Raw genomic sequence first — 144179 nt, 5'->3', positions numbered from 1 at the left:
ACCCGCTGTCTTCCAAAACCTAATGAATGAAGTACTACGAGAAATGCTCTATTCTTTTGTCATCGTTTATCTCGACGACGTCTTGATCTACTCTCCAGATCTTGTCTCTCATCGCCGTCATGTCAAACGCGTCTTGCATGCATTACGTGACAATCACTTGTATGCCAAATTGGAGAAGTGCCAGTTTGAATGCGAGACACTTCCGTTCCTGGGTTACATTATTTCTTCTTCTGGTTTTCAAATGGACCCGGAGAAGGTTGCAGCTATCACTAATTGGCCTCAACCAGTAGGGTTAAAGGCTCTCCAACAGTTTCTTGGTTTTGCCAACTTTTACAGACACTTTATACCACACTATTCCCAAAGAGTGGCTCCTCTCACCGCACTCACTCGCAAAGGTGCCAACACTCATGCTTGGTCTACTTCAGCTTGTCTCGCCTTCGAAGACTTAAAGAAGGCTTTTTTACGGGATTCTTGCTTGCGCCATCCAGATCCACAACGCCCTTTCGTTGTGGAAGTTGATGCTTCTACGTTGGCAGTTGGGGCCGTTCTTAGTCAGCACGATGCTTCAGGCAAGCTGATGCCTTGTTCCTACTTTTCAAAGAAATTCACTCCCACCGAGTGCAACTATAGCATTGGAGACAAGGAGCTTCTTGCTATTAAACTCGCATTTGAAGAATGGAGACAATGGCTCGAGGGGGCTAATCACCCGGTGACCGTCTATACGGATCATAAGAATTTACAGTATTTGGCTCAGGCCCAACGGTTGAACCCTCGTCAAGCTAGGTGGTCATTGTTCTTCAGTCGCTTCAACTTCATACTAAAGTACCGCCCCGCTGAAAAGAATGTTCGAGCCGACGCTCTCTCTCGTACTTCTCAACCTGAGGAGGAGGAGTCCCTGCAGCACATTCTGGATCCCGCAAGTATTCAATTAAATCTCACGCCGCTAGACACTTCTTCTAAGACTCCAGTGCCTATAAGACTTCGTAAAAGGGTCCTATGTTGGGGTCATGATTCTTTAACCAACGCAGGAGTACAAAGGACACTAGACCTCATAGCCCACTTCTATTGGTGGCCTGGACTACGTAGGGATGTCTCTCTGTATGTAAATTCCTGTCCTACCTGCGCACTACAGAAACCATTAATTGGTCCCCAAAGGGGGTTGTTACAACCATTACCTGTTCCTACAGAACCGTGGACGCATATTGCTACAGACTTTGTGGTAGAACTTCCACCTTCTCAAGGCAAGACTGTGGTCTGGGTTACTGTGGACCGCTTTTCTAAAATGGCCCATTTTGTGCCTTTACCCAAACTTCCCTCTGCTACAGAACTGGCGTTGCTGTTTGTTCAGCATATATTCCGCATACATGGTTTACCTCTGGATATAGTCTCCGACCGGGGACCCCAGTTCACCGCCAGATATTGGAGAGCGTTATGTAAAAAATTCAAAGTACAATTAAGCTTCTCGACTGCATTCCACCCACAAAGTAATGGCCAAACAGAACGCATGAACCGTTCATTGAAGTCCTTTCTGAGAGCATTTATCAACCATAAACAGGACAATTGGGTGGATCTCCTTCCTTGGGCGGAGTTCGCCTACAACAATCAGGTACACGCCGCAACCGGAAGATCTCCATTCCAGGTCGTATACGGCAAACAGCTGAAACCACCTTTGCCGCTACCAGAACCCATCTCCTCACCTGCGGCCCAGTCAACCGCTGACCAACTGGGTAGGCTTTGGACTTTCACACAGCACCGGCTCCAAAAAGAGGCACTCTCTTCTAAACGATTTGCCGACCGGCATCGAAGAACTGCGCCACAGTTTCTCCCAGGAGACAAAGTCTGGCTCAGCACTAGACACATTCACCTCCGACAACCGTCAAAGAAGTTGGCACCCAAGTTCTGCGGACCCTTCCGAGTTGCGGAAAGAGTGGGCATGGTGTCTTATCGGCTACGCCTACCCAATTCCCTGCGCATTCACAATGTTTTTCACGTTTCCCTTCTGAAGCCAGTTATACTTTCTAAATTTCATCCTAGGCTACCTGATTCCTCTCCGGCGCCCTCAGCAGAAGATCCCACCTTTCAAGTACGAGAGGTACTAGACACTCGCTTTGTTAACAGGCGTTGGGAGTACTTGCTAGCATGGGAGGGGTGTGGCGACGAAGACAACACTTGGGAACCTGCTCGTAACATCTTAGATAAAACCCTTCTGCATCAGTTCCACCTGGACCATCCTGACAAGCCTGGCCCTTTAAAGAGGGGGCGTAAGAGGGGAGGTACTGTTGCTATCCCGGTCGCCAGACTAGCGACCGGGCTCTTACCGTCCTCCCAAGGCTCCCAGGTCCGCCGCGCTCCGCCGGAGGTTTGGGCCTTCTCGGCCGCATGGCAGCGGCGTCTCCCTCGTGGAGACGCCGTCGATGCCGATTCTGACTCCTCCCCCCGGCCGGGTACGCGCGCGCGCGAAGGGACGGCTCTTGTAGGTCCAGCACCCGGAAGTGCTGAACCGCCCCTTTCCTGACGACAGAGCCTGGCTGAGTATATAAGGCAGCTTCAGTCTCTCTTGCCTTGCCTTGCAACGAGGTCGCTCCTGTGAGTACTTAGTTGCTTCCCTGGATTCAGCTTGCTCCGATCCTGCCTGTTCCAGTCCTTGTTCCTGTGTTTCCAGCTGTGCTCCGTTCCTGCTTGTTCCTGTCTGTGATTCCTGCCTTGCTCCGTTCCTGCTGGTTCCAGTTCCCGCTCCAGTGAATCCACTCCTGCTTTTCAACTTTCGTCTTCCGCCAGCCTTGACCGTTGGACCTCTGCTTGACTCTTCTCATCTTCCGCCAGCCTCGACCATTGGACTTCCACTTGACTCCTCTCGTCTTCTGCCAGCCCTGATCACCAGACCTCCTAAGTCCCAGCGACCCGGACCCCTACGGGCTCCTCCTGGGGGGGTCTCGGGTTTCCAGGGCGAACGCTCCTACGTCCACGCCAGATCCGTGCCGCCTCCCGGCTCCTTTTCCACCGTCTGGACTCCGCTGTTCAGACAGCCGGGCCAAGGGTCCACTAAACAGACTTTCTCACAACACCAGACAGCAAAAATCATAGCCTGTGTTGGTTGCCATCTGGATCCATATATATATATATATATATATATATATATAATATATATATATATATATAGAAACATAGAAATGACAGCAGAAGAAGACAAAACAGTCCATCCAGTCTGCCCAGCAAGCTTTTTTTTTCTTTTTTTTTCCCCATACTTATCTGTTATTCTTGTCCCTTGTAAGTGACTTTTTGTTCTATTTTCCTTCTGCCCCCGCCATCCATCTAATTCCCTACCAGACTGATCCGGGTCAAGCAAACAAGGCAGTACATCCTTTAGCTAAAGCTGAATAATTTTGGTGAGAATATCAATATCTGAGTTGATCAGTGAGATTGGATGGTATGAACTACAATAACGATTTTCCTTCCTCTTTTTATAAATGTGAGAGTTAGGGGTATCTGCAAGATCACTCGAGGACCCCAGGGTGCCTCGGGCATTAAACAGTGGCAGCAGAAAAGGATCAATTTACAGCTGAAACTTTTTGAAAAAGTCAATTTGGAACCTATCTAGCCCAGGGCACATGCTGGTCAGCAAGGCCTTTACTGCCCTCTGAATTTCAATCAAACTGATGAGAATGGCTAGTGTTTCAGCTTGCTCAGGGGACAATGATGGAAGTTGCAGTGCATCTAGATAAGATTTGTTAAAACAAACAAAAAACACACTTTGAAATGTCTGTATGCCAATGCCAGAAGTCTAAGAAGTAAGATGGGAAAGTTAGAGTGTATAGCAGCAAATGATGAGATAGATATAATTGGCATCACAGAAACTTGGTGGAAGGAGGATAACCAATGGGACAGTGCTATATCAGGGTACAAATTATATCGCAATGATAGGTAGGATCAACTTGGCAGGGGTGTGGCACTTTATGTCCAGGAGGGTATAGAGTCCAACAGGACAAAGATCATACAAGAGACTAAATGCTCAGTAGAATCTATATGGGTAGAAATCCCAAGTGTGTTGGGTAAGAGTATAGTGATAGGAGTATACTACCATCCACCTGGACAAAATGGTCAGACAGATGATGAAATACTAACAGAAATCAGGGAAGCAAACCAATTTGGCAGTGCAATAATAATGGGAGATTTCAATTACCCCAATATTGACTGGGTAAATGTAACATCAGGACATGCTAGAGATATAAAGTTCCTGGATGTAATAAATGATTATTTCATGGAGCAATTGGTTCAGGAACCAACAAGAGAGGGAGCTATTTTAGATTTAATTCTTAGTGGAACACAGGATTCAGTGAGAGAGGTAAAGGTAGTGGGGCCACATGGCAACAGTGATCATAACATAATCAAATTTAAACTAATAACTGGAAGGGGGACAATAAGTGAATCTGCAGCTCTAACACTAAACTTTCAAAAGGGAAACTTTGATAAAATGAGAAAAATAGTTAGAAAAAACTGAAAGGTGCAGCTGCAAAGGTTAAAAGTGTTCAACAGGCTTGGACATTGTTTAAAATACAATCCTAGAGGCACAGTCCATATGTATTCCACACATTAAGAAAGGTGGAAGGAAGGCAAAATGATTACAGTCATGGTTAAAAGGTGAGATGAAAGAGGCTATTTTAGCCAAAAAAACATCCTTCAAAAATTGGAAGAAGGATCCATCTGAAGAAAATAGGAAAAAACATAAGTATTGTCAAGTTAAGTATAAAACATTGATAAGACAGGCGAAGAGAGAATTTGAAATGAAGTTGGCAATAGAGGCAAAAACTCATAATAAAAACATTTTTAAATATATCCAAAGCAAGAAACCTGTGAGGGAGTCGGTTGGACCATTAGATGACCGAGGGGTTAAAGGGGCTCTTAGGGAAGATAAGGCCATTGCAGAAAAACTAAATGAATTCTTTGCTTCCGTGTTTACTAATGAGGATGTTGGGGAGATACCAGTTCTGGAGATGGTTTTCAGGGGTGATGAGTCAGACGAACTGAACAAAATCATTGTGAACCTGGAAGATGTAGTAGGCCAGATTGACAAACTAAAGAATAGCAAATCACCTAGACCGGATGGTATGCATCCTAGGGTACTGAAGGAACTCAAAAATGAAATTTCTGATCTATTAGTTAAAATGTATAACCTATCATTAAAATCATCCATTGTACCTGAAGACTGGAGGGTGGCCAATGTAACCCCAATATTTAAAAAAGGCTCCAGGGGCAATACGGGTAACTATAGACCAGTGAGCCTAACTTCAGTGCTGGGAAAAATAATAGAAACTATTCTCAAGATCAAAATCATAGAGCATATAGAAAGACATGATTTAATGGAACACAGTCAACACAGATTTACCCAAGGGAAGTCTTGCCAAACAAATCTGCTTCATTTTTTTGAAGGGGTTAATAAACATGTGGATAAAGGTGAGCCGGTAGATATAGTGTATTTGGATTTTCAGAAGGCATTTGATAAAGTCCCTCATGAGAGGCTTCTATGAAAACTAAAAAGTCATTGGATAGGAGGCGATGTCCTTTCGTGGATTGCAAACTGGTTAAAAGACAGGAAACAGAGAGTAGGATTAACTGATCAATTTTCTGTTGGAAAGGGTAAACAATGGAGTGCCTTAGGGATCTGTACTTGGACTGGTGCTTTTCAATATATATATATTAATGATCTGGAAAGGAATACGACGAGTGAGGTTATCAAATTTGCGGATGATACAAAATTATTCAGAGTAGTTAAATCACAAGCAGACTATGATACATTACAGGAGGACCTTGCAAGACTGGAAGATTGGGCATCCAAATGGCAGATGAAATTTAATGTGGACAAGTGCAAGGTGTTGCATATAGGGAAAAATAACCCTTGCTGTAGTTACACAATATTAGGTTGTATATTAGGAGCTACCACCCAGGAAAAAGATCTAGGCATCATAGTGGATTGTACTTTAAAATTGTCGATGCAGTGTGCTGCAGCAGTCAAAAAAGCAAACAGTATGTTAGGAATTATTAGGAAGGGAATGGTTAATAAAACGGAAAATGTCATAATGCCTCTTTATCGCTCCATGGTGAGACCACACCTTGAATACTGTGTACAGTTCTGGTCGCCACATCTCAAAAAAGATATAGTTGCGATGGAGAAGGTACAGAGAAAGGCAACCAAAATGATAAAGGGGATGGCACAGCTCCTCTATGAGGAAAGGCTGAAGAGGTTAGGGCTGTTCAGCTTTGAGAAGAGACAGCTGAGGGGGTTATGATATAGGTCTTTAAGATCATGAGAGGTCTTGAACGAGTAGATGTGACTTGGTTATTTACACTTTCGAATAATAGAAGGACTAGGGGGCATTCCATGAAGTTAGCAAGTAGCACATTTAAGACTAATCGGAGAAAATTCTTTTTCACTCAATGCACAATAAAGCTCTGGAATTTGTTGCCAGAGGATGTGGTTAGTGCAGTTAGTGTAGCTGGGTTCAAAAAAGGTTTGGATAAGTTCTTGGAGGAGAAGTCCATTAACGGCTATTAATCAATTATACTTAGGGAATAGCCACTGCTATTAATTGCATCAGTAGCATGGGATCTTCTTAGTGTTTGGGTAATTGCCAGGTCTTTGTGGCCTGGTTTTGGCCTCTGTTGGAAACAGGATGCTGGGCTTGATGGACCCTTGGTCTGACCCAGCATGGCAATTTCTTATGTTCTTATGACTGTCTCATGTGTTCACTGTTTAATATGAGAAGTGTTCAATAAATGCTTTCCCTTTCATTAAAATGATAAACAACCTTCCTAGTTTATTTTTAACACCTGCAATCTGGGATGTTTATCCTTTTTTTAATGGTTTGAACAAGAAATGCCCCAACTTTGCTGCCATGCTCGTAAGACTTAAAACAGGAATACCTAAGCACAGTCTTAACCCTCCCAACCTCTAAAGCTTTTAAATCTTTCTGAATTGCATTGAGTTGTCGATGTGATCTATTCAAATAATCACAACATGTGCAAACCGAAGAGTCCCCTCTTACAAAATTCCACCCTCCATGATGACCTTTCTTGATGTAAATAGAGCCCACACTGTCATTAAATAAGCAACTTCTTTATTTGGAATGATATGGCCGCAGCCCAGCAAACTTAAATAACCATTTCAGCAAACATGTGGCTAACTAACAATTGGAACTAACTAACATCCACAATATGTCTTCAAAACAAGTCAATGCCTGAACCCTCAGAACCCAATTGTGTAATGAGTGACCAGTGCTCTTTGAATTGCTGTGCTTCATCCTGCTGTCTGCCCCTTGTAACCCCCTTTTTTGTTTGCCCGTAAAAGTCAGTTCATTGGGTTGGTTACCAATCCTGCCATTAAGTGTCCTGGTCCATCAAAGACACAGCACTCGAGTGGTAACATGATATCTGCTGCCCCATCCACCTCTGAAGTGGTGAGTGAGTGTCGGTAGTCTCACTTGCTCCACTGCTAGCAGTCTAACAAGTGATGGGCATTTGCCATGCCCTACAGTGTATATTTTATTTATTTATTTATTTAACATTTTTATATACCGGGATTCATGCAAAATTTGCATATCGTCTCGGTTTACATTGTAACTGAAAAACAAGCATGAAGAATGCAAATTACATAGAACAGGGCATTAAAACTTGGGACAGAATAAGTGGGGAAAACTTGGAACATAATAGAGGAAGGAAAAATGAAAATTTTTTCCTTGTATAATTACCTATATAATTACCTATATAATCCTAGTATAATTCCTAGTATAATTACCTTTACTTCCTATGGGAGTTTTTTCCTTACAATCGGGTCACCCTGGCAGTGCTGCAACAATCTCTGACTCCCCCTCCCCCGTCTGTAGAAAATCTTGTGAGGGAGAGTGGGTGGGTAAACGCAGGAAAAGGAAGGATGTCTGATCCCTTCCTTTCTTTGTTCCTCTGTTGCCCCAGCCCTAGTCCCCAGACCCTCCCTCCCCCCACCTTCCTCTTCTCACAGTTCTCCCTTACCTGCATGACTAATCCTCCTCATACATCCAGCCCACTCCCATTCCTTTCTTCATCTCATCTACCTTCCTTCCCTTCCCCAAGCCTTCCATATAATTCAGTGAGGACGCTCCAGTTGCTACCCATGTTGGGCTCTTCTCATTCATGACCTTTCTTAGTCTCAGGGTTCTGATTTGTGTTTTAAATTAATTGATGCATTTATGCCAAGCATCCTAATGCACAGTTGGCTAGAATATGCTGTGATTTTACCTTGTAATGCAAACTTGAATGCCTTCCATCTTAGAGTAGGACTGCACTCTTCATCTAGATGGTTTGTGTTATATTCTGCAACTGCATCCTTTAGCAATGCGTAAAAGTTTGTTTTTTTTCTCCAATAAAGAAACGTTCAGCCACAATGAGCGCACTGGTAAAGTAATTCCCTGAGGAGCGAATACCACCGAGACCAGATAGTGGTCCAAGACAGAATATCAGTTTGTGTTGCACTTGCTACCATATTGGAAGTACAAAGAAAATTAATTTGGCTGTACATATTGTTGCACCCGTCGGTCGCAGATGGCTGCGACCTCTCATGCTCACCTCTTTTTCTGCTTCTTCATCTAGTTTCAGAAGAGTGGCGGACTCCGCCAGTGAATGCTGACCTCCCTGGCGTCCCGACCACCATTTTGTTCCTAGAATCTCCTAGCGCACGCGTGCATGGGCCTTCCTTAATACACGTCATGGCGGGAACCTCGGGGGCATCTCCTCCGCATGACGTCACCACCTAACTGTATTTAACCTGACTGGCCCTATGCTAAGATGAGTTAGCAAGGACTTCCTTCCTGCTTAATTCCATACCTTGGAGCTCTTCTCATTGCTGCACAGCTTCTCCTTCGACTTCTGGTTCTTTTCACTGCCTCAGTAGGGAACACTCCTTGGGGGCTCTTTTGCATTCCTAGGTCATCTGTTCCTCGGAGGGCCTTCCTGCCTCATTCTCTGGAACCAAGCTTTGTGAGTACCATCAAGATTCTTCACTGCCTAATCCTTGCTGGACTTCCTGCTGTGTATCCTATGCCACGGGCCATTACCGCTTCTCACCATCAGGATTCACTGCTTCTCTCCTGCCCTTCAGGAGATTGCTTCATCAACCTTACAGTACTGCTGAACATCAGGATCTCAGACTGCCTCAACATCACCAGCATCACATTACCATCTCGGTGTACCCCACGCTGCGGGCCATTACCGGATCTGCACACCTGAGGTATTTACCATTCTGTTTGGAGGACTGTCTGGCATACCCCACGCTGTGGGCCACTACCGGATTGTCTCCCCTGAGGTATCATCTTGAGGACTTTCCACAGCAAGTACTCTACTTAACTGCGATACCTGCTCCACGGGTTTCGCCCAAGAACTACTTCTTACTGCATTCCCTGTTCCATGGGTTATGCTCTCTCTTTTTTCCCATAATAAAGTCTATACTACAGATGTGTCCTAGCACCTGAGACCATGCCTACCGATGGTGAGACCCACTGGGCTCCTCCCTGTGGGTGGTGACACCTCTCACCTCGGCCCAGGGTTCACATCCATACCAAAACATAACATATATGATGTGCCAACAGTTAACCTAGTTGAAGATGACTTATTCCAAATGGAGTCTTGGCAGATATTCCAGTCCATTCCAATATAGATTTGAGAAGTATCAAATGCCAACAGAGCCTCAGCCAGTATTGCATAGAAAATATTTTGGTTCTCATTAGGGTCAAAAACTTTGACCAAGGTAATCCGCCTAGAACCGTCCCTGAGCCATTTCAAAAAAGGAATCAAGACATGGCTCTTTAAACAGGCATACCCCAACTCCTCCCAATCCTAGGCATTGTCATGTCTCGAACTTACTCAGCTCCCGCTCAGCCTACACACCCCCTCCTCAACCTCCCTTTCGCCATCCCAACTCCCCTTGCTCCCTTACCTTCCCAGCTCCCCCCTTCTCCCTCACCATTCTAGCTCTCTCACCCTCCCCAGCTCCCTCCCTGCTCCCTCCCCCCCTGCTCCCTCCCCCCACCCTTCCCCAGCACCCTGCTGCCTCTCCCCTACCCCTCCCCTCTTTTCCTACAAACAGCCTTTCCTTGAAAGTGCCACTGCCTTAACGTTCTCCTATACCCCTACCCCCTCCTCTCCTTTCCCCTCCTCGCTCCCCCTCTCCCCTTCTCCCTGCCCCTGCATTTAATATTAATATTGTAAATAAGTTCATATGTTAATTTCTTAAGTGTACATGCATCCTTAACATCCTGATGCATACCTATTCTTAACATGGATAATCATCATCCAGTTCGTTTTACAAAGTTGTATCCCTGCTCGTTGACTCTCTCTATCCTTGTTCCTAGTTCATTGTAATATCGTTGACTCTCTCTATCCTCGTTCATTGTAATTTCCTTTCTCAGTTAATTGTGAACTGACATGATGTGTCCTACGAATGCCGGTATATAAAAATTGTTAAATAAATAAAAAATAAAAATGTTGAGTATAATGTACGTCAGAATTACATATCTGCCTTCAGAGTCTGATTGCAAGTGACATATAGTTAGTGGCAAATTTTTATCAATTAAAATGCATATCCTCAGACTTCTGGAGGAGTAATGCATATAGTGAATTTGAACCACTCTTTCACACAATAATTTTTCATGTTCTTTTTTTGAAAGATGAATCTACTGCAGAAATAGAATTTTGGTGTGATTCTGATGACTGAACTAAAAGATATGCTTCCCTTTGATGCTGAAATGCCAAGCACATTTAAAGATATCAATCTAACGGTAACACTAATCATGGCACATCAGAATGAAATAATTTTAGAGGAAGTAACCAAATGTACCTGGTACAAGCTAAGAATAACTTTGTAACATTACAGCATTCAACCACAATGGCGTACCTGGAGTACTATGTTCAGTTCTGGAGACCAAAGGGATAGAGACAGGATGGAGGCGGTCCAGAGAAGGACAACCAAAAAGGTGGATGGTCTTCATAAAATGACTTATGAGGAGAGATTAAAGAACCTAAATATGTACACCCTGGAGGAGAGTAGGATATGATAAATATGTACACCCTGGAGGAGAGGAGGATATGATACAGACTTTCAGATACTTGAAAGAGGAGAGGACGATATGATACAGACTTTCTTTACTTGAAAGGTTTTAATTGTTGCGATCCCGGGGCGCCCCCGGGACCGACACTCACCCCGCGGCGGTAGCGTCGCTGGCTCCGGCCTCCCAGGCCTGCAGGGACCGCGGGTGCTGCGCCCCCGGCCTGTCCCGACCTCACTCGGGCCTGCAGGGCCCTCTGGCATCGCGTCCCGGCCTCTCCTGATCCGTCGGCGTTCCTCGGCGGCTGGCCCCGCCCCCTAGACGCACGCGCGCGTCTCTCAGCTGGCTTTAAAGGGCCAGCGCAGGAAATTGGCAGGGGAAGCTCCCGGGTGACGTCAGACGCTGCAGGGTATAAAAACCCTGCAGTACAGCCAAGCCATTGCCTTGCAACGAGGTTCCCAGGTTCGTCCTGCTCCCAGTTGCTGTGTTCCTGCTCGTCACTTTGATCTCCTGGTTTTCGACTTCGGATTGGCTTGTGGTTCTTCTTGGCTTCTGACCCTGGTTCGGCTTCGGTGTCTTCTGGCTCTCGACTCGGCTTGGCTTACGATACTTCTCTGGATCTCGACTTGGACTGGCTGACAACGACTTCTCTGGCTCTAGACGCGGACCGGCTGACAGCGATTCTCCGACACCTGACCCGGGCTTGGTGAGCTACTACTCCATCGATAGGGATCTCCTAAGTCCCAGCGGCCGGGTTCCTACGGGCTCCTCCCGGGGGGACACCGGCTTCCAGGGTGAACCGCCTAAGTCCCAGCGGCCGGACTCCTACGAGCTCCTCTCGGGGGAGTACCGGCTTCCAGGGCGAAGCACCTCTCCCACCGGGTCAGCTTCATCTCCTGGTCCTTGGTCGCATAGGGCCCTTCGTGTCTTTCTCCCGGTAGTCCGCGAGCCTGCCTTCGCCGCCTCCCGCTTGGAACCGGTGCCTCTACCTCTCTAAGGTATTCCATCTCCTGGTTCCGATCGGCCCAAGGGTCCACGAAGCTAACATTAATGATTCATGGTCAACAACAAACCTTTTACAATGGAAAAAAAATCAGTAGAACTAGGGGTCACAATTTGAAGCTCCAGGGAGGAAGACTCAGAACCAGTGTCAGGAAGTATTTGTTCACGGAGCGGGTGGTGGATACCTGAAATGCCCTTCCAGAGGAAGTGATGAAGACTAAAACTGTGAAAGATTTCAAAGTGGCATGGGTTAAACACTGTGGATCCATATAGGCTAGAGGATGGGAATGAAGAGTAGAGCCATGAGGGTGGCTTGCTGGAATGTTAACTACTACCTGGTGATTACTACCCTTACTCAAAAAATTCTCTTGCATGGTTAATGCAACCCCAACATTGCTCTCTGCTTCAACGGCAAAAGGAAATGTGGAAAAGAGAATTTGCATTCAGATAACAAACAAAAAGAACTGAACTTCACAATCTGAGTAAACAAATAAACATGGGGGTAGCTTACTTATTATGACGGTTACTACCCTAAACCAATTAAGCCTGATACATCACTTTGAATGCATACACAGCGTTGCTCTCTGCTTCAATGGCAGGGGGTAATGTGGAAAAGAGGATTAGCACTCAGACATCAACAACCAACAAGGACTGAACTTCACAATCTGGGTAAACAATCGTGGGGGTAGCTGCTTATTACAGTGGTTAATACCCTAAACCAATTAAGCCTGATACATTACTTTGAAAGCATATACAGCATTGCTATCTGCTTCAACAGTAGGGGGAAGTGAGGAAAACAGGATTTACATTCAGACATCATCCAACAAGGCATCGATCTGTGCAATCTAGATAAACAAGCATTGGGTTAACTTGCTTGATGCGGCGGTTAAAACCCTTAACCATAAGCCTTATGCTCACCTTTGATGCAACTCCAACATTACTCTCTGCATCAATGACAGGGGTTGGCAGGAAATTTGAATCAAACAGTTACCAACAAGAGCCCTGAAGCTGGTGGTTGGTGAAACTGATAAGTATGGGAAAATAAGGGTGGAAGCTTGCTGGGCAGACTAGATGGGCCGATTGATCTTTTTCTGCCATCATTTCTATGTTTCTATGTTTCTATGAGATCTAATATCTCCATGTCATTTTTTAAGTTTAAATCAAATCTACTCAAACCATCCAGAACAAATCCCTCCTCTCCAAGCCCCACCAACATAATCCAAATCCCCAGCCTGCCAAACTCCAACTGACTACAAAAAACTAGCAACCAACTCCACAAATCTCTATAACATCTGCAGTGTGAATAACTTCAGGACCACAGAGCAGGGATGCCACCCACTCCACCAGTCCCCTTATCCCTTTTAACTAAGATTCAATAAACCAGCATAAATAAAACATAAAAGAAGTAAAGACAAAGTGCACCTGCCCCAAGACTCTGAAGCAAGTAAAACATGTAAAGCCTGTATTGTAAGGCAATCCAGAGAGTGTATCTGCAGCCAAATTGTGATCAACCCAGCACTCCAAGTGCGATGCAGATTGAGCAGTTGCAACAGTGCCTTGGTCCAAAGTGACGTGAGAAAAGTTAATAATAAGGAAGACAATAGGGATGTGAATCGTGTGCCCGATCGTCTTAACGATCAAAATCGTCTGGCAGGAGAAGAAATTTGTGTTTGGCACGATTTTTTAGTTAAAAAATCGTTTTTTCCGATTAGTGCACACTAACAGGAGTTAGTGCGCACTAACAGAAAATGATACAAATTGACACTTTTCAGTTCAGTTAAGGTCAGTTTAGGAATGAATATGTATTCCTGTTGGCTGCCCTCTTATTTATTCATGTTACCAAGGTTCCCACTGACAATATATGGGGGATGGGAAATGGAAACAGTTGGTAGCTTGACAAAAAAAGTAATGTTATCAGTCAATGTGACTAGAACTTGTGCCCTATCCCTGATACCAGGGGTGTTGTGATCTTCCTGCATGCAGTGCCCTATCCCTAATACCAGGAGTGTTGTGATCTTCCTGCACACAGTGCCCTATCCCTGATACCAGGGGTGTTGTGATCTTCTTGCATGCAGTGCCCTATCCCTAATACCAGGAGTGTTGTGATCTTCCTGCACACAGTGCCCTATCCCTGATACCAGGGGTGTTGTGATCTTCCTGCACACAGTGCCCTATCCCTGATACCAGGAGTGTTGTGATCTTCCTGCATGCAGTGCCCTAACCCTGATACCGGGAGTGTTGTGATCTTCCTGCATGCAGTGCCCTAACCCTGATACCGGGAATGTTGTGATCTTCCTACATGCAGTGCCCTATCCCTGATACCGGGGGTGTTGTGATCTTCCTGCACTCAGTGCCCTATCCCTGATACCATGAGTGTTGTGATCTTCCTGCACACAGTGCCCAACCCTTATACCGGGGGTGTTGTGATCTTCCTGCACGCAGTGCCCTAACCCTGATACCGGGAGTGTTGTGATCTTCCTGCACGCAGTGCCGTATCCCTGATACCGGGAGTATTGTGATCTTCCTGCACACAGTGCCCTAACCCTGATTCCGGGAGTGTTGTGATCTTCCTCCATGCAGTGCTGTATCCCTGCTCAGTGCAGGAAGATCACAACACCCCCGGTATCAGGGATAGGGCACTGTGTGAAGGAAGATCACAACACCCCCGGTATCAGGGATAGGGCACTGTGTGCAGGAAGATCACAACACTCCCAGTATCAGGGATATGGCACTGAGTGCAGGAAGATCACAACACCCCTGGTATCAGGGATAGTGCACTGCGTGCAGGAAGATCACAACACTCCCGGTATCAGGGATAGGGCACTGAGTGCAGGAAGATCACCCCTGGTATCAGGGATAGGGCACTGCGTGCAGGAAGATCACAACACTCCCGGTATCAGGGATAGGGCACAAGTTCTAGTCACAGTGACTGATCACATTACTTTTTTTGTCAAGCTACCAACCGTTTCCATTTCCCATCCCCCCAACCATCACCTCAGTGGGAACCTTGGTAACATCAATAAATAAGAGGGCAGCCAGCGAATAGGAATACATATTCATTCCTAACTGACCTGAAAAGTATCAATTTGTATCATTTTCTGTTAGTGCGCACTAACCCGATTAACGATTTTTTAACGATAAATCATTAGAATTCCTATTGTATCGTGTTCTTTAACGATTTATGATGATTTTAAAATTATCGGACGATAATTTTAATCGTTGAAAAATGATTCACATCCCTAGAAGACAACAAACAAATGAATATAAGAAATAAAATGCCCTGACTATCCGTGTAGTCTAGTACAAAGAGGCTACTGTTTAAGCTCTCAACACCGTTAACACAATGGCCAAGCATAACATAATGAAGCTTTTGTCTCTCACCCTCACTAACAGATAGAAGCAGAAGCTGCCATTTTCTCCATTACCATCCTACGTCTTACGAAGTTCATTTTGCTGGGAAGAATAAAAATCAAACAAACAAACAAAAAAAAAAAAATATCAAAGGAGGACATAAGCAAAAACAATTATAAAAGGGATGCCATAGCAAACAGTCTGTTGTGATGGCTGGCCGCGGCACCATACGGCCAGCCACACTTACCCCCAGAACCGGCCCTGCCTGGGCTCCTATGCCCCAGAGCCACTACTGCCACTCCCTTTCCACCTGGTAGGGAGCTGGCACTGCTGCCACTGTGCCCCCAACCTCAGCCCTCCCTAGGCACATGCGCACGATCCTTCCCAACTCTTAAAGGGGCCGCGATGGGAAAATTTCCTGCGGTCCCTCTGTCCACGTCAGCAGGGTGGGCCTATTTAAGACAGCCTCAGCAACAGGTCACACTCTCCTGAGTCTACAAGTTGCTTGTCCATGTTCCTGCTTCAGTTCCTGCTTTTCGTGTTCCTGCTCCTGTTCCTGCTTCTCTGTATCCCTGCTCCAGCCCTGCTCTTCCTCTCCTTATGGATAGGTGCTCCCATCCTGGGCCTGCTCTCCTTGGATGTTTTTTCTTGCTTTGACACTGGTACATTCTTTGGACTTCATCTGTCTTCTGCCGGTCCTAACCTTTGGCCTGTTCCCTGGTTTCGCCTGTCTGCTGCCTACTTCTGACCTCAGCGTGTCTGGTTCTGTCTTTGTCATCTTCCTGGATTCATCATTCAGAAATGTGTGCTTAAGTCCAGCCGGCCCCGGTACCCAAGGCCTCAACCTGCGGGGAATGAAGATTGGTAGTGGTGAAGGTCCAGTGGGGTCTCTGCACCGTTCTGCTCCGCCTGCTGACAACGGGGACCCATGGAGGGGACATCCTCCTTCTAATAGCATCAACCCAGCCTTAGTCCAAGGGTCCATACCACAACACAGTCAAAGAAAAATACTGTCAAAGTAAAAACTCCATATGAAAGCTCCATTGATAATCAAAACTGACTTTTGCCAGTTAGAGCAAATTATAGCAAGATGCAAGTAAATCAGATATTGTCAGAGTATGGTCAATCATTAGAAAGATTTGCAATGAATTTTTCGGCTGCTTCTACCATATCAAATATGGAGGCCTTCCAATGCACAACTATATATAGTCACTGGACAGAGCATGGCCAACCAAATCTGTAATCGCTGCAGATCTTTCTTTACCCCAAGAAACTCCTGCCATCTTCTCTGCAGCTTGGTTGAGAAATCTTGGAACATCATTATCCAACTGCTTTGATATTGAATCTCACTAGTATCGCACACCACATCTATCATTTTCTGCTTATCAGCAAAGTTGTGCAGGCATAGAATTACCACACATGGCCTGGCCCCTTTACGGGGAGTTGGAGCCTTGGCTGTATGTGCACTGTCAAGCTTAACTAGGCCTCCCTTTCAATGAAACTGTAACTCTTCCAGCAGTCATTTTGATAAGTAGGCAAACAGAACAATCCCCTCCAGCTTTTAAGGGACTGTTGCGTCCATCGGTCGCAGACGGCTGCGACCGCTCTGCCTTACCTCTTTTCTTCCCTTTTCCCCCCTCTTTGGGCAAGATGGCTGTCTCCAGTGCCGAGGGCCTCAGCATCTCTAACTTAGCATGGGCATTCCAGTCCGCCATGCTCACTCCCATGGTTTCCTAGGGATCATCTCCTACGCTCAAAATACATGTCATGGCAGGAACCTCGGGGTATCCCCACTGCATGACATCAATATCTCCGGGTATTTCAAGCCTCCACTTTGCTACCACCTTTGAGTTAGCAAAGACTTTGGTTTAGCTACTCTAACCACTCTAAGCTGCATGCTTAGATGCTGCTTTATACTCCAAGAGCCTTGCTCCTTTGAAGAAGTTCTAGGCGCCCGTTCCTCAGGGATCTCTCGCTTCCACCCTTCAGGGCCTCTACTAATTAGACAATCACTCCTCTGGGGTCTTTCTCTCTCTCTTATTCATTTTCAGGATCTCCGGACTATCAGGTACTCGCTCCTCGAGGGCCTACCAGTCTATGTATCCTGCACCACGGACCTTCGATCCCACCATCTCATTACCAGGAAGACGCCTACACTCCAGTGAGTACCTCTATGATCTGGTGCTCCAACTCCATGCACCAGGCTCGGCATTGCCCGTACCATGGGTTTCCACCTATCTTGAACATCTGGGTGAGATTCTACATCCGAGATTGTTGAATGTATTGGCACCTTGCGGATCTCAGTGCCTTACCTTCCTGCTTCACACCATCTATCTACAGCAGTACAATAAAGCCTTCCATCCATTCTGAGTCTGCTATCCGAGTTTAGCCTATCACTGTGGTTCCCCACAGGGCCCCTCCCCATGGACGGAGTCATCTCCACAGCAACCAAGGGTCCACAATGCCACAAACACAACAGGGATGGTCCAAGAAAACAAAGAGGTAGGCGATCTATGATACCGTCAGGTGAACACAAAAAGAATAGATGCCTGGATCTCATGTAAGCGGAGACTGCGGTCTGTTATACTGGCTTGCGTTTTGAACCTTCGTGTATAAGTTGTTCTTGTACTGCTGGCATACTAGTACAATTGATTGGATGAAACAACATCATTGATTGGAATAGTGGAGCCCCTGAGGCAGCGGCTGCAAAGCTGCGAAACTCGGCCTGAGTCGGGCGATTTTACTTGACACATCTCTGCACCAATAAAGTGTTGAAAAAGATCCAGGCATCTATTCTTTTTGTGTTCAACAAACACAACAGGGACATCCAGGACATGGAGGTTATTGCAGCATGATCGGTTCTTGAGATCGTCGACATTTTCATCTACTGAGGAGAATTTTGGATCAAGTAAATCCACTTTACCTCAAACAGTGGCAAGTGCCATCAGTTCATCTTCCAGCCATATATTCACGCATCAATATGGGCATCAATTTCCTAGATTGATTCCACCATCTAGGCCACATTTTCCACAACAATCCTCATCTTCACATCAAGCTTGTTGGAAATTTTGGTGGCAATTTCCTCCATCAGCTTGCGCATATGGGCAAAGTTATTGGAGCCTGCATCCAGTATATCAGCTCTACCATCCTCACTGATGCCATGCTTGTGCTATCCCCTTTCATATTGCTTTTTCTTAGTTTGCATTGATTCTCAGACCAGAATTTGAGTATTGAACTTTTACAATGGTCAGAAGCCATGTTTCCAGTGTGATTTAACCTTTTATTCATACAAAATATAAATTACAGGATTAGGCCCAATGGGAGCTCAGCCATGTACTTGCCAATCCTCTCAGGTGATAACCAGAAGTCCCTAATGGGTTGCCTTTGATCTCTCTGCTGAATTGGTCTCACTGAGCCAGTCAGAGAAAGAAAGCCATTGCCACTTGTTACATTCTTTACTGGGAGAAAGTCAAGCAAGAAGGAGATATTGTGGAGAATTGTAGCAGAAGTGCTAGAAATATTTTTGCCTTTGTGTGGGCACTAGCAAGTTGAGCATGAATGTATAGAGATTGAAGCATACCAACCTACCACCAGTCATTTTGTGCATGAATGTGGAAGATTGTCAGCAGTCACTGTTAGGGAATGCCATGGCACTGCACTTCAGCGTGTGTGTGTGTGTGTGTGTGTGTGTGTATATAAGTTCTCTTCATATAAACACATATTACAGTGGTACTATCAGTGGGGGTATATTTACAATACTAATAAAAAATCCTTTAAATATCCTATCCCAGACACTAAAAGTGACACATTCTATCATGTCAGAGAAAGGAAGAGGCAGGAAAGGGATTGATGGCGGTGTTGGCAGAGTTGGAAGCAGTAAGAAAAAAAGTAGTCCTGCATTTAAATTGATATGGGACTTTTTCAAAGCAAGAATGGCAGAAGGCAGCTGTACCCAGAAAAATATGAAATTTAGAGAGAATGCATCACTATAGACTGCTGAGCCTGTTTCTCTCCCTTCTGATTTTTGAGAGGCATCAAAGGCAGGGCAGTAGAAGAGCAATGCCTAAAACCATCAGCACTTCCTTACTACCACTGAGGCAATGACAGAACTATTTTCATCAACTGATTCAGAGGAACCATTTTACCTTAGATTGCCTGGATAATAAGATATCAAAGGGATACTAGTGGAAGAAAATTATGTTGCCTAATGTATTAAATTAAATCTGATAAAATAGAATTTACTTATGTTCTTCTTGACTTTCTCCAGAATGGTCCTAGACCACCCTTTTTTTGCACTGTTAAATGTGCACGTGAAAACAAAATACATGATGTGCATAGTTTGGATACTTACAAAATACCATAAATGCACATGCAAGTTCCTTACACATGTATACGTTAATTTTCTGTGTGTAACTGCTTTGAAAATATTCATTAGTTAGACATAAAGGGGTTGGTCAGAACTTTTTCTGGGATGGGTTTTCAAATCTAACTGGATATCTGTAATCAAATGATAACCATCTAAATTGGATTGTTTAAAATTATGTGCTGCAAGAGAATGCTACAATCTGTCTGGCAATCCCTCCCTAAACCCCTTTACAAAAAAAGTCTCTCAATGTCTCTGTCTCCCTCTGGATACCTGATAACATAAAATATGTGAATTTACCTGCAACCTGATCTTCCTACCTCTCGCTATCTCAAAGGCACGTGATAATAACAATTCAAATGTACCCCCTCCAGCTCCCAGATCCTCTATCCTCCCTCTTGGGTATTTATTATCCTAAAGATATTCACCACCTCATCACCCAGAATTCTTCAAAGTCACTTCAACCAGAGCCAGCAGATGGATTCTCTCCATCCATGTCAACTTGGCATCCCACATTGATCTGTCAATATCAGCTGACACTGACTGATGAGATTTTTGGGAGTTCTGGAGGGTTGAAGTTGGGTAGGCTTTTGCAGAGGGGGAACATTTTTTAAATAGGGGAATAAAGAAGATTTGACAAGAAGATTGGCTGTATCTTACTTTATTTCTTTAGTTTGTGCTGGCAGGGAGTGAGAAAGAACTGAATGCCAAAAGATGACATTTTTGGCATTTTTGTATTGGCGACTCTTTGGGAGGAAAGGTGGAAGATCGGATTGTGAGGGGGAACATTTACATTTATTTTTTTATTAGTTGGCCTTTGAGAAAGAGGGGTGATCAGGAATCATTGCATTTTTTTTAAGGAAGACTATAAGGTAGATATAAAAATCCTGGTGCATGCATCAGTTAAGGGATGTGCACTAGGGATGTGAATCGTTTTTTGATATATTTTAAATCGTCAAAAATCGTTAGGGCCACGATACAATACCAATTCCCCCGATTTATCGTCAAAAAATCGTAAATCAGGGGGAGGGCAGGAAAACCGGCACACTAAAACCCCCTAAAACCCACCCCCGACCCTTTAAATTAAATCCCCCACCCTCCCGAACCCCCCCCAAATGCCTTAAATTACCTGGGGGTCCAGCGGCGGTCCGGAACGGCAGCGGTCCGGAACGGCCTCCTGCAATTGAATCGTGTTGCCTTCAGCCGGCGCCATTTTTCAAAATGGCGGCGCAAAATGGCGGCGGCCATAGACCAACACGATTCGACTGCAGGAGGTCGTTCCAGACCCCCGCTGGACTTTTGGCAAGTCTTGTGGGGGTCAGGAGGCCCCCCCAAGCTGGCCAAAAGTCCCTGGGGGTCCAGCGGGGGTCCGGAAAACGATCTCTTGCCGCGAATCGTTTTCCGTACGGAAAATGGCGCCGGCAGGAGATCGACTGCAGGAGGTCATTCAGCGGGGATCCGGAACCCCGCTGAACCCCCACTGAACGACCTCCTGCAGTCGATCTCCTGCCGGCGCCATTTTCCGTACGGAAAAGGATTCGCGGCAGGAGATCGTTTCCGGACCCCCGCTGGACCCCCAGGGACTTTTGGCCAGCTTGTAGGGGCCTCCTGACCCCCACAAGACTTGCCAAAAGTCCAGCGGGGGTCTGGAATGACCTCCTGCAGTCGAATCGTGTTGGTCTATGGCCGCCGCCATTTTGCGCCGCCATTTTGAAAAATGGTGCCGGCTAAAGACAACACGATTCAATTGCAGGAGGCCGTTCCGGACCGCTTTAAGGCATTTAAGGCATTTGGGGGGGGGGGGTTCGGGAGGGTGGGGGATTTAATTTAAAGGGTCGGGGGTGGGTTTTAGGGGGTTTTAGTGTGCCGGCTCACGATTTTCACGATACTTTAAACACCCAAACGGCAACCATACGATTCCCTCCCCCTCCCAGCCGAAATCGATCGTTAAGACGATCGAGGACACGATTCACATCTCTATTACACACACTGAGCAAATTTTAAAAGCTGCCCAGATGCACACATCTCCTGCCAAAGGCATATCTCACTTGATTTAAAAAAGGGGTGTGGTTTGGGCATGGTCTAGGCTGGGCATGGGCATTCTGGAGTGGGGGCCAAGAGATGTACACATAGATACTTACACATGTGCCCAGATCCAGTGCTACGTATGTTTAATTTTGCTATGGAGGAGGTGTAACGTTAAAAAAATAATCACCCAATTAGTCTGGGGTAACTGGGGGGAGTGTAGGCTATTAATCCCGGGTGGTATTGTGCACTTAACTCTGAACTGGGTAATGAGTTTCTGGAAGTAACAACCCTTATACTAGGCCTCTGACCCTTATATTAACACACAGATACCAAGCACTGTGATGGGTGTGGATGTGCGCTCAGGGCTCAGGAACGTTATAGATACCAGAGAAAATACGAGAAGTAATCAAATAAGGGCAAAGGGAAAATGGCATGACAGAGATAAGAACGCGTAAAGTTTTGGATAGGAGAAAGGACCATTGACTGGAATCTTTTTGTTTCTGCTACTTTACAGGCTGCTGGCGTAGATCTGATCCCAGCACCTCTGATATGTTTGTGCAGTGTTTTTAAATGTACCTTTCTGAGTTTATTCTTTATTAAACTTCCTTACTCCTCTGCATCTATAAATTATTTTAATTATAAGAAGACTGCCTTAAGTTGTTGTTTAAGTAAACCAGATTAACAGCAAACTGATGGATGAACTGGTGAAACTGGCAATGTTGTGGATGTGCATTGGTTATAAAATGCCCTGACTTATGTGACAGAAACCCAATTTATGTGACTAGGTATTAGGGATGTGAATCGTTTTTGAACGATTAAAATTATCGTCAGATAATTTTAAAATCTTCCAAAATCGTTAGAGTGCACGATACAATACAAATGCCCCCGATTTATTGTCAGGGGCATTTGTATTGTATCGTTAAATAGGGCGCGGGAAAACCGGCACACCAAAAAAACCCTAAAACCCACCCAGAACCTTTAAAACAAATCCCCCACCCTCCCGAACCCCCCCAAAACGTTTTAAATTCCCTGGGGTCCAGTGGGGGGTCCCGACACGATCTCCAGCTCTCTGGCCACGGCTGCGTTGAGAGAAATGGCGCCGGTGGCCCTTTGCCCTTATCATGTGACAGGGCACAGGTAGCACCGGCGCCATTTTGGTTCCTGTTTCCCGACGTCACGCGTGCAGGAGATCGCCCCCGGACCCCCGCTGGACCCCCAGGGACTTTTGGCCAGCTTGGGGGGGCCTCCTGACCCCCACAAGACGTGGCAAAAGTCCAGCGGGGGTCCGGGAGCGACCTCCTGCACGCGGGCCGTATTGCCAATCTTCAAAATGGCGCCGGCGCTACCTTTGCCCTCACTATGTCATACGGGCGACGGTCACCCGTATGACATAGAGAGAGTGGAGAGAAACCATAATAACTTACTAAATATCATATCATGGGAAAGGAGTACATACTGTAATTGGATACATGCATATGCTAAGTGAATAAATTTACTGTATGTTAGGCTTTTGGCCTCATGTCCTCACAAACAGTACAATGTATTTGGTGAAAGTAGTAATAGTATGAGAAATTTCACATTGGTCATGTTTGGGGTAACCCTCACACCTTGACGATACCCTTTACAGAAACAACTGAGTGCAGGTACAGAAAATCTAATGGCAATGCCTGATTGCATATAGTGCTGAATGGAGAGATTCTGTTAATGAAGTGAAAGCGCTGACCTCTAACAGGTATTCTCCTACATGCAAATCATGGTCGTTGTCACAGATGGGTGACATAATCAGATGGAGTCTGTCATGGAAAGCTTTACTGAACGGTTAACCATACTTAAATAGGCACAGTGAGCATGTCAAGCAAGACAATAGGCTCCTAAGAACATAATAAAATGCCATACTGGGTCAGACCAAGGGTCCAACAAGCCCAGCATCCTGTTTCCAACAGTGGCCAATCCAGGTCATAAGAATCTGGCAAGTACCCAAAAACTAAGTCTATTCCATGTAACCATTGCTAATGGCAGTGGCTATTCTCTAAGTGAACTTAATAGCAGGTAATGGACTTCTCCTCCAAGAACTTATCCAATCCTTTTTTAAACACAGCTATACTAACTAGGGATGTGAATCATTTTTTGACGATTTAAAATATCGTCCGATATATTTTAAATCGTCAAAAATCGTTAGAAGCGCGATACAATAGGAATTCCCCCGATTTATCGTCAAAAATCATAAATTGGGGGAAGGGGGAGGGGAAGGGGGAGGGCGGAAAAACCGGCACACTAAAACAACCCTAAAACCCACCCCGACCCTTTAAAATAAATCCCCCACCCTCCCGAACCCCCCCAAAATGCCTTAAATTACCTGGGGTCCAGAGCGGGGGTCCCGGTGTGATCTTTTACTCTCGGGCCTGCGGTGCGTTGTAGAAATGGCGCCGGCGCTACCTTTGCCCTGATGACAGGACAAAGGTAACGACGGCGCCATTTTGTTTTTTGTCCCCCGACGTCAGGAGCGTAGGAGATCGATCCCGGACCCAAGCTGGACCCCCAGGGACTTTTGGCCAGCTTGGGGGGGCCTCCTGACCCCCACAAGACTTGCCAAAAGTCCAGCGGGGGTCCGGGAGTGACCTCCTGCACTCGAATCGTTTTGCCGTACAAAATGGCGCCGACCATACGGCGTATGGCCGGCGCCATTTTGTACGGCAAAACGATGTCAGGAGCGTAGGAGATCGCTCCCGGACCCCCGCTGGACCCCCAGGGACTTTTGGCCAGATTGGGGGGGCCTCCTGACCCCCACAAGACTTGCCAAAAGTCCAGCGGGGGTCCGGGAATGACCTCCTGCAGTCGAATCGTTTTGCCGTACGGCCGGCGCCATTTTGTGCAAAATGGCGGCGGTCGTACAGCAACACGCTACCTTTGACCTGTCATATGACAGGGCAAAGGTAGCGCAGGCGCCATTTCTATAATGCACCGCAGGCCCGAGAGTAAAAGATCACACTGGGACCCCCGCTCTGGACCCCAGGTAATTTAAGGCATTTTGGGGGGGGTGAGGGATTTATTTTAAAGGGTCGGGGTGGGTTTTAGGGATGTTAATGTGCCGGTTTTCCCGCCCTCCCCCGATTTATGACTTACACGATATTTACAAAAAGAAAACCGCGACGATCCGATTCCCTCCCCCCCCCCCAGCCGAAATCGATCGTTAAGACGATCGATCACATGATTCACATCTCTAATACTAACTGCACTAACCACATTCTCTGGCAACAAATTCCAGAGTTTAATTGTGCATTGAGTAAAAAAGAACATTCTCCGATTAGTTTTAAATGTGCCCCATGCTAACTTCATGGTGTGCCCCCTAATCTTTCTACTATCCGAAAGAGTAAATAACCGATTCACATCTACCCGTTCTAGACATCTCATGATTTTAAACACCTCTATCATATCCCCCCTCACTCGTCTCTTCTCCAAGCTGAAAAGTCCTAACCTCTTTAGTCTTTCCTCATAGGGGAGTTGTTCCATTCCCCTTATCATTTTGGTAGCCCTTCTCTGTACCTTCTCCATCGCAATTATATCTTTTTTGAGATGCGGCGACCAGAATTGTACACAGTATTCAAGGTGCGGTCTCACCATGGAGCTATACAAAGGCATTATGACATTTTTTGTTTTATTCACCATTCCTTTTCTAATAATTCCCAACATTCTGTTTGCTTTTTTGACTGCCGCAGCACACTGTACCGACGATTTCAATGTGTTATCCACTATGACACCTAGATCTCTTCTTGGTTGTAGCACCTAATATGGAACCCAACATTGTGTAATTATAGCATGGGTTATTTTTCCCTATATGCATCACCTTCCACTTATCCACATTAAATTTCATCTGCCATTTGGATGCCCAATTTTCCAGTCTTACAAGGTCTTCCTGCAATTTATCACAATCTGCTTGTGATTTAACTACTCTAAACAATTTTGTGTCATATGCAAATTTGATTATCTCACTCGTATTTCTTTCCAGATCATTTATAAATATATTGAACAGTAAGGGTCCCAATACAGATCCCTGTGGCACTCCACTGTCCACTCCCTTCCACTGAGAAAATTGCCCATTTAATCCTACTCTCTGTTTCCTGTCTTTTAGCCAGTTTGCAATCCAGAAAGGACATCGCCACCTATCCCATGAATTTTTACTTTTCCTAGAAGCCTCTCATGAGGAACTTTGACAAACGCCTTCTGAAAATCCAAGTATACTATATCTACCGGTTTACCTTTATCCACATGTTTATTAACTCCTTCAAAAAAGTGAAGCAGATTTGTGAGGCAAGACTTGCCCTTGGATAAAGCCATGCTGACTTTGTTCCATTAAACCATGTCTTTCCATATGTTCTGTGATTTTGATGTTTAGAACACTTTCCACTATTTTTCCTGGCAATGAAGCCAGGCTAACCAGTCTGTAGTTTCCCGGATCGCCCCTGGAGCCCTTTTTAAATATTGGGGTTACATTTGCTATCCTCCAGTCTTCAGGTACAATGGATGATTTTAATGATAAGTTACACATTTTTACTAATAGGTCTGGCCAGGTCTGGCCATGTATGGTCCCTCTTCATTCTGCAAACATAAACCAGCAGAATATAAATGATTCATACTACACCTGTATGGAGACCAATATCCAACGGGGGCGGTTGTCCTTTTTTCTGGAGCACTAACTTGCAACTGTTATACTATTTGATGTGATATAAGTAAGGAACTGTACTGTTTCCAATGACCAGCCACATGGGATTCCAGACACATATCAGTTTCCCAAAGGACAAGGAGCCCCCTTGACTAATGTATGCAACAAGCAACTCATTGTTTGATAAGCAGCTCAAATGCTCTGCTTGGGGCCTAAAGGGGAGCTGGATGAAGCTATACACTGGTCTATAGGCGTAAAGACTTGCCTTCTGAAGCTGAGAAGAGCAAACACTGGACAGACAGGAGGAAGATACAGTGATAGTGTGTAAACAAATATGCCCTGAAGTGCACAGCAAATGTGTGTAAAGAAATACATGTTGTGGCCTGGGATCTATCATAAAAGTGGCATGCATGGAAGTTGGACCAGAAGCTGCCATGTCTCTAACATAGTGCCTATTGAGCTATCCTCTGAGCGGATGCCCTGCCTACTGTCAGCCAAAGGAGTCACAGTGTGACAACCTGCTGAACAGGGTGTGCTTGGCCCCAGCAAACCATAATCTATTCTTATCATAGGACAGAAAGAGGTTGTGTGGACTGGCTGTGCCCCGCTGGCAATGATGGTTAAAGGTTACAGCACGCTTCCAGTGAGCCTGTAGAGAGTCCTGTTCCCTTGTTGCGAATGTGGTCCTTTCGAAGACTTGGGCCATGAGAAAGGACCAATGCAGATGTGAAAAACTGCACCATATGATGTGTAAATTTTTTCCATGCAGAAAAGGTCTATAATGCCTGAAGCTCACTGAGCCTGCCAGCACAGGTCTGACCTGGAAAGTCAGGTTTGCTTACACCAACCTGACTTTCCAGGTCATATGTTAATGGTTGCAGGAGTGCATAGGCTTCACATGAGCTAGCATTAGGCATGTGAGTTCCATGTAGATGTCCCAGCACACAACACGAGGATGCAGAGGCTGAATGATTTGTGGCAAGTCCTCTTAAAAGATGCCCACCCTGACCAACACAGAAATGGGTGCACCACTCACTCCCTTTTGGTAAACATTGATTGTACTCCAGTGCACCTGCATGCAACTGGTCATCTAGCCGGAATTGGCAAATATCGAGAGACAGTCTATTAGCTTCGCTGTGTGTCTGGGTAAAGGGTCCATGGATTTTCACCACCCCAGGAGAAGAACATCCTTCTTTTCAAGTGTTCAGACCTACAGGTGGAAAGCTTTCAGAGCAGGCCCACACTACCTAAGACTCATTGAGGCCAGCAACTGGAGGTTACGATGTTTGCAAGTTGGAGTAATGCCAAGTGAAGAGCTTTGGACAGGTGCCCATGGAATAACCTCTACTATCAAAATATTGTACACATTTTGGAAAGGAACCAGGCGTAGCCAGTACTGGACATTGAGCGTCAGGGTGCCCCTGTGCTTTTCCAGCTTGTGCCAAGCCTTCCCCCACCAGAGAAGCAGTCTTCATCCCTATGATTGTGCTAAGGCATCAAAAGCAGGTTCACTGGGAGTAGAAGGAGAAAACAACTACCTGGATTTGCTGTTTGGTTCGGGGTAGGGCTCCCTGCCCGACGAGAGATCTGAGGACTTCCGGGTTTGACGGCTTCAGGGCGGAGCCGGGTTAGAAGGGCTATAAAATCTGATCCCCCTACGGCTCGAACCCTGAGGAGAAGGAGAAAACAACTACTTGGATTTGCTGTTTGGTTCGGGGTAGGGCTTCCTGCCCGACGAGAGATTTATTTATTTTATTTATTTATTTATTTAACATCTCTTTTATACCGATATCCGTTTCGACACATCGCATCGGTTCACAAAAAACAAAAACTTTTGGGCGGTGCCCTTACATGTAACAGATACTTAGTGAACTAGGAAAATACAATTAACTTTTGGGAGGAGCCCTTACATTTAACAAACATCAAATGGGTAGATGCCAAAGCAATAGAACTGTAACTATAACTATATACATGAGAGTGCACAGTACAAAATCAGCGGACATAAGGCATTCATAACAAATGACATTGTAAAATTCACAGGGGGCTTTTATGTACTAGGGGGTGACATGTGGTAAGCTTGTTGAAAGAGCCAGGTTTTAAGTTTCTTTTTGAAAGTGGGGGTATATGTCTCCATGCGAATATCATGGGGCAGGGAGTTCCATATGGTGGGGCCGGCAAGAGAAAAGGCTCTGTTATAAGTAGAGGAGAGTTTAAAAGATTTGATAGATTGGGCATGAAGTGTTCCTTGGAGGGCTGGGCAGGTAGGTCTCTTGGAGGTGCGAGGTAGGAGGGGGGGATTAAGCCAGTTGAGGTTGGAATTTAATAGATTCTTGTGTATGATAGATAGAGTTTTATATAGAATTCGTGACTGTATAGGGAGCCAGTGTAGTTCGATAAGTGTGGGAGTGATGTGATCTCTTTTCTTTGTGTTTGACAGTATCCGAGTGGCGGCATTTTGTAGGAGTTGTAATGGCTTAGTGTGTATTGCGGGAATGCCAAGGAGGAGTGCATTGCAATAGTCAATTTTCGATAAAATAATAGACTGGAGTACTGTGCGGAAATCAGTTAAGTGTAGTAGGGGTCTGAGTTTCTTTATCGTTTGTAGCTTAAAATAGCAATCCTTTATGATGGATTTAATGAATGGTTTAAAAGAAAGGTGATTATCAATAATGACTCCTAAATTACGAGTGTGTGATTGGAAGTTGGTAGACGAGTAAGCAAGTGGGATGTCTGGGAGCGGTTGCCTATTAGATATGATTAATAGCTCAGTCTTGTTGGAGTTTAGAGCTAGGTGCATGTCCTTTAGGAGTTGGTTGATGGAGGAAAGACAGGATTCCAAGTTTTGTAAAGCAGTTTGGATAGAGTCCAGAGAAAGGGGAAGATGAGTTGCACATCGTCAGCATAAATAAAATGCTTGATGTGCAGGTTAGTGAGAGCGTGGTAAGGGGAATCATGTATATATTAAATAGCGTCGAGGAGAGTGAAGAACCTTGGGGCACACCTTGGGGAAGACTGATGGGATCAGATTCATAGTTGTCAACTAGGACAGTAAAAAAGCGATTTTGGAGATACGATTGAATCCAGGTGAAGGCATTGCCAGTGATCCCAATACTTCTGAGGCTGTTGAGGTAGGACATCGTGATTGACTGTGTCGAACGCAGCCGAGATGTCAAGCATGGCGATCAGCTAGGAGGATCCTGAGTCGGTTCCTCTGATAAGAGTATCGTGTAGGGAGAAGAGCAATGTTTCAGTACTTAAATGCTTCCTGAAACCATATTGGGTGGAAGGGAGGATGTTGTTTGTTCAAGGTGATCGGAGAGGCCGTGAATTAACTAGCTTTTCAAGAACTTTAGCTAGGAGGGGTAGGTTGGACACCGGTCTGTAATTAGAAAGTGTGGCGGGGTCAAGATTCGGTTTTTTGAGTAGCGGTTTTCACTATTGCTTGTTTAAGAAAATTAGGGACAATGCCATGCTCTAGAGAACAGTTGAGAATATTTGAAAGAGGTTTGGCGATCACATTGTGTATAGATAGTAGGAGTTTTGAGGGGATGGTTTCAGAAGGATGTGTTGAGGGTTTTCATTTTCTTTAGTATGTTCTCTACTTCTAGGGAGGATGAGGATTCAAAAGAGGAGAGGGAGACTGGAGAGTTGATATTGGGAAGACAGATGTTGAGGTTGTTGTGCAAGAATTGTGCAGTGATGGAAGATACCTTGTTTTTAAAAAATTGTGCTAACTCGTTTGCAACGATTTTTAGAGGAGTTAGCCGGTTGTTGCGTGTGTGTGGGAGAAGTCAGGTCAGCAACCATAGCGAAAAGAGGTCTTGGGGTTATATTGCAGACCATTTATTTTTTTGGCCGTATTCCGTTTAGATTGCAGGATGGAATTTCTATATTCGTGCATACGTTGATAGTAGAGAGTTTTGGTTGCGGGGGATTGGTGTTTGCGCCATGACCTTTCCGCAGCTCTGAGTTGGATTTTAAGATTTCTGAGGACAGGCGTGTACCAGGGTTTCCTATTTTTACGGTTGGGGTTGACAGTTTTTGTTATTAGGCGGCAATATTCATTGGCAATGCTGAGGGTGAGGTTAACCCAGGAGGAGAATGCATTATCTGGGGATGATAGGTCAATTTGCTTGTCTATGTCTGAGCATGCTAGTGTGATGGTCTCTACATCGCAGGATTTACAAAATTTGAAAGATATGGGCTGACGGGGCGCGGAAATGGGGCTTTGAGGAAGTGTAAGTTTAGTCTTGATTAAGGAGTGATCAGACCATGGTACTGCCATACATAATGGAGGATTGGTTATGCTGATGGGGGAGTTGATAAAATCAGATCAAGGGTGTGGCCAGCTTTGTGTGTGGGAGAGTTCACTATCTGTTGGAAGCCCATAGCTTCGAGTGAAGAAAGGAAAGCTTCACAGGCAGGGGATTGTGGTGAGGTATCCACGTGTAAAATTAAAATCTCCTAGGAGGATCGTGGGTACGTCAGGTGATAGTGTGTTTGCAAGGAATTCAATAAGGGGGATGATGAATCTTTCTCTAGGAGACCAGGGGGGGATAAATGAGACACAGTTGGAGTGATTTTGATTTGAAGAAGCCAATTTCGTATTGATATGGGATGTCACATTTATGGGACAAAAGTTGGAGGTCCTTTTTTACAGCCAGGAGTAAGCCGCCTCCTCTCTTCTTCTTCCTTGGGATTGAGAAAACATCATAGATATCTAAGGGTAATTGGTTGATGAGGGGAGTGTCATGTGTGTTTGAACCAGGTTCAGTGACAGCGCATATTTCTGGATTAGAATCAGTGAGAATGTCTTGTAGAAGATGGGTTTTCTTTTGCAGAGATTGTGCGTTGAAAAGGATAATGGAAATTAGAGAGAGGCTGATAGCTTGAGTGCGAGTGATGGTGTGTATAGGGATGAGTCTTCTGTTTTGTGAGGGGATTTGTGGTGTGTGGTTTGAAGAGTGGATGAGAGGGAAACATATGGGTGGACTCCTGTTTCATATGTTAAGGCGCAATCTCCGAGAAAAGGAGGCATTGTTGCACTACAGAGTAAAGCTAGTAGCAGGGTTAGGCGAGTACAGGAATGAAAGCAAACCAACCAGATGCAAAACACAGGTAAGAATACAGGTAAGAGTACCGGTATGAAGGCAAAACATAAGGCACCAACAATATGCAATTTACAAAACAGCTAATGTTGTAATGAATAGCAATACTAGCATGATAGGTCTTAGGAAGGCGCGGTTAAGTTGTTAATCTAACTTTCGTAAGGGAAGGGGGGATAGGAATGGTACAGAGGATTAGGTAGTATACATATTTAGCAGTAAAGGATGGGATACAATTAAAGGATATCTCATTCATAAATTCAGAATGCCATTTGAGAATGGTTGGTCTTAGATACTTCACCGGTATTACTGTTTAGCCTAGATTTGCTTGGGCTGGTCATCCGGGAGCTTAGCTGCGATTTCAGGAAATGGTGCGTGGCAAAAGCAATGGCAATGCATGCAAAGGGTTAAATATTGCCTGGACACAGTCACAAAATCCCTTCTGGGCTGTCTGACGGGGCTGCTCAAAGGGGCAGGCCCCTTTGTCGCGCTCCTCGGCGCGTGACGCTAGCCTGGTATGACTTTTATAGTTGACCCATTTCTCTGTCGCGCATCAGTGATGTGTCAACAATATGAGTCTTAACATCCAGCACAGAGATTTAAAGGTGGATTCATTAGTTGCAGGGCCGTCTTCCAGCTGGGGGGATGGGGTTGTAACAGCCACGAGGTGGAGGAGGAGGAGAGGGTCCAATGGAGGGCTTGGGTGCAGGAGAAAGCTAAATCCAAGCCCTGGATCCTGGCTTGCAGAGCAGTAACACAAAGAGAAGCAAGTGGAAATTGAAGTTACCTGCACAGAGATTTAAAAGTACATTCGTTAGTTGCAGGGCAGTCTTCCAACTGGGGGAGGGGTTAACAGCCACGAGGTGGAGGAGGAGGAGGAGGGTCCAATGGAGGGCTGGGTGCAGGAGAAAGCTCAATCCAAGCCCTGGATCCTGGCTTGCAGAGCAGTAACACAAAGAGAGTAACACAAAGAGGAAACAAAGAGAGATCTGAGGACTTCCGGGTTTGACGGCTTCAGGGCAGAGCCAGCGAGAAGGGCTATAAAATCTGACCCCCCTGCGGCTCGAACCCTGAGGAGAAGGAGAAAACAACTACCTGGATTTGCTGTTGGTTCGGGTTAGGGGCTCCCTGCCCGACGAGAGATCTGAGGACTTACGGTTTTGACAGCTTTCAGGGCGGAGCCGGAGAGAAGGGCTATAAAATCTGATTCCCCTGCGGCTCGATCCCTGAGGAGAAGGAGAAAACAACTACCTGGATTTGCTGTTTGGTTTGGGGTAGGGCTCCCTGCCCGACGAGAGATCTGAGGACTTCCGGGTTTGATGCCTTCAGGGCGGAGTCGGCGAGAAGGGCTATAAAATCTGACCCCCCTGCGGCACGCAGCCGACGCCGGCGTGCTGCCTAAGCCACGTGTGCCAAAGGGTGCGCAGCTTTCCCTGAGGCCTAGGACCTTTGAGAAGTCTTGGAGCTTTTTCTTCTCATAGTAAGTGTAGAATTTTATTGACTATTTGATTCTCCGAATCCTCCATTAGTGTGAATTAATTTTAGAATATCTGTAAGGAGTTGAATACTTTATTTCTTTGTGATTTCTTTATTGGTACAGAGAGATGCCACAAAATTTCTAACACCCTGGCTAGATTACCAACCAACCTAAACTCACAGCCTCAGAATACTCTCCACCCACGGAACACAGACATAAGTTTGGATTCCTTTGACCTTACCCACACGTTAGAAGTGGAAAACCTGATAAAAAGATTGAAGCCTTCGACTCACCCTCTAGACCAAATACCTTCCAAATCTCTGATTCTCATACCAGAATACATCTCCAAACATCTAGCCGATATTATCAATTGTTCCCTCTCACAAGGTATATACCCGGATGCTCTCAAAATGGCCACACTCAAACCTATACTCAAAAAACCTAACCTGGATCCGGATGACCTTAACAACTATCTCCCTATATCAAATCTCCCGTTCGTAGCCCAAGATCATGGAGAAAATTGTAAATAAACAACTTTCATATTATTTAGAAGATCATAACATTCTTCACCCATCGCAATATGGCTTTAGAAAAGAACACAATACCGAAACACTCCTCATTTCACTCCTCGATCAAGTTTACAGTGGCTTTGATAAAGGACAATCATTCCCTCTTAGCTCTCCTTGACATTTCTGCAGCTTTCGATACGGTAAATCAAGACACCCTTCTAAACCGTCTATCAGACATAGTATTACAGGATCAGTCCTTAGTTGGTTCAAATCCTTCCTTAGCAATAGAGGCTATAAGTTGAAAATCAAGAACAAGGAATCCTCTCACAATAATGCACCATTCGGAGTCCCCCAGGGCTCTTCTTTTTCGCCTACACTGTTCAATATTTATATGCTGCCCCCTCTGCCATTTACTCTCTAACCTGAAACTCAAGTTCTATATTTACGCAGATGATGTTCAAATTTTAATTCCAATATCCAACTCTCTAGAATCTACAATTAAGCTACGGGACTCTCATCTGCAAACGATCAATCATCACCTCTCAAACCTTAATTTAGTGCTCAACACTACCAAAACCGAACTATTATTAATCACCCCAGAAAGCAGTCCCCTTCAACACCAGATGCATTCAAGCATACGTACTTCACACGCTAGAGATCTAGGAGTCATCATTGACAGTCACCTGAACCTAAAGCAATTCATAAAACACACCACAAAGGAGTGCTTCTACAAGTTACAAGTACTCAAAAAACTCAAACCGCTCCTATTCCACTATGATTTTAGATCGGTCCTCCAAGCCATTCTTTTCACCAAAATTGACTACTGTAATTCCATTTTGCAAGGACTCCCAGCCTCCACTGTAAAACCTCTCCAGCTACTCCAAAACGCAACGGCAAGAATCTTGACAAACACCAATCGAAGAGCGCATATCTCTCCCATTCTAAAGGATCTATATTGGCTCCCTGTACAATTCAGGATTCTTCATAAATCTCTTACATTAATCCACAAATATATTCACCATCAGACCCCCCTCGATCTACGATACCCCCCTCAAACTACACTCAACAGCTAGACCTTTAAGGGACGCCTACAAGGGATCCTTACATGTGCCTTCTATCAAAGCTATACAACACTCAAATATCAGAGACCGGTCATTCTCCATCACAGCTCCCTCTATCTGGAACACCATGCCTCCGGACCTCAGGCAGGAATCATGTCTACTAACTTTTAAAAAGAAATTAAAGACATGGCTGTTCTGCCGAGCCTTCTCCGACACCAGCCCAACAGCCTGACTTATAACAGTTCTAGCAACTATGCACTTTACAAACGCTAAACCGTGTTTATAAATTTTTAAGAGAATGTTTACAAATTTATCATGAGGTATTCTACCTGTCACCTTCGCATACTCCAATGTATATCTTAATCTCTCGTCCCCCTCTTATTTTTCCTCCTCCAAGTTACACATCCTTGTTATAATGTAACTTTACTCTCCTTCAAATTGTCTTTACTGTTTGGTTGGTTATAGTTCCTAATTGTTTGATGTAAACCGAGCTGATTTGATTTGTATCAAGAAATTCGGTATAGAAAAGCCTTTAATAAATAAATACATAAATAATAAATAAATAAACATACAAAAAGGAAGGGGAAACTGAGGGAGGTGACAACTACTTCCTCCCCAGTAACTCCTTCTCAATCTCAGCTTAAGATTGAAAAGTTTTTTTAACTCTGCCCCAGAAGTGACTCCCGATGTAGGAGGCGGCAGTGATGCCCATGATTGAGCACAAAGAGGTATCACCTGCCTCACTTCTATCTTTAAGTCCAGGAGCGCCGACTACACCTTCACCTCCCCTTGATGGATCATTACTATCAGGACTTTATGAATTAAAGTCCTCCAATATAGGGGAAAAAGTAAAACAAGAAAGAGGAAGTGTGGTGTCTTGTATTCTAGATGAAGGTAAAAGCTCTGACACACACAATGGTGTGGTTAGTGTTGGAGCATTAGAATCAGAATCCGGTACCCCCCAAGGAATTAAAAAGTCTCTTAAAATAACATTGGAAAATGTCTGGACCGCAATAATGACACTAGAAAAATCTATCACTACTCTCACTAATGTAGTCACAGACGTGAATAAATGGATGTTAAATATGGAACAACAGAATGAGACGCAGAAGATACAAATGCAGAATATTGATCAGAAGATTCAAAAAATAGAAAAAGTTCAAACAGGTTTAATTCAAGGGGAATTTCAACAGCAGAAAAAAATGGAGAAAATTGAGAATGAACTGAGATATCTAAACTTGAGAGTGATCAATTTTCCACAGGTTGTGGGAATCTCAGTTCAGGAGCAATTTAAACAGTATCTGGGAACAGTTTTGAAAATTCCGAAAGAATCTTTACCGCCATTAGCAAAAATGTATTACCTACCTGAAAGGAGAGGGAAAGAACAAGAGGACCAACAAGATCAACAAGATCAACAACAAGGACTATTGAATGTCACAGAATTATTAGACAAAAAACACCAAACAGCACTTAAAGGGTCTTGTCGATCAAAATAAAACAGCAAAAGGCACCACTCTTGTCAAATATTTATAGAGGCCTCCAAAACAATAATATATAGTACTTTCACAAAACTTAAATAGTAACAAGATAGTATGTATATATATATCTTGTTAAATATTTATAGAGTTTCAAAACAAGAATATATACTTATTTCACAAAATGTCAACAGTGACAATATAGTATATTTATCTATATATCCTGTCAGAAAAATTCATATATCTTAAACAATAATATATATTTTTTCACAAAACTTCAATAGTAACAATATAGTATATATATGTCCCATCAGAAAAGTTCATATATTGTCCATAAAGACTGAGTACACACAGTTTGTGGATTAATCTTGATGGTACCCGACAGCGGCCGGTGTTTCGCTGCAACTGTGCAGCTTCTTCAGGGGTTAGTGAACCTTTAGAACAAGACACTGAAAAAAAATATATTATAATAATAAATGATACTATAGGTGGGTAATCATAACAATTTTCAATATAATTAATCAAAAGTCTAGAGGAGCTAACCTCCTTATTTTAGATAATAATAATTCTACTAAATAAACTAAATAAGCAAGCGGGTAAACATAAGAATTCTCAATGTAATTAATCAAAAGTCTAGAGGAGCCCACCTACTTATTTTGGACTCAAAGTCTCACAACGAACTTTCATATAAACTGGGACAGAAACCGCTAACTGTAGATAGATAGAACTTAATAATGCCGCTGAAAAACCAGCGTGATGACATCAAAAACTTGGTTGCCATAACACCAGTTGTCACAACAACGTAAACAACCAGAGAAAAAAACTTTTAAATCCAAAGCGGAGTTTATTCATGGAGGATAAAAGCAAGTTTGCTTACCATAAACGATGTTTCCGTAGGTAGCAGGATGAATTAGCCATGCTGTCATAGGATCTGTCAATCAGGCCCGGGAGGCGGAGCTTGTCAAAGCAGAGAACAGAGCTTTGCTCTCTGCGGCTGCACGTGTGTTCCCGCGCAGGAAAGTAACGGAATCTCCTCAGTCTGTGATTAAGCATCAATGTAGTTGAAGACTTGGTGACTGCCAGGGAGGAGGATGGGTCAGCATGGCTAATTCATCCTGCTATCTACGGAAACATCTTTTACGGTAAGCAAACTTGCTTTTTCCCTTCAATAGCAGGGCTGAATTAGCCATGCTGTCATGGGAGTCCCAAGCTCCCAATTACGTTATTTATGATATATGTGTTTGTACGTGATCTTTGGCAGTGTGGCAGTCACCGTGTATTGGAGGACAGAGAATGCAGTACTGCTTGTCCTATTGTCGCATCAGTGGCTGCTTGTTGGTCAAGGCAGTAGTGAGATGTGAAGGTATGCAGTGATGACCATGTAGCTGCCTTGCAAATGTCTATAGGTTGCACATTCTTCAGGTGTGCCAAGGAGGTTGCTACTGCTCTAACTTGGTGAGCTTTAGGAGTAGAATGTAATTGTAAATTCTGTTTATCATAGCAGAATTTGATGCACTGCGCTATCCAGCTGGAGATGATGCGTTTAGCCACTGGTAGTCCAGGTGCCTTCGGGTCGAAGGAAACAAAGAGTTGAGAAACACGGGAGTCCGAGCTTGTTCTTTCTTTGTAGTGTGTTAAAGCCCTTTTACAATCTAGTGTGTGCGGTAGCTTTTCCCTATCGTTTGCGTGCGGTTTAGGGAAAAAAGTTGGTAATTCCATTGTTTGATTGAGATGGAATAGGGTAACTATCTTTGGTAGGAAAGATGGGTGAGTTCGGAGAACTACCTTCTGGTGATGTAATTGCAAGAATGGAGGATAATGGACCAAAGCCTGTAACACTAACTCTTCATGCTGATGTTACTGCAACCAGGAATACCACCTTCCATATGAGGTATTTAATGTGTGCTGAGTCCATGGGTTCAAATGGGGAAAGCATGAGCTGTTCCAGAACTATGTTGAGGTTCCATGGAACTGGAGGTTTGGATACCGGAGGACGAATGTGTGTTAATCCCTTCATGAAATGAGTCAGTAATGGGTGATTGGATATAGGCATCTCATTGATTGGTCTATGATAGGCACCTATGGTGCTGAGGTGAACTCTGAAGGATGATGTTGCTAGACCAGCTACATATAGTGTATGAAGATAATCAATAAGTAACTGCGGTGAGCAGTCCAATGGTGGTACACCTTTGGAAGTGCACCAGGCAGAGTAACGTTTTCATTTGTAGCTATAATTTTTCCTGGTTGAGAGTTTCCTCGATTCTAACAAAATGAATTGTGTTGAAGTGGAAACTCCTTGTTCTGTTAGAAGGAGCCTCTCAATCTCCAAGCTGTCAAGTGTAGAGATGAGTGTAGTGGGTGTAGAAGTGTCCCTTGATCTTGGCAGAGAAGATCTTGTCGATCCGGTAATGGAATTGGATCCTGGATGGATAGCCGAAGCAGGAAACTGTACCATGGCTGCCTCGGCCAGGCGGGGGTATGAGTATCAGTTGAGCTTTGTCCGCTATACACTTCTGAATTGTTCTTGTTATGAGAGGTATGGGAGGAAAGGCATACAAGAGGCCTGTCGTCCACGGAATGAGGAAGGCATCTTGAGCGATCCTGAATTGGCTTGGTCTTATCGAGCACAATCTGGGAACCTGAGCATTGATCTCTGGGATAAATGCCTTCAAAAAATTAAACTCCTCCTCACCAGCCTAAACCTGGTATTAAATTCCGGCAAAACTGAACTCCTGCTCATCGCCTCAGAAAACAGCACCATCACCTCTGCACAACAAGCCACGCCAACAATCACACAAGTGAGAGACCTAGGAGTCTAATTGATAATCGCCTGAATTTCAAAGCCACTATTAACAAAACCACCAAAGACTGTTTCTACCAACTACAAGTGCTGAAAAGAATTAGACCACTTTTCCATGCCCAAGATTTCAGAACCATTCTACAAGCAATCATTTTTTCAAAATTAGACTATTGTAACACCATCCTACTTGGCCTTCCCGCTTCATACACCAAACCGCTTCAGATGGTGCAAAATGCAGCTGCACGAATTCTGACAAATACCAGGAGAAGGGACCACATAACCCCCCATTCTAAAGAGCCTCCATTGGCTACCTATACACTTTAGAATAATATACAAGGCCATTCTTACCACTTACAAAAACATCAACCAACTGGCTCCCATTGACCTACAGATCCCTCTCCGACTACACAATTCGTCAAGACCGACAAGAGATGCATACAGGGGATCGCTACAGGTACCACCATCCAAATCCACCAGACACTGCACACTAAGAGACCGGGCTTTCTCTACAGCCATTCCACCGTTATGGAACTCCATCCCCTCAAATCTAAGAACAGAACCATGCATCTCTACTTTCAAAAAAAGACTAAAGACCTGGATATTCACACAAGCTTTCCCGGACGCCATTTGATAGAACACCGCCAAGCCACCCCTAATCTCCAACTATACCATGGTTAACTAATCTCCAACATGGTTAACTAATCTCCAACTCTGTTAACTAATCTCCAAATACACCATGGTCATCCTTATCTTCTATCGTTTACCTGTGTGAATTTCAATAACCTTTCCTTTCTCTTCCTTCTCAGCCAAGTTCTTATCACCCTGTTATATGTAACTGCCTTTTCAACACCATTGTTATAGTTATGTTTACTATGCACCCCTGTTTTATGTGAACCAGCACGATGTGACTGCTGTCTCGAATGCCGGTATATAAAAATCTGAAATAAATAAATAAATAAATAAATAAAATCTCTGTTGCAAAGAGATCTATCGAAGGTGTCCCCCACTGCAGAAATATGTCTTGGGCTATTTCTGTGTTGAGTGTCCATTCGTGAGGATGAAAGATGTGGCTTAGTCTGTCCGCTCTTGTGTTTGCAACTCCCGGTAGGTAAGTTGCTTGAAGATGTATGGAATTTCGGTGAGCATGTTCGAAAATCATCAGGGTCTCTTTGCAAAGGGACCATGAACTGGACCCTCCTTGTTTGTTGATGTAAAACAGTGCTACTTGGTTGTCCATGTAGATCATGACCCTGCGTCATTTCAGGTGGTCTTGGAATACTCGTAATGCATTGCGAATCGCTCTGAGTTCCAATAAATTTATTTGCAGATTCTGCTCTGAGATTGTCCATAACCCTTGTGTTTCGTAAATCTCGAGGTGTGCACCCCAGCCCTTGTGAGACGCATTCGTGGTTAGGACTGCATTGTGAGGAGGGGGGCTGAACAACGCTCCTTTGGACAGGGTGGAGTCTAGGAGCCACCATGTTATATCTTTTTTCATTCGGCCGTCAGCGATACCTTCTGCATCAATGGTTGTGAATGCTGTTTCCATTGACGTTTTAGTCCCCATTGTAGGCGCCTCATGTGTAGCCTGGTATTGGGAACAGTGAAATTCACTGCTGCCAAGTGGCCCAGACTACCAAGACTTGTCTCGCCGACGCTCTCTGAGTATGATTCAAGGTATAGAGAAGGTGACAGAAATGTGATATTCTGTTGTTTGGGAGGTACGCTCTGTTGCACGTAATGTCCAGGTATGCGCCTATGAACTGTAACTGTTGTGTTGGTTGTAGGTGAGATTTCTGGAAATTGATCACCAATCCTAGTTCTTGTATACAGTGTATCACCCGATGGAGGTGATGCAGTAAAAAGCTTGGAGTCGGGCCAAGTATGAGCCAATCGTCCAGATATGGAAAGATGGTTATACCCTGTTTCCTGAGATGAGCCACCACCACTATCATGCATTTGGTGAAAACCCTGGGTGCAGCCGAAAGGCCAAAGGGAAAAACTTTGTACTGGTAGTGTTGATGTCTGTAGCGAAAGCATAGGTAACGCCATGAGGATGGATGGATTGGAATGTGTGTGTAAGCATCTTTGAGGTCGATTGAGCACATCCAATCGTTGGTTTGAATGAGAGGAAGAATTGACTTCACCGACACCATTTTGAATTTCTCCTTGGTGAGAAATTTGTTCAATTCCCTTAGGTCTAGCATGGGGCGAAGTCCACCCGACTTCTTGGGTATGAGGAAGTATGGGGAATAAAATGCTACTGAATTGGAGTTTGGGTGAATTTGTCAAATTGCTTGTTGTTTGCGAAGTAAAGCAATTTCCTCCCCCAGTTGTGGATGGGAATTGTGAATCTTGAGTGTGGAAAGATGAGGCAATATGGGTTTTGTGAGAAATTGGAGTTGGTAACCGTGACGTACTATCTCCAAAACCCATTGATCTGATGTTATTCTTTCCCAGGCTTCCAGGCAAGAACAAATTCTGTCTGGAGGAGCTTGATGCTGTGGTGGCGGCTGAGTAACTAAAAAGATGAAGTCGCTTTTGCTGCAGTAGCCGGCGGTTGTGCCTGCTGCCTCTGGTTACGTGGTTTGCCTCTACATTGGTTTGATGTATTGTGTTGTGGGGCAGGACGTTGGTAAGAAGGGTATGGTTGGGTACGAAAAGACTGATAAGATCTATAGGGTCTTCTGGCATATGATTGCCTATGAGTAGATCCCATATAGCGATGTGTAGTTGAATAAATAGGATGTGATGTTAATGATTGTACTGCTTGAGCTTCTTCTTTTAATTTACTTTCTGCTTCCTGGAATCTTTCTCCGAACAGGTTATCTCCTGTACATGGGAGGTTTGTTAGTTTCTCGTGCAAGTCTTCACGTATTGAACTTGAACGTAACCATACTAGTCTGCGGGCTGCAATGGCTGTTGCTGATGCCCTGGATGATGTTTCATGTGCTTCATAGATTGATCTCAAAAGGTGTCGAGAACACTCTTCCATGTCATAAAGAGGCTGAGGTATCTGATCCGCCATTGAGGAATGTATACCCTTCATAGCTTGCATGCACTCATATAAGTATTGTATCATTTATTTATGTATTTATTTTTAATTTTTATATATCGATTTTCCTGTATAATATACATATCACATCGGTTTACAAGGAACTAAAACTGTCACCTCTGGGGCGGCATACATTGGAACAAATAACAATAAGGAACTTATAGAGAACAGAAAGGCCTAATTAAACTGTAATATAGAACTATTCGGAAACATAATGTAGAATTGATGTTACATAATTTGTGCAGTCAACATTGAGTTATGATATATTTTCCTGCCAAACTCATCTAAATATTTGTTGTTGTAAAGGGAATACAACTTTGTTTTCTTGAATCTTTGCATCGCCGACTCAACTACAATCGAAGCATGGGTAATTGCGGTAGAGTGTATAGTGATGCTTTCCTCATACGAAATTTGATATCTGTTTTCCTGGAAACTTTTTATTAATTTTATTAATTTGCAAGCAAAGCTACAATGTATATAGTTTTATTGTTTTTACTATTTAGTTCTTATTGGTCTTATAGTTTTTATTCACATTTTATATTTTAACAGCTATGAGTTTGTAATTTCTTTTAGAATTTAGCTGTTTTACCTTTTATGATTGCATTGTAATTTCCTTACTGTTTATTTATTTGTATTGTAAACCACTGTGAAGGCTTGCTGAGACAACGGTATATAAATGATAATAAACCTTAAACCTTAAACGGCTGCAATTGCATAAGGAGTTTCCCAGGACTTTTGTAAGACTGAATGCAGGATCTCATGTTGTGGAACAGATGTTGGTTCCCCTGGAGTATCAAAAATCTTTAGAAGACCAAAGGTTTCTACCCTAGGGTCTGCCTCTTTTTGGACCTCTAGATGCAGTATTGTACCCAATTTTTCTAAGAATTTTGGGTATGTAAGGTCTTACGGAGGGGAGTACGGTTCCTGCGGTTGTTCCTGTAGATCCGGCGGGAATCTCGTAGATGATGATGGGGATGTTTGTATTGACAAAGAATCAAAGGATTGTTTTTAATTGTCTGCTTGACCTTTGGTTATTTACAAGAACCACTCAGAAAACTAATTTACTCTACTACTCTTTATTGGTTATCTTTCACAATATTATTTTATATCATTCTATTATATCATTCTCAGCATACACAACATATGAACAAAAATGAAACTGGATATATAGTGCAGTAGCAAAAAGTAATATATATATATATACTTACATAATGGTATTTATTTGCCGAAACCCGGGATCGAACCAGGGACCTTTAGATGCGAGCAGAAAAAACCAGCTGGTATGCTGAATTTGCCTTTTAACCTATATAAGGCAGAACAGAAATGAAGTGAGTTAGTTTAGAGACATTTTTTTTTGCTCCTGCGCGAGAACCTTGCTAGCTATAACCATTATGTAAGTATATATATATATATTACTTTTTGCTACTGCACTATATATCCAGTTTCATTTTTGTTCATATGTTGTGTATGCTGAGAATGATATAATAGAATGATATAAAATAATATTGTGAAAGATAACCAATAAAGAGTAGTAGAGTAAATTAGTTTTCTGAGTGGTTCTTGTAAATAACCAAAGGTCAAGCAGACAATTAAAAACAGGATGTATGCTGTGTATGAGTTGGCGAGGGTGGTCGATTTATTATGGGAGATGTCGGCGGTTCTACCGACGGCTCCCTATTAAGCTGTGCTTTGTGTTCCGGAGAACTGTCATCAGCAATATTAGTCATTTTGAATGATGACTGAAGCGTTTCATAAAAACCTACTAAAGACTGAGACAATTGATAAAATGCCTCTCTTGTATGAGGGGGCATTATCATACGATCATCTTGTTGTTGTGAGATACCTTCTTTAAGATGCATTAAGTTATTTTGAGGTGAAGTATTAGGTATTTTCCTTTCACTTTGTGTTTTATTGACTAATATGTTCCTCAAATTTTCTGAATCTGTAGAAGTGTTAGAGGAAACAACATGTATTACCTCTCTTTTTGAGAAGGTATTAGAAGGTAGTCTATTAGATGATTTAGAAGTCGAAGGACTTATTTCCCATGTAGCACTTCTCTTTGTCAATTTTTTATGGTGAGAGTGCCGTGAGTGTTTATGGTAATCGTTAGACGATGAGTCTATCTGACTTCTAAATGATGAATGTTCTGTGGTATCAATTCCAGAAGAAGAGCTTTGCGAAGGGTAACGTCGTCGTTTCAACTCAGTCTTTAATAATTGAGGTGAGTAATTGTGCCTTTTAAGCGCAGATTTAGATCTATGCTCATATTTTGATTTATGCACACTAAAAGGGGACAGCCTCAGAGCCATGGCAGCACCATTCAAGTGAAGGCCCCAGACAGTCCATGTTGAAAGAGTACACTGAAAAGGGACAGCCTTAGAGCCATGACAGCAAAGTTCAAGTGAAGGCCCCAGATAGTCCATGTTGAAAGAGTGCACTGAAAGGGGACAGCCTCAAATCCATGGCAGCAACGTTCAAGTGAAGGCAGCAGGATAACCAGAAGACAGTTCAGCATGTAGGCAGCTGGAGAACAACCACAAGGTCTAGCTACAGCACTGAAAAAGCAGCACAAGGCACAGCAGCATGGAAGCAAGGAGGCCCAAGATGAGACACAGCAGCATGGAGGAAGGAGGCCCAGGATGAGACACAGCATGAAGGAAGGAGGCTCAGGATGAGACATAGCATCATGGAGGAAGGAGGCCTAGGATGAGATACTGCAGCATGGGGGAAGGAGGCCCAGGATAAGACACAGCAGCAGTCAGCCAGCACTTGCAGCCAATGAGAAGAGATGGCACCCCACAGCAGGCAGCAAGCACTTGCAGCAGATGGGGACCAAGAGCAGAGAGTAAAGTGGATTTGAAGACAGTGCATCTGTGAAGAATTAGTGCACAAACTCCAAAGGGAAGCTTTTTGTTGAGCACTGCAACTCTGTGGAGAGCTCATGCTGATCCATATTCTTCCATCTAGATGGCACAACAACTCTGTGGAGAGCACAGGCTGATTCGTATTCTTCCATCTAGACGGCACAGCAACTCTGCGAGGAGGCCATCTCTGTGCTAGATGATTAGCTTCTGGCCTTTCCCTGACTAGTCATGGCTATTTTGGGCTCATGGGTCTTTGCCATGCTGTGACTTTCCTGTGGGCAGTTGTTGCAGTCCCAGTCATGGCAGCCGCGACTGGGCCCTTACCTCCTTGGCCCCGGTCCGTCTCCGAGGGTCTGCGGCCTGTTTCGCGGCATCCCCGCGGGGGGGATGCTGCCGAGAAGCCCTGCCTGGACGCCTTCTCCCTAGGCGTGCACGCACGCGCATTCTGCGCTTATAAAGGCCTTTTCCTGCCACTGGAAGTTCCGCCCCACCGATCATGTCAGACGCCGTGGCCTATGTAAGGCTGCTGCGGAGCCCAGGACTTTGCCTTGCAATGGGGTTCCTTGCGGTTCTCAGTTGCTCCGTGCCCTGGAGTGCAATTGCGTTAGTGACTCTGTTCCTGCCTGAGACTTGTGTTCTCTCCATGCTCAAGTCTTGCTTTTTTCTGGCTTGCTTGCAGTAACTTGTTCTGCTTCAGTTCCAGCTTGGTTCCAGGTTCCAGTAGCCAGTTCTGCTTCAGTTCCTGCCTGGATCCAGTAGCCAGCCCTGCTTCAGCTCCTGTCTGGTTCCAGTAGCCAGTTATGCTCCAGTTCCTGCTTGCTTCAGTCCAAGCCTGCTTCAGTTCCTGCCTGTCACCAGAGCCCTGCCTGCCTGCTCCAGCTCCAGCTTCAGTGATCGCCTAAGTTCCAGCGTCCAGGCTCCTACGGGCTCCTCCCAGGGGAGTACCGGCTTCCAGGGTGAACCTCACCTTCTTCTCCTGCCTGGTATCCACCTCCCGACCTGTCACACTCCAGAGACTATAGTACACCTCTCCCCAGTCTCTCACAGGTCGGCCAAAGGGTCCACTAAACACTTCACTCACAACAGATTGCAAGGCCTTGGACTCGGCCGAGGTACCAGGATCCCAGGATCTTCCTGGATTGGCTCTGCAGCTACAACAACAACAACAATCCCTGGATGTCCTGGCCGGATCCGTTGGGCAATTGACTGCCCGAATGGATGCCCATGATACCCGTTCTTTGCCTGCTGTGGGTTCGAGACCCGAGGATGCAGCCTCACCCGTGACTCAGCTGCTGCTGCTTGCTCGCTACGCTGGAGATGCTAGGATCTGCCATGGGTTCTTGAACCAGTGTTTCGTGCCCTTCTCACTTTTGCCCCGGCAGTTTCCCACGGACTCCATCAAGGTAGCGTACGTTCTGTCCCTGCTCGATGGATAGGCCCTGGTGTGGACCTCCCCCCTGTGGGAGCGTAACAACTCCTCCTTGGATGACTTACAGCAGTTCGTCACCAACTTCTACCAAGCCTTTGACGAACCCGCCGCCAGGCCTCAGCCATGTCAGAATTGCTACAGCTTCGCCAAGGATCCCGTTCCCTGGCAGACTATGCAATGGATTTCAGAACTCTCGCTCAGGAAGTAGGTTGGCAGGATGATAGCCTTAAAGCCATCTTCTTGGAAGGATTGTCAGGGCGCATCAAGGACGAGATTGCTGCTCTGGATCTCCCGGAAGACCTTAATGCCCTCATTGACATGGCTGCCCGCATCGATCGCCGCCTGCAACAGCGAGCATGAGAGTTACGCACGACAAAGCACAGCCCCTGCCCGCAATTCTCCACGCCCGCTGCCTTACATAAGAACATAAGAACATAAGAAAATGCCATACTGGGTCAGACCAAGGGTCCATCAAGCCCAGCATCCTGTTTCCAACAGTGGCCAATCCAGGCCATAAGAACCTGGCAAGTACCCAAAAACTTCACCCAGGCCTGTCCGTCCTGATGTTTCTGCCTCTGAACCCATGCAGTTGGGACGTGCCCCACTCTCCCTTGAGGAGAGACAATTCCGCCGCTCATTGGGCTTGTGCCTTTACTGTGGTCAGAAAGGCCATTTCTTGGCACGCTGTCAGCAGCGTGCGGAAAACTCCAGAACGTAGGTGGTCGGGAGGAGCTCCTCCTAGGTTGTGCCACAGCTCCTCAGAGTATGATACCCATTACCTTGGAATATCCTGGAGGGTCCTTGGAAACCCTTACCTTCCTGGATTCTGGAGCCAGAGGTAATTTTATCCAGCAAGAATTGGTCTCTCAACTACAGATTCCTACGCAGAGATGAGAAGTTCCACTCCGGATTACCTCTATTCAGGGAATGTTCCTTCCAGGTCGCTTATTGACCGCCACGGCTCCCATCACAGTCCACACTGGGGCGATCCACTCAGAGGAGATAGCCTTCTTGATTCTCGAAAAGGCTGTCCACCCTGTGGTGCTAGGGCTGCCGTGGCTCCAAAAGCACTCGCCTGTGATCCAGTGGGATACTCTGCAAATCACTAAGTGGAGTCCCTATTGTCTCTCTCATTGTATGAAGGTTCCCAAGCCTCCAGCACTTCTGCTTTTGCACTCTGCCCTTGGACCTCCAGCACCATACGAGGACTTTGCGGATGTCTTCTTGAAGACTAAAGCAGAGATTGTTCCGCAGCATTGTCCATATGACTGCGCTATTGACTTACTGCCCGGATCTATGCCACCTCGGGGTAGGGTGTACGCCTTGTCCCTGCCCGAGATACGGGCCATGTCTGAGTACATCACTGAGAATTTGGCGAAAGGATTCATTCGCCCGTCAAAGTCGCCCGCTGGGGCGGGATTCTTTTTCGTCAGCAAAAAAAGATGGCTCCTTGAGGCCCTGTATTGACTACCGAGGGCTCAATGCAATTACCAAACGAGACCGCTACCCTCTTCCGTTGATTCCAAAACTACTTGATCAGCTCCAAGGCGCAAGAGTTTTTACTAAGTTGGATCTACGCGGGGCCTATAATTTAGTAAGAATCCGTCCCGGGGACGAATGGAAGACCGCATTCAATACCCGGGATGGGCATTACGAATACCTCGTAATGCCCTTTGGCCTTTGTAATGCCCCAGCGGTCTTCCAACACCTGATGAAACATAGAAACATAGAAACATACATAGAAATGACGGCAGAAGAAGACCGAATGGCCCATCCAGTCTGCCCAGCAAGCCTCACACATTTTTTCTCTCATACTTATCTGTTTCTCTTAGCTCTTTGTTCTATTCCCCTTCCACCCCCACCATTAATGTAGAGAGCAGTGATGGAGCCGCATCCAAGTGAAATATCTAGCTTGATTAGTTAGGGGTAGTAGGGGCAGTAACCGCTGCGATAAGCAAGCTACACCCATGCTTATTTGTTTTACCTAGACTATGTTGTACAACCCTTGTTGGTTTTTTTTCTTCTCCCCTGCCGTTGAAGCAGGAAGCTATGCTGGATATGCGTGAAGTATCAGTTTTTTTCTCCCCTGCCGTTGAAACAGAGAGCCATGCTGGATATGCATTGAAAGTGAAGAATCAGGCACATTTGGTTTGGGGTAGTAACCGCCGTAACAAGCCAGCTACTCCTCGCTTTGTGATTGCGAATCCTTTTTTTCTTCACCCCTGTCGTTGAAGCTATGCAGGATATGCGTGAAGCATCAGTTTTTTGTTTTTGTTTTTTTTCCCCCTGCTGTTGAAGCAGAGAGCTATGCTGGAAATGCGTGATGTATCAGTCTTTCTCCCATGCCGTTGAAGCAGAGAACCATGCTGGATATGCATGGAAAGTGAAGTATCAGGCACATTTTTTTGGGGTAGTAACCGCCGTAACAAGCCAGCTACTCCCCGCTTTTTGAGTGTGAATCCTTTTTCTTCTCCCTTGCCATTGTAGCAGAGAGTGCTACGGGAATTGCTGAATGCCTGTGTGATCGTCTATCTCGACGACATCCTGATTTACTCCCGTGACCTGCCTACGCACCGCCAGCATGTTCGCCAGGTGCTCCAAATTCTCAGAGAACACAGCCTATAAGCTAAGCTTGAGAAATGCAGCTTTGAAAAGACTTCCTTGCCGTTCCTAGAGTATATTGTTTCAGCTTACGGCTTCCAGATGGATCTGGAGAAAGTCACTGCAATTAGGAACTGGCCGCAGCTGAGGGGTCTCAAGGCATTGCAATGTTTTCTCGGCTTTGCTAACTTTTATCGGCATTTTATTCCTGGTTATTCTCGCATAGTGGCTCCTCTGACTGCGCTCACCCGGAAGGGAGCCAATGTGGTGGACTGGCCTGCCCAAGCCTGCCAAGCTTTCAAGGATTTGAAAAAAGCCTTCTTACAAGACACATGCCTCCGCCATCCTGATCCCAGTCGGCCGTTCGTGGTTGAGGTCGATGCCTCGAATGTTGCTGTCGGAGCGGTGCTGAGTCAGGACTCTGACAATGGACAGCTTCTACCATGTTCCTTTTACTCTAGGAAGTTCTCCCCGGCTGAGAGTAATTACGCAGTCGGCAACAAAGAACTGCTCACCGTGAAACTCACCTTGGAAGAATGGAGGCAGTGGTTGGAGGGAGCCAACCACCCCTTCACCATTTACATGGATCATAAAAATCTCTTTTCTCCTCCAAGCCGAGTGCCTGAACCCGAGACAGGCCCGGTGGTCTTTGTTTTTTGACTGATTTGACTTCACGCTACAATATCGCCCTGGCTCTAAGAATGTGCGGGCAGATGCCCTGTCACGCTCCACCGAGATTGAGGAAACCCCTGAGATGCCTCAGTACATTTTGGATCCTAAGAAAGTGTGTCTCACCGCCACCTCCGTGTCTTCCGAAGAAAATACCGTAGTCCCACGCCGCTCTCATAGGGCCGTGTTGGCATAGGCCCACGAGTCCCTCACTGGAGGACATGCGGGTCGTACCCGTATGCTAGACCTCCTCAACCGCTTCTATTGGTGGCCAACGGTAAGACAAGATGTTCATCTCTTCGCCGACTCCTGTCCCACTTGTGCATTGCAAAAACCGCTTGGCAGGAAGCCTAGAGGGTTGTTACACCCCTTGCCTATCCCAGTCGAACCCTGGATGCACATCTCCACAGAGTTTGTGGTGGATCTCCCAGCATCAGACGGGAACACGGTCATCTGGGTTGTTGTGGACTGGTTCTCCAAAATGGCACATTTTGTTCCACTGTCAAAATTGCCTTCAGCGCCTGACTTGGCTAACTTATTTGTTCAATATCAATCACAAATAATACCCCAAACAACACCACAAGTGTATTCCAGTCACCTAAACTGTATACAACAACTCTAAAATTGTGGTACAACTGGTCTATATTGACTTAACACAGTAGCATAGCCATCAAATTTTGTAGGCCCTTTACTCAAAGGGTCTGTAATCCACAACAGACTCTAGTATGGTATAGGGTCACCTTAATTTAATTTAAACAACTTTTATGCTTTTTTTGATTTTTTTTAAACTTGATAAAATTAATGTCCCAAAAATGCTGATGAACTCCAGATTTCTAGCGCCAACTTTGGCTCTTAATCTGCTATATTTCAACATGTAAGACACAAAGGTAACGTCACGAATGATTTCAACGAGAATACTCATCCATTGAATGTCCTAATCCCGACACGATCATGTTTCAGACAAAGTCCTGCCTCAGGGGATTCACTTCTTCAAAGCTGTACCAACATGACAACCGACAAAGTCCATCCTTGTTCAATCAGCAAATAACATCCATGGCTTTTTTTTCTTTTTGTATTTTCCGCGGTCTGTCTCTAGACTCGCTCACTAGTAACATGGCGGCACGCCGAGGCTACCTTTAAAGTTCCTTTACCAGAAGTGACAACATCACCATCAGTCTCCAAACACGTCATCTTCAACCATATCTGCTCACTGAAGCAGTCTTCAAACAAGTCCGGCTAGGTAAAATCCAACCCACAAACTTGAGCACATTTCAATGGTCTTCCATCAGGTCCTCTCTACACTGATTAAGGGTGAAAAAACCAGTTCTCTATAACATCCAAACTCATCTCTTGGAGACATATATATTAAACACTCCATTTCAATAACAAACCAGATTTTTCCAAGCATTCACTTCAAATCCACCAACTGGCTTTCAAACACCACAAGTAAGAGACCTAGGAGCTATCATTGATAATCGGCTAAATCTAAAATCTTTTATTAATCAAACCACCAAGGACTGCTTTCATAAACTTCACGTCTTAAAAAGAATTAAACCACTTTTCCACTCCCACGACTACAGAACAGTCTTGCAATCAATAATCTTCTCTAAGTTAGATTATTGCAACTCCATTCTATTAGGTCTCCCATCTTCTCACACTAAACCCCTCCAGATGGTCCAGAACACAGCGGCCAGAATACTTACATACACAAGAAAAAGAGACCACATATCTCCTATTCTCAAAGACTTGCACTGGCTGCCAGTTCACTATAGAATCTTATATAAGTCCATTACCACCATCTACAAAGCTATCCATCAACTCTCTCCGCTTAACCTTCAAATCCCATTTAAAAAACATACCTCCACCAGACCGATCAGAGAGTTCTACAGAGATTCACTACTGGTTCCTCCTTCCAAAACCTTTCAGCACATAACTCTCAGAGACAGGGCATTCTCCTCAGCAGGACCTACTCTGTGGAACTCCATCCCACCAGAACTGAGACAGGAACCCTGTCTTCCAACATTCAGGAAAAGACTTAAAACCTGGTTATTTATGAAAGCCTTTCCAGACTCCAACTGAACCTTAATTCACCTTAATCAACTCTGACCACCCAACAGGGTAATCAAAAACTTTGCCAGGTTTGGAATTTTTGGCATTTTTTCTTTTTCTCTGTTAAATTACTATCACCTCTTCACCGTTCCAAGTTGTATTCATCCCTGTTTTATTGTAACTGCTACTTTTTCTTTTAGCACCTGTTAATGTTATTATTATTTCTCCTTTTGGCACACCTTGTTATTTGTAAACCGGCATGATGCGATTCCATTGCGAATGCCGGCATAGAAAAAACTAAAATAAATAAATAAATAAATAAATAAATAAAATTTGAACTGGCAGAAAACCAAGGCCCCCCGCTCCCCCTACAATTCCATCAGCAGCCTGTATTGGCGCAAACCACCATCCAGATATCCTCTTGAAAAATGTCTCACAATACTGATCTAATTTTTTAAATTAGAGAATACCAATTGATCTTCTCGTTTAACCCAGACGGATCTATTGTATTCAGAGTGAAAATCCAATGATGTTCCCGCTTGTTCAAACGCGACTGTATATCTCCCCCTCTAGGGCAAGCTTGTACTTGTTCTAAAATTGACCAACGTAAATCCGTAAAAGTATGCTGTTGTTGAATACAGTGTTGTACTAATGGAAATGTAAGCATTAAGATCTTTATGCAACTTCTGTGTTCTATCAATCTTGTATGGATCCTCCTCTTGGTCCGTCCCACGTAAACTAAATTACATGGGCGCTGTATAACGTAAATGACACACGCAGAGTCACAAGTGGTTAGCGTACTCAGTTTAACAACATCAGAATTCGGCAACTGCCAATGTTCCCCTGTAAGGGCAAGGGCACACATGTCACAACTACCACATCTCTGGGACGTCCAATTGTATCGGGCAAAGGCTCTGTTTTGGAGCCATTATCGGATTTTTTGGATTTTTTCCTCAAACCTTTTGGTGCAGAAGCTCCATCATTTCTACAAGATACAGGCTTCTTACTCGCACTGTTGGAGTTGGTGTTGTTCAAAAAAAATTTTAAGTTTGACGACACATTCTATTTGGAGGTAAAAGGAGTGGCGATGGGGGCCACGGTTGCCCCAGATATTGCTAATCTGTACGTCACCCATTTTGAGGATCAATTTTTGTAAGCATCAAATTGGTTTCAGAATACACTGCTATATAAACGATATATAGATGACATATTCTTTATTTGGATAGCATCTCTGGAAAGTTTGAAGCAATTTTTACAATGGTTGAACACCTTGAATATTCATTTACAGTTTACAGCACAATATGATCAGCGGTCTATAGCTTTTCTGGACATTTTGATTTTGCGAGATGGTGGGGAGATCAAAACTACTTTGTATAGGAAAGATACAGATCGAAATCACTACCTACAATATTCGAGTCACCATCCTACTAGATTGAAAAATGGACTACCAATTTCCCAATTTTTGAGACTACGGAGGATCTGTTCCACTACAGAGGAATTCCGTGTACAAGCGTCTGCCCTATCTGTGAGATATGCCCAGAGGGGTTATTCTAGATCCATCATTAAGAAAGCGTTCAAGAGAGCTTTATATGCGAACAGATATTTATTGCTGCAATACCAACAATGTCCGTTTTCCCAGCATTTGACATGCACGTTAAAATACTGTAGACAAATAAATGCGGTAGTGAATATTATCCGGTCACATTGGCAGGTTTTGGCCCTTTATTCTGTATTTCAATCAGGTCCTAGATTTGCATTTTTCAGGGGACAAAATATCTGGGATCTAGTGGTGAAATCTACTTTTGTTTCTACATGGAAGACCCCCGAGGTGGGTGACCACCAGAGATGTGGTAGTTGTGACATGTGTGCCCTAGCCCTTACGGGGGAACATTGGCAGTTGCCGAATTCCAATGTTGTTGTTAAACTGAGTACGCTAACCACTTGTGACTCTGCGTGTGTCATTTACGTTGTACATCGCCCATGTAATTTAGTTTACGTGGGACGGACCAAGAGGAGGATCCATACAAGATTGATAGAACACAGAAGTTGCATAAAGACTTTAAAGTCTTAAAGTCTTTTTGTCTGTCTACCCCTATGCTGCCTCTAGACACTGATCCAATAAAGTCTGTCTGTCTACCCCTATGCTGCCTCTAGACACTGATCCAATATTGCATATTATGTAAATATGCTCTGTAAATGCGTTTTACTATGTAAATTTTCCTGCCCCTGTTCTCTTTTTTCCTCCTCTCCCAGTTGTAAACTTCCTTGTTCATTGTAACTATTACTTTCTGCACCAGTTCAATACCTCTAGTTCTATGTTCAATGCACGTCTTGTTAAATGTAAACCGACTTGATGCAACCTTTGGTCGTGAAAGCTGGTATAGAAAACAATAACATAAATAAATAAATAAATAAATAAAGTTTACAGCACCGTTAGTACAACACTGTATTCAACAACAGCATACTTTTACGGATTTACTTTGTAGCACATGTTTTAGCTAAAACTGCTTGTTTACAAGACAGTCACAGGACACTATCTGTCAAGCTCTATGTTTGGAGGCCCAACTTACCAGCAGCGAGATGTGACGGGTCTAGCTGCTGCTCCATGCCTTCAAATACATCCAGTCCTAGCTGTTCCATCAATTGGGTCTCCATCTCCGTGAAAGTTATCTGGCAAGGGGCCCCTCCTCCTGTTTCCCACTGATACTTGTTAAATGAAGTTTTGATTTGATTTGATTTGTACCAGTTAGCTGTTTAAAAATGTTGATTTTATTGTATTTTATTATATTATTATAGATAGCACTGTCATTTTAGATGCAATTTTTGTACACCATTGTGATGTAATCATGAACGACGGTTTATAAAATCTTTTAAATAAATAAATAAATAAAATAAATGCCGCAATCTTGCCTTTCTGGTGGGCCTTGACATCCCGGTATCGATGTGAAACCTGCTCCCAGCTGCGCTGTATGCCACTGTGCTGGCTGATGGTCTGGGCAATGGTGGTCCACAGCTGGACCTTCGCTGCTTTCGAGGTCTTGGCTACGCTATTCCTGAATAGGTGTGCACAGTGCCGCAGCACACCAGCGATCAGAAGATCATTCTCCTCTGCACTGAAGCAAATTGCACGCTGTCTCTGCCATCCTGCTGCCTGGCTGCCTGAAGGGGGAGCTACTTCCTGTTCTGGAGGGGTGTCCTCCCTGCCCTCACTCTCTATCCCACCAGACTCTCCACTCGCATCCTCCCCCCCTCCTGACCCTGCACTTCCAACTCCCTTCCCCTCTGGCCTGTCTCTCTACCCCTATGCTGCCGAACTCCTTCCCCCATTCTTACCTGACTAACCCCTTCCCCCACCCCCACCCCCACCCTCCTATCCCTTCCCTCCTGACTGTCTCTCACACTGCCCCTGTCCCTACTTCTACTCCTACTCCTCCTTCCCCTGCCACTCTGCCCCTCTTCCTCCCTCTCCCTCTCCTCCCCCTCTTCTCACCTCTCTTACCACTACTCTCACGCTCTATCCTACACACCACTCCTCCACTCCTCTCCTGCTCCTCCACACTTCTCCTCCACTCCACACCACTCCTCCACTCCTTGCCTCCTCCTCCACTCCGCACAGATAAAGACAAACGTGATAAATAAACTTTCACTCCAACAGATATGACAAAAGACCTAGGTAATCAGTAATCAATAGAAATCTCCTTCAAACCACATACAAGACCTACCTCATCAAACCAAACTCTTTACACACCCTCAAAGGAGGAGGGACAGGATATGAGCTTTTATCCATTGATACAATATCGTGGGATGCGTTAAAGTTTCTAAATTTTTTCGCAAAACGTGATGACGTTTTCGCAGAGCGCAATGATGTTTCGCGAAATGTGAAAAGGTTTCATGAAATGCGATACCATCGCTGTCTGCGAAACTTACCTTTGCCAAGCAGTAACTGCTTCATTTAAATGGGAACACCCCTTTTCCTAACGCTAGTGTTATCCCTGCGATAAATGATGAATCTAGGCCTAAGTTAGAAATTAGCTGGAAAAACCCTGATGTTTGAATTTCCTTCCCAAAATAAGTAACTTTCAGCCATGTAAAATATTACCTGGATAAAACTTACCAGATAACAGAGAGGTAGTGGGGGCCATTCTTGGGTGGGGTTTTAGCTTAGCTATGTGACTGGTTGTGATGGAGTGCAGGTCTAAATAAATCCGGGTAAGCTTGCTCATAAAATTAAAGTTATCTGTGTATATTCAGTGGGAAATCCTTCCTGTGAAAGTTACCAGGTAACCTGCTGCCCTAGAATTATCCTCAATGCGTCCTATCTGCCCTCACCCACCCTTCACCTGAGACAAACTCTTTTCTATGTGGCCAGAAGGACTGTCTGACTAACATGTTATGAAAATACATTTGCAGGCAGGAAAACACCCAGCTACTCAGATATGGGTGAGTTAGGAATGTTAGAATTCAATTTACATCTGAAAAATGTACCTAAGCCTAGGTCAATGTAACCCAGAAACTGAGGCATGCAAATGTGAATGTATAAGGTGTGACTGAACGAGCATGCGTGAAGGAATGGAGGTAGAGAAGGCATTTCAAAGAAGAAACTGATGTATTTTGTCCCTTAAGCCTACCCTCTAAAGTAACTGCATGATACAGTTCTGTAAAATCTGCCATTCTGAGGCCACAGCTCACAGTCCTCTCCTGCAGTGTCAAGGTCACAAACAGAATCCAGAAGATTGCAGGATTCAAAACAGGCTTTAGAGCAAAACATGTTTTGAAGTTCAGTTTTGGAGAAATGATAATAATTATATTATTTTATCTAACTAACAATTTTATCTCCAATACACAAGAGATGTGAACAAATGTGTCATCACAGCTGAGTACCTTATTTGCACCTGCCCTGCAATTATAGTGCAGCATGGACCAAGGCTACATATAGCAACTGCCTGAATACTCATCCATTCAGATGAAGAACAAATCCCCAGTTTCACAGGAGCTGGAAAGTAGCAAATCTTTCTCTTAACGTCTTCAAATATCTTCTGCTCACTCTACAATCAACTTGTGCTTAATTCAAGACAAAGATAAGATGACACCATAGGTTGAACTGGAGTCAGAACAGAAAACTTGTTAAAGAGGAAATGGATCTGGTACCCACATTTGTGGGAGAGACTGGGGGCTTTGAGTTTTTCGCTCCAGCTGTTAATGAAAATAAAAGCCCAGGACCTATCTGTATCCCAACTGGTAATACAGCCAAGACTTACTACAGTGGTGGAGACCTGATCTTGGGCGGGATAATTCAGATGTCTGATTTTGCCACAATACCTCAGCAATCTTTTAGAACAGCCCCTATTGGTCATTTATGCACTGTGTAAGTAGTATTCTGTCTATTTGAGTCTCCCTGGGTAGCTTTTTATTTTTAATTAGAAAAAAAATTATGTTGTTTCTCATCTTAATGTGACCTGAAAGGGTGAGTGACTGCAATATATAAGGTGCACAATGTTTGCTTTATTAGAAGGCATTTCATAGGATTCATGTGACCAAATCACTCTCTCTCTCACATGTGGCATTTACCCCCTAGCACACCCAGAAGTGAAAGTCTGCAGGACCAGCATTTAAGATTTTCTCCATTCACTGCTTTGGTTCTGCCTTTGTCTTAGTGATTACCAAAGATAGCGAGTGATGCAGGAGAATTCTCAGGAACCTGCTTAGATGCAAATATCTTAGGCACTTTTGTTCCCATGGACCTAATTTTCAAAAGTTAGCTGTGTTATGGGTTTTTTTGGTAAGAAATCATTCATGGCCTTTCACCTGTAAAATCTTTGTGTAGATTAAATAAAATCTGTGTGCATTGTTTCCCTGCCCTGCTCTCTTCTCGCCCCTCTGAATGTCTCCTCTTAATTAAGGTTAAATTGTGCTTCATGTGACAGAAGGCACATTCCTCTATGTGCATTAAGAAGGATGGTTTTAGACAAGGGCTATTTACCTGGCTAGGTACTTTCAAAAATCCCTCCAAAGTGTGTGCTGCCCTGTTTCCTGGTGAATTTACCTTGCTTCTGTTACAGCGCTCAGGTGAACTATAGAGGGGTAGAAATCTAAATGTATTCAATGTGAGTCAAGATAGATCAGCAGTCAGTCCTGAGCTTCAATAACTAACAGAGATCGGAATCCATATGTGCACACAACGTAATACAAAATATGGATTCCCGCACATCTCACTGCACTGTGAACAGGACCACAGAACAGATTTTTAAACTCAAGGGATTTTGTCCCATAGAGTCCTGTATGCTTATTTAAACATTGGTCCACATAACTTCCATACTCCCTGTTATATTTGTTTTTAATTTAATTTAAATTTAAATTGTATTCTATTTGTCTCCTAATTATGTTATACCTAAAATAAAAAATGAAAATGAAGCATATCCAAAATGATATCTAACCTCCAATCTTTAAAAATAGTACTGTTAGCTTCTTTCAATTCAATCCAATAGTCCATAATTTATTATATCGTTCATGTTAAACCTCTTTTCTTTATCCCGTAGTCTGTTGTTCAAAAAACAGCCACACCAGTTATACTTAGCTTTTAATGTAGTTCCTTTCCTGTGAAATCAAATCACTTGGCTGTAATATTCTATTTCACACCCTACTTTGAATTCAAGAGAGTGGTTTCAGCCTAATAAGTTAATTCTAAAAATTAAAAAGACCAAACCGGATAACCTCTACTGATTCGCATTATATACAATTGGATGAACATGTTTATTCTATTTCAAATAACATTTGTAATCTGGATTTTATGTTGGATTCTGACTTTGCATTACATCCCCAGTTAAATGCATTGCAGAAATCCTCATTTTCTTAACTTTTAAAATGCCAAATATGTCATTATGACACTATAGTTCATGCAATGGTTTGAACCAATTGAACTACTCCAATTCACTTCATGTTGGCCTAACAAAAAGATAGTTGCATGCTTTAAACAAAATGCAAAATGATGTAGCCATATTAATTATTGGTTGTGAATGCGGAGAGCATAACTCTCCTTCATTGTTAGAGCAACATTTGCTCCCAGAAAGTTTTCAAATACATTTTAAAATATAAAGACTGGTTCAAAATCATTATACAAGAAAATGTTGTACCTGGAGGAGTTGTTGAAGGAAATAAAATCCCCCTCTGTCCTTTATGTCCTGCACATATGACATAGCTAGTGGTCCTCTCCACAAGAAAATGCCGATTGCAAACAACTTACACCCGAGCGTTCTTATTGGCAGGACTCACAGTCTGGAACAAGCCCCAGTTAGGAATGAAGGCAGAGCCATTCCAATTTGGTTTTAGACCTCATTATAGTTCTGAGCTACTTTTGAAATCAAGCATAGATGTCATCGCGGATGTTTTGACAATGGTATTAACTACATGCTTGTATTATCATATATATCAGTGGTGTTTGAAACCTTGGACATTATGTAGCTATAAAATGGGCTATCTTTCCCTAAGTGCAAGGTGATACACATCATGTATTTATGTATTTATTTATTTATTTATTTACTTGCTTATTGTATTAATAACATTTAGATCCCATCTATAGGAAGCATTGAATGTCATTTGCCATTTGCATGTCCACTCTCCCACTTTTGCAAGGTCAGGTTGCAATTTCTCCCAATCCTCTTATGTAAGTTTACATTCAAGCGTATGCTTCCAATGCTGCCTCTGTCAGAGCAGCACTGGAGATCCATGGAGTGGGGCAGAGGTTCTCTCACTCCTGGCTGCAAAATTAAGTTATCCTGGGGGGAAGGGAAGGGTCAGGGGAAAGCAGGAAGGGGGACCTGTGCATTTTGTCATCTTTATGGGAGGTTAGGTGAATGGAACTGAGGGGAGAGGGATCAGCCGGTCCTACAGTTTATCAAAAAGAGGAACACAGGGTCTGGGTAAAATACTGGGGATTGTTAAAGGAATAAAATGGGTTTGGAGGTGATGATAGCATGGCCCGACGGGGCCTTTGTATAATTTTTTGGGCAGAGGGAGGGGATTAGCCTGCTTGCCCTATTATTTCTTTTTATTGGATTGGTTACTAACAGTGCTACTTAGCTGGATATATTTTAAAACTATCTGGATAAGAAGTATATTATCCTGCACACAAGGCTGGATAACTAAGAAACCTACCTTGCTATATATTCACATGTACCCGGTTACATGTAGCCAGATAAGTATGAACTAGTATATAGAATGAGGCGTTCAGCTCGCAGAATATAAAGGACAAGTAATATGGATAACTTTAGTTGGATAACTTGTTCACTAAATGACCTACTGAATATGATACTCCACCGAATGCAGAGAAAAAAGCTTCTGCATATGGGCCCAGCATGGACAAATCAACTGCACATTGATATTCATAAAGAAGGCAGCATTAAGACTTTAGAAAACATCTATAATCCCTCTTATTTTGAGAGACCTCTAATGTATAACCACATTTCACAGGTTTATAATATTTTACAAGAAAATTGACTTTCTTGTTCCATGCATGACAGTTATTGATTTTAATTTTATTAATTTTATTAACTTTGTTTTTTTAGTAGTTTGTGCTATTGCACTTACTTATTCAATTATATACATGTTTAACTGTAAGCTGCTTTGACTCAAAGATAAAGTGGCATAAAAATCTTAGAAATAAATAAATAAGATGTTGACAGCAAATATATTAAGAAAAAAATTGCAGATCTGTTTAAACAGGTTTTTAATGGTTCTCAAGTGATTCTTTAATCAGTTTTCTGATTTTATTTTCAATGATCATTTTGTGTCTGTCTGAATAATGTGTACTGATGTAACATTTTTGTGTGTAAATTAGTATGTAGATATTATTCTGTGATCTACTTAGAACAGTGATGCTGCGTTAGGTGGAATTTAAAAGTTTTAAATTAATAATTAAATAATACAGTTCTGACCTCAATCTTCAATAACAGTTTGGTGTCAAACATCCTGCATGATGCTTATTTGATTTGCTATGCTTAACATTTTGGGAACTTTGGATTAGCAGTCTAAAAAGACAAACAGGGTTGGATAGGATTGGATTGGATTGGGATGCCAATAAAAGAACACTGATTGATTTCAAGTCCTTCATTAAGACTAGCAGGCAGGGGTGATCTGTAGGTCAGGATTGAATCCATGTTTGTTTGAGGGTTTCAGTAATGGAATAAAAAGGGGAGATGCAGGTTGGGATTGAAATGTATGAGCAAATATGGGACTGGAGAAAGGCATTTCAATACATAGGAAGCACAATGTGTTGCAGGACAGAACTGAGGAACACTTATAGACTTCGGTGGTGGGTTTCTATAGTGGCATAGGAGAAGGTGCTGTAGCTCAGGATTATCGTGCATTTTCATAGATATCTATAGCTTATGCTTTTTCTCAATTTGAATATATGTGAATCATTAAATTATTGAATATCTATTTAAGATATGTTTACTTGCTCTCAGATGGAGTCTACGTTATTTTCGGCATCTCTTCGCCTTTTATTTTGCCATTCAGGAGATTAACCAAAATTTGGAGATATTACCCAACATCACCCTGAGCTTCCATATTGCTGACTCTTGCGCTGCTGCAGGTTTTTCACTATGTGGTACTCTGATGATCTTGTCAGGGATAATGAAGCCTGTTCCTGGCTTTAGCTGTCACCAGCAAGGCCAGTTGGCTGGTTTAATTGGAAGCTTCTCTTCAGTAACATCACATGCAATTGCCAGAGTTACAGGCATCTATAGGTATCCACAGGTAAATCAAGAACTTGTCTCTATATAATTGCTTGGGTCTGCTGCATCCTTAACTGTTTTGTCTTTTCCTTGTTTTATAGCCTGGTTTAATGCAGGTAATTTCTGGGTATGATAGCTTGCTAAAGGTGTACAACTGATGCAGTAATTTGCCACCTAGACGTAGAACTATTATGAATCATGGTAGAGCCATCACAGGGAATTTATTTTGGTGAACACCAAAGAAAAGCATGCTTAAGATTACACAAAACATGTCAGCATTTTCACATGAACACAGCAAGATTAGACTTTGCCAGTCAAAATAGAGATGTAAGGATTTATCAAATATATTTTTCCCTCAGAGATAAATAATGGGTGAAAAGTATTACAAAATCAGGCCCTAACCCCTAGATGCTTCAAAATGATATAATATTTCATGCATAACACTCATGGTAAGAGAAAGGGGCATGTTTAGAATTATCACACAAGTAGTATTGCATACTGTTGTATAGTTTTTGCACCCCACAATATTTCTATTACATGAGAGAGAGAGAGGGAGTGAGAGAGAGAGAGAGAGAGATTGATTATTTATAACATCCTCATAGTAGTCAACCATTTATATCTCTATAGGAGGGTCAGTTAATAACTCGAGATCAGGTTTCAGTGTTGGTTTAGGGTTTAGGGGCCAATTTTACATGCAGAGTGAGATGTACGAACCACACAGTACACCTTGATGAAGTGAGGAATGTCTCACAAAGAAGAGATTTCTACTATGATATCTCGGTCTAGCTTGATGGTTCCCTGTTACAGAGTCCATCAAGTTAGCGTGAGAGAATATTTTAGAAATCTCATCTTTGTGAGAATTTCTTCATCCAAATGACATCAAATCTTCACTGAGGTATACTTTGCTGTTTGCATGTAAAACTGGCCCCTAAAACCTAAACCACCACCGACACTTCATCTTGAGCTATTAGCTGGCCCTCCTATAGTCATATAAATAGATGAATACTGTGAAGGCTTCCCCAGAGGCTCTCTCTCTCTCACTCTTTCTCCACCCCTCCCCCCTCCTCCTCCCCAAGCCCAGAAAAGGCCAAAATGTAATTTGCAAAATTTATCGCAAATAGCATTACGGCCTTTTTGGGCATATGATACAGCTTAACAATAGGAAAAAAGGTGTAGTTATTTCCAGCAAAACCATGTGATATTGCCCTCTCTATAATCCCAACCCTTCGCACTCTCGCCATTCGATAAGACTATTTTCACATGTGTTATGGCATTAACGCCATAACGCATTTTGATGAATAACCTTATTATTTTGTTACAATGTGTGTCATTTTAAAAAATGCAATGGATCGTTATCATGTGTGTAAGAGTGTTATCGCATTCGATAACGCCCTTATGCATGCAATAACTACTGCATTGCAACTTTATAATTTAAATGAAGAAAGGTGAGGGGTTTGGGCAGGGTTTAAAAAATGTAGGGCCTGGTAGCACTGTGGCCAATAATGTTTTACACACTATTACCGGCAGTACCGCTAGAAATAACTATACCTTTCCCATTGGCGGTACGGGGGTGAACGTGTCAGTGCGACTGCATCCGTGGCATGACATACCAGGAATGTGCACTGATTTTTTTTTCTGGTTACTTTTGTTTCAGGTCATTATCTGTCAAATTTCATTTTTATAATGGTTTAGGAGTTATGTATTTTGTGTTCCTCTCATTTCAGAGTTACTGCACACTAATGGGGCTTAGTACGCAATTACCATGTTAGGGTGCCCTAAGTCCCATTAGTGCATATTAAACAGTTTTCCTAATTTCGGGCTTAATGCGCACTATCTGGACTTTGGTGCATACTAACTAGATGTTAGTGCTCATTAAGTCCCATTAGTGTGCACTACCTAGTTTTCTAATTTTGGAGTTAGTCTGCTCTAATAGGACTTAGGAAGCACTAACTGGTTGTTAGCATGCACTACCTTTAGTTAGTGCACACTAACACAAAAATGTTACCAATATGTTAAAAAGTATCAATTGTGGAGCAGTTCATTAGCTAGAGTTATGATTCTGCATTGCCTTTGGCTGTCTCCTTCTAAATAGACAGTAAGGAGACAGCCACTGGGAATGCAGAACCATACCTCTGGCTAATGAACTGCTCCACAATTTAAACTTTTTAACTTATTGGTAACATTTTATGTTAGTGCACACTAACTTTAGTCAGTGCATGCTCACATCCAGTTAGTGTACCCTAAGTCCTATTAGGCCTCTCTATCTCCAAAATTAGAAAACTAGGTAGTGCGCACTAATGTACGTAATGTGCACTAACATCTATTTGGTGTGCACCAATGTCCTGTTAGTGCGCACTAAGCCTGTAAATAAAAAAAACTATAGTTAGTGTGCACTAACGGGACAGTGCATACTAACTATATTTTAGTACGCACTAAGTCCTGTTAGTGAGCACTAACACGAAATCCAAAATTCTGTGAAATGTTGTCAATTTTTTTCATTTTGGAGCACTCCCGAAACCTGGCGAATAGACAATTTCATTGCCATTGTCTATTTTGTTTAAAATAAATGCACATCCCGACATACCGCTGTGATGCAGCCAGCTGCACAGTTTTGCCACCCATCCCTTTTTCCCGATGGACAATCATTCTGCTATATTTATAGAGGAATGAAAAATCTAGGGCAATGATAAGAATTAATAAATTACTTGTACCACCAGCAGAAAAATGTACAATGTGACTATATTCAGAGGCATTTAGCCAGAAAACACACAAGGTTATCCAGCTAAATGCTGACATTTTACTTTTTGGGGCATTTATTCATCTATTAGCTGGATATCTCATTATCTAGCAAAAATTTAGCTGGATAAAAATGGGGACACCGAGAGGGCATTACCGGGAGGAGTTAAGTTAGCTAGACAAGTTATCTAACTCTGATATTCAGAATTAGTCAGGTAACATACAGCTAACTCTGGTCATGCCAAAGAGCTATCCTAAAGTTAAGATCATATGATTTGCCATACTGGGTCAGACCTAAGGTTGATCAAGCCCTATGTCTTGTTTCTAGCAGTGGCCAATCCAGGTCACAAGTACCTGACAGCATAGTTTCCTCTAAGCTGAGTGCATGAACAAATTGCTCATACATTTTAAAACATCGCTCACAGATTTTACATGGTTATTCACATACATTTTTCTTTGGGCTATATACAGAAATGCAGCACTAATACTGGCAGTCAAAAATTGTTGGTTTTAAAAAACTTCTTCACAGGAAAATAAATTGCACAGAGCTAGTTATTCCTTGGAGTGTTGTCTGGGAGGAGGTCAATGGATTCCATGTTGCCCATCACAGGAGTTAGCAGTGGATTTTAATAAGTCCACCTTAATATCTTTAAGATAGTGGCCTTATTCAATTGTGCCGCTGCACTCCTGAATATCCCTCCAAAGTTTAAATTTATTAGATTAACTTTGCAATCCAGCCAGTGACTGAATATTATCCCCTGATTCTTTTGGTTTTTGCTCAGAAAATGTCTCAGCAATGTCCTGGAACAACTGAATATTGTTACCAACGTGAATGTACAATTACACAGAACTTATGAAAACATTAAACATTTTTGTGACACATCAAACGGAGATTTGTCAATTGATTTTTCTGGTGAAATTCTCCACCCAATGTCATCATATGCCAGTCTTTCATAAGATTGTCATTAAGTGATAATCCATTCTATATTCAAAGATGTGACTCAACAACTCAAAACTCAGTATCATGGAAGAACCGAAGACAAGGTTACCAGCTGTTTCCTTTTAATTTAGGGCAGCCTGAGGCAGTCCTTGTTTTATCCTGTTTCATGCATGGATACCTTTCCATTGGACTATCTTAATATAGCTTTGAGTAGCTTTGGGTTATTGGCCTCCTTATGGTCAAGCATTGTCATTTCTTGGTTTTATCACTTTGGGCTTCCAAGTTTTCTTCTAATAGTAAAATGAAGCAAAGCAAAAGTCCCAGTGGATTCCTTGTACTTATGTGTGTGATTGGTTTAATTATTGTGTCTGTGTGTTTCAAGCACAAAATTCTGTGCAGCATAGAAACTGATTGAGGTAAGAGTTAAATAAAGTAAGAAACAAAGACTCGCTCTTCTGTTTGACCCTGGTTTATATATTTTTTGTTTTAATCACAGATCAGTTATGGATCTATGGATGCTCTCTTCAATGACCGGGTTGACTTCCCATTCTTTTATCGTACGGTCCCACAGGATCAATCTCAGTTCCAGGGCCTGATTCAGCTCCTGACCCTCTTCCAATGGACCTGGGTGGGGATTCTCACTTCAGATGATGACAGTGATCAGAAGGGCAGTGAGGAACTGAAGAGCGAGATTATCAGGAGTGGCGGCTGTGTGGCTTTTCTGGAAAAGTTACAATTTTCCATTAATTATAGAGTTGAGCAGTTTGCAAAATTTAAAAAGATTACTGACATGATTGACAAGTCATTAGCTAAGGTTATTATCCTCTACAGTACTAACAGTTACATGGTGGTGCAGTTCTGCATGCCATCGTGGAGAATGACTGCTGACAAAGTGTGGATCATCTCTGCTGCCTCCTCTTCCCTTGCTCAGATAAACTTCACATCCAGTGACACAACTTTATCTTGTAGCACATTCAACGGCTCTCTAGCATTTGCCATTCCTAAAGGAAAGATTCCAGGATTCAAGGATTTCCTCTATAATCTCCATCCAGCCTCATTTCCAGATCTCTCTTTTCTGCAAACTCTGTGGAGGTCTGCTTTCTGGTGTGAATTTGGACTTCCGAATGGGAGTGAATTTTCATTTTTCCAAAAGTGCACAGGAAAGGAGACTCTGTCTAACCTTGCATCTTGGCAATTTGATGTGAATAATTTTCAGTTCACTTACAGTCTTTACACTGCAGTCTATGCATTGGCTCATGCTTTGCACAACATGTACACAGCCAAGTCTCAACAAGGGGGTAATCTAAAACTGGAATTTCAGCCGTGGCAGGTAAACCCTCCTGATTGATTCTTTTAAGAAGAATGCATTTTTTCTTTACTATAATATTCATTTTATGCAATGTAGTTAAATGAGGGATGTATAAATTGGTAAAGGAGAGAGAGTAAAATAGATCCCTATACAGACAAATGGCTCTTTCTTTCCACCAGGGATGCCCAGCAGTTGTCAGTAGATAGGATTATAGACAGTGCTGAAGAGGAGCTGGCTGTCATGGCACATGTGGACACCAATATAAGAAAATATGGGAGAGAGTGTTCTGGAAGCCAAATTTAGGATTTTATGTAGAAAGCTGAAATCCAGAACTTCCAGGGTGGCATTCTCTGAAATGCTTCCTGTTCCACATGCAGGACCCCAGAGGCAGGCGGAGCTCTGGAGTCTCAATGCATGGATGAGATAATGGTGCAGGGAAGAGGGATTCAGCTTTGTAAGGAACTGGGGAAACTTTTTGGGAAGGGGGAGACTTTTCTGAAAGGATGGGCTGCACCTTAACCAGAGTGGAACCAAGCTGCTGGCACTATCTTTTAAAAAGAAGATAGAGCAGCATTTAAACTAGAACATGGGGGAAAGCCGACAGTTACTAAGCAGTGAATGGTTGGAGGAACGTATCCTTGAAGGATACAAATGAAACAGGAGAGTTAGGGCATCCCAACAGAGACTGAATGCTAAGTAGAATCTATATGGTTAGGAATCCCATGTGTATTGGGTAAGTGTACTGTGATTGGAGTATACTATCATCCACCTGGACAAAATGGCCAGAAAAATGATGAAATGATAAGATAAATCAGGGAAATTAACCAATTTTGCAGTACTGTAATAATGGAAGATTTCAATTATCCCAATATTGACAGGGTAAATGTAACATCAGGACATGCTAGAGACAGAAAGTTCCTGGATGTAATAGATGACTTCTTCATGGAACAATTGGTTCAGGAGCCAATGGGAGAGGGAGCTTTTTTAGATTTACTTCTTAGAGGAATGCCAAATTTGGTGAGAGAGTTAACAGTGGTGGGGCCATATGGCAATAGTGATCATACAAGATCACATTTGAACTAATAACTGGAAGGGGGACAATAAGTAAATCTACAGTTCTAACACTACATTTTAGAAAGGGAAACTTTGAAAAAAATGAGAAAAATAGAAAAAAAACTGAAAGGTGCAGCAGCAAAGGTTAAAAGTGTTCAACAGTCATGGACATTGTTTAAAAATGCCATCTTAAATACACAGTCCAGATGTATTCTATGCATTAAGAAAGGTAGAAGGAAGGCCAAACGAATATCGGCATGGTTAAAAGGTGAGGTGAAAGAGGCTATTTTAGCAAAAAAAACATACTTCAAAAATTGGAAGAATGATCCATCTGAAGAAAATAGGAAAAAGCATAATCATTGGCAAGTTAAGTGTAAAATATTGAGAAGACAGGTGAAGTGAGAATTTGAAATGAAGTTTGCCGTAAAGTCAAAATCTCATAATAAAAACTTTTTAAAATATATCCAAAGCAAGAAACCTGTGAGGGAGTCGGTTGGACTGTTAGATGATGTAGGGATTAAAGGGGCTTATAGAGAAGATACGGCCATTGCAGAAAGACTAAATTAATTCTTTGCTTCTGTGTTCACTAATAAGGGTGTTGGGGAGATATCAGTTCCGGAGATGGTTATCAAGGGTGATGAGTCAGATGAACTGAAGCAAATCACTGTAAACCTGGAAGATGTAGTAGGCCAGATTGACAAACTAAAAAGTAGCAAATCACCTGGACCTGATAGTATGCATCCTAGGCTTCTGATGGAACTAAAAAATGAAATTTCAGATCTATTAGATAACATTTGTAATATATCATTAAAATCATCCATTGTACCTGAAGACTAGAGAGTGGCCACTGTAACCATAATATTTAAAAAGAGCTCCAGGGTGATCCAGGAAACTATAGGCCAGAGAGCCTGAATTCAGTGCCAGGAAAAAATAGTGGAAACTATTCTAAAGATCAAAATTGTATAGCATATAGAAAGACATGGTTTAATGGAACACAGTCAACATGGATTTACCCACGGAAAGTCTTGCCTAACAAATCTGCTTCATTTTTTTGAAGGGGTTAATAAACATGTGGATAAAGGTGAACTGGTAGATGTAGTGTATTTGGAGTTTCATAAGGCATTTGACAAAGTCCCTCATGAGAGGTTTCTAAGAAAACTAAAAAGTCATGGGATAGGTGGCGATGTCCTTTCAAGGATTACAAACTGGTTAAAAGACAGGAAACAGAGAGTAGGATTAAATGTTTAATTTTCTTAGTGGAAAAGGGTAAACAGTGGAGTGCCTCAGGGATCTGTACTTGGACTGGTGCTTTTCAATATATTTATAAATGATCTGGAAAGGAATATGACGAGTGAGGATATCAAATATGGACATTATTCAAAATTATTCAGAGTAGTTAAATCACAAGAGGATTGTGATACATTGCAGGAGAACCTTGAAAGACTGGAAGATTGGGCATCGAAATGGCAGATGAAATTTAATGTGGACAAGTGCAAGGTTTTGCATATAGGGAAAAATAACCCTTGCAATAGTTACACAATCTTAGTTTCCATATTAGGAGTTACCACCCAGGAAAAAGTCGAAATCATCGGCTCAGTGTGCTGCAGCAGTCAAGATAGCAAACAGAATGTTAGGAATTATTAGGAAGGGAATGGTGAATAAAATGGAAAATGTCATAATGCCTCTGTATCACTCCATGGTGAGAATGCACCTTGAGTATTGTTTACAATTCTGGTCACTGCATCTCAAAAAAGATATAGTTGCACAGAAGTTACTGAAAAGGGTGACCAAAATGATAAAGGGGTTGGAACAGCTCCCCTATGAGGAAAGGCTAAAGAAGTTAGTGTTGTTCAGCTTAGAGAAGAGACAACTGAGGTGGGTTATGTTGCAGGTCTTTAAAATTATGAGAGGTTTGAATGAGTAGATATGAATCAGTTGTTTTTCCTTTCGGATAATAGAAGGACCAGGGAGCATTCCATAAAGTTAGCAAGTAGCACATTTAAGACTAATCAGAGAAAATTCATTTTCACTCAGTGCACAATAAAGCTCTGGAATTTGTTGCCAGAGGATGTACTTACTGTAGTTAGTGTAGCTGGGTTCAAAAAAGGTTTGGATACGTTCTTGGAGGAGAAGTCCATTAACCGCTATTAATCAAGTTTACTTAGGGAATAGCCACTGCTATTAATTGCATCAGTAGCATGGGATCTTCTTAGTGTTTGGGTAATTGCCAGGTTCTTGTGGCCTGGTTTTGGCCTCTGTTGGAAACAGGATGCTGGGCTTGATGGACCCTTGGTCTGACTCAGCATGGCAATTTCTTATGTTCTTCTGCCCCTTTGAAGTCCAGTGGCAGCTGAAGCAGTTAATCAAGTTCAGTGGCCCTGAGTGGCTCCTCTAACTTGGGAACACTTCTTCTAATGGATTACCCCATACTGTGGTAGGCAGTGCTTTGCTCACTACAATGCAGGGGAATACCGCATCATTATATTGATATTTGTTTTCTGCATAAATAGTGGAAGATGAATAGTCTTGGTAGGTGAGAAAGGAAGCATGAGGACACAACAAATCAGCCTTCTCAGAGATAAATGGTGAACTGGATGAGGCCATGGTATTGAGTAGGGTGGATCCTTCCTTGAACATATTTTTATAAACATATTTGGATTTCATTCTGGTATTTCCTTGTCTTAAATATAATGAGGACTTTAGAAAGAAATATCAGGCAATTCAATCATTTCACAGCATGGACAGGACATGAATGTGTGGATGACTCAAGGCAAAGCAGGCCAGTTACATTGTCACATTAAACAAAGTCAGCAAACTGCCCCTTTTAGAGTGTTGGTAAAAAGATCGCACAGAGACAGACTAGACCCATATCCATATGTGTTAGGAATTCAGCAGAAAAAGATTTATGAGAGCAGCAAGTTTTCTCCAAGTGCTCAGCCATGCAATCTGCAGCCGGTTGCTCCAAGAATGGAAGAGGAACTGGAAGAAATTATGATGAAGGTACAGAAGAGGAATGCTGGAAGAGATGTGAGTCATGACTGGCAGTATAGCCAGATAGATCAATAGCCACAATACTGCTGACTGAGTTCCCATACAGAGTTCCCTTTTGCCAGACAGACACCACAAATGCCCGACCAGTCAGTCACTTCATGCACATCATCAGGAATAGGTTAGCCAAAGGGCTCCATTTGGGCAGGATAGTGGGCCCATTTCTGATGAGGCCATTTCCTCAAATGATTTTTTTCCATGCTAGAGGTGGTCCCAAATCAAGTACTGAGCAAATGCAGGCTATTCCATAACCTGTCCTCTCCTGAAGGCCATTTGGTTAATGATTCTATCCCTCCTAAAGAGTGTTTTGTATAGTACAGTTTTTCCCAAATGTTCTGCCTTCTGACCCAATCAGGTCTGCCATGGAAAAGTCACCACCTCCTGATGTTCATATATAGGTCAGCACTTAGACTCTGCTCTCAGCACCTTGCTGCAACAAGACACACAAGTAGTAGCTCTTAAAATTGTTGGAGCTCCTTTTTGAGAATGTGTGTAATCTTGCACGCTTGCCTCTTCTTTCTATCTACAGCATGATTAGTAATATTCTGCCCAGAGTAGTAATTATAATTATCAGTATGCAGGGCACAGGTAGCTGGACCCACTTTGTTCAGCATACACATTGCACACCAGATCTCCCTGTCTTCCTCCTCCTTTGAGTCCTTCAAGCCTCTGTCTTATCTCTAGGCTGAGTGAGATGGGAGAATGAACATTGAGTACTGGATGGATGAGACTCATTGAGTGCTGGAAGCAGTGGCAGTAGGGAATTGCATTTGTTTTGAACGAATGTGCAATCCGCAACGTATAGGTCCCTATTTTTTGCATTCATGGGGTTCCAAAACGTATGGCGAACCCCCACGAATGCAATGTATCATTAACAAATAAAAACCCCACCCTCCTGAAACCTCCCCCCCCCCCCAAGACTTGCCAAATGTCCCTGGTGGTCCAGCGGGGGTCCTGCAGGAGAATGCTCCAGGACCCCCGCTGGACCACCAGGACTTTTGCAAAGTCTTGGGGGGGTAAGGAGGGTGGGGGGTTGTAGTTAATTACATTTGAAAGGTCAGGATGGGGTTTTTTTTTTTTAACTTTAATGGGAAACAAATACCATATGTAACTAACGAATGAATCGGGGTCCCCCGAAATCGGATGTAACGGATTTGAGTCCCAAATCGAACGAATATGAATACCGAATCGAATGCATCCGTCCCTGCTGCACATCTCTAAGTCTATTCAACCCCAATTTCTTCCTGGTACATATACCCTTTCAATCAAATGATATTGCCATACTTTGAACTTCATTACACATTAATAAAATGTGTTATGAGGTGGGGTGATGTCAAATCTTATTGCCAAACTTTTAAAAGAAAGAAACATTTTGATTAATAAATGGAGGATGGGAGGTGAGTTAATGATTAAACAGGTAAGGCAATATGGAGAGGGCCTAAAAATAAATATATGAAACTATCACCCTACCTCATAACAGATTTATTAATGTGTAATGAAGTTCAAAGTATGGCAATAACATTTTGTTCTATGTAAACCGGTTTGATTTGCATCTAATGTAGGAAGATCGGTATATAAAAACAATAAATAAATAAACATTTGATTGAAAGGGTATATGCACCAGGAAGAAATTGGGGTTGAATAGATTTAAGTCCTGGGTAATTGATCTCTAGTATTGATAGCACATCCCTAAGTGGCAGTGGAGGACCTCTGACAGTCACATGGTCCACCAAGCTAACACAAGGAGCAGGTTCTCTGCATCACACTGACGTCTCCCTTCTCCAGCACTTGTATATAGAGGGAGCTGGTCTACACTAACAGGTTCATGTGTCTGCATTGGTAACCAAAAGATCAGTTTATCTTAGGGATGTGCAGTCGTTTCATTCATTTAATTCATTTCATACATTTCCCATTATATGCCAATTAGATGTGCATTCGTTTCATCCGTTTCATATTACATGTTTATATAGGAAACGTATAAAACGGATGAAACGAATGCACATCCCTAGTTTCTCTGCATCACACTGACGTCTCCCTTCTCCAGCACTTGTATTATTTAGAGGGAGCTGGCCTATAGTAACAGGTTCATGTGTCTGGCTGCCCTCTCTTTCACTTGCTTTATAATTTGGAAAAGAGATTGGTGGGTCTTTCAGTGCTTCCCTAGCTCTTCTTTTGCCATAAGAGTCCGCTGCATTTCCATGCTGCCTCTACAAGGCTGGTGTGACATAAAACATTTTTGATAATTTAGGCAAGTCTTCACTTTGAAAAGATTGGAAACACTGTTACTGCCTCCATCAACATTGTACTGTGCTTGCTGAGGGAGCTTGGAAAAGCCCTCTCATGAATAAGACAGACATTGAGATGGCCTTCTGTCTGCTTTCTGTACATCCAGATAGTTTATGGATTCTGTGCTCCCACTTAAAGGGAACACATTATTATGACAAATGCATCCCCATGTGCTGCTTCAACTTATGCACTTAGAAATGTTCGGCAAATGTCTCCTCTGGATCATCATGTGTCTGGCCTGCGATTTTAGAAAATCCAGGCCTTAATTTGCCCATTTGTGGAGCTATTCTCTATCCTTAATTGCCATTTTAACCTCAATTACAATACGCCCTTTTGAAAAGTCAGGTTTTAAGATCTTTTTTTAAATTTTGTATATTCTTTTTGCAGCCTGAATTCTGCCAGGAGCAGATTCCATCATTTGGACTCTTTCCCTGACCTCTGATAAGTGTGCAGTTCAAATCGACAGCAGACCTTCGTTTGCTGACCTTTAGGTTCCTTTCTCGTATGTGTAATAAAGGGCAGCATTTAACCATTCTAATGATTTCGTTAATACAGGAAGGTTTTTGCTTGGGATAAACTAGTGGTGTAGCCAGAACTGATTTTTTTTGGGGGGTCCAAGGGTAACATGGATGGGCAGGAGAAATACAGGTCTGAGCCCTCCTTGTTGTACTCTTAGCCATAAATAATGCCTTAGGGGTCGATTTTCAAAACCATCCATGTGCATGCGGTTCCTGGCGCGCGCACATGGATGCGCTGATTATAACATCCGTGCGCACATGTGTGGTCGGGCTACGATTCACATACACGGGGGTAGGGAATTTTCAAATTACACATGGTGACACAATCGGCCATTTCTCCAGTTCCTTACCCCCCCCTACCCTTCCTTCCCTTTCCCCTCTCCACCCCGAACCCTAACCCTTACCTAGCTACACCAAATGTTTTTATTATACTACTTACTGCTCCTCTGCAACAGAAGTATTTTCTGGTCGCCGGCCAACTGCTGGCACATGCTTCCCTGGGACAGTAGCTAATGGCCGCTGTCCCGGCCAGCCTTCAACCCACCCTGACCCTCCCCGCCCAGACTATCCCCCCTCTTGGCCAACCCCTTTCTCAGGGCCTGGCACTTCTGCACGCATCGAGGGTTACACGCGTGGCCAGGCATGTTGTAAAATGTGCAGTGCAAGGCCAAGCCACGCATGTAGCCCTTTGAAAATTAACGTTAGAGTGCACCTGACAAATGATTTCTAAGTAGGCTACAACAGCTGTTATGCAACATGTGAAACTTTAAAATATTTTAGTTTATTTCAAGCACTTACCAACATTAAAAATCTTATTAATCTGTATTCATTTTGGGGTAGATTTTTAAAAAAATGCGCGTTCGCGTACTTTTGTTGGTGCACCAGTCGCAAACAAAAGTACGCTGGATTTTAGTAGATACGCACGTAGCCGCGCATATCTTCTAAAATCCAGGATCGGCGCGCGCAAGGCTGACGATTTTGATCAGCCGGCGCGCGCCGAGCCGCACAGCCTGCCTCCGTTCCCTCCGAGGCCGCTCCGAAATCGGAGCGGCCTCGGAGGGAACTCTCTTTCGCCCTCCCCTCACATTCCCCTCCCTTCCTCTACCTAACCCACCCCCCCTGCCCTATCTAAAACCCCCCCCCTACCTTTGTCCACAGATTTACGCCTCCCGGAGGTAGAAGTAAATCCACGCGCGCCAGCGGGCCGCTGGCGCACCAAGACGCAACCCGGGGGCGGTTCCGGAGGGCGTGGCCACGCCCCCGGACCACCCCAGGCCGAAACCACGCCCCCGGGCCCGCCCCCGAAATGCCGCATCCCACCCCCAAAATGCCGCATCGATCGGCCCCGCCCCTTGACACGCCCCCGACAAAAAACCCCGGGACTTACGCGAGTCCCGGGGCTCTGCGCGCCGGCAGACCTATGGAAAATAGGCGCGCTGGCGCGCAAGGCCCTGCTCGCGTAAATCCAGGCGGATTTACGCGAGCAGGGCTTTAAAAATCCGCCCGCTTATTGTAGTTTATAAATACGTAAGAATATCATATAAAAAGCAATTAACATAAACATAATATCCAATCAAACAAATAATAAAACAAATACCAGTGTATTCTTTCATGAATCCTCTTTCTAGAAAAGCAGAGATAATCATAACTACATCAAAGCGACAACTTTGTTGTATGAACAAATGTACCCTTGAAGTCCCATCAGTAAAAATAGCAAGGCTCGATTTAACACACAAATGCGCTTTCTCAGTTGCAGGCCCAGTTCTTTGGAACTCCATTCCTGAAGAAATTCGATTAACAGCAAATACAAAAGAATTTAAAAAATCTCTAAAAACGTATCTTTTCACCTTTGCTTACAAAATCAGTTAATTGACCATATAGTTTTCAAAAACAACATAACTTTACCTTTGATAACTTCTGCTGTTTTAAAGTAAACAGACAGATTTGTTGATATTAGCCAATGTAATAACTGTGATGTATATTGAGAATTTGTCTGTATTGTTATTTTAATAACAATACAGACAAATACAGATAGGCGTGGTGAACTCACGCCTATCTGATCACCTTGAACAGAACAACATCCTCCCTCCTACCCAATATGGTTTCAGGAAGCATTTAAGTACTGAAACATTGCTCCTCTCCCTACACGATACCCTTATCAAAGGAACCGACTCCGGATCCTCCTACCTTATCGCATTACTTGACATCTCGGCTGCGTTTGACACAGTCAATCACGATGTCCTACTCAACATACTCAGAAATATTGGGATCACTGGCAAGGCCATTGATTGGATTCAATCTTATCTCCAAAATCGCACTTTCACTGTCACAATGGACAACAATGAATCTGATCCCATCAATCTTCCCCAAGGTGTACCCAAAGGTTCCTCACTCTCATCCACGCTATTTAATATATACATGCTTCCCTTACCACGCTTCTCACTAACCTGCACATCAAGCATTTTATTTATGCTGACGATGTGCAAATCATCTTCCCTTTCTCTGACACCATCAAAACTGCTTTACACAGCTGGGAATCCTGTCTTTCCTCCATCAACCAACTCTTAAAGGACATGCACCTAGCTCTTAATTCCAACAAAACTGAGCTATTAATCATATCTAATAGGCAACCGATCCCAGACATCCCTCCTGCTTACTCAGCTACCAACTTCCCATCGCACACTCGCAACTTAGGAGTTATTATTGATAATTACCTCTCATTTAAACCATTCATCAAATCCATCATAAAAGACTGCTATTTTAAACTCCAAACAGTAAAGAAACTCAGACCCCTACTACACTTCAATGATTTCCGTACAGTCCTCCAAGCTATTATTTTATCGAAGATTGACTATTGTAATGCGCTCTTACTTGGCATTCCTGCAACACACACTAAGCCACTTCAACTCCTACAAAATGCCGCCGCTCGTATATTGTCAAACACAAAGAAAAGAGATCACATCACCCCCACACTTATTGAACTACACTGGCTCCCTATACAGTCACGAATTCTTTATAAAACACTCTCGATCATACATAAGAGTCTAGTAAATTCCAACCTCAATTGGCTTAACCCCCTCCCTCTTACCTCGTACCTCCAAGAGACCTACACGCCCAGCCCTCCAAGGAACACTCCATGCCCAATCTATTAAATCTTTTAAACTCTCCTCCACTATTAACAGAGCCATTTCTCTTGCCGGCCCCACCATATGGAACTCACTGCCCCATGATATTCGCATAGAGACCTATACCCCCACTTTCAAAAAGAAACTTAAAACCTGGCTTTTTCAGCAAGCCTACTCCATCTCACCCCCTATTACATAAACCCCCCCTATGAATGTTATACTGATATCTTGGTATGAACGCCTTTATGTCTGCTGATTTTGTACTTTGCACTATCATGTATATAGTTATAGTTATATTCCATAGCATATACCCATTGATGCCTGTTATATGTAAGGGCTCCTCCCAAAAATTATTTATATGTTGCCTAGTTCATCATATTATATTATGTTATCTGTTATATGTACGGGCACTGCCCAATGGTTTTTTGTTCACTGTGAACCGATACGATGTGCGAACGGATATCGGTATAAAAGAAATGTTAAATAAATAAATAAAATAAATAAATAAATAATTATGTATGTTGTATTGTAAACCGCCCAGATGGTCAGGTACCTGCCCAATTCGTGGTATATAAAAACTTGTAAATAAATAAATAAACAAACAAACAAACAAATAATCATTGCTCCATCACGGGTCTGTTCATGTGCCTGTGGGGGGATGGAATCTCCGCAGGGAGGTCATCACAGTGGGCCTCAGCCAAAAGTCAGCCATTGTCTGCCCAAGCCCACCCATGGCTACACCTCTGGTTTAAACTGCACTACTAAAGTAAATACAGAGAGAGAAGTGGCAGCACTGCTGAGGGTTGTCTTGATACTGGAAGTTTGTTTAAAGGGAAACTGCAGGTTTGTGTCTGGGGTATTGTGTTTAAATGCTTTGTATGTTTGTTAGTTAAGTAAAGCTTTAACGACTGTAGCAGGACTTTTGGGAAAGCCAGGTTTTAAGCTGCCAATGTTGGGTAACAATTGAGTATAATGTGGGACTAGAGAGTGGCAACACTGACATGTGAGGTTTGGGTGTTTAAATCCAGGATGTTAGGTCTTTGATTTTTAAACAAGATTTGTATCCGGAAAGTTAAAGTCCTGTATTCACTGAAGGTGATGAGGGAGGGAGTTCTGTAATGAACCCAGGGAATTAAATTAAGGCCGTTCCCTGAAATCACAGAAATTCTGCCCTTAAACATAGGGAAGACTGTTGAAGAATTAGGCTTGAATTTAGGAATTGGATTCATGGGAGAATGGAAAGAAATTAATATATTTATTTACTTGCAAGTTTTTATATACCATCATTCGGTGATTTCCATCATAACGGTTTACAGCAATATCATAAAATTTCTAGTACATATCAATTCCTAAAAACACATATCACCTTATTATCAAAGAACTAATAAATATCAAACATTCCTAAAACATAATTAAAATGTTAATATCACATAAATAGACTACAAAAGCATTACAATCAGTGATAAAAAAAAATAAAGACGACAAGAAAAACATTCTTACTAAAAATTCATAAAATGGCAGTAAAGCAGCAATAAGGGGGGGGGGGGGGGGGGGGGGGAGGTTCTGAGATCTCATTATTGAAGGAAAAAATGTTAGTGGATTTCAGAAAAAGCCTTCCTGAACAGCCAGATTTTAGTTTCTTTTTTAATAATGTTCATGTTTTTTTGTAATCAGGTTTCAGTCAGTAATGAAATCCATAAGTTTGTGCTTGCTAATGAAATTGCTCTCTCCCTCTCACTTGTATTAATTGGGAAGTTTTTATTGAAAGAATAGGTAAGAGTGCTTGATTCATGGATCGTAGGTTTCACTGTGGTATGTGTATTTTTATTGCTGTATTGTATCTGCTTTTTCACCATAAATAATTTTGTGTGTTGTTGTTAACATTTTGTATTCATTTCTATATTTTATAGGAAGCCAGTGCAGTCAGGTGGTCATGTTTTTTTGTTTCTGTAAGAATTCTTGATGCCGTATTTTGGAGAATTTGTAGTGGGCGTATTGTTGTTAATGGTAGTCCTAGAAGCAACTCACAAATTATTATAATCCTTAGGCTTATAAATTCTCTCAATGTAAACCAACCCCAATTGTACAGGAACCTATCATTCATACATTCCAAAATGTAAACACTCTCAAAGTTACTTTGGGAAATTGTATCAGAAAAGCAATGTGCTCTTACAGTCGTCTGGCTCTTGCCCACAAAGGGCTGCAACCAGTTTCGTGTATATGGCACTCACAGTCACCTCATTTACTCTTTCCCATTAATTACAATCTTTTCAATTTTTTAAAAGACTTCAATCTCCCAATTGTGTTACCCAAATTTAAAACCACATTTGCACTACTTATCTTGGTTAATACCCAACACCAAAGTACTCCGAATTTTTATTCTCATTATTTTTTCATCCGCTGTTTCTTCGGTGCCGCTTTTACACACCGCACTCGCGCTCTACTTGCACTTCACTTGCTTTTTTATCACTGTGCTGTCTGCCGCTGTAAAATATACTTGCTGTTATATTACAGTGCTGTCTGCCGCTGTATACACGCTGTTATACCTCCTGACATCGACAAAGCGGTTGTGCCTGCCTTCTTCAGGGGAATCTCCTATCATATAAGACACATTGAACTTACTACTCACACAGAGAAGCATTTAAACAATTTTTTATTTTTTTTTTTAAGCTCAATACACTACCATGCAAACAGTCCGACTTACTTTCAGTTTAAGAACATAAGAACATAAGAAATTGCCATGCTGGGTCAGACCAAGGGTCCATCAAGCCCAGCATCCTGTTTCCAATAGAGGCCAAACCAGGCCACAAAAACCTGGCAAGTACCCAAACACCAAGACGATCCCATGCTACTGATACAATTAATAGCAGTGGCTATTCCTTAAGGGGCGGATTTTAAGAGCCCTGCGAGCAGGGCCTTGCGCGCCGGCGGGCCTATTTTCCATAGGCCTGCCGGCGCGCGCAGAGCCCTGGGACTCGCGTAAGTCCTGGGGTTTTTCGAGGGGGCGTGTCGGGGGCGGGACGTGGTGTTTCGGGGGCGGGCCCGGGGGCATGGTTTCAGCCCGGGGTGGTCCGGGGCGTGGCCGCACCCTCCGGAACCGCCCCCAGGTCGCGTCTCGGCGCGCTAGCGGCCCGCTGGCGCGCGGGGATTTACTTCTCCCTCCGGGAGGCGTAAATCCCCGGACAAAGGTAGGGGGGGGGGGTTTAGATAGGGCCGGGGGGGGGGGTTAGGTAGAGGAAGGGAGGGGAAGGTGAAGGGAGGGCGAAAGCGAGTTCCCTCCGAGGCCGCTCCAATTTCGGAGCGGCCTTGGAGGGAATGGAGGCAGGCTGCGCGGCTCGGTGCGCGCCTGCTGCACAAAATCGGCAGCCTTGCACGCGCCGATCCTGGATTTTAGCAGATACGCGTGGCTACGCGCGTATCTGCTAAAATGCAGCATACTTTTGTTTGCGACTGGTGCGCCAACAAAAGTACGCGAATGCCCATTTTTTGTAAATCTACCCCTAAGTAAATTTGATTAATAGCAGTGAATGGACTTCTCCTCCAAGAACTTATCCAAACCTTTTTTGAACCCAGCTATACTAACTGCACTAACCACATCCTCTGGCAACAAATTCCAGAGCTTAATTGTGCGTTGAGTGAAAAGATTTGGAGCTTTTGTCTTTTCAGCAATCTAAACAATCCAACGTACGTTTATGGGAGAGTTCTCCCTGAGCCTGCAGCAAGATGGACTCCCTCCTTTTGGCTGGCCAAAAAGTACAGTACTACCTGACATTTGATTCTTGAACTCAAATTAGCTCATGCTTAAATCTTGCAATTTCCTTCTTTATCCCAGAAAACTGAACACAGATTGGGCAGCAGCAAAGCTTCCAAAATATTTCTGTGAATTCTGCAGCATCCTTCCCACAGCACACTGATTCAAAGATGGAGCCTCTAGCTCAAACCCTCCCCTCCGGAACCAAGTCCTTTTAAACAAGTCCCACTCCTTCACTTCCCACCAATCAACTTCCTGTTAAATATACCGACCAATCGACTTCTTTGTTCAGTCCCTCAGGCTGGACCATCCTTAGTTTGAAAATCCACTTTTGTTCTTGCTGCATCAGCCTTAAGTTGACATTACCCCCTCGCTAATCCTGCTTTAAAACCTCAAGCACTGTGTATCTAAGCTCTTCAAAGGTGTGGCCCTTTTCTGTGCAATGCTGCACTAAGGGTGCTTCCATTTTTGAACACTTTAAAGCGCTCTTATGTTCTATAAGGTGTGTTTTTAATTTCCTTGATGTCTTTCCCACGTATAAAAGTTTACATGTACACCATGTGACATATATCACAGCCATAGAGAAGCACATTGTTCTAGCTATTGGAACATAGCCTTTCAACTTTTCAATTGGAATTTGGATGTTAGTGTAAGCAACAATGCACATAGCATAGACTTGACAGGGATAATGACCCACCTCCTCAGTGCTTGTCTCTTCTACTGATTTAAAGAAGGAAGGCACCACCCTGTCTTTAATGTTGCTGCCTCATCTATAAGCTATCAGTGGCTGATCTTTAAACACTGAATATGTTTGCAAAATACACCAATTCTTTTTTATGCTCAGTGCTACCTCCTGTATCCCTTCAGAGAATGGTAAAACACAAGTCAATCTTTTTGGTTGAATTTTCTTCTGTGGATTTAATAAAAGGTCCCTATTATTCCATTGGGCCCGTTTTAAAGCCCGCCGGACAACCTGTTCTAGGTATCCCTATCTAGGAACCTCTGCCCCATCTCTTTAGATCATTCCTTAAACTCTGTAATCGTGGAGCAGAGCCTTCTTAACCACAGAAATTGCCCGTAGGGAATACTATCAATTAATTTACGGGGATGACAACTGTCATAGTTTAATAGTGTGTTCCTATCAGTGGGTTTCTTATAAATTGTGAAAACAAACAAAAAACGCCCCGATTCAATCTGAATGTCCAAAAAGGCAACCTTTGAACCCCCAAAGGTATATGTAAACTGTAATGAAGGGTCATAGTTATTCAACCAGCTTCCAAATTCTTGAAACTGTTCTTGCCCTCCTGTCCACAGGATGATGATGTCATCTATAAAAAGGCGCCACAGTAGTATATGCTGTCTATACTGACAACCTTACAACCACCTTTGTTCAAACCACCCCACATACAGACAAGCGACGCTGGGGGCCATCATTGCCTCCATTGCCGTGCCACCCACCTGCTGGTAACACAACCCGTCAAACAAGAAAAAAGTCTGCTTTAAAGCTATGGTAGCTAAAGTAACTATGAAATGCACTGGAGTACATTCTCTAATCCCCCTTTCTAGTAATTTATCCTTAATGACTCATAGCACAGCATCCTGAGGGATATTACTGTATAACGACACCACGTCAATACTAACCAGCGCCACTCCTTCCAAGGGAACATTAAGATCTTACAGCAATCTGATTAGATCACTCGAATCCCTAATGTAAGAGGGGAGATTAGGAACCAAAGGTCTCAAAAAGACATCTACAAATTGGGACAGTGGCTCAAGAAAAGACCTCCATGCCGATATAATAGGGCGGCCTGGCGGATTTTCCAAACGTTTATGTATTTTCGCACATGATAAAACACTGGAGTTTTAGGATGTTCCACTTTCAAAAACTCTGGCTGTAATCCAATCCTTTAACAAAGCTTCCTCCAATAGATTATCTATCTGGAGTTTCAACTGTATTATGGGGTCACCCTCTTATAATTTATAGAACTTCCCATCCGCCAGTTGTCTTAAAGCTTCACCCTTATATTCAGCACGGTTCATTATGACTATGGCCCCTCCCTTATCTGATGCCTTTACTACCAGATCAGAGTCTTTACTTAATTCTCTCAAAGCTTCATTTTCTGCTCATGATAAGTTATATTTGCCTTTCAAACTTTGACTCTGTATTTTGTCTATATCAGCTTGTACCAAACGTGCAAATGTATGGATTACCGGATCCATATTGCCTGGTGGGCACCAAGTTGAATGTGGTCTAACTACAGAATCATCTGTTATACTACCTGAGGGGAGGTTTGCAAAGAATAGTTTTAAACGTAATGATCTCAAGAACTGTTGGAAGAATTTGCAAACTTCAAAATGATGAAACTGAAGTGTCAGCACAAATGATAAACCTTTATTAAGTGCTTGTAGGTGCGTGATAGTCAATTCCTTTTGGGAAAAGTTTATTATTGAGGTTCCTTGGTTATCCGGTTGCACCCCTCGGAACGTGTCCAATGTTTTTGATGTCTCTGTCCACCTTGTTCTTCCTGCACATTGGGCTGGAAACGAACCTGATGATCTTGCCTGGGTTCTAAAAAAGATGGTACTTTTCCAATGCCTCCTACTGACCATACTCCCCCTCCTGTTCTGACTATTTCATCACCAGCGGAATCATCTGAACTAGAATCAAACGTTTTCTGTTGTATTGATGACCTTTTCAACTGAGGGTTCATCAAAAAATAAATTGAACCTTTTTTATAGTCTTGCTCATCCCTTATACATGTTTTTACTTTTTGCTGCTTCACTTCTTCCGTGAAATGGTTTATTGTATTCTGATGGTCCTTCCATTTACTTTCAAATATCTCCTCATTCTGGGCTTTCATCTTCTCAAGTAACTGTTCCTGTTCTTGTTGTAATGAATCTGCTGTTGCCTTAGTCCTTTCAGTTATTAACAGCATTAGATCTAGGGAACATTTGTTGAGAATCTGGTTCCACTTATTCAAGAACTCCTCATGTTCTTCATACAACTTTGGTTCCTTAGTTATTCTCAAACCTCGGGGAATTCTTTGGGCTCGGCAGTATTCAATTAAAGTAACATAATGTAAATTAGTCCTAACTAAGCGTTTATTTAAACCCAGCAGGTTTTCTCAGCTTTCTCCAACTTGTGTAATCCCCGTAGTGAACACTGGGGGGGCTGCCAAAACTTCCATAAAGTGTGATTGTGCAAAACTGAAAGTATCATACCATTGTGTGGCCATTTTATATTTCTAATCAGCCCTTTCCTTAAATTTTTGTAATGAACCCACTCATAAAAATTCAGAGCACTTTGGTGTTGGGTATTAACCAAGATAAGTAGTGCAAATGTGGTTTTAAATTTGGGTAACACAAGTGGGAGATTGAAGTCTTTTAAAAAATTGAAAAAAATTGTAATTAATGGGAAAGAGTAAATGAGGTGACTGTGAGTGCCATATACACGAAACTGGTTGCAGCCCTTTGTGGGCAAGAGCCAGACAACTGTAAGAGCACATTGCTTTTCTGATACAATTTCCCAAAGTATCTTTGAGAGTGTTTACATTTTGGAATGTATGAATGATAGGTTCCTCTACAATTGGGGTTAGTTAATTTGTAGTCCTAGAAGCAAGCCATTATAATAGTCAAGGATAGCAAATATTAATAGTTGAAGGATAGTCCTAAAATCATTTTGATCCAGAATGGGTTTTAATCATTTTAATATTGCTAATTTGTGATATCCTTCTTTAATTTTTGTTGCAATATGTGCTTTACAGTTTAGTTCGTTGTCAAAAATGAGCCCAAATCACGGACCTGTTGCATCGGTTGAATTCTTGTTTGTTTGTCCTTTAATGTCAACGGAGGTTAAAGTTCATTAGATGTTTTTCTTTCCAGCACTATAATTTCTGTTTTGGACATATTTAGGAAGAGTTTCATATGGGTAAGTAATTTTTTTTATACATGATAGCTACATGGCAGTTTTTTTGTATGTGGCTTCAATGGACTCCATGATTCGGATAAGGATGTTTATGTCATCAGCATAAATAAAGTGCATTAGACATAAACCAGTAAGCAGATGGCAAAGGGGCAACATATGGATGTTAAATAGCATTGCTGATAGGACTGAACTCTGAGGGACTCTTGTATTAAGTTTTATTTTTTCTGATAATGAGTTGCTAATTTTTACCTGAAAGTTTTGATTTGTTAAGTATGAGGAAAACCATTGCATGGTTGTTTTTCCAAATCCTATTTCTGTTAGTCTTTTTAGCAGGATAGAATGATTAACTGTGTCAAATGCTGTGGACAGATCTAGTAGGATCAATAGAAATTTTTGACCAATCTTAGGCCTAGTTTCACCATTCTAACGCAGAATCTAATGAAAACAGGGGGCAGAGGGGCAAAGGGGGAGCGGGCCTGTGAAAGCCGACAGCCATCGCACCACCACGGTGTTATCGCTGCCAGTTTTCGCACCCAATAGCGCCATTGTGAAACATGGTGGTGCTATGGGGCATGCTACTGGCGATGATAACAGTGCTTACCTTATCGCCACCAGAGAAGACTTTGCAGCATCCGCCTCCTCGTCACCCCGACTCCACCCCCGGCAAGCTATCACACATGAAAGTGGACTTTTCATGTACGATAGCCGCTTATCACATGTGATAAGCAATAGAAAATGACCCCCTTAATGTGATATCTGTTAGAGACAACAGAAGAGATTCAGTATTGTAATGTTTTTGGAAGCCAAATGGAGATGAGAAGAGGATATTATTGTTTTCCAAATGTTCTGATGGCTGTTTTTGTACTATTTTTTCTAATACTTTGGCTATAAATGATAGGTTCGATATGGGTCGATAATTATTCAGAACTGAAGGGTCAAGATTATCTTTTTTTAGAATCGGTTTTATTACTGCAGTTTTTAGCATTTCAGGGACATGCCCTTTGGATAGGGATATGCTGATTATGTTCCTGATCGGAGTGATAATCCTATCCTTAATCTGTTTCAGCGTATTAGTTGGAATTCCAGCTAGGGAATGATTTTCAGGTACTAGTTAAATCAAAATGTTCACAGGCATTTACTTCTTTTGTACCCATTTCAATAGGTTGATCCTCCTTTTTAAAGTTGATCCTACTTTTTAAGGTTTTCATTAATTAGATTAGTAATATTTCCCTGAAAAAGAGTGCAACTTCCGTTACATCTATTCTCCGATAATTGTGGTTGGTTATGGTTGACGTCTTTAGTCAAGTTTTTTATGATAGAAAATAATACTCGGATTATGATTACATTTTTGTATTTTTTTTAGTATAAAACTCCTTTTTTGAATTATTAGTCATTTATAGTAAGTCAGGTAGGATCTGTATGAAATTATGTAATGGAATTGGTAAATGTTGGGAGTTTGAAAGAAAGACTTGAGTTGTGTAATAAATTAAATAAGTTCCAGACCTCTAACTTTAGAGCTGATGAGTTTTTAAAGGGACTGAAGGGAATCAAGGAAGATTGCTCTAGGGAATTAAACAGAGTATAAGGGAGGCATTGTACTCATTCCACATAACCCCAGGCCAAGACACCTGACTAGAGAGAGGAAATAAGCAGATCACTGCCATATTAAACCTATAGGCACACGACAGATCACCATTCCCTGAGCCAGGCTACAGACAGAGGTTGTCAGATGCCTCACCTAAGCCAGCCAGCACTGGAATCACACTACATTATAAATTGGATTGTATTGGATGATTGTGAAGATTGTGTAACCTGGGCATCTTTCTGGATTACCAGTAAGTCCTGGGACCATACATATTAGTGCAGTTAGAGAGGGATAATTAGGGGGAGCATCCATTTGTTGGCAACCCCTCCCATTGAGGGTGCTGTAATTGACATCCCCTGCAGGAGGTGTTATTACAGAGCTCTGAAAAGGCCTCTGGGGTAGCCTTAGTTGATCATTTGAGAGGAAGGTTGGAGATTTTCCTGAGTTGCATTTTGGCCTACCTGGAGCCTTAGAAGCCCTCCGAGATCCTCCAATTCTGGTCAGGACTCCACTGCTCTTCTTTCCAGCTGAGGTGAAGAGTGGTTGTCCAGGGACTATTTTGGATTTCTGGACTATTGCTTGGTCAGAGCCTTGCTGAATACCTGGACCTTTCCAGGACTCAGGGAGTGGGGAAACCTGTGCTCAGGACAGCTAGGGATATGGAAGACCTGCCACTGAACTGGTGGTGACCATTGCAAGGAATCTCCAGTGTTATTTGCTTTTGGGAAACAGAAGAACTGGAAGGAAGCACCTTTTCTGTTCCTCTTCCTACCCACCCATGGACCTGTGAGATCTGCACTTCTCTCCAGGATCCTTCTCATCAGAGATCCCCCATCAAGACAAAGGACATCTAACTGTGAATAAGAATCCATCTATCAGAGATGGAATTCATCCAGAGTCTTCACAACCCCTGGAGAGAGAGAGAGAGAGAGAGAGAGAGAGAGAGAGAGAGAGAGAGAGAATCACTCTTTGAGCAGAGACAGTGTTTGCCATTGGGGGAAGGGTTTTTGCCTGTCCACAAAAAGAAGCCCTGACCAAATGGATGATTGCACTTAACCTGAGCCAGGAGGGTGGCCAGATTCCCAGCCTGTAGAAAGGACTCTTGCACAGATAGAGGATAGGATTTGTAGTAAAGAGAGAAAGAACTGTGGTGCTGGACATTCAAATGTATTGTTCTATCAATACGTTATTGTCTACAGTAAAGTTATTATTTTGGATACTAATTCAGTGGCCCCTGTGACTTCTTTGGAACACAGCGCAAAGTGTATGAAAATTCACTTCACCTAGGGGATTCAAGGAAAGTCACCCTGCAGTGGGACCTGAGATGACCCCCAAGTTGAGTAAAGGGAAACATAAGAGCTAATCAGGGTCCCTGCCCCAAAAAGCCTATAAATACTTTTATGGCCCCATTGGGTAGCAGTCCGCACCCAGGATGGGGTTACACATGCACGACTGGACAGGATCAGTCACTGTTTAGATGATTTATTTCTAGGTTTTGATGAGACAATAGTTTAATTAAATCTAACTTTAAATCCTTATATGCTGCCAATCCATATTCCTAGATGGCTTAAAAATCTAAAGCATTTATATTTACAATAAGAGCAAACATAGTTAAATCAATTTAATAATGAATTCCTCTGCCAGAAGATTCACACCCTTACTACACCAATTCCTAAAACTTAATTTGCGTTTAAAGAGAGCAAATCACTAGGGATGTGAATCGTATTTTGACGATTTAAAATATCGTCCGATATATTTTAAATCGTCAAAAATCATTAGAGGCGATATTTAATAGGAATTCCCCTGATTTATCGTCAAAAATCGTAAATCGGGGAAGGGGGAGGGCGGGAAAAACGGCACACTAAAACATCCCTAAAACTCACCCCGACCCTTTAAAATAAATCCCCCACCCTCCCGAACCCCCCCAAAATGTCTTAAATTACCTGGGGTCCAGTGGGGGGGGTCCCGGTGTGATCTTCCACTCTCGGGCCATGGGTGCGTTAACAGAAATGGCGCTGGCGCTACCTTTGCCCTTTCATATGACAGGGCAAAGGTAGCGCCAGTGCCATTTTGGTTCCTGTACCCCGATGTCACGAGCACAGGAGATCGCTCCCGGACCCCCGCTGGACCCCCAGGGACTTTTGGCCAGCTTGGGGGGCCTTCTGATCCCCACAAGACTTGCCAAAATTCCAGCGGGGGTCCGGGAACGACCTCCTGCACTCGAATCGTGTTGCAGTACGGCAATATGGCCATATGGCCGGCACCATTTAGCAAAATGGCCGTACGGCCGGCGCCATTTTGCAAAATGGCCGTACGGCTGGCGCCATTTTGTGAATCATGTGATCTATCGTCAATGATCGATTTTGGCTGGGGGGGGAGGGAATCGGATCATCGCGGTTTTGTTTTGTTTTTTTTAAATCGTGTAAATCGTAAATCGGGGGAGGGCGGGAAAACCGGCACACTAAAACAACCCTAAAACCCACCCCGACCCTTTAAAATAAATCCCCCACCCTTCTGAACCCCCCCAAAATGTCTTAAATTACCTGGGGTCCAGTGAGGGGGTCCCGGTGTGATCTTCCACTCTCGGGCCACGGGTGCGTTAATAGAAATGGCGCCGGCGCTACCTTTGCCCTGTCATATGACAGGGCAAAGGTAGCGCCAGCGCCATTTTGGTTCCTGTCCCCCGATGTCACGAGCGCAGGAGATCGCTCCCGGACCCCCGCTGGACCCCCAGGGACTTTTGGCCAGCTTTGGGGGGCCTCCTGACCCCCACAAGACTTGCCAAAAGTCCAGCGGGGGTCTGGGAGCGACCTCCTGCACTCAAATCATATTGCCGTATTTCAAAATGGCGCCGGCCATAGGGCCATAGAGCCGGCGCCATTTTGCAATACGGCAATATGGCCATACAGCCGGCGCCATTTTGTATTGCAAAAGTCCAGCGGGGGTCGCTTACGGACCCCCGCTGGACTTTTGGCAAGTCTTGTGGGGGTCAGGAGGCCCCCCCAAGCTGGCCAAAAGTCCCTGGGGGTCCAGCGGGGGTCCGGGAGCGATCTCCTGCGCACGTGACGTCGGGGGACAGGAACCAAAATGGCACCGGCGCTACCTTTGCCCTGTCACAGGGCAAAGGAGGCGCCGGCGCCATTTCTATTAACGCACCTGTGGCCCGAGAATGGAAGATCACACCAGGAGCCCCCCACTGGACCCCAGGTAATTTAAGACATTTTGGGGGGGTTCGGGAGGGTGGGGGATTTATTTTAAAGGGTCGGGGTGGGTTTTAGGGTTGTTTTAGTGTGTCGGTTTTCACGCCCTCCCCCTTCTCCCGATTTATGATTTTTGACGATAAATCGGGGGAATTCCTATTGTATATCGCCTCTAACCATTTTTGACAATTTAAAATATATCAGACGATATTTTAAATCGTCAAAAAACTATTCACATCCCTGGTCAATACTAATGCCTGCAATTCTCTTCTAAACTCCGCTAAAGAGATGAATGGTTTTAATAATCTACACAATACTTGAAGCTTGAAATATGCAGTTGTAATAGAAGATTTACAGGGTCATTCATCAAATCATGTTAGGGCCTCAATGAATGATAAAAGGAGTCTAGTGCATGATATCCATGTGATCTTAATCCCGTCAAGCATTTGCATGCAAATTTTATAATAAGTATGCAAAAGCTAACTTTTTATGCTAATGAATGACTCTTACCATATGTCATGAAAATTGAATGCACAGTAATGTGGGATTTAATGTTGGTAATAACACCTATTTTTGTTCGGTAAAGGGGGAGAAAGCTTTTAACATGGGATAGCTGCCTTTATGATGGGTCATGGCTATGATGATGGCTAATATCGCAATCACGAAAACGAGGGCTTTTCTCACACATACCTACACAGCTCTGCTAGGCCAAATAAAATACCTTTTCTTACCTGCCTTGTCTTCCAAAATACTCTATGTTAGGGGAAAGTGTGCCATGAGTGGGATACTGGCTGCTTTACTGACCCAGGTATGTGACGGAAGATTTGCACTTATTTATGCACACATTTCAAAGAGGGCATATGTGGTACTTTCAGCCTATTTAATACCAAGCACGCATATACTTGCCTTGGTTAAAAGGGTTGTGGATATTTCATTACATGCATGCATACATTCATGCATGTAATGTGCCTACATTTGCTCCCTATTTGATATGTGCATGCACATGTGTGTGCAAATCCCACTTCTGCCACATAAGTGGAATGATTTTAAGGATGAGATAAGAGTTCACCATGAATTTGTTCTGAGTTGCAAGGTGGGGGAGAATAAACAAGAAGGTAAAAATGGTAAATGTTTTTTTTTTTTACTTTGGAGTGCATGACAGAATGCACTCTGAAGGTTTGTGTATTTGGTTACTTGGATTAATAAAACATTTTATAATAAAAGGGACATGAGCTGACATCATTACCAGTTTCACGTGTTTGTTCCAGTTCACCTAAGCTAAGGAGAGGACTTCCAAAGCCCCCTACTAGAAATGTGAATCGGAACCGGAATCAGTTCCGATTCCAGGTTTGGGGACTATCGGAAAATTTTTTGCATGCGGTCCGATCATTTTTTTTTTATCGGCTGCACCTGAGCCGATAAACAAAAAACCCATCCCCACCCTTTAAAACACATTCTTTAGCTTCCCCCACCCTCCTGACCCCCCCAAAAAAACTTTTTAAAAGTACCTGGTGGTCCAGTGGGGGTCCCGGGAGCTATCTCCCACTCTCGGGCCATCAGCTGCCACTAATCAAAATGGCGCCGATGGCCCTTTGCCCTTACCATGTGAGAGGGGCTATCGGTGCCATTGGCCGGCCCCTGTCACATGGTAGGAGCAATGGATGGCCCATGCCATTTTTAAAGATGGTGCCAGCCATCCATTGTTGTACACAAGTGGGGCAACAGTCCACATAGTTCTGAGAATCCTGTGCCATGGTGGGCCACCAGTAATGTTGGTGCAGCATCTCCAGTGTTCTGGCACAGCCAGGATGGCCTGCCAGTTTTGAATCGTAGGCCCACTTTAAAACCCGGTCACGTAGTTGGCGAGGAACAACAGTCTACCCGACTGGGACAGTGGTAGTTGCTGCTATGGATATACAGGCAGGATCGATGATATAACTAGGATCGGGACAGTGTGTCAGCTCACTGATTTTTGGAACCTGGGCGGAAACAGAGATGGAAGTCAAATCTCTCAAAGAATAAGGCCCAGCGGGCCTACCAGGTGTTTAGGAGCTGAGCCTCCTTGAGGTGCTCCAAATTCTTCTGATCCGTGAAAATAGTGAATTTGTACTTCCAACCAGGGGCGCCATTCCTGAAGTTCTAACTTCACAGCCAGGAGTTCACGATCGCCAACTGTGTAGCATTGTTCTGTGGAAGTGAACTTGTGCGAATAGAAGGAGCACAGGACTAATTTGCCCATGGATGAGTATTGGCTTAAGACTGCTCCAACTCCGATAGCTGAGGCATCTACCTCTACTACAAATGGACGTTTGGGATCTGGATGATGGAGACACAGACAGAGGTGAAGGCATCCTTGAGCATCTGGAAGGCCGCAATGGCCTTAGGTGTCCAGACTCGGGTATTGGCCCCCTTCTTAGTCATCGATGTAAGTGGGGCGACCAACGAGGAGTAGTTAGCAATGAAAATTCGATAATAGTTGGTGAAGCCTAAGAACCTTTGCAAGGCTCGTAGGCCAAATGGCTGGGACCAGTCACAGATTCCTTGGACTTTCTCCGGATCCATGGAGAAGCCATGGTCAGATATTATATATCCCAAGAAGGGTAGATGAGTATGTTCAAACAAACATTTTTCAAGTTTAGTATATAACTGGTTCTCTCGTAGTCGTTGGAGGATGGTACAAACATATTCACGGTGACTTACAATGTCCTTGTAAAATATCAAGATGTCATCTAGATAGATGACCACAAACTTGTACAGAAGGTCCCTGAAGATCTCATTCATGAGATGCTGGAAGACAGCGGGGGCGTTACACAGCCTGAAGGGCATGACTACGTATTCATAATGGCCATCCCTACTATTAAATGCTGTCTTCCAGATGTCTTCAGGTTGAATGCGCACTAGGTTGTACGTACCTCTCAAATCCAACTTAGAAAATACTCTGGCACCTTCAAGGCAGTTGAAAAGTTCACTGATAAGGGATAGCGGGTAACGGTCCTTATGTGTTATAGCATTGAGGCCCCAATAATCAATGCAAGGGCGGAGTCTGCCATCCTTTTTCTTCACAAAGAAGAACCCCGCTCCTGCAGGGAACCCCGCTCCTTCAGGGAAAGATGACTCCACAGGCCTCCTATGCAGTGGAAATAGACTTAGTTTAATAGACTTAGTTTTTGGGTACTTGCCAGGTTCTTATGTCCTGGATTGGCCACTGTTAGAAACAGGGTGCTGGGCTTGATGGACCCTTGGTCTGACCCAGTATGGCATTTTCTTATGTTCTTATGTTCTTAATCAGATGGTCTAATAAACCCCTTCTCCAAGTTTTCTTTTATGTACTCTGACATAGCCCGAGTCTCAGGCTGTGACAAGAGATAGGTTCTGCCTTTGGGAGGCATAGTGCCTGGCAGTAGTTCAATAGGACAGTTGAACTTAGATAACAGAGGCAAGGTGTCTGCTTTCTGTTTTGAGAACACGTTGCTGAATTCTTTGTAGTGAGAAGGCAGACCAGGAAATGTATTGGACTTCAAGATTGGCATCACAGGAGACACTGGATGGAGACAAGTAGCTTGGCATTTGGGACCCCACCGTACCAGCTGCAGGGATTGCCAATCAAACTGGAGTTCATGGATCTGGAGCCAAGCCAACCCCAGGATTACTGGATGTGTTGAGCATTTCAAGACATGGAAGGATATCTCTTCTTTATGAAGAGTACCCACTGAAGGGTGGATAGCCACGGTCTGATGAGTGATAAGACTGGGCAGGTGCTCTCTTTGAATGGAAGTGATACGGAGGCTCACCTCCAAGGGTTGGAGGGGTATTCCCAGGATTTTGACAATATTGTCCATAATGAAACTGCCACTTGCTCCGGTATCAATGAGAGCAGTGGTGGTGAACGTATGGGTATTGATGCCCAGGGAAACTGGGAGCAGGAGTTGAGGGCCAGAAACAGTAGCGCCAAAGCTCGGGACCCCCGCCGGGCCAAGGCATTGCAGTTTCCAGGACGGACCGGGCATGACTGCAGACGAAGTCCAGAAGTGCTACAGTAAAGGCAAAGCCTTTCTTTCCTACAGCGGAGATGTTCCGTGGGAGACAACCATCCCCAGTTCACCTCCATGGGTTCCACCGTGGAGGAAGCTGGTGGTGTTACACTCTTTGCAGGAGTGCAAGGTACGCTTGCAAGTCATACTTGAGAAGAACGTAGAGCCTTTACTTCTAGGAGTCTTTGCCAGAGATAATGATCAATCCTTCCAGCAAGCGAGATTAGTTCCTCTAGCGACGTGGAAGTCTCATGGATGGAGAGCTCATCCTTTAGAGTGGAAGAGTGTCCATCACTCAATGCACAATAAAGCTCTGGAATTTGTTGCCAGAGGATGTGGTTAGTGCAGTTAGTGTAGCTGGGTTCAAAAAAGGTTTGGATAAGTTCTTGGAGGAGAAGTCCATTAACGGCTATTAATCAAGTTTACTTAGGGAATAGCCACTGCTATTAATTGCATCAGTAGCATGGGATCTTCTTAGTGTTTGGGTAATTGCCAGGTTCTTGTGGCCTGGTTTGGCCTCTGTTGGAAACAGGATGCTGGGCTTGATGGACCCTTGGTCTGATCCAGCATGGCAATTTCTTATGTTCTTATGTTCTTAAGATGGCTTGTCAGCAACCCTCTTGCCACCCAAGTTCTGTGGCTAAGGTATGGAACTCCACCGTGTATTCCGAGAGGGTCCTTGACCCTTGGCGAAGATGGAGTAAATTGTGACTGGCAATAGCCATCCGACCCGGATCTCCAAAGGTCTGCTTAAAGAGAGCAATGAAGTCCATCATCTTGGAGAGAATGGGATCAGAACATTCCCATAAGGGAGAGGCCCATGCCAGGGCCTTCCCTTCCAGCTGGGAAAGAATTAAGGTGACCTTCGTGATCTCCTTCAAAAACAAGGAGGGCTGGAGAGCAAATTGCATAAAGCACTGATTAAGGAAGCCACGACAGGAGCGTGGATCCCCATTATATCTATATATTTTTTACTGGTGCCCTATTGTAAACCGTTATGATGGTGAATAACTTAATGACAGTATATAAAAACTCTTAAATAAATAAATAAATCTCGGATGTGCAGGGAGTGCCAGTGTTTCTCTAGGAAGCATAGTGGCCGGGAGGCCCACAGGGTTGGCCATAGCAGTCTCTTGTAGCTGGGAGTGTAGCTCCTCCACAGAAGAAGCCAGCACATCCAATGCTTGATGAGGTTGCTTTACTGTAGCAGCCAGCCCTGGTAGGGCCCTGGCGGTGGGAAACTCCGCCGAGTCCATGGCCTTGGCAACCTGTTGCGCTCGGGGGTGGACCCCTGTCCTGTGGCAGTACAGGAACTGTTTGCAGGGGGTGGAGCACGGAAGGAGACAGAGGCAGTGTAGAGCTTCACCACTGGAAGCCCGAGGTCCCCCCGGGAGGAACCTATAGGGACCCGGGCTGCTGGGACTTAGGTGGGCCTCGCAGGGTCTCCAGAGAGATAAAGAATCTGGTTGCCCACAAACACTGGGGGAGCGCTATCGCATTCGAGACTGGGATCAGGTTGGAGATGAGCGAACCAGAACAGAGATGGAGAGGATAAGGCTAGGGACAGAACCAGAATCTAGCAAGGTCAGGCAAGCAGGGTCAAAGTCCAGGAATCAGTTCAAGGAGTGGCCAACGAAGCATGGGTCAAGATCCAGAGGTCAGGCAAGGTTGAAGAGCAGGCTGTGGTCTTTGGCAGGCGGCAGGCAGGTCAGGAACAAGCTGAGGCCTTTGGCAGGTGGCAGGCAGGCAGGCAGGTCCGGAACAAGCTGAGGTCTTTGGCAGGCGGCAGGCAGGCAGGTCAGGAACAAGCTGAGGTCTTTGGCAGGTGGCAGGCAAGCAGGCAGGTCAGGAACAATCTGTTGTCTTTGGCAGGCGGCAGGCAGGCAGGTCAGGAACAAGCTGAGGTCTTTGGCAGGCGGCAGGCAAGCAGGCAGGTCAGGAACAAGCTGTTGTCTTTGGCAGGCGGCAGGCAGGCAGGCAGGTCAGGAACAAGCTGAGGTCTTTGGCAGGTGGCAGGCAAGCAGGCAGGTCAGGAACAAGCTGTTGTCTTTGGCAGGCGGCAGGCAGGCAGGTCAGGAACAAGCTGAGGTCTTTGGCAGGCGGCAGGCAAGCAGGCAGGTCAGGAACAAGCTGTTGTCTTTGGCAGGCGGCAGGCAGGCAGGCAGGTCAGGAACAAGCTGAGGTCTTTGGCAGGTGGCAGGAAGGCAGGATGGTCAGGAACAAGCTGAGGTCTTTACCAGAAGTCAGTCCGAGGTAAGACCAGGGAGACGAACAACAAACACCTTAACAAGCAGGGCAAGGAAGCAGGTACAATCAGGAATGGAACTGGAAGAGAAGGATCCTGGAACGAGACTAGGAACAGGCAAATAGGAAGCAAGCAAGGGCAATCTCAGGAACAAACCTACCCGATTGCCAAGGCCAGGAACTGAGGCCAGGAACTTCAAGAAGAGTTCATCAGGGTATGCCGATGAACTATGCCCCGCCCTGGATCCTACATCAGGGCGGCTGGTACACGCGTTTGCGCATAGGGGCGTGGCTAGCTGCTGGGACGCCAAGGTCCGACAAGAGGCCTGGCATGTGACCAAAGGCCCTGCAACTACCACCGTGGGATGCCGGGACCTAGTGGGACTAGCAATGACCTTGAGAGAGACAGGACCGGGACCCGCCGTGTGACCCCGAAGGTGACCAGTCCCGTGCACAGGTCAACCATGGGTGGGGCGCGTAACATACAAGCTATCTGAAATTATTTGCTTATTTATTTCTGGGCTAAGTATATTTCTTGTCTGATTTTTGTAATATTTTGTACCTTGGGGGGGAGGGAGTGTCATTTTACTTATGAACAAAAATTCCCAAATTGTGTATTAAGGCTGAAAAAGAGAAAAAATAAGTTGCATAAGTTTGACCAGTCTGTCTAGGGGGAAGGACTCTTTGTTGATATCATTGGACTAGAGACCAGCACTGGAGCGCAGACATTAGCCAGGGTTTGCAGTTCTTCTTGTGAGAGGCAGCAAGAACATATCTGAAAGAAAAAATATTCCTGCAGATAATCTCAACTGTTCAGTTTTCTTCCTGCCTACCCCTCTACCCACCCACCCCCGGGCTTAATTTTCTTATATAGTCTTCCCTGGCCTCCTAGTGATTAGAGCAGTGAACTATGATCCAGAGAGACCAGGGTTCAAGTCTCACTGTTGCTCCTTGTTACCTTGGCCAAGTCATTTTACCCTCCATTGCTTCAGGTACAAGAAAGCAAAAAGCCAGGCAGAAGAAAGGATTGCTAAAGAGGTAAAGCGAGGTGACAAGACATTTTTCAGATACATCAGAGAAAGGAGAAATGTCCGAGGTAGTATAGTAAAATAGAAAGTTGACAAAGATCAAAGTGTGGAGAGAGATGAAGAAATGGATGAAATATTGAACAAATACTTCAGTTCAGTGTCCACTAAAGAAGACCCTAGGATAAGGACTGTCACTAATTAACAAGACTGTGGATGAGGGTGGAGTAGATAAAACTCTGTTTATAGAAGAGAAGGAATGGGAAGAACAGGTTCCATTTACCATTACTCGCTGTCTCCTCTCAGTCAACCAATTTCCAATCCATGCTACTACTTTGGCATCCACTCCCAAGCTTCTCATTTTGTTCAATAGTCTCCTCTATGATGTTAGATCTTTAGGTAATACAGACTGCACTACGGTGTTTATCTCTACACTTCATCATTCTGAAATGCATGTTCTCTTACTTTAATAACTCAATGTGGTATCACATCTATTCACAATTTTTAGGCTCAGAAAAATGTGGGCTTACATTGGGTATATGATAATAGACATACAATGGGTTGAATTTGCAAAATTTTGAATCAAGTGTGCAGTAGCACCAGTTGTAATGGTTTCAGGTCTAGTCTGAGACAGAATTTTGTAACCTTTTGTTTTCATTTGTAGTTCAACCAATACATTAAGGAGGTTCACTTTAAAACTCCTGATGGAGATGAGATCTTCTTTGATGAAAAAGGGAATGTGCCCGCTCACTATGACATCCTAAACTGGATCTTGCTCCCCAATGACTTATTCAGCAGCAGGAGTGTTGGGAAATTTAATTTATCAGCATCAAGAGGCCAGCAGCTCTTTGTGAACCAAAGTGCCATCTTGTGGAATCCGTACTTTACTGAGGTTTGGCATTTTCTACTCTGTTCTGTTTAAATAATCACATCATCATAAGATACCAGCTTTAAGTCAAAACGGCAAAGTATGTTACAGGATCTACAGCAGATATTTAAAATCCAATATGCAAAATCAGAATGATTTAGTGCAGTAAAGGTTCAAATCAGAGTGCAGATGATTGTACAGAAGTATATCAGATATAAAAGATTCTGTTTGTGAAAACAGCAAGTTTAGTAGAGTGGGCCTAGGGTTTATATATCCATATATATTTATTGAGATTTGATTATACAGGATTGATGTTATACAGTGCTTCAACCATTTATGTTTTTACCAGTTTTCAGAATGATGGGAGATCTGGGATGAGTCTGGTGCTAGGGCATTTTATAAGAACATAAGAACATAAGAAAATGTCATACTGGGTTCAGACCAAGGGTCCATCAAGCCCAGCATCCTGTTTCTAACAGTGGCCAATCCAGGCCATAAGAACCTGGCAAGTACCCAAAAACTAAGTCTATTCCATGTTACCATTGCTAATGGAGGTGGCTATTCTCTAAGGGGCGGATATTAAGAGCCCTGCTCGCCTAAATCCGCCCAAATCCGGGCGGATTTAGGCGAGCAGGGCCCTGCGCGCCGGAGAGCCTATTTTACATAGGCCTACCGGCGCGCGCAGAGCCCCGGGACTCGCGTAAGTCCCGGGGTTTTCGGAGGGGGCGTGTCGGGGGCGGGGCCGAGCGCCGCGCCATTTTCGGGGCGTGTCGGCAGCGTTTTGGGGGCGGGCCGGGGGAATGGTTACGGCCAGGGGCGGTCCGGGGGCATGGCCGCGCTCTCCGTACCCGCCCCCAGGTCGCGTCCCGGCGCGCTAGGGGCCCGCTGGCGCGCGGGGATTTACGTCTCCCTCCGGGAGGCGTAAATCCCCCGACAAAGGTAAGGGGGGGGTTTAGACAGGGCCGGGGGGGTGGGTTAGGTAGAGGAAGGGAGGGGAAGGTGAGGGGAGGGCGTTAGAGGATTCCCTCCAAGGCCGCTCCGATTTCGGAGCGGCCTTGGAAGGAACAGGGGTAGGCTGCGCGGCTCGGCGCGCGCCGGCTATACGTAATCGATAGATTTGCGTGCGCCGATCCAGGATTTTAGCGGATACGCGCGACTACGCGCGTATCTACTAAAATCCCGCGTACTTTTGCTTGCGCCTGATGCGCCAGCAAAAGTACACCAACGCGCCGTGTTTGAAAATCTACCCCTAAGTGAACTTAACAGCAGGTAATGGACTTCTCCTCCAAGAACTTATCCAATCCTTTTTTAAACACAGCTATACTAACTGCACTAACCACATCCTCTGGCAACAAATTCCAGAGTTTAATTGTGCGTTGAGTAAAAAAGAACTTTCTCCGATTAGTTTTAAATGTGCCCCATGCTAACTTCATGGAGTGCCCCGTAGTCTTTCTACTATCCGAAGAGTAAATAACCGATTCACATCTACCCGTTCTAGACCTCTCATGATTTTAAACATCTCTATCATATCCCCCCTCAGTCGTCTCTTCTCCAAGCTGAAAAGTCCTATCCTCTTTAGTCTTTCCTCATAGGGGAGCTGTTCCATTCCCCTTATCATTTTGGTAGCCCTTCTCTGTACCTTCTCCATCACAACTATATCTTTTTTGAGATGCGGCGACCAGAATTGTACACAGTATTCAATTGTACACCAGTATTCAATTGTACACAGTATTCAATTGTACACCATGGAGCGATACAGGGGCATTATGACATTTTCCGTTTTATTCACCATTCCCTTTCTAATAATTCCCAACATTCTGTTTGCTTTTTTGACTGCCGCAGCAGCTGGGGCTGATTCTTTTTCTGGTGTTTGACTTGAAGTCTATGTTCTGAGGGTCTTTTAGGGTTCTGGATCAGTTAGGGATTCAAGATGGGATTGTGTGTGGGAGGGTAGAGGGGAGAGAGGAAAGGGGAAAGGGTGAGGATTAGAAAAAGACCAAGGGATATTTTTCTGAATTTGAAGAAAGGTTGAATGGATGGGGACACTCTTGGACTCTTTTGAGGGGTGGAGGGGAGATTTGGCACTATGCCTGGCATTAATGTTAGTGATTTAGCAGGGTGGGTGAAGAGGAATGGGACTGGAGGCCCATAAGGATTTACACAAATGTTATTTGCATCTTATCTTACTGTTTGTTTGTCTGCAGTTCAGAAAACAGTATAGGAAGATTTTATAGGTCATTCATAAAAGGGCTACCAAAATGGTGTTATGTCTGTACCAAAACATCCATGAGACATGATGTAGAGATCTAAATATGTGCACCCTAGCATACAAATGAGAATGCATAGCATGTTTCTTATTCATTTATTCAATGCTCATTAAAAGAAGGAACCAATCCCCATTTAGAACTAGTGACCCAATCTCAGTTCAGAAGTGGGGAGTTGTTCCTTCTATGAAAGTAAAATGCATACATTAATAAGAAGTAGCTGTAGACTAAGCCTCCTACTGGCAGCAGGAGAAATGCTGCATTGGAGCAGAGATGAGGTAAGGTCATACCTCCTTATGCTGGATGAGCAGAGGATCATTCCTAGTAGGCTGTTGAGAAGTGGTAGCTATGCTGGAGAAGCAATGGGGGTGATGACAGCAATATTTATTGCTCTATCAGGTTTTTGGGCTAGGATGCAAATCTCCAGTAGCTTTTATATCTATTGGGCTGCTGATGGTGGGAGGGAAATTGGAGCTTTTGGTGAATGCAGCACTTGTCATTTGATTCCTCCTATTTAGCACAATGTTTCTATATGAAAAATTGTCAGATAATTTTAATTTTGCACAAATATGAACTAAAGTCAAGTTTAACACAGATGCACCATGCCAAATTTCATGCAAATTATGCACTACTTTTGCACTAAGAGTACAGACTGATAGTGAGATGGATGGACCAGCAATTGAAAACAGCTGGAACAAGTGAAACATGCCTAAAAATGAAGATACGGGGTTGATTTCCACATGTGTGTACTGCATCCATGTGCACATGCTTCCCTGCGCGTGCACATGGATGACTTGGTTTTCTACCATAAACAAGCTGGCTCATGCATGGTGGAAAATCCATGGGTCGCGTGCACATAAACACCAGATTTTATAATCCATGCGTGTTGTGGCTCGTGGCCATGGCAACCGCCGATGGGACCCCCCTACAGGATCTCCTGATTCTCTTCGCCGTGGCTCGGCATGGCACGCTCCTTGCTGTGGCAGGCCTCCCACAGCCTGCCGCATGGCCTCCAACGCTGGCCTGCTCTCTCCAACGGGACTTTCCCTGGGTGCGCGTGCAGGAAAGCTCCTCTCCTTAAATGGGCAGTGGCATGAAAGCCAAACCTGGCCCCGGAGGATGATATCATCATGGAGGGGTATTTATTTATTTGTTTGTTTGTTTGTTTGTTTGTTTATTCATTTATTTAACGTTTTTATATACCGACATTAGTAGGGAACATCATACCAGTTTAAACCCCACAGCTGCTATGGAGAATTGCCTTTGAAATGGGTTGTCTCTGCTGAGTCCTTAGTTGCTGTCCTGCTCCATGCCTTGTTTCTGCCCCGTGCCTTGTTCCTGCTCTGTATGCAGTTCCTGCTCTGTATCCAGTTCCTGCTCCATACCCAGTTCCTGTTCCTGTTCCTGTATCCAGTCCTCGGCTTGATTCTTCGATTCGACCTCGACTTGTCTTCTTGGAGATTCAGTTCCTGGTTCCTGTCATGCTGAGTGAATGCTCTGAGTACTCGCTCTTCGAGGGCTCTCCCATGTTCTTAGGCTATCCGCTCCTTGGAGGGCCATCCTGCCTGATTTCTTGGAACCATTCCATGTGAGTGCTTCTCTTCACCATCTCCACCTCCCAGAGATGAGTTCCATTGGGGGCAATCCCTTGGTGGCCATCACCACTCGCTCCGGCTCAAGAGTCCACAACCATAACAGTTTGCAAAGGCCATGGACCCGGTGGACTTGTCGGGCCTCCAGGCTATTCCAGGCCTGTCTCAATGACTACTGCAGCAGCAGCAATATCTGGAAACCTTGTCCACCACAGTAGAGTGTCTGGCAACTCGCCTGGATTCCACCTCTGGAACCGGGGCTCTCACCCCTCCCCCAGCTGTTCCAGTAGCTCCGAATCCTGTGACCCATATGCCTGTTCCACCTCGATTTGCTGGAGAAACCAAGCAGTGCTGAGGATTACTGAATCACTGCTTCATAAAGTTCTCCCTGAAGGAACAACAGTTTCTGACGGACCGAGTGAAGACGTCTTTCATCCTCTCCTTACTGGATGGTAAAGCCCTGCCCTGGGCATGTCCACTTTGGGAGCATGGAGACTCCATTCTGGGAGACTTGCCTCGGTTTGTCTGGACATTCTGCCAAGTATTTGAGCCGGGTCACCAGTCTACTGCCACCTCTGATCTGCTCAACCTCCGCTAAGGCACATGCACGCTGGCCGACTTCGCAGTAGAATTCCGCACTTTGGCATCCAAACTGGGATGGCGCGAGGACAGCCTATGTGATATTTTCCTGGAAAGGTTGTCTCCTCGCATTAAAGATGAGTTAGTGGCTCGGGAGCTTCCGGATGATCTTGAGGCGCTCATCGAATTGGCAGGTCAGATTGATCGGCGATTACAGCAACACGCTAAGGAATCAATACCAGCCCATCACACGGATCCCCTGGCTCCTTCCTTCTCTCAACCAGTGGTCACCTCAACAACTTCTGAGGCTTCATTGGAATGTAGGGAGGAGCCTAGGCAGTTAGGCCAGAGCCAGCTGCCAGCTAAGGAGAAACAGTGCCGAAGGAGGCTTGGATTGTGTCTCTATTGTGATAGCAAGGGATACCTGTTGGCTCAATGTCCTGAACGTCCGGGAAACTCCTGGGCCTAGGTGTCATTGGGGAGCTGACCCTAGGTTGCATCAACCCCTCTTCAATGTATTGTCCCTGTCATGCTCCAGTTCTCTGAAGAATCCTTCATGACCCTGGCCTTCATCGACTCCGGGGCTGGGGGAAACTTCATCAGCAGAATTAGTCAGCTTGCTTCAACTTCCAGTGTTTCTTCGCAGTCCACTATTGCTCATTTTGTCCATCCAAGGGAAACCACTCCCTTGTTGGATTACCTCCTGCACAGCTCAGTGACCCTCCGTACTGGAGTTCTCCACAAAGAGGAGATATCCTTCTTTATCCTAGAAAAGGCTGTCCACTCAGTCATATTGGGCCTCCCTTGATTACAGAAACACTCACCTACTATTGACTGGAGAACTATTCAAATCATGGCTTGGGGGTTCAAATGTTTTGCAACCTGCTTGCATCAGAAGCCACAACTGCAGATTCAACTTGCCACTACTATCCTCCTCCTACCTCCACAGTACGCTGACTTTTCTGACGATTTTTCCAAGGAGGAGGTGGAGACTATTCCAGCATATTGCCCCTTTGACTGTGCCATTGATCTGCTACCTGATACCGTTCCACCCTGAGGATGGGTATACCCGCTGTCCTTGCCAGAGACTCAAGCCATATCTAAATATATAAAATAGAATCTGGACCGGGGATTCATTCATCCTTCTTCGTCTCCAGCTGGTGCCGGGTTCTTCTTTGTATCCAAAAAGGATAGATCATTAAGATCCTGCCATCACCCGCAAAGATCGATATCCTCTCCCTTTGATTCCTGAGCTCTTGGACCGCCACCACGGAGCCAGAGTATTCACTAAGTTAGACTTGCATGGCGCTTATAACTTGGTCTGGATCAAGCCAGGGGACGAATGGAAGACCACGATTAACACGCACGACAGTCATTACGAGTAACTTGTGATGCCATTTGGACTGTGTAATGTGCCCGCAGTATTTCAGAATTTAATGAACAAAGTATTTCAGAACATGCTACACAAGGGAGTAATTGTCTACCTTGACAACATCCTAATCTACTCCAAGGATCTAGCCAGCCATCGCTCTGACATCCGCCAGATTCTCCAACGCCTCAGAGAGAACCGCTTATTTGCGAAACCCAAGAAGAGCCTTTTTGAACAACAGTCATTACCCTTATTGGGCTTTATTGTCTCCACCACCACCTTCTGAATGGACCCGGATAAACTAGTCAGCATCCGGGAGTGGCCGCAACCGGTGGCACTTCGCTCAGTACAATGCTTTCTTGGTTTCGCCAACTTTTACAGGAACTTTTACAGGCCCTATTCGCCTATGTGACACAAATCACCAAATCTACTCCCCCCCCCCCACCTATTCCAGACGAACAAGCTCTTTCCAAGGCTAATGAGCTCGCTACATTCTTCCAACAGAAGATCTTAAATACACTCGCCCTCCTGCCTTCAAATACTACACCTCCCAAGCCAGGTGAGAATCTCCAGTCTCTTACTAGACCCAAATTTGACAGTTTCGAGTCAATCTCCACTAAAGAGATTGAATCCCTTTTAAAAAGGCAGAAACCATCAAGCCATCCAGCTGATAACATCCCATCGAGACTCCTGCTTCTTATCCCAAATGTGATCTCAGGACCTCTGACCGGCATCATAAACAGCCTTCTAACGCAAGGAAGCTACCCAGACAGTCTAAAAACCGCCTCACTCAAGCCCCTCCTCAAGAAACACAACTTAGATCCTAATGTACCAGCTAATTTCAGACCCATCTCTAACCTCCCATTTGTTGCCAAACTAACGGAGAAACTGGTAAACACCCAGCTTTCTGAATATCTTGAAGACCACAAGATCCTATACCCATCGCAATATGGGTTCCGTAAATCACGCAACACGGAAACCCTTCTCATTTCACTTACTGACCATATTATCATGGGGTTAGACAAAGGACACTCCTTTCTGTTGGTCCTGTTAGACATCTCGGCGGCATTTGACACCGTCAACCATACCATCCTGCTGGATCGCCTAACAGACATCGGCATCTCCGGATCTGCCCACAACTGGTTCAAGTCCTTCCTCAGCAATAGGACTTTCAAAGTCAAAATCAACAATAAAGAGTCACCCCTAACTAAATCAACTCTTGGCGTACCTCAGGGTTCCTCCTTATCTCCTACTCTCTTTAATATTTACCTCCTCCCCCTCTGCCAATTGTTAACAGACCTCAACCTAATTCACTATCTGTACGCAGACGACGTGCAGATTCTAATACCGATAACAGAATCAATCTCAAAAGCGCTCACCCATTGGAACAACTGCCTTCTATCCATCACTAATCTACTCAACAGTTTAAACCTGGTTCTTAATGCCTCCAAGACAGAGCTGCTCCACATATCCTCAAACGAAATCAATATCTCCCCACCATCTCCACACATCTCTCACATTACTTGCAAGCAGGTTAGAGACCTTGGGGTAATACTAGACAATCGTCTAAACCTTAAGAAAATGGTCAACACAACCTCCAAAGACTGTTTCTTCAGATTACAGATTCTAAAATGACTTAAACCACTCTTATTCTTCCACGACTTCCTCCAAGCGCTACTGTTTGCCAAAATAGACTACTGCAGTGCCCTTTTCCTAGGCCTTCCCAAATCCACTACCAAACCACTGCAGATGTTACAAAATGCGGCTGCAAGATTGCTGACCAGTACCAGCCACAGCGAACACATCTCTCCCATCCTCAGGAACCTACACTGGTTACCAGTTAATTTCAGAATTCTATACAAATCAATCACCGTAATTCATAAAACTATCCATCATCATCTTCAACTCGACCTGGAAATCCCATTCAAACTCCACTCCTTTAACAGACCAACTAGAGATATTCTCAAAGGCACCCTGAAATTTCCCCCTACTAAAGCTTCACGCCTCTCGATGACCAAAGACAGAGCTTTTTCGATAGCTGGCCCATCTATCTGGAATAGCATCCCTTCAAGTCTCAGAGTGGAGCCTTGCCTGTTAACTTTTAGAAAAAGACTTAAAACCTGGCTCTTTCACCAAGCCTTCGCCGACCCACCAGACAATCACTAGTTGTCCTTCACGCTTACCCGTTATGGTGATTATACTCACGAATGGACTCTGACTCTCCCAGGTTAAAGCACCATTAAGCTTTAACCCGTACGCCCTATGGCATCACTTCATATTTATTTCCTGCCTTATCTTCTTTCCAGCTTGTTGCAAGCTTCCAAGTTCTCTTCCCTGTTGATTGTAACCTTGACTCATTCCTACCTACTGTTTATCTTTCGTTTACTTGAATAGTTACCCCAGTTTTTATTCTTGTTAATTGTAAACCGATCCGATATGGTTATTTACTATGAAGGTCGGTATATAAAACTGTTAAATAAATAAATAAACTTCATTCCACGCTACTCTCATATCATAGCCCCAGTTACAGCTCTGACCAAGAAAGGTGTGGACCCCAGGCAGTGGCCCAGTGAGGCTGTTCGAGCATTCGAGGAATGCAAAGCCGCAATTCTATAAGAACCTTGTTTCCATCACCCAGACCCAATGCTGCCATTCATTGTGGAGGTGGACGCCTCTGACATCGCAGTGGGGGCAGTCCTTAGTCAGCATTATGACCAAGGGACTCTACTTCCCTGTTCCTATTTCTCTCACAAGTTTTTGTCAGCAGAGAAAAATTATGGAATTGGCAATAAGGAGTTGCTGGCGATAAAGATGGCTCTTGAGGAATGGTTTACCGATAGATCATCCTTCCGGAGGTGAAGCCAGAGCGATACCTTCACAAGGCAGAAGTTGAGATTACCCAAGGAACCACCATGCGGAGAGGTTCAGACCCCAAAAAGTTGGTTGTTCAGCATTAATTTACATCCCTGAGGAAAGACAAACGTCTGAAACACGGATCGTTCGTGTCGGGACCATCATTAGAAGTCGGACAGCACACACCAACATCAATTGGGGAAGTCTGATTTTTACTCCTTTTTGTATTTCATAGTAGAGACCTTAGAGTTTTACAACGTGGTAGTCAGCACATAAATTCACTGACTTTCATACCTCGGAGGATTCTTAGGTTATTGAGATGAAACGCATTCACACAAAAAAAATTCACGCGAAATAAGACACTTTTTGGAGGAGGAGGACAGTTGATGATTATAATACCACAAAGTAGTGGTGCAGGGACACCTACATGATATATGAAACTTTCCTCCAACTCCATTAATATAATTTTTATTACAGTATAATATAAATCAATAAGTATACAGTATTCCACAGAATGTAGGTGTAGATAAGTATATTATAATTTATCTTAAAATTGAATCAGCACCATAAAAGCATTTTATATCAGCGATTGAGGTTTAGCTCATAATTCTTGAGGAATGGAGGCAGTGGCTGGAGGGGGCACAGCACACCATCACGTTCTATACTGACCACAAAAACTTGGAATATCTCAGCAAAGCACAGCGACTAAACCCATGCCAAGCCTACTGGTATCTGTTCTTTAGCCATTTTGATTTCATACTTCATTACCACCCTGCGACGAAAAATACCCGAGCAGATGCTCTCTCCAGACTGTATGAGTCTGAGAACTCGCAAGATCCTCCTAGCTATATCCTGGATTCAGCTAAAGTTCTATTAGCCGTCACAGATACTGTGCCACCAGGGAGGATGGTGGTCCCACTTTATCTTCATGTCAAAACGTTATCTTGGGTGCATGACTCCCTCACCACGGGGCATCCAGGGAGGGCGTGAACCTTAGAACTGTTGTCCTGCTACTACTGGTGTCCTCAGATGACTCAATATGACTCAGCTCTTGCCCAACCTGCGCCCAGCAAAAGCCACTACCCGGCCAACCTTGGGGCCTCCTTTAACCTCTGCCACCACCACGAGAACCTTATTTATTTATTTATTTATAGCTTTTATATACCGAAGTTCAGGTAACAGGGTTACTTATCAGTTCGGTTTACATTCCAACAAGCAAGCAAACAATGACAAAAATTGGACTCATATATCCACAGATTTTGTGGTAGATCTGCCCATGTCCTCAGGGAACCAAGTAATATGGGTTGTGGTTGACAGGCTCTCCAAAATGGCACACTTCATCCCATTGCCCAAGGTGCCATCAGCTGGCGCATCTGTTCACTCTACATGTGTTCCGGCTACATGGTCTCCCACTGCACATAATGTCAGACCGGGGCCCTCAGTTCACAGCTAAATATTGGGGGGAACTGTTACAGCCCCGGTCGCCTGCACGGCGACCGGGTCCTTACCTTCCCCGCGGGTATCCCCTCTGCGCCGCGAGCCGCGCGGTTCCGGGCTGGCCTGGCCGCATGGCAGCGGCGTCCTCCTCGTGGGGACGCCGGCAAGGCCCGATGGGAGCTCCGCCCCTGCAGGGGAACGCGCGCGCGCGAGGGCAGTCCTTTTGAGGTCCCTGCACCCGGAAGTACCGATCCGCCCTCTCCCTGACGTCAGCCCCGGCGAGGGATTTAAACCCGCAGCTTGCTTCCTTGCCTTGCCTTGCAACGAGGTCACTCCTAGGAGGATTAGTTGCAGTTCCTGATTCCGGTTACCAGTTCCTGGGTTCCTGTCTTCACGCTTCTGATTCTTGCTGCCTGCCTTGACCACGGATTGCCTTCACGCTTCTGATTCTAGCTGCCTGCCTTGACCACGGATTGTCTTCACGCTTCTGATTCTTGCTGCCTGCCTTGACCACGGTTGTCTTCTCGCTTCTGATCCCTGCTGCCTGCCTTGACTACGGTTTGCCTTCACGTTCCTGATTCCTGCTACCTGCACTGATCCTTGCTCCGTTCCGGGTTTCCCATCTCGTCTGCGTCTCTCCTAAGTCCCAGCGGTCTGGGTTCCTATGGGCTCCTCCTGGGGGAACCTCGGGCTTCCAGGGCGAAGCCACCTAAGCCCTAGCGACCCGGGCCTCAACAGCTCCTCTGGTGGGGTCTCGGGTTTCCAGGTGAAGATCCGGATTCTACGGTGTGTGTCTGCCTTCCGACCAGTCCTCGTCACCGGTCGGTCCAAGGATCCACGTTGACGCTAACAGTTTGCAAGGCCATGGATCTGGCAGACCTCGCCGGCCTGCAGGCCATTCCTGGACTTGCCCAGCGCTTGGTGCAACAACAGCAGGTACTGGACTCTTTGGCCGCCACCGTGGAACGGTTGGCTACTCGCATGGACGTTGAACCCGCGGCAGCGGTTCCGGTTGCCGTACCCGCACCAGCACCTGTGGTAACACTCCACACCCCCACGCAGCTTCCGGCTCCGTCACGTTTTGCAGGGGATTCTAAGGCCTGTCGCGGCTTCCTGAATCAATGCTTCGTACGGTTTGCCCTGCTGCCCAATCAATTCCCTTCGGATGGGGTTAAGGTGGCCTACATTTTTTCGTTGCTCGATGGCCGGGCTTTGAATTGGGTGTCTCCCATGTGGGACAAGAATGATCCTGCGCTAAGTGACCTAAACAGATTCGTGGAGGAATTCAGAGCAGCATTCGATGAACCTGCACGCCAAGCCTCCGCAACCTCTGAGCTGCTCCAACTCCGGCAGGGTACACGAACCCTAGCTGACTATGCCTTGGAGTTCCGCACACTTGCCCTAGAGGTGGGTTGGGGCGACGATGCTCTCCGAGGTGTTTTCCTGGAGGGTCTAGCAGCTAGAATTAAGGACGAGTTGGCGGCTCGCGACCTCCCGCGCCTAGGGATAAGAGAGGAGATTTCCCTAGGTTGTCTAAATGCAACTCTTCAATGTACGGTTCCAGTAACCTTGAGGTACCCAGGCGGTTCATTCAGAATACAAGCCCTTATTGACTCCGGGGCAGGAGGGAACTTTATCTCTAAGGACCTGGTGCAGCGACTCCAACTCTCCACACAACATCAGGAACCGCCCTTACGGGTTACTTCTATCCAGGGTACACCCCTTTCTGGCAGCATCTCCACTGTTAGCATGCCCCTCATCCTTCAGACTGGACTGCTCCATACGGAGAGTATTTCATTTCTGATTTTGGAGAAGTCCGTACACCCTGTGGTCCTCGGATTGCCCTGGCTCCAATTACACTCCCCGGAGATCCGATGGGATGATTTTCAGATTGTTCGATGGAGTCCACAGTGCTTCCGCTCCTGCATCCGATCCCGCAAGGGGCAACAGATACCCCTAGCACATACAGAAATCAAATTTCAGCTTCTGCCCCCGTATCAAGATTTTGCCGATGTGTTCTCTAAGGAAAAGGCGGAATTGCTGCCGCAACATCGGTCTTTTGATTGTGCAATCGAAATGCTTCCTGGCTCTACCCCTCCTCGGGGAAGAGTGTATCCTCTCTCTCAACCTGAAACTCGGGCCATGTCAGAGTACATTACCGAGAACCTCGCTAAAGGCTTTATTCGTCCCTCGAAGTCTCCTGCTGGGGCCGGCTTCTTCTTTGTGGCTAAAAAAGATGGGTCCCTGAGACCATGCATAGACTATCGCGGACTCAATGCCATAACCAAGAAGAATCGCTACCCACTACCTTTGATCCCTGAGCTGTTGGACAAACTCCAGGGGGCACAAGTATTTACTAAACTGGACTTACGGGGAGCCTACAACTTGGTCCGTATCCCTCCCGGGGATGAGTGGAAGACCGCCTTCAACACCCGGGATGGACATTACGAGTACTTAGTAATGCCATTCGGACTTTGTAACGCCCCCGCTGTGTTCCAGCATTTAATGAACGAAATCCTTCGGGACTTTCTGCATTCCTGTGTCATAGTATACTTGGATGACGTTATCATCTATTCTCCAGATCTGATCTCTCACCGGCGACACGTTCGACAGGTACTCCAGATTCTTCGGGATCATCGCCTGTTCGCTAAACTTGAAAAATGTCTCTTCGAACAAGACTCTCTGCCCTTCTTAGGGTACATCGTTTCAGCAACTGGTTTTCGAATGGATCCCAGCAAAGTATCCGCGATCCGGAATTGGCCTCGGCCGGTAGGCCTGAAGGCTTTGCAACGTTTCTTAGGTTTTGCAAACTTCTACCGGCACTTCATTCCACAGTATTCCCGAATGGTGGCACCACTCACCTCACTGACCAAGAAGGGCGCAGACACCCGAGTCTGGCCTCCCATGGCCTGTAAAGCTTTTGAGGACTTAAAGGAAGCCTTCCTCCTAGACACCTGTTTGAAACATCCGGACCCCACACAGCCTTTCTTCGTAGAGGTGGATGCCTCCAACATAGCTGTAGGAGCGATACTTTCCCAAAAGTCCAGTTCCGGTCATCTATTCCCGTGTTCCTACTTCTCCAAGAAGTTTACCCCAGCCGAAAACAACTATGGAATAGGAGACAAGGAGTTACTTGCGATCAAATTAGCACTGGAGGAGTGGAGGCAATGGCTAGAGGGAGCTCTTCATCTGGTGACGGTCTACACCGACCATAAAAATTTGGAGTTCCTGAATCAAGCTCAGCGCCTTAACCCCAGACAGGTGCGGTGGTCACTGTTTTTCAATCGGTTCGACTTCATCCTCAAGTATTGATCTGCAACAAAGAACGTCCGGGCGGATGCCTTGTCTCGTAACAGTATTCCGGAAGAAATAGAAGAGGCACCTCAGCACATCATCGATCCTGCCAAGATCCAGTAAGCTAGTACCGTTGTGTCCTCTCTTGAGCGGATAGTTGTTCCCCGCAGGGACCGCAGGAGGGTTCTCGCTTGGGCTCATGACTCCCTCTCCGGGGGCCACGCCAGCAGGGAGAGGACACTTGACCTTCTGAACCGCTATTACTGGTGGCCCAAGGTTCGCCAGGACGTACGTCTGTACGTGGACTCTTGCCCCGTCTGTGCTAGGCAGAAGCCTCTCAGCGGCCGACCATGGGGTCTCCTTCAGCCACTACCAATACACACTGAGCCATGGACCCATATCGCCACTGATTTTGTGGTAGATCTACCTCCTTCCGACGGCAACACCGTGATATGGGTAACAGTGGATCGATTCTCCAAAATGGTTCATCTCGTACCTCTACCTAAACTACCTTCAGCACCTGAGCTGGCCCTCCTATTCATACAACACATCTTTCGGGCTCACGGACTCCCGCAAAGTATCGTCTCTGACAGGGGCCCTCAATTCACCGCTCGGTTTTGGCGAGCCATCTGCAAGAAGTTTGGGGTGCAGCTGAATCTTTCCACTGCATTTCATCCACAAAGTAATGGACAAACTGAACGAATTAATAGATCTTTGAAGACCTTCCTCCGAAGCTTTATCTCCGAGAAAGGAAACAATTGGGTCTCCCTTCTTCCCTGGACCGAGTTTGCCTACAATAATCACACTCATTCAGTAACCGGACAATCACCTTTCCAGACGGTATTTGGACACCATCCGAGACCGCCGGTTCTTATCCCTATTACAGTGCCTTCACCGGCGGCACTGTCAGTGGCTCATCAGATTCATCATCTCTGGAAGACCATTCAGCGGCGACTCGCCTCCTCCGCAGAGAAGGCACAAAGATGTGCCAATCGTCATCGACGGCCAGCACCAGTACTCTTACCTGGTACCAAGGTCTGGTTGAGTACTAAGAATCTTCACTTGCCGGGCTGCTCTCGGAAATTGGCATCTAGATACTGCGGCCCTTTCACCGTAGCAGAGCGTATTGGGTTAGTCTCCTATAGGCTTCGTCTGCCCTCATCTCTGCGTATACACAACGTGTTCCATGTGTCTCTACTGAAGCCTGTGGTACTCTCCCGTTTTCATCACCCTGCTACAGATGACATATCCTCCCTCCCTGGTGAAGAACCTACTTATCAGGTACGAGAAGTTCTGGACGTACGTTTCCACGCTCGTCGCTGGGAATACCTTCTGGCATGGGAAGGGTGTGGGCCTGAGGAGGATTCCTGGGAGCCTGCCCGAAACATTTTAGACAAGTCTCTGTTACTTCAGTTCCATCAAGACAATCCCGGGAAGCCGGGCCCTCTGAGGAGGGGGCGTAAGAGAGGGGGTACTGTTACAGCCCCGGTCGCCTGCACGGCGACCGGGTCCTTACCTTCCCCGCAGGTCTCCCCTCTGCGCCGCGAGCCGCACGGTTCCGGGCTGGCCTGGCCGCATGGCAGCGGCGTACTCCTCGTGGGGACGCCGGCAAGGCCCGATGGGAGCTCCGTCCCTGCAGGGGAACACGCGCGCGCGAGGGCAGTCCTTTTGAGGTCCCCGCACCCGGAAGTACTGATCCGCCCTCTCCCTGACGTCAGCCCCGGCGAGGGATTTAAACCCGCAGCTTGCTTCCTTGCCTTGCCTTGCAACGAGGTCGCTCCTAGGAGGATTAGTTGCAGTTCCTGATTCCGGTTACCAGTTCCTGGGTTCCTGTCTTCACGCTTCTGATTCTTGCTGCCTGCCTTGACCACGGATTGTCTTCACACTTCTGATTCTTGCTGCCTGCCTTGACCACTGATTGTCTTCATGCTTCTGATTCTTGCTGCCTGTCTTGATCACGGTTATCTTCTCGCTTCTGATCCCTGCTGCCTGCCTTGACTACGGTTTGCCTTCACGTTCCTGATTCCTGCTACCTGCCCTGATCCTTGCTCCGTTCCGGGTTTCCCATCTATTCTGCGTCTCTCCTAAGTCCCAGCGGTCCGGGTTTCTACGGGCTCCTCCTGGGGGAACCTCAGGCTTCCAGGGCGAAGCCACCTAAGCCCTAGCGACCCAGGCCTCAACAGCTCCTCTGGTGGGGTCTCGGGTTTCCAGGTGAAGATCCGGATTCTACGGTGTGTGTCTGCCTTCCGACCAGTCCTCGTCACCGGTCGGTTCAAGGATCCACGTTGACGCTAACAGGAACTATGTAAAAATTTCGGAGTACAGTTGGTCTTCACCACAGCCTTCCATCCCCAGGGGAATGGACAAGCAGAACGCGTCAACAGGGGCTTGAAGACATTCATCCGCTCATTTGTGAACTGTTGCCAAGACGATTGGGCTACACTCTTGCCACGGGCAGAATTCTCGCATAATTCCCATGTTCACTCCGCTACCTGAAATTCTCCGTTCCAAATTGTATATGGCAAGTTTCCGAGACCACCACTTCCATTGCCACTTTCTGTAGCTTCCCCGGTGGCTCAACTTACAGCTGAACAGCTACACGACCTATGGGAATCTACTAACTTCAACTTACTACAAGCTGCCAACACTGCCAAGCGGATGGTGGATAAACACCGTCGACCAGCTCCACTGTTCAACACAGGAGACCATGTGTGGCTCAGTACCTGCCACATCTACCTGAGGGTCCCTTCCATGAGGCTTGCTCCCCGGTATATTGGACCCTTTTCAATTAGCAAATGCCTGGGACCAGTAACCTATCACTTACGGCTTCCCACAAGCCCCCGGATACATAATTCCTTCCATGAATCACTATTAAAGCCGTTAGTATTTTCTCCTTTCCATGCTGCTCCATCTAAACCAATTGACGGTGAGTCTGATGATGACCCTATCTATCAGATTCTAGAGATCCTTGATGTCCGCCGGCACCATAAATGCTGGGAATATTTGATTGCCTGGGAGTGCTTTGGTGCTGAAGAAAACTCATGGGAGCCATCATCCAACATTCTCGATAAAACTTTGCTTCAGCACTTTCATCAAACACACCCTGGGAAGCCTGGCACTTCTCAGAAGGGATGTAAGAGGGGAGGGGTTGCTGCTGCAGCTCGCAGCTGTGGCAACCCCCAACGGGACACCCCTACCGGATCTGCTATTTCTCTTTGCCGTGGCTCAGCACAGCACGCTCCGTGCCACAGAAGGCCTCCAACAGCCTGCTGCTGAATGCCGACACCATCCTGCTCTTTCCAATGGGGCTTCCCCTAGGCGCGCGCATGGGAAAACTCCGCCCCTTAAAGGGGCAGTGGCGTGAAAGTCAAGCACGGCCCTGGAGGATGATGTCATCAAGGAGGGGTATTTAAACCTCACAGCTGCTATGGAGAATTGCCCTTGCAATAGGTCATCTCTGCTGAGTCCTTAGTTGCTATCCTGCTCTGTGCCTTGTTCCTGCTCCGTATCCAGTTCCTCCTCTGTACCCAGTTCCTGCTCCTGCTCCTGTTCCTGTATCCAGTCCTCGGCTTGATTCTTCTGTTCGACCTTGGCTTGTCTTTTTGTCTATGATCGTCTGCTGTCCATCCTGACCCTTGGTCTGTGACTCCGTTCCACTTCTTTACTGCCTGCCCCAGATCTCCCTCCTGGACTTCATTCGTTTCTCCATGGAGATTCAGTTCCTGGTTCATGTTACGCTGGGTGAACGCTCTGAGTACCCACTGCTCAGGAGCTCTCCCGCGGGCCATCCCGCCTGATTTCTTGGAACCATTCCTTGTGAGTGCTTCTCACCAGCTCCACCTCTCAGAGATGAGTTGCATTGGGGGCAATCCCTCGGTGGTCATCACCACTCACTCTGGCTCAAGGGACCACAACCATAAAAGTGCGTGCATGTGCGGGTGGCGTGCAGAACCGGGGGGTGGGGGTTGCAATTTCCGTACAGCGATGCATTCAGGCCTTCCCCACCTTCCCTATTTATCTCTCAGTCCACGCCAATTAAGGAGTGGACTGGGAGGAAACTTCCCTACTCTTTTACCCATACTCCCTCCCTCTTCCCCTCTCCTCCCCACCTCTTAAACTCTACCTTTTATCCTTTTTACCTTTTGTTTCACAACTTATTTCAGCTGCCAAGCTGAAGTAAGTTGCAAGCGCCGGCAGCCAGCCAGTGCACAAGTCTTTGGGACAGCCATAGTCCATTCTCTGCCCCACGCAGAACACGCCCCCTGGCCCACCCCTTTATGCACGTGGCCAGGCCTTGCGTGCCGGGCGAAGTTTCCAAGAGGCCTGGCCACGTGCATAAAGGCTGCATTTTATGCACGAGGGCAGTTTAAAATCCTCCCTATATAGCATTAAACAAAATATCTTACCCTCGCATAAAAAAATTTGTTGTGTAAAATAAACCTTTTTTTCTAGTGTCTTTGTTGAATCTCTTTGGTAAAGCAGAAATTAGGGACCTATGCTCATTTAAAATGAATGTGCATGCTGAATATATTGAGGCCTTTCTTTTTTCATTAAATCTAAAATAAAATATACTTCCACCCTCTCTCCCTGAAATTTTTGCCTTTTTCATTTCAGCAAATAGCATATACTATTATCAGAAAGAAAAATCAGATTTAAATGACCCCGCCTTCCCCACCACCACCAGATATGCACGTGGCCAGGCCTTGCGTGCCGGGCGAAGTTTCCAAGAGGCCTGGCCACGTGCATAAAGGCTGCATTTTATGCACGAGGGCAGTTTAAAATCCTCCCTATATAGCATTAAACAAAATATCTTACCCTCGCATAAAAAAATTTGTTGTGTAAAATAAACCTTTTTTTCTAGTGTCTTTGTTGAATCTCTTTGGTAAAGCAGAAATTAGGGACCTATGCTCATTTAAAATGAATGTGCATGCTGAATATATTGAGGCCTTTCTTTTTTCATTAAATCTAAAATAAAATATACTTCCACCCTCTCTCCCTGAAATTTTTGCCTTTTTCATTTCAGCAAATAGCATATACTATTATCAGAAAGAAAAATCAGATTTAAATGACCCCGCCTTCCCCACCACCACCAGATATGTATTTCAGCCATAAAATTGTCCAATATTTTCATGTACATCATTATCAGACATGCTCTTTTTACTGGGAAGAATTTGAGGATGTTGCAGTTAATGCACTGGGAGGGTAATACCTTAACTGTGCACAGTTGGGTAAAGTCTGCACATACATTTTACTAGGGATGTACAGTCATTTGAAAAAGAATGAACAGGCTGAAACTAATTTATTAATGAATTAATTTATAAATATTTATTTCCAGCACCCGCCAAAGTTCAGGGAGGGTTTACAAATAAGAACAAACATAATGCAAATCGAAACATGAGACCAAAACAAATAAGTTCAACAACATAAATTTCATTTCATTTCATTTATTAAAATTTATTAATTACCTTTAAATAATCTAATAATAATAATAAAATACTTCAGAGAAATAATAATAGAGAGTAAGATAAAAACTTTGATGGTGTAGTATTGAAGATAAGGAGGGAGGGGAAAGTGAAAAGGATTATCATGACACACATAAATCTGGGAAGGCTTGTAAGAAAATATGATGTTTAAGAGCTTTTTTGAAATCTTTTTTATCGGTAGTTAGTCTTAAGTCAGGAGGTAGTGTATTCCAATTAAAAGGGATGGTCCAAGAAAACAAACCGGTAACCGATCCAAGATGGCTGATAGCAACAAACACAAGGAGTTGAATCGGTAAAAAGGACTTTATTGAATCTTGCCCGACTCTGGCCGAGTTTCGCTCAACGAGCTGCCTCAGGGGCTTAAGAGCCACTTGAATTGGCACAGATAGACATGAGTCTCTCATATGTCACAGTTAGAGAAACATTCATCAGCAAAAACTGACTATTGGACTTGTTTTAAATCAGCCACTTTTTTTTAACTATAAGGAGGGAGGGGAAAGTGAAAAGGATAATCATAACACACATAAATCTGGGAAGCCTTGTAAGAAAAGATGATGTTTAAGAGCTTTTTTGAAATCTTTTTTATTGGCAGTTAGTCTTAAGTCAGGAGGTAGTGTATTCTAATGAATAGGACCTGCAATTGAGAAAGCTCGCTCTCTGGTTACAGCTTATCTTGGTGTTTTAGGGGACAGAATTTGTAAAAGGAATTTGTTTTTTAATTTGAGACTTTTGCAAGTGATGTATATGTGTAATGCTGTGGATAACCAGGTGGAAATATTGTTGTAAATCAGGCTATGAATAACCGTCAAAGCTTTGCATTGGATGTGCCATTTCACAGGTAACCAATGCAGTTGATAAAGTATTGGTGAGATATGATCATAGGGCCTGCTGTTGGAAAGAGGGAGGCCTCGATATAGCGAGTTACAGTAATCTAATCCAAAAAGAATTACTGACTGAAGTATTGTGCGAAACTGGTTTGGGTCAAGTAAAGGTTTTATGTCTGAGAAGGTGAAGTTCATAGAAGGATGTTTTAAGTAATGCCTTGGTGTATGCGGTTAAATCTAACTTTGGATCAAGTTTGATGCCAAGGTTATGGACTTGTTTCGTGATATTGCTGGTAGAGCTATCTAGGAGAATGGACTCTTGGATATTGTTGAATTGGGGGTTTCCTAAAATCAGTTTTTCAGTTTTTGATAGGTTCAAACTGACAGGGTCATTTATCAAATTGCTTTATGGTGTTTTCGCATGTGTTAAGGCGTTTTTGCATGCAAAAAATGCCTTAACGCATGCAAAAAGCACCATAATGCATGTTGTGATGCAAATTTTTAAAAGGGGAGGGATTGGGGAGGACTCAGGGGTAAGAATTCTGTAAAAGTGGGCTGGCTTCGCTAAGTGAGATGCCATAATGCACGATATCGCACAATTTTAACACCAAAAATAACTACACCTTTTTCAATTGCATTAAGCTGTGCGATATCATGTGATATGCCCATAATGCAATTTGCTTGCAAATTCTGTTTTGGGCATTTTTAGGCTGATGAAAGGCCTGAGATGTGTGTGCGAGAGAGAGAGAGAGCGTCTGGGGGTGGCACCTTAATAAACAGAGATTTATGCTACTATAGGAGGCCCACCTAGCAACTTGAGGTGAGATTTAGAGAGTAGTGTAGGGCTTAGGGGCCACTTTTACATGCAGAGTGAGATGTTTGAACAGAACAGTGCACTCTTGTGAAGATTTGATATCCTTCGGAGTAGGGAAACTCACACAAAGTTGAGATTTGTACAATGTTCTCTCAACCTCTTTCTCTCTCTCTCTCCCTTCTTCCCTCCCAGAGGTGAAATGAGCACTTTGCAGGTAGGGAAATGCAATTATGTAGGTATTACCGCAAAGTGTGAAAAGTTAACACACTTTGCGGTAATACCTATGAGAAACACTAAGATAATGTACATTGCGAAAAATAGGCTATTTCCATAAAACACACCTCTTTTTTTATCGCATGCGATATTTAGTGTAGTTTGATAATTTTTTAACTGTAGATAAGGAGAGTTCCAGAAATTTGGGTGCACCGTCCAGGTATGCTTGGTTGGAAAATAAAATTGGATGTTATCGGCATAAATCCTATAGGGTGATTTTTCATACATACGCACAGGCATACATGTGTGCGCGCTACCCGGCACGCACACATGTATGCACGATTTTATAACATACGTGACCTTTCCCTATTCGCTACCCCCTAGCCTGACCTTCACACCCCTTCCCCTAGCCTTTCTGCCCCCTAACCTAACCTAACCCCCCAAATTGTTATTTCACCTTTTGTGCCTGAATGGAGGCAGGCTGCAGGTTGCGTGCGCCGGCAGCCTGCCAGCCCGCGATCCTCCGGTCCTGCCCCGCCACAACCCCGGACAGCTCCTTTTGTAAGGCCCAAGGACTTAGACGCATGTCGGTGCTTTACGCATGTCGCTGGGCCTTTATAAAATAGGCCCGGCACGCATCAGGCTTTTAAAATCCAGCCCTATATTTTACACCTAAGGTGGACAATAGCTGACAGATGAGTGTGAGGATTTCTTGAATAGAGCGGCTGATAAAGCAGATCCTTGTGGAACACCTATGTTTAGAGTGAAAGGAATGGAACACGTTTTATTTATAAATATTTGCTGGTATCTGTTTTTTTAAGTATGATTGAAACCAAGTATGCATTGTTCCGGATATTCCTAGGTTTCATAGACTGGTAGTAGAATTTGATGGTTTATGGTATCAAAGGCAGCAGAAAGATCTAGGAAGATGGAAATGTGTGAAGTTCTTATGTCAAAACCACGATGGATAATGTCGGTACTGGAGATTAAGAGCATTTCTGTACTATAGTTGGGTCTGAAGCCAAATTGATATTGATCTAAGAGTGAGTGTTTGTCAACAAAAGCTGTAAGTTTTAGAACAACTGATTCAGTTATTTTTGCAAGGAATGGTAATGAAGAGATAGGGTGGAAATCAGAAAAATCAGGATTATTAGTTGTTTTTTTGGGAACAGGAGTGACTGCAGTGATTTTTAAGCAATCTGGTAACGTACCTGTGACAAGAGATGAATTCACAAAGTTGGAAATGGGTAGGGCAATGCCTTCTTTGATTGCTTTAAGAAGATTGAAGGAACATGATGAGTGAGGATGGGATTTAGATTTCATTTTGGAAATTATTTGTAAAATTTGGTGCTGCCCACTGTTTCAAAGGTATCCCAGGACTGTGTCGCTAGGGTGGTTAATGATATTGGGAGAGATGTATGGAAAGTTGAAACTATTTCATGAATTTTTGATTTGAAGAACTTTCCAAATGAGTTGCACAAATCAAAAGGAGAGTCTATTTTAGGATATATATGGTTTTTGATATTGTGGTTTGTATTATATTTCACAATATTAAAAAGGGTTTGGGGTTATTATTAAATAATTTAATACGTTTGGAGAAATAGGTTTTTTTGACAATATTAATGGCTGTTTGATAAATTGAGAGTTCAGTAATGAAGAGGCTTAAATTGGTCAAACTTTATTGTTTTTTCCATTTGCTTTCAAGAATTCCTAATTTATGTTTATGAACCAGTAATGTATGTGTGAACCATGATGCAGACTTGGTTATTTTTATTTTTATGGTGTGTAAGGGTGAAATTTTATCTAATGTATTAGTTAAAGCACTGTTCCAGGTGTCTACTAGCTCGTTGGCATCTGAAACAGAAAAGTTATTAATCAATGGTAAGAAATTATCAGAGAAGATCTCCGGATTGATGTGTTTTTGTTTATTCTTTAAAATGGTTGGTGAGCTATTGATGTTTGAAACTGATTAATTTTAATAGTGGTAATCACAATAAAGTGGTCTGACCAAGGTATGGGAGGAATTTTTGTTAGGTGAGAGTTGAATTTAAAAGTTGCTGGGTTTAAGAATAACAATTGTTACACTCGCTGCCCATGGTAGTCCTGAACTTGGGTGTAACTTCTCCGCTCCCTCAACTCTCATTTCTTTTTACACTCATTTGGGATTCCCAGTCCTTCCCAGTCCTCGCTCTGGTCGATTCCGGAGCAAGAGGTAATTTTATTCTCAAAGATCTCGTGCAACTTTTGGGTATCAAAACCTGCTCATTAGTTCCCTCCTTGTGTATTGCCTCTATATCCGGAGAGCCGCTCCACAGCTGCATCTCACTGAACACGGACCCATTCAGTTAATCACGGGGGCCTTGCATCTTGAGGAACTTGAGCTACTCATATTGGATAAATCTATTCATCTCATACTGCTTGGACCTCCTTGGCTACAGAAGCACTCTCCCCAGTTCAATTGGACTTCACTACAGTTGGTAGAGTGGTGTCTAGTCTGTCACCAGCCCTGTCTTCAGAAAGTGACTCTGTCAGCAATGATTCCTCTGGTTACCACCTCTTCTGGCACACCTGCTCCATATGTCGCCTATGAAGACGTATTTTCCAAACGGAAGACCTACCTTCTCCCACCTCTCTGGTGGTTCGATTGTCCAATCAATCTGCTTCCTGGAACCATACCTCCTCATGGACGCACCTACCCTTTGTCGCTACCTGAGAGAAAAGCCATGACAAAAGCCATGAGAATCTGGAAAAAGGGTTTATCCATCCCTCTACATCGCCCGCTGGAGCGGGTTTCTTTTTTGTATCCAAGAAAGTCGGATCACTTAGACCGTGCATTGACTACCATGGTCTAATCGCTATCACCCGTAAGGATAAATATTCCTTACCACTGATTTCAGAACTTTTCGATCGTCTACAGGGCGCTACCATCTTCACAAAGCTGGACTTATGCAGGGCGTATAATTTAGTAAGAATCTGTCCTGATGACATCTGGAAGACCGACTTTAATACTAGAGAATACTTAGTGATGCCTTTCGGCCTTTCCAACACACCTCCTGTATTCCAGCAGATGATGAGTGAAATTTTTAGTGATCTACTGTACACCAAAGTCATGGTTTATTTGGATGATATCCTCATTTTTTTGAAAGACCTTGACACCCACTGGACTGACTGTGTATGGTACTACAATGTCTTCGTGAAAATCATTTCTTCATGAAGCTGGACAAATGTTTATTTGAGAGGTCCAGTTTGCCGTTTCTCAGATATATAATTTCTTCACAAGGTTTCTCTATGGACCCAGATAAATTGAAGGTGATCCAGAATTAGCCACAGCCTGTAGAACTCAAAGCACACCAGCATTTCTTGGGGTTCCTTAATCTTTACCGACATTTTATCCCGCATTATTCCACACTGGCTGCCCCCCTGATGGCCCTGACCTGGAAGGGCCAGAACACACGGGATTGGCCACCTGAAGCCATAGCTGCCTTCCATCAGCTGAAAGAAGCCTTTCAAAAAGGATCCTGTTTACATCATCCTTATCCGACTTGCCTCCGCCATAGATTCTGGGGCAGTCCTAAGCCAGCGAATCGCTTCTAGTAGCATATTTCCATGTTCATTTTATTTTTGAAATTTTTCTTTGGCAGAAGGAAATTACTGTATTGGGGACCGCAAACTACTCTCCATAAAATTGGCCCTAGAAGAGTGATGTCCTTGGCTCAAGGGGGTACAGTACAGTACAAATTCACGGTGTTCACGCACCATAAAAGTTGTAATTGTTGGGGCAGCAAAGGTTTAGGAGGAATTAATCTACTGAGGTGAACCATGATTCTGTTACACAAAGACAGTCAATTGTGGATCAATTAGGATGTCATAGATGAGAGGTGATTTTTATTTTATGGATATAATGATTAATAATGAAAGTTTAAAAGAAGAAAGGGATGTAGTTGATGGTTGTTTGGTGGAGTGTAATAAAGGAATATGAATGAGGAATCAGGCCTAGGCAAGGTACATCCTGAGCATAATGAGCCATATCTTCCCTGGACAGTTATAGTAGGAATAAACATTAATTTCTTTCTCTGGACTCCAGGTAGCGACCAAACGGAGAGGAACAGTAAACACCAAGTCCGTTTGGTCGCTACTTGCAATATTCGATCGGTTTCCAGTTTGTTTCTTTAGACCTTTCTCAGGACTCCTCCATTTTTTGGGTCCCACAAGAGAGAAAATTCTATGTATTTCATTTATTTTGTTTCCCATTCATTTCTATAGCCCTTTGAAGTTTTTGGACCATAAGAATCAATGCGTGTAAAGTTAAGTAACTTTAGCGATAAGCCCTTCCCTGTGATTCATATCTGATCTCACTGGCAGGACATGAAATCAAGAAGACCACAGATAAGACATATCACAATGAAGCATTTTTCCAAGTAAACCGGTTGCTGCAATCTGCATCAAGTGACACTAAGCCTATAGTCTGAAAATGTGCAAGAAGCACTGCACATTTCTTCTATGGATGTTGCTGAGAAAGACACTATTTCAGCTCTCACAGAGTTTAATTTTCAATTCAAAAACATCTTTTTTTTCTGCTGCTAGTCTGTGCTGCACTTATTTCACTCATCCCACTGTGACAGTGAGCAGAAAAAGGCAGTCAGTGCCAGCCAGCAGTAGGATACAGTTAATGATTTTTCTCTTCCCTTAGGGAGGTTGGAAGCAGGATCTGGGTGTGGGAAGGAGAGAGTGGGAAAGTTGCTGGATTTCTTTTTTCTCCAACTGGGCAGCAGGCACCAGTCCAGTAAGGTGAGCACCGTACAGAGAATGAGGCATTTAGGCTCCTGTTTGTTTAATTAAACTGGGGTAGTTTGTCCCTCAGTCAGAATGAAGAAATACAGGCAGAACTGAAACATGCAGATGAGTATCGTCATGTTCTGAGTGTGGTAATTGTTTCAGTAGGCAGAGAGAATGAAAGCTGCACCTGAAAATCAACCTCCCAACTTACCTGGAAAAGCACACTGAGGGGGAAACCATTCTGAATGTGACTAAAGTTCCAATCAGAAAGCAAATTTCACAAGGAACCCAGAATTCCCAGCAGTAGCAAAATCAAGCTCAAGTAGAGAATAAAAATAAAAGCTCATGTCACAAAAATTTTACTGACAACAGACTAAGGGGGTCATTTTTCAAAATGCAGTAAGGCGTTTTTGCATGCGATCACACCATATCGTATGGTGTGATGCAAATTCTGAAAATAGGAGGAGTTAGGGGCAGAGAGTGGGCTGGGTTAGCCTGTCTGCAAAGAGCTATTGCACAGCCATAATGCTGATTTTAACTATACCTCTTTCAAATGTGTTAGGCTGCTGTGATGTAAGGTTTCATCACCATTTGTGATGAAGAGAGAGAGAGAGAGAGAGAGAGAGAGAGAGAAACTGGCCATAATATCATACCATAGGGATACAAATACCTGCCCATAGGCAGGTATTTGTATCCCTATGGTAGGCCCACCTAGTAACTCGAGGTGGGGATTAGGTAAGAGTGTAGGGGGTTAGGGACCACTTTGACATTCTATGTGACACCTACGAACAGAACAGAGGTCTCTTGTGAAGATTTAGCTAGGTTGAGAGAACCTTGCCCAAATCTCATCTTGGAGTGAGTTTCCTCACTCCGAAGGCCAGCAAATCTTCACAAGAGACCACTGTTCTGTTCGTAGGTGTCACATAGAATGTCAAAGTGGTCCCTAACCCCCTACACTCTTACCTAATCCCCACCTCGAGTTACTAGGTGGGCCTACCATAGGGATACAAATACCTGCCTATGGGCCATGATATTATGGCCAGTCTCTCTCTCTCTCTCTTTCTTTCTCTCTCTCTCATATGTGTCTGGGATCATTAAAAATGGTCCCCCAGTGGTTGAATGCAGGAAATACAACAGGTCTGGCACTTATTGCAGAATCTGAAATGGTATCACAATTTGCACTAACTTAGCTCTTCACACAGGTAATTAGCACAAATTGTGATAAATGCTACATTAGCATAAAACACACCCCTTTTGCTATTGCATGCAGTACTTACTGCATTTTGATAAATCCACCCCTTAGATAATAAGCCCTCTGGGGATAGGGAAATACCTACAGTACATGAATGTAATCCATTTTGAAGTGCTGAAAAACATGCAAAAAGTGTAATATAAATAAAAATAATGAAAATATTTACCATTTGTTTCTGTTAAAATTGACATGTGAATGATTGACATCTCCATTATCTATCTGCCTTGATGATATACCCCTAAACTTGTTGGTCTATTTGCTAACATTCAAAGACTTTACAACTTGGAGTTCTGCTCCTTTGCCTTGCTTCCATACCCTAGACTTTACACCTGGAGGTGTTCCTGCCACATTGGGGTTCAGTTTTATAACTCTCATGTTGCTTTCATGTTGATACCACTCTACATGCTACTTCACCCCTTTATTAGTGCCTTGGGTTTTTTTCCTTTCACCTTATCTGTTTCTTCCCCCGTCATAAGAACATAAGAACATGCCATACTGGTTCAGACCAAGGGTCCATCAAGCCCAGCATCCTGTTTCCAACAGTGGCCAATCCAGGCCATAAGAACCTGACAAGTACCCAAAAACTAAGTCTATCCCATGCTACTGTTGCTAGTAATAGCAGTGGCTATTTTCTAAGTCAACATAATTAATAGCAAGTAATGGACTTCTCCTCCAAGAACGTATCAATCCTTTTTTAAACACAGCTATACTAACTGTACTAACCACATCCTCTGGCAACAAATTCCAGAGTTTAATTGTGCGTTGAGTGAAAAAGAACTTTCTCTGATTAGTTTTAAATGTGCCCTATGCTAACTTCATGGAGTGCCTCCTAGTCTTTCTATTATCTGAAAGAGTAAATAACCGATTCACATCTACCCGTTCTAGACCTCTCATGATTTTAAACACCTCTATCATATCCCCCCTCAGCCGTCTCTTCTCCAAGCTGAAAAGTCCTAACCTCTTTAGTCTTTCCTCATAGGGGAGCTGTTCCATTCCCCTTTATCATTTTAGTAGCCCTTCTCTGTACCTTCTCCATCGCAACTATATCTTTTTTGAGATGCGGTACCTTAGAATAATGATGCCACTTTAAGTGTCACTTTGCCTCTCATACTGCTTCCAAGGGTTCATGCCAGTTACTGGTGACCTCTTTTCCAGCCTTGAAGTGTTCTTTCCCCTCTTTTTGCTTCTTTGCTTTTTTTGCTTTTATTTTATTTATTTATTTCTGTTTTTAAGGTTAGCACAAAATATGCTTAACTCCAAAATTGGATGAGCCTTGGAGAACTCCTGCTATAGCTGTTGCCTTTTTCTTTTTTTTTTTTTTTGACGTCTTAGACTATTCCACTTTTGCTCTCTCTATGCTATAATCTAGGTAGCTTGGAATACTTTCCTCCTTCTTATAACTTCTTGCTTCATGAAAATTGATGAGAAAAACCCAGTTCTGGAGCCTAAAATAGACTGCAATGTTCATGACAAATGAAAAAACAAATAAACTTTTTTTTTGGTGTTTTGAAACTTATCAAATGAGGTCTCTATGAGATGAATGAATAAACTGAAACAAATTGTTTCGTCTGCACATCCATACATTTAACACAGATTTTACCTCAATTTCTGTAAGACAATTTATGCACCCAGCTTTGATTTAAATTCACAGGTAAGTGCTCTGTTATGAACAAAAATTCACATATAGGAAGCAATTTGTACAGGTGATAAAAAATTAAATTTCAGATCTATTACTTAAAATGTGTAATCTACCATTAAAATCATCCATTGTACCTGAAGACTGGAGGGTGGCCAATGTAACCCCAATATTTAAAAGGGCTACAGGGATGAGCCGGGAAACTATAAACCAGTGAACCTGCTTCAGTGCTGGGAAAAAAGTAGAAACTATTCTAAAGATCAAAATTGTAGAGCATTTAGAAAGACATGGTTTAATGGAAAACAGTCAACATGGATTTACCCAAGGGAAGTCTTGCCTCACAAATCTGCTTCATTTTTTTGAAGGAGTTAATAAACATATGGATAAAGGTGAACCGGTAGATGTAGTGTAAGATTTTCAGAAGGCGTTTGTTAAAGTCCTTCATAAGAGGTGTCTAAGAGAACTAAAAAATCATGGGATAGGAGGCGATGTCCTTTCATGGATTATAAACTGGTTAAAACATAGGAAACAGAGAGTAGGATTAAATGGTCAATTTTCTCAGTGGAAAAGGCCAGGGTAAATAGTGGAGTGCCTCAGGGATCTGTACTTGGACCAGTGCTTTTCAATATATTTATAAATGATCTGTAAAGGATTACAATGAGTGAGGTTATTAAATTTGCAGATGATACAAAATTATTCAGAGTACTTAAATCACAAGTGGATTGTGATAAATTGCAGGAGGACCTTGTGAGACTAGAAGATTGGGCATCCAAATGTCAGATAAAATTTAATGTAAACAAGTGCAAGGTGTTGCATATAGGGGGAAAAAAAACATGCAGTAGTTATATGACATTAGGTTCCATGTTATGAGCTACCAACCAGGAAAAAGATCTAGGTATCATAGTGGATAATACATTGAAATTGTTGGCTCAGTGAGTGTGCTGCAGCAATTAAAAAAGAAAACAGAATGTTAGCAATTAATAGGAAGGTAATGGTGAATAAAACAGAAAATGTCCTAAGGCCTCTGAATCGCTCCATGGTGTGACCGCACCTTGAGAACAGTGTATAGTTAAGGTCACCACATCTTAAAAAAGATATAGTTGCACTGAGAAGGTACAGAGTGTTTCATTGAAGGTGGACCCTTGGGCCATGGTGAGGTTGACGCTACCCATAGGGAAGGCCCTATGGGTCCCCACCGTCGGTAGGCGGAGCTGGCTGACTGACAGAGGCCTGCTGGAGCTTCACAAATACCTGCCCTTGTTCCCTCAGGTTGAGCCCTTGGGTGCCTGGGCTGGCTGGATTTAGGTGGGCCTCTCCATGGTAGTAATGGAGAGTCTGTACTAGATAAGGTGGAGTCCCTGAGTCTGGGGCACCAAAAGGATTAAGAATCAGACAGGGGACGCCTGTGTAAAAGCAGGCCGAAGCCTGAAAGGCCAAGTGCAGAGTAGAGACTGTAGGGGCATCGTAGAACAGGCTGAAGTCAGGGCAGGCGGCAAGCAAGAAGCAGTGGCAAGGCAAGTTCAGGTCCAGGACATCATCAGTAGCGTGATCGGGTAAAGCAGAGGTCAGCTCCAGGAGATGATCAGTGGCATGGTCGGGCAAAATGTATGTCAGGTTCAGGAGATGATCAGTAGTGTGGTCAGACAAAGAAGAGGTCAGGTCCAGGAGAAGTCAGTCCATAAATTAATAAGAGTAAACACAAGGCACAGGACCTAGAAGAAGTAATGAAACCAGGATCAGGAACACGGAAAGAACAGGAACCAGGAACACAAGGAAATCACCAGAGGAGGCAACAAAGTACACATCCAGCATGGAGACCTGTTGCTCCATTCAATCAGCTGAAGGGACCCTTTGTCAAACTGGGTAGAGTGTGAAATTGGAGCCAAGGTAGTCCCAGGACTACCAGATGAAATGATTTATCTAGGACAAGAAATTCAATTTCTTCAAAGTGAAGTGCGCCAGTGAGGAGACAAACTGTCTCTGTCATCAAGGAGATCTGGCCGGGTAACATATCACCATAAATAGATGCAATACACAAGGAAGTTTCCAGGGGACGCGTATCAATACCCAAAAATCTGAACTAGGTCCTTGAGAATAAAATTCCTCCCTGCTCCTGAATCATGGAAGGAACGGGAGTCTCAGGTTAACGTAACTGGTAAGGATAACTGGGGGGCCAGAGAGGTAGCGCCCAAGTTCAGGTCCCCTACTGAACTTAGACCCGGATGTTTCCAGGACCGACTGAGCAGGTCTGAAGACGATGGCCAGATGCTCCACAATATAAGAACATAAGAACATAAGAAAATGCCATACTGGGTCAGACCAAGGGTCCATCAAGCCCAGCATCCTGTTTCCAACAGTGGCCAATCCAGGCCATAAGAACCTGGCAAGTACCCAAAAACTAAGTCTACTCCATGTAACCATTGCTAATGGCAGTGGCTATTCTCTAAGTGAACTTAATAGCAGGTAATGGACTTCTCCTCCAAGAACTTATCCAATCCTTTTTTAAACACAGCTATACTAACTGCACTAACCACATCCTCTGGCAACAAATTCCAGAGTTTAATTGTGCGTTGAGTAAAAAAGAACTTTCTCCGATTAGTTTTAAATGTGCCCCATGCTAACTTCATGGAGTGCCCCCTAGTCTTTCTACTATCCGAAAGAGTAAATAACTGATTCACATCTACCCGTTCTAGACCTCTCATGATTCTAAACACCTCTATGATTTTAATATAGACATAGGCCTGATTACCTCTGTTGGAGGTGCTCTTCCGAGGACAGCCGCCCACGGCCCAACTTCATGGGTTCTTCTGCTTTAGCCAAAGAGGGAGTCCTGCCAGAGGCAGGATTTGTGGTAGGTGGTGAGATGGAGCATTCCAAGGTGGACCTCTGTGCATCCGATTCTCCTGATGGTGCGCTTGGAGGCGTTGGTCAATTCAGCCAGTCAGTCAATAAGGTCCTTGAGAGAGGATGGACACTCACAAGCTGACAGTTCATCTTTTAGCTGAGGAGATAGTCCATCCAGGTAGATGGCTCGAAGGCAATCTTCTTACCAGGAAACTCTGTAGCTAGGTTCTGAAATTCTATAGTATAATCAAACAGGCTTCGTTGACCTTGCCGCAAATGAAGAAAGTTAGCACTTGCCACAGCGTGCCACCCTGGGTCATCAAACGTCCGACAGAAGATGGTCACAAAATAAGATAGTTCTTGTAAGAGCAAATCTGAGCGCTCCCATAGGGGCGAGGCCCAGGCCAACGCCTTCCCTCCATTCGAGGCAGGATAAAGGTGACCTTCGTGAGTTCATCTTAGAATATGGATGGCTGCAGAACAAACTCCATATAGGATTGGTTAATAAACCCCCTGCAGAGCTTGGAGTCACCACTGAAGTGAGGTAGAGCTGGTAGAGTCAGCAAGGCCCTGGAGGCGGAGGGAGATGGCTGTTGGTTTCTGGAAACTGGTGCTGGAACTAAGTGACTGGGCATCAAGATGGGCATGCAGACACTCAATGGAAGAGGCCAATGCCTCAAGGAATCGTTGTTGTTCTTGTACTTTTGAAGCCATGCCAGGAATGGCCTGGAAGGCACAAGGCTCTGTTGAGTCCATGGCCTTTGCAACCTTTTGCGCGGGATGTGGACCCTTGGGCCGAGTTGGGGTTGACGCTACCCATAGGGAGGCCCTATGGGTCCCCACCATCGGTAGGCGGAGCTGGCTAACTGACGGAGGATGGCTGGAGCTTCGCCAATACCAGCCCTCACTGCCCACATGTTGAGCCCTTGGGTACCGGGGTTGGCTGGAGTTAGGGGGGCCTCCATCCGAGGTCTTCTGGTAGATGAGGAGGAGGTCAGCCAGGGTCCAACAATGGTAGTAATGGAGTGTCTACTGGACGAGATGGAGTTCCGGAGACCCGGGTGCCAAAAGGAATAAGACTCAGACAAGGGGAGCCTGGGTAAAAGCTGGCCTAAGCCTGAAAGCCCAAGTCCAGAGTAGAGACTGTAGGGGCATCATAGAACAGGCTGATGTCAGGGCAGGCGGCAGGCAAGAAGCAGTGGTAAGGCAAGTTGGGTCCAGGAGATGATCAATTGCATGTTCAGGCAAAGCAAAGGTCGGGTCCAGGAGATGATCAGTAGTGTAATTGGGCAAATCAGAAGTCAGGTCCAGGAGAAGATCAGTAGCATGGTCGGGAAAAGCAGAGATCAGGTCCTGGAGATGATCAGTAACATGGTCGGGAAAAAGCAGAGATCAGGTCCAGGAGATGTTAAGTAGCATGGTCGGGCAAAGCGGAGGTCATGTCCAGAAGATGATCAGTAGCATGGTCGGGAAAAGCAGGGATAAGATCCTGGAGATGATCAGTAACATGGTCGGGCAAAAGCAGAGATCAGGTCCAGGAGAAGATCAATGACGTGGTCAGGCAAAGCAGAGGTCGGGTCCAGTAGAAGTCATTCCGTAAATCAAGTAGAGTAAACACAAGGCACAGGAACTAGGAGAGGTAGCAATACCAGGATCAGGAACACGGAAGAAACAGGAATCAGGAACATGAGGAAATCAGCAGAGGAAGCAACAAAGTACATGTCCAGCATGGAGACCTTTTGCAAAGGCAAATAACTGAGGCTAGGCCCAGCCTTATATGCTGGAGCCCAGTGATGTCATCACCCAGGCCCGCAGATTAGTTTCCCGCCGTGGCCCCTTTAAAAGGAAAGGAGATGCGCGTGCGTGTGCCTAGGGATGAGCAAGGTGCGGGACGGCGGCATCTCTCCATGGACCACTCAAGGAGGCCCACCGCAGAGCACAGGTGTCCGCCGTGGAGACAGGAGCACCGGGGGTGGCCCGAGGTCAAAGGTGGTGGCCCACAGCGGCAAGGGAAGTGGAGCCAGATGCTTTAACAAGCAAAAGAGGGTAAGAGGGCCTGGCTGCAGGTCTGCTGCTGCCAGCACACGCAACACAGATTAGGGCAACCAAAATTATAAAGGGGATGGAACAGTTCCCCTATGAGGAAAGGCTAAAAGGTTAGGGCTGTTCAGCTTGGAGAAGAAATGACTGAGGGGGGACATGATCGAGGTCTTTAAAATGATGAGAGTTCGAGAACACGCAGATGTGAATTGGTTATTTACACTTTCAGATATTAGAAGGACTAGGGGGCACTCCAGGAAGTTAGCAAGTAGCACATTTAAGACTAATCGGAGAAAATTATTTTTCACTCAATGCACAGTTAAGCTCTGGAATTTGTTGCCAGAAGACGAGGATAGAGCAGTTAGTGTAGTTGGTATTAAAAAAGGCTTGGTTAAGTTCTTGGAGGAGAAGTGCATTCACTGATATTAATCAAGTTGACTTAGGGAATGGCCTCTGCTATTACTGGCATCACTAGCAAGGGATCTTCTTAGTGTTTGGGTACTTGCCAGGTTCTTGTAGCCTGGTTTGGATTCTGTTGGAAACAGGATGCTGGGTTTGATTGTCCCTTGGACTGACCCAGCATGGCAACTTCTTATACTGTATTTTTATGTTTTTATGATCTGATGTACTACATTATAATTGAAAATATGTCCCTTCTCCAAAGTACACACAACACTGTGTTGAATGTGAATATTTATATGTACTGAGCTGGATAATTTTTAAAACATCCATTTATACACACAAAACAGTTTTTCTTTTTTTTCATAAATGGCTTTGAAAATCAGTTCAAAGTAAGAATAAGAATACAGGGCTTCATTTACTAAGATATTTAACCATAGACTTAAACTGGGAAAAGAATCCTCATTAGATCTGGCCCTTAGTCACTCAAAAAAAGAGCCAAATGCTAAAGATGGAATATGAATATATTTCTTTCCCTTTTCTGTCCTCAGACTCCACACTCTGTGTGCTCTGAGAGTTGTGTTCCTGGATACAGAAAAGTTCTTCAGAGACTGAAGCCGGTCTGCTGCTTTGATTGCATCCCTTGCTCTGAAGGAGAATTTTCCAACACAACAGGTAACAAAATACGGACTATCATATCATATATATGGAATAACCCCACCCAATCTAAACAAATACAGATTTGCACTACAAATATACATACATTTATTTATTTTTAACTTTTATATACCGACATTCTTACATCAAATGCAAATCATACCGGTTTACATTAAAACAGAAAAAGCAGGAAATATATTTCCATAGTCAAATACAATGAACATTTATAAAAAATTGTTAACAAGCCATAAGGTAAGAACTTGGAAAAAAAAAAGTTAATTAACAGAAAAAATAAATGAAAGAATTTTAAATGAAGCACAAAGGGTTGCACAAAGGGGTGCACAAAGGGGAGAACCCCTTTGTCGTGCCCCTTCGGCGCGCGACACACGGCGCGTGGCGCCTGGAAGTGAGGCGCTTTTCAACTGCCAACGGAGTTCTCAGTGATGTCGGGGGGGGGGGGGGGCATGGTCACACATCTCAGTCACACATCTCACCATTTCCCCTCACTTCCTGATGTTAGTTTCCTTTTTATTTTTTTCATGTTGCTGTTAACTTCCTGCGGGGGCCCAAGGATGGAGAGTGGCCTCCCCGCTCGCCGGCGCCTGGTGATAGATACATCCATGGATTTCCAGTTAAAATAGGGTCTGACATATCATTCCTAAATATAGAATAACTCTGCCCAATGCAAACCAATACAGATGTGCACCTACTACAAATATACATACAAACTCAATAGCAAGCAACATATACTAGAGACATCCATGGATTTCTAGTTAAAATAGGGTGATTGTTACCATGGGGAGAAAAGACCTATGCTCGATTGTATATCTTCCACCCCCCAATAACAACTCAAACAACCTTTGGCATTAAAATAGGCTGCAGTTTAATAGCACAACTAACCCGAGCCCTTACATAAACTTATAACAATAACAACAACCTTTACCCCCAACACCACATCCCCCACCCTTCCTTCCCCTCCACCACCTTAATCTCCAATGGTGGAGTTACCCTCCCCCCCTTTCACATGCTCCGCCTCGTACCAGCGAGATCAAGCTCTACCATGAACCTTAGCCCCACGGTTCTCCAGTCCTCCCGTGTAGCAGCTCCACCAACTACAAATGGTACTCCTCCTCCTCTCCCGAACCAGCTCACACCAAACCCCCCCCCCCCCCCCCCCCCGGCAGCATTAAAAACATAACCTGGGCTCGGGTTTTCCGCCACAAACAAGCTGTCTACCAGCTTGTTCGCCTACTCGATCCTATTTACCATCTACAAATCTCCTGCTCTAGGCCTTCTTGTAGGGAGTTATTGCATAAGTCCATCCCTACTTCAGAAAGATGAAACCCATCCCCACTAAACAAGCCTCCTCAACTTCCCAGGACCATGGGTGCTGCACCCAAAAACCCCCTTCCTAACCCATCCATTTACCCATCTGCCTGTTAATCTTTTTAATCCCTGCCTGCCAAATTACCTCCTCCCTGTTCCATAGCCGGACAATTATGTCTGACCACCCTACCCGTATCTGAGGCCACCTTATCATGATCTGTGCTATGTACATTTTTATGTTAGTGAGCAGGGAGCGACATGTTTGAGAACCAACATCATTACCCCCAAGTGTATTAACAGAATGTTAGGAATCCCCCACATGTCCATTCATTCCTGTAGAAAAGGCAGCAGGTCATCCCAGAGCATTCCCCATCAGCTAAACCATGCCAACTGCCATCCTACGCGCTCCAACTCCAAGTCTTCCCCATAGGGGCGCTTCAACACTCTCCTCTGGGCTCTGTGGATGAATGAATGGCCCAAGATCCAGGCACATCCGGTCCCGCGCCTCCTCACCAATTCTGAAACAAAAATACATCAATTAGTATACTGTACCCATTAGCCCTTCCCCTGCCCCCTTTCCCCATCTGCCCTTTAAATGGCATCTCCCAACTGAATATACTCCCTGAATGCCTTTGATTTCCATCTCCCAATGTTCTGAATACTGGCCGTGGATAATCCCGCCTCCACAGCTGACGTCACCGCCCCAATCCGGAAGGAATGGCAGCTGTACCTTTTGCCGTCCTTACCATCTTAAATGACTACCCATCGTAACACTTGCGCAAATTGGTACCTCGTTAAAGCCAAACTATCTGCATGCAAAAGAAAAGATCTTTCAAGTGGCGGCCATATCTGAGAATATAGGAGTGCAGACCGGACTGGACATACCGCTGGGCACTTTGCTGGTAGGAGCCTAATGAACGTGCCTTTACCTAATTGATCCATTTTGGATTTAGGAATAAACAACGTAACTGCGTGCTCCTGGATCCGAACACAATCCAACATGATACCTTTGGCTGTGCTACTCTTGCATGACTGAGCCACAAGTTCGCTAATTCTCATGGACATGAAAAAGCCCCACGAAAAGGCTAGTTGAAACAATAACATCTCAAATCCATAGAATGTGAATCGGGTGCCCAATCATTCCCGCTTTCGGGTTCGTCTGGTCGCGGGAAAATATCGTTTTTCCGCGGATCCCCGTTTTGTTTTTTAGTGAAAAATTGTTTTTCAGGTTAGCGCATGCTAACAAAAATAGCAAAAAGTAACAAAAAATAACACAAATAAATGTTTTTTTGTTAGCGAGCGCTAACCTGAAAAACGATTTTTACGAAAATTCGGGGGGAAAAGTGATCATTTCTGTTTTTACCGGATATATTAATAAATTTAGAAATCTTGTATGATATCGCAATTTGTTTGAAAAATGATTCACATCCCTACAAACCCAGACCAACACACCTGGTTTAATAATACGGAGAAACGAATCATGTCCTGGTATCTTATGGGTAACCTAATTTCCTTAGTTCTACCTACATTCTTTTGCCAACCCCCAAGGACCTTCCTCAGCAGGAAGCTATGCATGGGGTTTCCCCACCCATTTAGCTTTTGAAAAAAGGAAAAACCTGCCATTTGCGCTTTCACCGTAGCCACAGAATAACCGGCTTACTTCGCCCATAGCACAAAACCAATTAGCAAACCTTCAGGCACCTCACCCTGCACCCACCCCCAATAATGAAATTAATTAGCTAAGACTGCACTTCCTTTTAAATGTGAAGTCCATGTCTTAGGGGCTACTGAACCCTGAATTAAGTCCAATTCTTCTTCACACTGCAGCGCCAGCGTACGTCCTCCATCCAGTGTGCACCCGTCGCCCTGGAAACCTTACGCGAAAGAAAACTATCACAATCCGCTGGTAACCTGACACCCGACCCTACCAGCCCAGGGCAAGGAATACCTGACCCCTCCCTCAACAGTTATCCCGCCTATCAGCATATCCAATTGTGCACCCCTTCCATCCCACTTCCATAACTGACTAGTATTAGGATAAAATGTATTTTTTATTACCCGCCCCCGTCTCTCACCCTCCACACACACCCCCACTCCCCTGCCATTCCCCTCCATCCCTCGTGATTTGCCCAACCCCGAAACTACCCTTCCTCTCTGTTAACACTGCTACCTCCTGTCACCTAATCACCCTTCCTGCTGGCTATGGCTTAACACCCTTAGCTAAGCCTTTAGCCTGGACCTGTGGACATTTTGAAGTGGGTTGAGCTCCATTGCATGTCGCGCAAGCGTGTCGGAATTTACAGTCTGGAAAAAGACGTGGCCCTCTTAAATCTCCAGCAGACATCACTGCCCTGTGAAACCACCTTTTGATTCTTGCCCCCTAAACTTGTCTGCCCATGTGGGGCCGCTCATTCCAGCTATCTCACCCGAGGTGCCTGCTGCTGTCCCTAATCCCATCTTCCCCAACTGGGAACTCTTGTTCGTCATTTGCATCAACCACAGGTTAATGTCCTGTGTACCGCAGGACATAAATTTATTACCTGCCATTTTTTCCCAAAACTTATCATCATAGTTGAGCCATGCCCAACCTTTGTAATCCTTGAACGCCTCTAAGATGCTGTTACAATATGCTAGCAAGGCAGCATATTGATCCGGCTGTAATGTCTCACCTTGCCAGGTGGAGGAAGCCAATCATCCAATTGAGAATATTCTTGGGGATTCTGGATCCCGGGTCCTTCTCTCTCTTACCCTTACTACCCTTTTTTCTGTGGCTTGAACATCCCCTCCTACCTGCCAATAATTGAAAGGTATTAACATATCTTTGTCTTCATATTCTGCTTTTCAATTTCCCCGGCAGCCCTTCCCACAATTCAGTTAACGATGGCAGCGTTAGGTGCCCCATATCTTTCTCAGGCCCTAAGTCGCTAGTGCGTGCCCTTCTTTCTCGCACACTGGAGTCTGTGATAAACTCTGTCGAGGAACTGCTATCTGTAGAGCTGGAAGTAGAGTCCTTCCTTCTCTTCACCTTACTCCTATATCCTTACCTTCTATCACCTTCCCTCTCTTTACCTGCTCCCACCATCTGTTTCCTGAGGGTGATCTCATTCCATCCTCCTCTGTCCTGCAGACCCACCGTCAATCTCTCTGCTCTGCAGGACTCTCTCTGCCATCCTTGACGCTTTGTAGGCTGCGTAGGGCCAGCACGCTCTTGGTCCAGGTCACCAGTGGGAACAAAGAGACTGACCACAGTACCTGTTCCCAGCACCTGATGTCGTGCCGCTTCCAATCCCCCTGCACTCCACCGCCTTTCTCCCTCTAGTATACCCATGAACTCCCCACTATCCCTACCACTGGAATGCCCCATTCTCTGCCCTGCAACTTTCAAATTTCCCTCTTCCCCTACCAGCCAGGCCGTCCACCCCCTAAAACCATGACCTTCACTAGAATACAGGTGGGAGACACCAGGACCTCCCTCCCAAAGTGCAACCTCCCCGTCTCAATCTCCCTTTCTTTCTCCATTCTGCCACACTCACTGCACACGTGCTGAGACTCCCCTTATGTCTGAAATCCGCCGTCGCTAAGCCTCCGATCCACTCTGTCTGCTTCTGCCTTGTCCTCTGCTTGTATCCGTAGGCCCTGGCTGCACGACCTCCTCACTTCTCTTCTCCCATATGCTGCAGCTTACACTTTGTCCTCACCACTCTCTAGGCTTCGCTCCACCCAACTCCGCTCTCGGACGTGCCGCACTGCTGCGATCTTCTTTTCCTCTACTTCCCGCACTCCGTAAGCACATGGGCGGTGCCGCTGGCATCTGGTCACCAACCCCGGTTGCGCCTCCTATAGTTCCCACTTCGCTACTCGCAGCAAGGCCCTCACCCAATTCTGGCAGCACCTCCAAATCCGACCCTGATGCGTGAATGGATAAATCTAGGGGGAGGTCCACCTGCGCTTCCGTAACTAATTTAATGTCGAGACCAAACTCATCACCCGCTTCGAGTCCACTTTCGCCAGAGCTGGTCTCACGACTTTTACCAGTAAGCATCCTCACTTCCGGGAGGGAAGGGCTGCCTCTATATGGTGTGGAATGCGCGAATCTGACTGCCATGGTGCCCCGTCTTCCTTTCTTTCTGATAACCCCCCACTCGCCCCTAGCCTACTGCCTCCGCTCACGCTTTTCCTCATGACTCCAGCTGTTAATCAATCCGATTGCATTCTTAAAATATGTTCCCCAATGGTTACTCCTTTATTCGCCCCTCCCTTCCCTTCCCTACTTGCTCTTCCCATCTTTCCTAAGTTTCGCTGCCCCTCCCCCAGCTAATTATTGCCTCCCTCTCGGTGTCTAGTCTTTATTATCATATAATTTTGCTTAAGTGTAATGTAATGTTTCTGAATTAGGAAAATGTCAATTTGCAAAGGATAATATATGGGAAATTAGTTAAAGCATAATTCTACCAAAAACTAGGATATGTTTCGCAATGAAAGCACAAACAGAGAGATTGATGGAAAGAATTTGATAGTAGATCTATAAACTATATTCTTCATGTTTCAATATTTCTTGAATTTCCATTTGGACATAATGTTGAAAATCCTTGCTCATGTTTCCCTTTTCTTAAAAACTCTGAATTTCTGGAACAACATGTATAAAAATAAAAAATATTGTTTTCTATAGATGCAGAGAACTGCATGAAGTGCCCTGATGATCAATGGCCCAATGAGCGGAAGGATGGGTGCATCCCAAGAGTTGTGGTGTTCCTGGCCTATGAGGAGCCCTTAGGTGCAGTTTTGGCTTCCATTGCTATTCTCTTCTCCATCATCACTGATGTAATACTGGCAATCTTTATTATATACAAGGACTCACCCGTAGTGAAAGCCAATAACCGGGATCTCAGCTACAGCCTCCTGATCTCCCTCATGCTATCCTTCCTCTGTTCCTTGGTATTCATTGGATGTCCTGGAAGAGTGACCTGTCTGCTCCGGCAAGTTGCTTTTGGGATCATTTTTACAATTGCAGTTTCTTCTGTTTTAGCAAAAACTATCACTGTTGTCATTGCCTTCAATGCCACCAAGCCCAGCAGCAAGCTAAGGAAGTGGGCAGGGACGAGAATCTCCATCTCTCTAATCCTTCTATGCTGCTTGGTTGAAGTTGTGATATGCATTGCATGGCTGCTCATCTCTCCCCCATTCCCAGACTATGACATACAGTCTGAACCTGGGAAGATGATCCTACAGTGTAACGAGGGGTCCACCATTGCATTTTATAGTGTGATTGGGTACATTGGCTTCTTGGCTCTGTTAAGCTTCATTGTGGCTTTCTTAGTAAGGACGTTGCCTGACAGTTTCAATGAGGCCCAGTTCATCACCTTCAGCATGCTGGTGTTCTGCAGTGTTTGGGTCTCCTTCATCCCAGCGTACCTGAGTACCAAGGGCAAATACATGGTGGCTGTGGAGATCTTTGCCATTCTGGCTTCCAGTGCTGGACTGCTGGGCTGTATCTTCATCCCCAAGTGCTATATTATTCTGCTCAGGCCTGATCTAAATACAAGGGAGCATTTAATTGGAAAACAATATTCTAAGAAACCTAAATGATGTGGGAGGTGCAGGGCAGGGGAAGGTGGTGAGTTGGCTATGGATAGTCCCCTGCACTTTCTTTAGGCTGAAGAAGTTTCACACAGTGTTGACTGTTATTTTGGGGTGGTTTGGGTTTAAATGGTGTAAACAAGATGGCACATAACTACATGATGGAGGTCCACATGGTGTTTGTGAATAAAAATGGATACTGGAGCAGCTAACGATCCTTCCTTAAATGTAAGGGGATTCAGAACCTCATTTAAATGGAAAATACTAGTGAATTTTTAGAAAACAAAATGAGAAATGGTTACAATATTACTGGAAAATCACTGTAAACAAAGCATGTGAAACTCCTCTGCAAATGTGTGAGGCAGGTGTATTCCTCCTTCTGTAACTCTGAGTAGAGAAGTATGTGTCCTAGTTCATGAGTCCTTTCCCCTCCATCTGACCAACATAAGACCATAAGAACATAAGAAATTGCCATACATTATCAGACCAAGGGTCCATCAAGCCAGCATCCTATTTCCAACAGTGGTCAGTCCAGGCTACAAGTTCCTGGCAAGTAGCCAAACATTTTTCTTCTATACTACTGATGCCAGCAATAGCAGTGGCTATTCTCTAAGTCATCTTAATTAATAGCAGTTAATGGTCTTTTCCTCCAAGAACTTATACAAACCCAGCTACACTAACTGCACTAACCACATCCTCTGGCAACAAATTCTAGAGCTTAATTGTGCACTGAGTGAAAAATAATTTTCTATGATTAATTTTAAATGAGCTACTTGCTAGTTTCATGGAATGCCCCATAGTCCTTCTATTATCCGAAAGAGGTAATAACCAATTCACATTTTCCGTTCTAGACCTCTCATGACCAAATCTTTAGCAGACCCAGTAGGAAGATTTGTTGTGTTAGAATGTGCTATTCATGACTTGAATTTTGTACTAGTTAATAGGGATGTGAATCGTTTTAGGACGATTAAAATTATCGTCCGATAATTTTAATATCGTCTTAAACCGTTATGGAACACAATACAATAGAGATTCTAACGATTTATCGTTATAAATCGTTAGAATCGTGAGCCGGCACACTAAAACCCCCTAAAACCCACCCCCGACCCTTTAAATTAAATCCCCCACCCTCCCGAACCCCCCCCCCCAAATGACTTAAATAACCTGCGGGTCCAGCAGCGGTCCGGAACGGCAGCGGTCCGGAACGGGCTCCTGCTACTGAATCTTGTTGTCTTCAGCCGGCGCCATTTTCCAAAATGGCGCCGAAAAATGGCGGCGGCCATAGACGAACACGATTGGACGGCAGGAGGTCCTTCCGGACCCCCGCTGGACTTTTGGCAAGTCTTGTGGGGGTCAGGAGGCCCCCCCCAAGCTGGCCAAAAGTTCCTGGAGGTCCAGCGGGGGTCAGGGAGCGATTTCCCGCCACGAATCGTTTTCGTACGGAAAATGGCGCCGGCAGGAGATCGACTGCAGGAGGTCGTTCAGCGAGGCGCCGGAACCCTCGCTGAACGACCTCCTGCAGTCGATCTCCTGCCGGCGCCATTTTCCGTACGAAAACGATTCGTGGCGGGAAATCGCTCCCTGACCCCCGCTGGACCTCCAGGAACTTTTGGCCAGCTTGGGGGGGGGCCTCCTGACCCCCACAAGACTTGCCAAAAGTCCAGCGGGGGTCCGGAAGGACCTCCTGCCGTCCAATCGTGTTCGTCTATGGCCGCCGCCATTTTTCGGCGCCATTTTGGAAAATGGCGCCGGCTGAAAACAACAAGATTCAGTAGCAGGAGCCCGTTCCGGACCGCTGCCATTCCGGAGCGCCGCTGGACCCGCAGGTTATTTAAGTCATTTGGGGAGGGGGGGTTCGGGAGGGTGGGGGATTTAATTTAAAGGGTCGGGGTGGGTTTTAGGGGGTTTTAATGTGCCGGTTTTGCGATTTTACGATTTTTCGATTTTTTCACGATTATTCACGATTTTTCACGATATTTTACCCCCCCCAAACGGCAACAATACGATTCCCTCCCCCTCCCAGCCGAAATCGATCATTAAGACGATCGAGGACACGATTCACATCTCTACTAGTTAATGTATACATTCCCAATAATGTTCAGCAAGTGAATTGTAAGATGCTGACTGTCACTCTAGGCAGTTCTTGCCACACCCTTTTCTCATGGGAAGAGACTGGAATTTTTGTATGGATCTTTCTGTGGATCATTCTTGCCCCTTAAAACTCAGATAGGCGATAGCTGCTAGGAATGTGAATTGTTTTTCAATGATTAAAATTATCATCCCATAATTTTAAAATTGTCTTTAATCGTTAAAGAACACGATACAATAGGAATTCTAACAATTTATCGTTAAAAAAATCGTTAATCGGGTTAGTGTGCACTAACCGGGAGTTAGTGCACACTAAACATTGTTAGTGCACACTAACAGAAAATGATACAAATTGACACTTTTCAGGTCAGTTACATAGAAACATAGAAATGATGGCAGAAGAAGACCAAACGGCCCATCCAGTCTGCCCAGCATGCCTCACACATTTTTTCTCTCATGCTTATCTGTTTCTCTTAGCTCTTGGTTCTATTTCCCTTCCACCCCCACCATTAATGTAGAGAGCAGTGATGGAGCTGCATCCAAGGGAAATATCTAGCTTGATTAGTTAGGGGTAGTAGGGGTAGTAACCGCCGCAATAAGCAAGCTACACCCATGCTTATTTGTTTTACCCAGACTAAGTTATACAGCCCTTATTGGTTGTTTTTCTTCTCCCCTGCCGTTGAAGCAGGGAGCTATGCTGGATATGCGTGGAGTATCAGATTTTCTTTTCCCCTGCTGTTGAAGCAGAGAGCTATGCTGGAAATGCAGGATGTATCAGTCTTTCTCCCATGCCGTTGAAGCAGAGAGCCATGCTGGATATGCATCAGGCACATTTGGTTTGGGGTAGTAACCGCCGTAACAAGCCAGCTACTCCCCGCTTTGTGAGTGTGAACCCTTTTTTCTTCTCCCCTGCCGTTGAAGCAGAGAGCTCTGCTGGATGTGTGAAGTATCAGTTTTTCTTCTGCCCTGCCGTTGAAGCAGATAACTATGCTGGATATTAGGGGTGTGCATTCGGATTGACCGCATTAGTAAAACGCAACTCATATTTTTTTTTTACTTAAAAAATTGATTCGACATAAACGATCGGATTTCCCACATATCGAACATAGATATGTTCGATATGTGGGAAATCGCGATTGTTGAGCCAAAATAAAAATATAAACCCCCTCACCCTCCTTAATCCCCCCCCCCGACTTACCACAACTCCCTGGTGATGGAGCGAGGAGTGAGGACGCCATTTCTGCAATCCTTGGCGAGAAGCATGTGACGTCGGCGGCACGTCGAGTGACGCCGGCGTCACGTGATTCCCGGCGAGTTTGCGCCGGACGGCTCGTTCGGCCCAAAAAGAACTTTTGGCCAGCTTGGGGGGGCCTCCTGACCCCCCCAAGCTGGCCAAAAGTTCTTTTTGGGCCGAACGAGCCGTCCGACGCGAACTCACCGGGAATCACGTGACGTCGGCGTCACTCGACAGTGACGTCGGCGCCACGTGATTCCCGGCGAGTTCGCGCCGGACGGCTCGTTCGGCCCAAAAAGAACTTTTGGCCATCTTGGGGGGGCCTCCTGACCCCCCCAATCTGGCCAAAAGTTCTTTTTGAGCCGAACGAGCCGTCCGGCGCGAACTCGCCGGGAATCACGTGACGCCGACGTCACTCGACGTGCCGCCGACGTCACATGCTTCTCGCCAAGGATTGCAGAAATGGCGTCCTCACTCCTCGCTCGATCACCAGGGAGTTGTGGTAAGTCTGGGGGGGGGATTAAGGAGGGTGAGGGGGTTTAAATTTTTTTTTTGCACATATGTACATATACCCAACTCATTGGATTTTTTTTATGTCCATATTGGCCGCAAGTGGGACCCCGTTTCGGACATAAGAAATATGAACATAAAATTTTGCTCTGCACATCCCTACTGGATATGCATTGAAAGTGAAGTATCAGGCTTATTTGGTTTGGGGTAGTAACCGCTGTAACAAGCCAGCTACTCCCCTCTTTGTGAGTGCAAATTCTTTTTTCCATATTTCCTCTTGCTGTTGAAGCTTAGAGTGATGTTGGAGTCACAGTAACCATGTGTATGTTTATTGAATAAGGGTATTGTCTCCAGGCAGTAGCCATCATTCTGGCGAGTCCCCCACTCTTCATTGGTGGCCTCTTGAATTTATGGATCCACAGTGTTTATCCCACGCCCCTTTGAAGTCCTTAACAGTTCTGGTCTTCACCATTTCCTCTGGAAGGGCATTCCAGGCATCCACCACCCTCTCCATGAAGAAATACTTCCTGACGTTGGTTCTGAATCTTCCTCCCTGGAGCTTCAAATCGTGACCCCTGGTTCTGCTGATTTTTTTCCTACGGAAAAGGTTTGTTGTTGTCTTTGGATCATTAAAACCTTTCAAGTATCTGAAAGTCTGTATCATATCACCTCTGCTCCTCCTTTCCTCCAGGGTGTACATATTTAGATTCTTCAATCTCTCCTCGTACGTCATCCGATGAAGATCCTCCACCTTCCTGGTCGCCCTTCTCTGTACCGCTTCCATCTTGTCTTTGTCTTTTTGTAGATACAGTCTCCAGAACTGAACACAGTACTCCAGGTGAGGCCTCACCAAGGACCTGTACAAGGGAATAATCACTTCCCTTTTCTTACTCGATATTCCTCTCTCTATGCAGCCCAGCATTCTTCTGGCTTTTGCTATCGCCTTGTCGCATTGTTTCGCAGACTTCATATCATTAGACACTATCACCCCAAGGTCCCTCTCCTGCTCCGTGCACATCAGCCTTCCCCCCCCCCCCCCCCCCATCGAATACAGTTCATTCAGATTTCCACTCCCCATATGCATGACTTTGCACTTCTTGGCATTGAATCTCAGCTGCCATATCTTTGACCACTCATCCAGTTTCCTTAGATCCCGTCTCATTCTCTCCACTCCTTCCGGCGTGTCCACTCTGTTGCAGATCTTAGTGTCATCCGCAAAAAGACAAACCTTACCTTCTATTCCGTCCGCAATGTCGCTCACAAAGATATTGAACAGGACCGGTCCCAACACCGATCCTTGCGGTACACCACTTAAAACCGTTCTCTCTTCAGAGAAGGTTCCATTTACCATCACACATTGTCATCTGTCTGTCAACCAATTTGCAATCCAGGTCACCACCTCGGCACTCACTCCTAAGCTTCTCGTTTTATTCACCAGTCTCCTGTGCGGAACCGTATCAAAAGCTTTGCTGAAATCCAAGTATATGATATCGAGCGCTCTTCCTCGATCCAATTCCTTGGTTACCCAGTCAAAAAAGTCAATCAGATTTGTCTGACAGGATCTTCCCCTGGTAAATCCATGTTGCCTCTGGTCCATCAATTCTCCGGACTGTAGATAGTTCACTATTCTCTTTCAGCATTGACTCCATTACTTTTCCCACCACCGAAGTGAGGCTAACCGGTCTGTAGTTGCCAGCCTCCTCCCTGTTCCCACTCTTGTGAAGCGGGACCACCACCGCTCTTCTCCAATCACTCGGCACCACTCCCGTTTCTAGGGATCTATTGAACAGGTCACACAGTGGACCCACCAGAACATCTCTGAGCTCCTTCAATATCCTTGGATGTATCCCATCAGGCCCCATGGCTTTGTTCACTTTCAGGTTCTTTAGCTCTTCCCACACATTTTCTACTCTAAAAGGATTTTCATCTATTCCACTTCCCTCCAGTTTTTTGTTGTGTAGAGATGGTCCTTCTCCAGGGTCTTCTTTAGTGAACACAGAGCTGAAGTATTCATTTAATATTTCTGCCAATTCTTCGTCTCTCTCCACACATTGATCATTACCACCTTTCAATTTCACTATACCACTTTGGACCTTTCTCTTTTCGCTGATGTATCTGAAAAATGTTTTGTCACCATTTTTTATCTCCTTGGCAATCCTCTCTTCTGCTTGACTTT

At 44.4% G+C, this 144179-nt stretch overlaps 1 protein-coding gene across 1 annotated transcript; it reads left to right on the top strand.

Moving 5' to 3' along the window:
* The first annotated feature begins 47385 nt into the window (after nucleotides 1-47385).
* Nucleotides 47386-138180, top strand: LOC115077771. Its single transcript, XM_029580056.1, has 7 exons — nucleotides 47386-47676; nucleotides 48736-48840; nucleotides 65471-66304; nucleotides 70073-70336; nucleotides 96739-96966; nucleotides 131163-131286; nucleotides 137264-138180. Exons 1-7 carry the CDS (start codon nucleotides 47386-47388, stop codon nucleotides 138178-138180), a joined length of 2763 nt encoding a protein of 920 aa, XP_029435916.1.
* The last annotated feature ends 5999 nt before the right edge of the window (nucleotides 138181-144179 follow it).

This window comes from Rhinatrema bivittatum, chromosome 16, assembly GCF_901001135.1.
Source record: "Rhinatrema bivittatum chromosome 16, aRhiBiv1.1, whole genome shotgun sequence".
NCBI classification, from domain to species: domain Eukaryota; kingdom Metazoa; phylum Chordata; class Amphibia; order Gymnophiona; family Rhinatrematidae; genus Rhinatrema; species Rhinatrema bivittatum.
This window is presented reverse-complemented; position numbering and strand designations above follow the sequence as displayed.

What these genes read in the sequence shown, in the direction of transcription:
- LOC115077771 (XM_029580056.1), top strand. Translation starts at nt 47,386, where the DNA reads ATGAAGGTTCCCAAGCCTCCAGCACTTCTGCTTTTGCACTCTGCCCTT. An exon ending in CTGGGGCGGGATTCTTTTTC is followed by an intron (nt 47,677 to 48,735) that starts GTCAGCAAAAAA and finishes TTGCCATTGTAG; the next exon opens with CAGAGAGTGCTACGGGAATT. An exon ending in ACCGCCAGCATGTTCGCCAG is followed by an intron (nt 48,841 to 65,470) that starts GTGCTCCAAATT and finishes TTTTAATCACAG; the next exon opens with ATCAGTTATGGATCTATGGA.